The sequence below is a fragment of the Tursiops truncatus genome, chromosome 3 (assembly GCF_011762595.2).
Source record: "Tursiops truncatus isolate mTurTru1 chromosome 3, mTurTru1.mat.Y, whole genome shotgun sequence".
In the NCBI taxonomy this organism is placed as follows: domain Eukaryota; kingdom Metazoa; phylum Chordata; class Mammalia; order Artiodactyla; family Delphinidae; genus Tursiops; species Tursiops truncatus.
The window spans coordinates 171,135,094-171,270,389 of NC_047036.1; the positions used below are offsets into that span (position 1 = coordinate 171,135,094).

Consider the following 135,296-nt stretch of genomic DNA (forward strand, 5'->3'; position numbering starts at 1 on the left):
CAGCCTCCCCCGCTGAGATGGCAGAGAATTCAAGAGATTCTTCCCCTGCACAGTTGTGATGCACAGTGTCCTGAACACCTGGGGCGCTGCTGTCAACGGAAACCCTCCCTGGGCCTCGTGGGGGCTGAGCTTTAAGGTGTCCTGGCGTTTCAAGGTTTCCTCACCCTGTTGCCGATGTCTTTGTCCTGGTGGAACAAGGGGAGGGTTCTTTGTTTCTCAACAGTTTATTTTGAGAAGTCCTCAAACCTACAGAGGCACCCTGGGGACAGCAGCCCCCTGCACCTGGATTCTCGGCCAGGGGCCTTGGCCACGTTTGTGACCCAACCCCTTCCTCTGTCTCTGTCTCTCCTCTCTCTCTGTCTCTCCATCTCTATCTCTGCGTTTCCCTCTCACATTTTCCAGAACCATTTGCGTGTGAGGGCACCACTGCCTTCAAGCTAAGACGCCACACGAAGGCTGGGATCCGAAGACGCGTCTGAGGTCTCCCTGTAAATTAATGTTGGATCATCCCTGCGGTCCAGTCTCCCTGAAGGCCCCAGTCTCAGCCCTTATGGAAAGTTTTTCCCAGGCCCTGGGGACACTGAATTGAGCTGTCATGTTGCTCTCCTGGCCCTTATTCCAGGACACAACACAGTTGCTCTGAGCGGCCAGGTGTAGGGTTGGTTTTGGGAAACGCATTCCCTGCAGGGTCCCTCTCCCACCATCCCCCGACCCCCTGCTGGCCAGCTGAAACCGGCAGAGACCAGAGCCCCCGCCCAGCCCTGACACTCGGTCGTGCCCTTTGACCCCCTGTGGCGGTGCCCTGGTGCCCCGAGTCCCCCAGCATGTCCTGCTGTCAGTGCCTCACTCTGTCCCTTTAAGGCTCTCAGGGTCCTGCTCACCTGGGCTTGGGGTGGGGCTCAGCTGGGCGGAGGCGACAGCTGTGGACGCAGATAAGCTTCCCCCTCCAGGGCCTCAGGCCTCCAAACACCGCCAGGCCTCCACTGATCTCCAGTCCAGCTGGAGCCACCCCAGGTCCCCGCCGCCGCCGGCCCTCCCCCTCCCAATCAGGGACTTACTGGAGGATGGCACAGATAAAACTGCAGCCTCCGGTAGCGCTGCTGGAGGTGTGATGCCGAAATCCTTCCGCAGCTGAACCGCGGGAAGGCGGCGGCCAGAGGGCAGCTGTGCACCCTCAGCAGCCGAGGGCGCCGGGACAGCCCATGTGTCCCTCGACGCATAAATGGACAAATGCCATGTGGTCTCTCCACACATGGGAACGTCGCTCAGCCTGAAAAGGAGAGAAGCCCTGACACTCGCCACCACGTGGACGGACCTTGAGAACACGATGCTCAGTGAGAGAAGCCAGACACAGAAGGACACACAGGGTGTGACTCCACGGATGGGAAACGTCCAGGACAGGCAGGGAATGTGCAAAGCGCCAACCTGCCGGCTCTGGAGGTGGGGCATCCCGCCGCCCTCTGCAGGCTGGAAGATGCACAGCTTTTCTGCAGGCTGGGGTGCGCCCGGTGGGGTCAGGTGCTCAGCCCTCTCCCTCTGCTGGGAGTGCGGTGAGTGCGGCGCTGGCTTCGTGAGGCCCCAGGCCTTCAGAGACAAGCCTAGGTCCCTCCATCGGGGCTCCCCAACCCCGCCTGCTGCCATGGGGGGCTCACCGTCTGTGGGGCATCCTGGGCACCGTGGGGTGTGGAGCGGCCTCCCCGGCCCCATGTGCTCAACGCTGGAGCCCCCAAGTCCTAGGGACCACAGACATCCCCAGTTGTGGCCCCGTGTCCCTGGGACAGAATTGCCCCAGGTGAGACCCCCGGGTCTACAGGAGCGTGGAAATATGAGCGGGGTGCCCGATGGGACACCCCATGGGAATGGTGTGGGTGGCCAGGCGGGAGGACTGTCGCACTTGAGGGAAGGCCCCGGGCACAGAGCAGTATCCTCGGGGACGCACAGGCAGGCAGGACCCATCTCGGGGATGGGAACCCAGAGGCAGGAACCTTGCTGGGGAGGAGGCTTGTGGAGCTTCTGCTCTGTCTGTCGACCTAGGCGCTGGTTACACAGGGGTGTTTGCCTGGGGTGTTTGTCAAGCACCCAGCAGTCCTCCAATGCCCAGAGGATGCCATCCTGAAGATTTAACTCAGTTCTGACCCTCTCTGCCCAGAGTCGGTCAGACCCCCAGGTTACAGGCCAGCCCCACATGTCTGCCCCCACCCCACACATCCATCCCAAGTCCACCATGTCCCCTGAGCTTCTGACTGACCAGCTATCGGGGTTCCTGCCACCCATCTCCTCGGGTTTGATTAACTTGCTAGAGCAAACAAATGGGACCTGATTAAACTTAAGAGCTTTTGCACAGCAAAGGAAACCATCAGAAAAACAAAAAGACAGCCCACAGAATGGGAGAAAATATGTGCAAACGAAGCGACCCACAAGGGATTAATCTCCAAAATATACAAGCAGCTCATGTGGCTCAAAATAAAACAAACAAACAACCCAATCGAAAAATGGGCAGAAGATCTAAATAGACATGTCTCCAAAGAAGACATACAGATGGCCAAGAAGCACATGAAAAGATGCTCAACATTGCTAATTATTAGGGAGATGCAAATCAAAACTACAATGAGGTATCACCTCACACCGGTCAGAATGGCCATCATCAAAAAGTCTATAAATAGTAAATGCTGGAGAGGGTGTGGAGAGAAAGGAACCCTCTTGCACTGCTGGTGGGAATGTAAATTGGTGCAGCCACTATGGAGAGCAGTATGGAGGTTCCTTAAAAAACTAAAAATAGGGCTTCCCTGGTGGCGCAGTGGTTGAGTTCGCCTGCCGATGCAGGGGACGCGGGTTCGTGCCCCGGTCCGGGAGGATCCCACATGCCGCGGAGCGGCTGGGCCCGTGAGCCGTGGTCGCTGAGCCTGCGCGTCCGGAGCCTGTGCTCCGCAACGGGAGAGGCCACAACAGTGAGAGGCCCGCGTACTGCCAAAATAAAAAAAAAAACTGTTCTAAAAAAGTAAAGTCTATTAAAAAAAAAAAAGATAAAGAAGCTTTAGCAGTTTGGAAAAGAAAAAAGAGAGAGAGAGAGAAGGTGGGTGGTCTCCGTCCTCCGCCTCCTTTTCATCCTTCCTTCTCTCTGGCTCTGGAATAAAGATGGCAAGGGTTTCCTAAAGCATCTTAACACTTTGCAGGAGGCCTGGAACTCAGTCTGTGCTCAGCAGACAAGAAATTCTGCTGCCATCACCAAAGGGGAAAAGCCCTTGCCTTCTGATGGGCAAACTCCACTTCTGGGCCCATAGCCCAGACAAGCGGATACAGGCGGCAGGTGGGGGCCGGGAGCTGCTCCCTGGCCTGGGCTGAGGCAGTGCCGGGCTGGCTGCCTGAGCAGTGGCCTTTCCTGCTTAGAAAACCCTCAGATGAGGACGGAAGGCACCAGAGGCACTTACTTCCTGGGAAAAAGGTTATCGGTGGATGACGTGGGGCACTTCTTTCCCTTGGCGGGTTTTGTCCTTTTAACTTCTCGCCCATGTGCTGTAGTCACTATGCAGAAGCTCCATTCACGACAAGCCTGTGAGGGGCTGAGCGATCTTCTGGGGTCAGGGATGTGCATGTTGCAGGGCTTGTGTTGTTCACATCTGTCCTTGCTGTCGGAGCAGCAGATCCTTGAGTGACACCTGTGCGTGCCGCCGCGTAGGAGGGAGAGACAGGGCGCTAAATAAGTCCTGCAATCCCGGCCGTGTCCCCACAGGGCAGTGTCTGTCTGCTGTGAGATGCAACAAAGCCAGATGGACGGACAGACGGACAGTGGACCAAGAAGCAGGCACATCACCTGCTCCTGGCAGAACCTGCATGGTGGGCACCTAGGTGTTCAGTGTGCGGTTATTTCAACGTGGCTGTGTGTTTGAGGTTTTCAGAGGAAAAGTAAAAGACTCTGCTGGAAAACAGCAGTTCCACAAACTGTTCAACAGAAAGTCACCACGTGGCCCAGCAAGCCCTCCCTCGTCGGCGCAGGCCCGGGAGAACTGAAAACACACGTCCACACACGCGCCTGTGCGCCCATGGCCACAGCAGCCAGGGTGGAAACAGCCCAAGTGTCCACGGACAGGTGAGCAGATACACACACATGTCCCTCCACACCCAGGAACGTCACTCGGTAGCCCCGACACTCGCTACAACGTGGACAGACCTTGAGAACACGATGCTCCGTGAGAGAAGCCAGACGTGGACACACAGGGTGTGATTCCATTGACGGGAAGCATCCGGAACAGGCAAATCCACAGACACAGAGGGTGGATTCCTGGTCGTCAGGGGCTGGGGGAGGGGCTGGGGTTGTTTTTGGGGTGATGGAATGTTCTGGAACTGGACAGAGGGGCTGGTGGCACAACCCGGGTAATGTACCGAAAACCACTGCATTACACACTTTTCAAAAGGGTGAATTGTATGGCCTGTGAATTATATCTCAATAAAGGCGGCACCAAAATAAAAAAGAGAGGGGGAAGAAGATCCCTGGCTGCTTTCTCCGTGTCTCCCTCTGGCTCCCCAGTGCCCAGCCCACCCCCTGCCAGAGGGAATCTGGCTTCGGAACCCAGTGGCCAGCGCTGCCCCCTGCCAGGCACCCTCGGGGCCCTCGCCAGCTGCTGGGCCGCCTGGGAAGCCTCAAACCTGCAACCTCTGTTTTGTAAATGGGGAGCTCTCATTCCCCCTGCCCCCCCACCCCCGCATGGGGCAGAATCCAGGCCGGCTCATGCCATTTCCTTATTAGAGTTTATTGGTCCCCTGACACATGCAGGCCCCCGGCCGCCCCTCCCTGCAATCCTGCTGGCGCACAGAAGGGGAGTCGGGCCACCTCTGGAGGGTCGGGTTAGGGAAGCGGGCCGCTAGTGGCCGATGACCTTCTCGATCCAGGACTTATAGGGGGCCACGGCGGTGGCCACGGGGGGTTTGAAGATGTCGGTGCAGTTCTTAGAGCTGAAGGACAGGATTCCAGCCACTTGGCCTCTGCTGCATATCACGGGTCCTCCCGAGTCCCCCTGCCGAGGCAACAGAGCACCGGTCACCTTGCTGCCCACTGCGGGAGGTGGGGGGCAGGAGGCTGATTCCAGGGCAGAGACCCCTGCCCCCCTCTCCCTGCACCCTCCGTCCCCCGACCTCCTTCATTCCCTCCTCCCTTCCTTTCCTTTTAACTCTCTTTGCTCCTTCTTCCCACCGCAGGGCCTTTGCACATGCTCTATGTATGCCCTGATCTTCCTGGGTGCTGGAGTTCATGCCCCAGCTCTGCTGCTGGCTATGTGACCATGGGCAACCTCTCTGTGCCTCAGTTTCTGCACCTGAGAAATGGGCTCACGCTCGTGCCAGCCTTCAGGACCCCCAGGGAATGGAGGGAGCAGGGCCTGGGGAGAGTTGGGGCTTGCCTGGATGCCCAGCTGCTGGCCGATGAGGTGCCCCCCACCCCAGCGCCCTCACCTTGCAGGGGGCCTGGTTCTTGGAGTAGGCTGCCAGGCAGATCATGCGGGGGCTGATGTCACCCTGCCAAAACCGACTGTTGTTGCACATCCTGGCGTCCAGCACGTGCATATCCAGCTCCTGCAGTGCCCTGGCCAGTTGCCCACTCTGGTGGGTCACACCCCAGCCGGCCATGCTGCACCGCGCTCCTGCGGCCACTGCCTGGCGTCCTCGCGGCAAGGCCAGGGGCCGGATGGTCTTGCTGCGTTTCACCTTCCCATCCAGCTACAGGGAACAGAAAGGGGCAGGTGAGTGCAGGAGGGGACCTTGGGGGAGGGGAACACTGGGGGAGGGGCGATGAGGGAGGGGTTCCTGGGGGAGGGACAGTGGGGAGGGGACCCTGGGGGAGGGGAACACCACACTGAGGGAGGGGACCTGGAACTACCATTTCTCCCACTGGCAGCACCTTAAGCAGCGCGAGGTCATTCTTCAGATGGGGGGCTGGCTTGTATTCGGGGTGCAGGACCACCTCCCTGATGCGGCAGGTAAGGGCAGGGTCTCCGAGCACGTGGAGCCCCAGCACCAGCCTCAGCAGCTGTGTCCTGGGGGCACAAGATCAGGGTGTGGGCGGCAGCCCTGCAGCCTCAGGGGCACTCGGTGTCCCGCACCCCCTCACCCAGCCTCTCTCTGGGGTCCTTCCCCTGCTACTGCTCAGCCCGTTCTTCTCCCCACCTCCTCCAGTAAGCCTTCCCTGCTCCCACCCCTCCCCAGACTCGGCCCGGCCAGGGGCTTGTGCTGTGTGTGTCTTAAAAATGCTGACCCTCCCTGCCCCCACCACCAGCCTGGGGCTCCAGACAGCGCGTACGTTATGCCTCAACATCAGTGATTTGTTCAGAGGCTGGCAGTGACCTAGCTGGGCCCATCGGGACCTATCCTCATAAACTTGCCCAAACTAGAGAGGAAGAAGCTCTTTTTACAGGACTTAAGGGGGCCCAGCCTTGCCACCATGGGAGAGAGCCTGCCTGATAATGTGGCCAGGGGGCAAGACAGCAGAGTTGAGACACAGGCAAGCTTTTGAGCGCCTCATGGGAGCACCTGGATCAAGCCATGCCTGAAGGCTGCCTCCTCTTGGCGTTTTCAGTTACATGAACCAACAGGTCCCTTTTGGTTATTTCACCCAGTTTGATCTGTGGTCTTTGTTACTGGCCAGACCAGAGGTAGGGCAGCTCTGGGATGGGTTGATTTGGTGGCTTCACAATGGCATCAGGGACCCAGGTTCCTCTCTGTGTTGGCCCTGCCACCCTCATAGACCAGCTCTGTCCACATGGCCACAGGTGGGAGATATACTCCTGGGTGTCACAAGGGGCCTGACTCTGTCCACTTGGAAGGTGCTTTGTTGTAGCAGATAAACCATCCCCAGGAATCCTCACGGCCTAATGTCACATACGCACGCCTCAGCAATCACTGCAGGGGGCAAGGGGACCCCCCCCTTACAATGCTACAATTGGCTTAAATCTCTCAGGTGAGAGTGGGGATGACAGGATAGATTTGGGGACAGCTGGGGGGATGGGGGTGGGGCAGGGCAGGGTCACTCACGGATGGATCAGGCAGTGGGCAGCTGTCAACACCCACTGCCGGTTCACGAGGACCCCCCCACACAGGTGGGAGCCGGATTTCTGCAGCGAAACCATGTATGGGTGTGAGCTGCGGGCAGCCTCTCGACCCCCAATGATGTGGGTCTCAAACGTGTTGCCTCCTGGGGATGGGGAGAGAAAAAGCCAGGTTAGGGCTGGGTGCCCCACCCCTGCCATGACCCTGCAACTCCAGCTCTGCAGCCCTGGATGGAATGTTCTGGAATTAGACTATGGGGTTGGTTGCACAGCTCTGAATGCGCTGAAATTCTCTGAATTGTATCCTTTAAATGGGCAAATTGTACAGTATGTGAATGACATCTCAATAAAGCTGCTATAAAAACTGTTCTAAAACCAATCATGAATTAAAAGGATAAAAAAGTGCTCTAATGTGAATCAGCTCAAAATCTTCCTGGGATTCCCCATCGTGCTTTAAACATCTAAACTCCTCATGAGCCACGAGACACGCGTCAGCTGACCCTGCTTCCTTCACACTCGCCCTCACCCACTCCAGCACTTGGGTCTCCCTGCCGCTCCTCCAGGGCACTGCCCTTGTTCCCACCTCAGGGCCTTTGCATGTACTGTTCTGGAAGCCTGGAGTGCATTTCCCCCAGACCTTCCGATGTCTGGCTGTCTCACTGGTCTCGGCCCAAAAGTCTTCTCCTCAGAGACCTCTTCCTCTTCCTCTTCCTCTGTTCTCTTCCAAGCACTCACCCCACCCTGGTGTTGTATCCCACACACTTCCGCATTGCCTGTCTATTCCCACTAGCCTATGAGTGATGCAAGGACAGGCTCTGTGCCAGTCTTGTTTACAACAGGTCTAATACAATATATGGTCAGCAAATAAGGAAGGAAGCATGAGTGGATGGATAGATGGATGATGGATGGATGCTGGGTGATGGGTGATGGATGGATAGAACGAAGGAAGGAAAGAAGGGAGGGAGAAAGGATAGGGGTGGATGGTTGGGTTCCTACCCTGCTGGGTCACCAACTGATCACAGAACTATTGCCATCCAGCCAGGCCAGAAGAGTGGGATGCCCACCACGGCTGTCCTTCCATTTCACGCCTCCAGGTGCCGGTTCTAGCCGCGCATTCATGATTTGGGAAGTCCGGCAGCCGGGGCTCCAATTCCAGCTCCGTCACTCCCTTCTGGGCAACCCAAGCTAGGCTGCCTCACTCTCTGGGCTGTGGTCTCCTGCCCCCGCAAGCTGGAGTTGTGTATAAACATACTAGCACACCCTGCCTCCTGCGTGCTGCTGGGGGGCAAACAGCCTGCATCTGCCCCACATCCTGTGAATCCAGCTCGAGGGTGAGGTGTGAGGAGTACGCTCTACCCTCAGAGTCCCAAAGTCTCCCCTCAAGACAACTACAAGGGGAAATGCTTGATTTCACTTTGGAGAAGCCCGGCCAACCTCAGCTTCTCCAAGTGGTCGAACGGATCCACCAGGACAGGGAGAACACAGCCCCCCTCCGTGGGTCCTGTGGAAACTGCACCACCGGAGCCCAGTCTGGGAACGCAGCTGACAGGCCCACAGTGGCCAGAGGACCCGGGGGACATAGAGACGCTTCCAGAGCACAGGGACCGAGGTCAGCAGGACGACGCAGTGACCCACAGAGGACCCCGTGGCGACAGTTGGAATAAGGTCTGTAGGTGAGCGGATAGGAAGGATGCTGAGAATCTACCAGTCACATAAGGGGCTGTCTTGGTTCTCAGAAGACTCACTGGAGCGCTTAGGGGTGACGGGCAGCACGTCTGCAGCCCACTCTCAAAGGGCTCAGAAAAAGAATGATAAACATACCTATTTATATTTTACACGCACACCCAGGGTCGGGATGTGAGTGGAAGAGGGGATGACAAAGCAACTGGAGCCAGATGTTTACGACAGAGGAATTTAGGGAAGAGAAGATGGAAGTTACCTGCATGATTCCCTTGACTTGTCTGAAAAAGCAGAATTAAGTCAAAAGGAAAAGAATGTAAAATATCTGTCCTGATGGGGCCTCTCCTCTGCCCCAAGGCCTCGCCTCGCCCTCAGGCTTCACTTAGAAGAAGTCCTAACAGCTACTGTAGATAAAACTCACAGACCCTCAATCCACCTGCTAAACTCTCCGAGCCTCCACTGCACTGAGCTGTGAGATGATCTCCTCAGGAAGGGATCATGTGCCCTTAGCAGCCCTCTTCACACTTTTTTTTTTTTTTTTTTTGCGGTACGCGGGCCTCTCACTGCTGTGGCCTCTCCCGTTGCAGAGCACAGGCTCCGGACGTGCAGGCTCAGCGGCCATGGCTCACGGGCCCAGCCGCTCCGCGGCATGTGGGATCTTCCCGGACCGGGGCACGAACCCGCGTCCCCTGCATCGGCAGGCGGACTCTCAACCACTGCGCCACCAGGGAGGCCCCACACTTTTTTTTTTTTAAATGCTTTTTTTGGGTCTCACTTTTTAAAAAAATTGAACTATAGTTGAGTTACAATGTTGTGTTAGTTTCAGGTGTACAGCAAAGTCATTCAGTTATAGATATATATTCTTTTTCAGTTTCTTTTCCGATTTTAGGTTATTATAAGATATTGGATACAGTTCCCTGTGCTAAACAGTGGGACCTTGTTGTTCATCTCTTTTATGTATAGTACTATCTGTTAATCCCAAACTCCTGATTTATGCCCCCCCATTTTTTTTTTCCCCCCACGCCTTGAAGCTTGTGGGATCTTAGTTCCCCCACCAGGCATTGAACCCAGACCCCGGCAGTGACAGCGCCAAGTCCGAGCCATTGGACTGCCAGGGAAGTCCCACATCCCTCCCATTTAAAAAAATTTATATTATCTTCTCACTAGGTCATCCACGTGCCCCGCACCAAACTGTTGGGGGAAAGTGAAACTCTTTCCCTCCCTCCGTGCCTCCCAGCTCTGGAGCCTCCTTCCAGAAATATTCCAGCAAAAGGGAATGGATTCTCACATACTGTCAGAAAAGAAACCCCCAGGACGGCGGGCATCCTCGGCCTTTTGCCCTTTGCTTAACCCACCATATATTTTCAAGGCTGTTTCAAGGAAAGCCGCCTTGTGCTTTTGGGGCAGCCAACATGTCTTCAGCGGGGTCCCTTCTGAGGACGGGGGAGTTGTTTCCAGTCTCTGTTCTGATGCCCCGTGCCCTGTCTCCCACCCCCAGACCCCAGGTGCCACAGCTCTGGGCCTCAGTCTCCCCACCGCGCTCACCTGCCCACAGGGCTCCCAGGACCGCCAGCAGCAGCAGCATCGGGGATCGCGGGGCCTCCATGATGCTGGCCCCGGGCCCCCAGCGCCACCCACACCCACCCTTCCTGTGGGGGAGGTGACATTCACAGCTCTGGCTGTTCCACCTCACCCTGAAGTACCTCTAAAAGATACAGACTCTCTGAAGACAAAACCCCGTCACCATGATCACACCTGACAAGCTGACGAGAAACCTTCATTAGCATCTACTGTCCCATCACGTTCAAGCTCCCATCTCACACATGGTGTTTTGTGGTTTCAGTGGTATTATCTCCTTGCCCTGTTGTCTTATTTTTGCAAAATACACACACCATAATTCACCATTTTAACCATTTTTAAGCGCACAGCTCGGCGGCACTAAGCACCTTCACATTGTCGTGCAGCCAGCCCATCATCATCTCTAGAACTTTCTCAATTTCCCAAACTGAAACTCTGTCCCCATGAAACACTGACTCCCCAGCCCTCCCCCAGCCCCTGGCCCCCACCATCTACTTCCTGTCTCTGTGGATCTGACTCCCCCAGGAACCCTCTGTGAGTGGAATCAGACACCATGTGTCCTTCTGTGTCTGGCTTCTCTCACTGAGCATCATGTCCTCAAGGTTCATCCCTGTGGTAGTAGGTGTCAGAATCTCCTGCCTTTTTAAGGCTCAATAATATTCCACTGTCTGGGTGGACCACACTGTTTAGTTTCTTTGTTTTTTGTTTTTCTTTTGGCCATGCCATGGGGCTTGCGGGACCTTAGTTCCCCGACCAGGGATTGAACCCAGGTCCTCAGCAGTGAAAGCTCAGTGTCCTAACCACTGGACCACCAGGGAATTCCCCGGACCACATTGTGTTTATCCATCATCTGTCCATGGACATCTGGGGTCTTCAAGATTTTGGCAATTTTGAAGAAAGATGCTATGAACACTCGTGTGTTATGAGTACCTGGGGGGCTCCTGCAAATCCGAGGGTCCTAGCCAGGCTCAGCTAGGTCCTCCCTCCTTCGGTCCACCCCTCTCCTTGCTGCTCCCCGACACCACGTGACCCCGACCAGCCAATCAGAGCACACCCCGTACCCCCTGGCCACAGGGTTCGGTTCAGGGTAGAGGACCACCTTAAGCCCTAAAGCAGCTCAGTGAAGACTGTGGCCCGCATTTCTTCTGGAACTTTTCAGACGGCCCTTACTCTCTGCTGGACTTGGAAAGATGTCACCCTGGGTGTGGGTGGGCCCAAGGCGAGAGGCGTCCACCTGAGAATGAGGCCCACACAGAGGAAGCTGACCACACGCTCAGTGCCTGAAACCACAGTTCTGGAGGCTGCAAGCAGGAAATGGGCTTCATGGGGCAAAGGTCCAGGTGTGGGCCGGCCTGGTTCCTCTGGGGCTACAGGGGAGAATTATTTCCTGCCTTTTCCAGCATCTAGAGACAGAGATGCGGGGATTCGGGCATGGACATTTTCAGAGCTGTTATTCTGCCGACCACAGGTAGGGGGAGACAAGAGTCAGGGCACAGCCAGCACCTGGCTCCAGCTGTGCCTGAAACCCCCGCCCTGTCAGTCACGGAAGCCAGTGAAATTCTCCTGCACTTGAGTCAGTGTGATGAGTCAAGCGTTCTTCCCTCTGATGCTGAAAGGGTTGTGATAAATAAAGAAGACTCGGATGAAAAATGGGTCACAGAGGAGGATGAGATCGCCCCGATGCTGGGGCTCTGAGGCCAGATGCAAACCGTCCACCTCTCCTCTGACTGCGTCTGGCACACGAGGCTAAGGTTGTCTTCACCCAGGAGGGCTTGTGAGGCCAGGGTTCAGTTTAAGAAAAATGAGTATTTATAGGGTGTTCACGTGTCCTACCTTGTTTAATCTTTCTAATAATCCCAGGAAGTAGGTTTCATTGGTATTGGGGGGCAGGGGAGGGCGCCATATTTTGGCAACTAAGAAGAGACGAATTTCAGATACACGACAAGTAACTTTTTGGTATGATTACGTCCCAAACATTACATGGGATGATCTGAGAGTAAAAACAGTTTGTTTACCTGAAATCCACGTTGAACCAGGCAAACCCAACGCTGAGGCCCCCGGGGGGGAAGCACAGGATCCCGAGGCCCCGGGGCGAGGCAACTGCGTGCACAAGCTCCTTTGGATCTGGGGACAAGAGCTGGGCGTTTACACCCCGGCTTCCATCCTCAGACGCTCCCTAGAGGGTGGGTCCTCGACCCCTCCCCTTGGGTCTGGGGGCTCACGCCTGTTCCCATCTGTCCTGTGCAGGGCAAGAGGCACCGCGTGACCCTAGGCCTGGTGGGCACTGGCCTGGCCCCTGGGCCCTCATCCTCCCGGCCCTGAGGCTCCGGTCATCTAGGCGGTGGGGCAGTGACATGCACCCCTCCCTCCCCACACCCACGTGACCCCGACCCACACAAGCCGAGCGTGATGAAGGGTGAGCACCGAGTCTGGATCTGTTTGTTACAGAATCCCGGGGAAGGGGAGAAGGGGTCCCAGGGGAGCAGAGGGGCTGGACCCACAGGCCCAAGGGTGGTGGCAGGTGGGATAACCTTTCCCGTAAACGCCCAGACGGTATTTCTGGCTTTTGGCCCAGACGCTAGGTTGCAATCACTCCGTTCTAAAGCAGGGGAAGAAATGGGTGTGGCTTTGTTCCAATAAAACTTTATTTTTGCCCAGGAGCTGGGGCTTCGGACCCCCGGGGCCACCCCTCAGCCCCAAGAACACACCCCAGGCCCCCGCCTGGCCAGACCCTGGTCTCTGCGGCCCCTCCCCCCAAATCAGCAAACCTGACAGGAGACCCCTGGGGAGCTTCCAGGTTCGGAGGGGCGGCTGCCGCCTGCCTGTCTCGGGTCACATGCATGGCACCAGGGCCTGCGTCCCCGCCTGGGCCCCGTTGGCCTCACGGCCAAGGAGTGGTTGGTCCTCGGGCTTCTCATAAAGTCGCTTTATTTAGATTCCAAACAACCGCAAGCAGAGAGAAGAGGTGACCCCGAGTCAATCTGTCCGCTCTCAAGCCGGGACCCCGAGTCTCTGGCTCCAGCTGGTGGGTGGGGCGGGCGGGCCAGGGTCCCCGAGCGGCGTCCGGCCCAGGTGGGGCCGCGAGCGCAGCGGCCTCCCCGGAGGCGGAGGGGACAGGGCGGACGCAGTGTCCGGAGGTAGTGGCGGCGGCAGAGAGTGGGCGGCTGAGGTAAAATCTGTCAGTTTATTTGCGGAAACGCGGGGTCAGGACTCCTCGGTGCCCGAGTCGTCCTCGTCCCCGAAGCAGCTGTCGGCCTCGGCCTCGGCCTCGGCATCCTCGTAGTAGTCGTCGTAGAAGAGGTCCGAGCCCTCGTCAGGCGCTGGGGCCTTGGTCTTCACACAGTACTCGGCCAGCGTGGTGGGCACCTTCACGCCGTCCCGCTCCGCGTCCACCTTGGTCCCCAGGACCTGCTTCCTGCGGAGAGAAGCGGGGTCTGCCTCATTGCGGCCGGCAGCCCTGGGGCCCCCGCGCTCGCTCCCGTGAAACAACACAGGACAACCGGGGCGACGGCCGGGCCATGGGGGCCAGCGACAGGATGGCCGGGGCAGAGCAGACGGGCCCAACCACTCATGGCCCCCGCGTGTGCACGGGCCTCTGATCACACACGCGCGCACAGACACGAGCACACACGTGTGGGAGGCGGTGGAACGCGGGCTCTGAACCAGGATGAGGGCTGTGCAGACACAGGGAGGGTGTCGGCTCATCAGGAAGAGAAGCGCATTTCGGCCCTGGCCGCTGAGGTCAGGCGAGGTGGGAGCAGCCACGGCGCTGGGCTGGGTCAGTGGGCGAGGGGCAGGGTGGAGGGTGGCGGGTCGGGTGGGCGGGGTCGCTCAGCAGCCCCAGGGGAAGGGCCAGCCACTGGGAGGCACCCGTGGCGGGACTCGGCACACCCCCACCAGGCCGGGGTCCCGGGTCCTCTCCTCTCTGTACTTGAGCGTCTTCCTGTCACCAGCACCATGTCTCCTGCACGCGCTTTCCGTCCGGAGCTTTATCCGACTGACGGTAGCCGGCAGGAGCTCTGACCGCACCTGCTGCGCCTGGGGTCCCACCACCCGACAGGGCCGGTGGGCTTTCTGGAGCTCCCACCATGGGGTCGTGCGGCCGGCCCATGGGCACAGGTCCCCACAGCTGCGTGGACACGGTGGGTGAGCATGCGCCTGGATGCAGGTGAGGACGAGAACTGTTTCCCCGGGTGAATGCTGGGCCTGGGGGGGGGGCCTGGGTCGTCATGGAGACGTGTCTGACCTACTCCCTTTTCCAAGAAGCAAATGACAGACTAAAAACCTCTTTGGAGGAGACTTAGTGAAGCGTTTAGTTTGTCATGAAACAAGTCACAGACCCCAGGGGCTCCTAGAGCAGCTCACGGGACACAACAAACACAACAGGGCAGAGCGCGCAGGCCCCTGGGGAATGTTTCACACAGACTCCCCTGCGAGGCCGGGCACCTGCCTGTTCACGGGGAAAAAAAGAAAACAACAGAAATGAGGGGAGTTCATCCTGGCAAACTCCTAAGCGATGCGCTGCTTTTATAACCAGGAGAAACTGAGTTTTCGTAAAAGAAGTTATCTCCTAAACATGCTCGTACCACACGGCTTTGCTGCCTTTAGAGAGTAACTCCAAGTCTCAAAATTGCGACATTCACTCCCGTTAGGTGAAATGATAGAACACCCCACACAGCACGGTCCCGGAGGAGACCGCGTGGGGAAAAGCACGGGGCCACGCACACGCGTGCACGCCCCAGCACGCAGGGTCCGCGTACACGGGGGATGGGGGGTACCAGTGGGATCGCTGACCTTACAGTGTCAAAGCAGAAGGATGTGGCAAGACCCTGCTAGATCCTGGCGGACACCAGGCCGTTTATCTCTGTGTGAGGTGCATGTACCCACATGCCACGCACACGAGACACACACACACACGCCACGTCCACACACGATAGTACATATGTGGGCCACACGCTTCACGAGAGAAAGACCCCAGCTTTTCCGGCAAGAGGGGGAGGGCTCAGGAGGGCCACCCTGCCTCCCCAGGCCCCAGGCCCACTCACCGGATGATGTCCGTATACTCGCGGTCCTTGCCTTTGCTTTCTTTCCACTTCCTGTACATCACGGAAGCGTCCACGTTGGCCGGTGAGAAGGTGTTGGGCTCGTTGAGGAGGGAGATGACGCTCAGGAGGATGGTCCTAGGGGAGGCGGCAGGAGTCGGCGTGGGGGGTCCACGGCCCAGGGGCTGCCTGCCCGGGAGCCTCATGCCCCGAGCCGGCCCGCCACCCTCCACCTGCCCTCTGCGGCGTGCCAGGCTCCTGGGACGGGACATGGTGGACAGCCAAGGCCAGGACCATCTTCCCTCCGTTGGAGCAGGCCTGTCCCCTCCCTGGGGCATCCTGCCTGGAGAGTGGGTCCCCTGTGCCACTCATTCCCGCTCCAGCCTGGGGAGGAGGAGAGTGCCCGGGCCGCTCAGGGTGAGCACAGCACCAGGGGATGGAAGGGCTGTGCTCCCTGGGGCTCGAGGAAGGAGGGGGGACCCCAGGGGCACGCAGACACGGCCACAGGAGTCCCAGAGACCATTCCTGAAGGTGGGTGGGGCAGGGATGGCAGGAAATGGAGGAGAGGCCGGCAGGGACGGGGGCTCTGGCGGGAGGTGGCTCCCACAGACGCTGCCACCCCACAGGGAGCTGCATCCTCCCGTGTCCACGTCCCCAGGGCTGGCCTGCCCGACGCCGACTGCCTCACCTGACGTTCTGCGTGGGGTTCCACCGCTCCGAGGGCAGCTCCCCGCTCTGGGGGTCATCGACGGGGGGGTGGAGGATGGAGATGCACACGTCCCCAGTCTGTGTGGCACGGGGGGGTTCAGCACCCATGAGGCTCCCGTCCACACGCCCCCCGCCCCACCCCGCCCCCTGGAGGAGCAGGCTCACCTCGTAGATGTTGGGGTGCCACATCTTGGTCAGGAAGCGAAAGGCCGGCGGAGAGTAGGGGTAGTCAATGGGGAACTTGAGGCGCGCCTGGTGGGGGAGAGCAGAGGCTCAGCCAGGGCCGGGTCAGGCCGCCCAAGACCACACACAGCGGTCAGCCTGGGACTCGCCTGCCTCCGGCGCCCCTCACGGGCCAGGGGCTTTTCGGGGTCACCGAGCTGAGCTGACGACCCCGGTCCCTGCCCTGCTGTCAGTGGCTGGGGGTGGGGGGGGGAGTGTGTGGGCACTCGCCGGGGTGCAGCTCCAGGCCCGTCCCAGCCCAGGCCTCTGGGGGGACCAGAGCCCTGGCCCCAGGGAGCGTGGTGGGCCCAGTCCTGGGAGCCGGGTGCCCGAGCACCGCGCTGGGCTCCCAGCCTCAGTCTCCAACCTGTGGGGAGGATTAAAATAGATGGGTGTTCACTGGGCAGGCGCCGGGGGCGGAGATGAGTCAGCACCAGGCGGACAGGCTCTTTGCCCGCAGGTGTCAGTCCTGGGGGGTCAGGAAGGCAACCGGGAAGGTCACGGGCAGACGGGGGAGGGCTGCGAGGGAGAGTTATGCCCTGGCCTTGCCTGTTTACGCCCCAGTCCTGGGATCCTGATGGTGCTTCAGGCTCTAGGGGCCAACGTGGGACAAGAGGGGGCTGCAGGCCCCCCCATCTTTGGAGAATCGTCCTCCTGGGCAGGGGGCGCTGGGGGCACTCGGGGGAGGGCCCTCTGTTCTGGAGTGAACGTGTTGAGGCCTGAAGTCAGTCTGGAACTTGGGCCTCAGACCCTGCCCCTTGGTCCCGCCAAGCCCAGGGCTGCGTTTCTAAGTGAAGACAGAGACCAGCTGAGGCCTCCTTAGCGGAGGAGGGGGACAGGCCTCCCCTCACCAAACACCCATCAAGTCCCAGAGATGCCTTGACTGCTGTGCCAACTGAGGCTCAGAGAAGGAGAGCACCTTGCCTGAGGGCACACAGAATGCAGCTGTGGAGGGGCTCCCCAACCCAGGTCTCTGGGGCAGCCCTCAGCACACGCTGCCCGGAGCCCTTCTGGCTTGTAAGGGGGAGGGGGTGAGGCTGAGCGGGCTGAGAGGAAGGTGCTGGAAAGCGATGGTGCCCCCCCGGGCACTTCCAGCCCCTGTATTTCCACATATTTCCCCCCACTCCCCAGCCAACCACATCAGAACAGGAGGATGTGAGGGTGGCAGAACCACTGTGCAGAACCACTGCTGCCTTCCTCGAGGTCAGACTCTCGCGGCAAACGCGATCAGATTTGTGGCGCCCCTCCCTAGCCCAGGTTTCTAGAATAACAGGATCATCCCCCCAAAGCCAGCCTGGAAGGTCCTACCCACAATCCCTTGCAAACAGTGGGCAGTAGCCAGAAACCCACGTCCTTTCCTTTCCTTCCAGTCCAGCACCCTTGCTCAGAGTCCCGGCCTGGCCTCAGGGTGGGACTCATGCTATTCCAGCTCTGAGTGGGGCCCTTATCCTCCCAGCCAACAGCTCCCAGATGCAGACAAAAGAGGCTCAGGGACGAGGGTTGGTTAAACCATTTGGGGACCAGCCCCCAATCCATGTCCTGCACGGGGAAGACGGATTCCACATCAGAACTCAGCCCAGGGCTGTCCATGCTCATCCCCCCATCCCACCCCAGCAACAAGGGAATCTCAACTCAAGAATCACCCCAGCAGGCCAGCCTGCCCCCTCCCGGCCCCTGAGCAGGCGTGGCTAAAATGTTAGCCAAAACTGCAAACACAGACATCTGTCCGGGCAGTGCCAGCCCCACCCCGCCACCGCCCGGGCCTCCCAGCCTGGCCGCTGGGCTCTTGGCAGGCGGCATTGGGGGTGTTCCAGCTGAGGGCCCAGGCTCCGCTTCTCTTACAAGGAGACCCCCTGTCTTGTCCGTCTGGCTCGAGGAGCAAAGTTCTTTGATCTGGGAGGGGTCCTGCCAACACCACATCTGGACTCATATCCTGTCCAGGTACTGGCCTGAGTCCTCGTCACACTTGTCAGAAACACAGCCGGTCCCCGGGACAGCCCTGGCCTCCCCGCTCACAGAGCGCCCAGAAGCGACCCAGGGCAGGAGACGTGGGGCCCAAGAAGCCGCCTGCTCAGAGGAACCTGAGAAAGGCCAGCCGGGGCACAGAAGAGCCTAAGCTTCTGAGGCCGGGCCTGGGTGGGCTCTGTGCTGTGGCTCCCGGGGACAGGGCTGAGGGTGGGAGCGACGGCCGGACAGAACACGTTACGTAAGGCTCAGGATGAAGCCCAGAGGGCTTGGCCCACTGCTATCGGCCAGGGTGGCCGCTTTCCAAGCAGGTCCCGGCTGCCAGCCCCATCCGGGCCTTTGTTGGAACCCGAGCCAGTGGCCGAGCCAGCCCCCAGGCGGGGGGCCTCCCTCCCTCCCAACAGTGCTGGCTGGTTCTGGGGAGGCCTCTTTGTCCGCTCCGGGCAGCGGGCAGGGCCAGGAGGAGGGGGACGGGCACCAGAGGCTGGGGGAAGCAAAGGCCCCGCACCCAGAGAAACAGGGAGGGTCCCGGGCCTCCCCTCTGGGGACATGAAGCGGCCTTAGAGGGAAGAGGCGCTTCTCGGGGACTCCTAGGGCCAGAGGGGTTGACCGAGGGCCCCTAGCTCGCCAGAGGCGGTCAGGCAGCGGGGAAGAAGGAAGGGGCCCCGGGAGGAGGAGGGACAGAGGATGGGGGCCCCGCGAGGAGAAGAGGGAGAGGGAAGGAACCCCGTGAGGAGGAGAGACAGTGAGAACGGGTCCCACCAGGGGAGAGGACGGGGGCAGGGGGCAGAGGTGGGGGAGGGGCCCCGAGGAGCCGGAGGAGGGGGTCGCCGCCCCCTGACCCCGCCGCTCACCTTGAAGTAGCCGCCCTCGTAGTAGGTGTTGGGGGGCCCGAAGATGGCCACCTCCCAGTTGTACAGGTCGCCCTCGTCCACCAGGGTCACCCGGAAGCCCTCCACCGGCTCCTCCTGCAGCCCCTTGAGCTCCAGAAGCAGGGCCTTCTGTGAGCTGGGCACCAGCGGCCGGGCCATGGCGGCGGCGGACGGGGCCGGGGCCGGGGGCGCTTGGGGCCGCGGGGCCGTGGGGGCACGGGACGGGCAGGGGCCGGGGCCTCCTTCTTCGTCCACCGCCCGGAGCCGCCGGGCGCTCCAGTAGCTCTGCACCGCCGCCCGGCGCTCACCTCAGCCTCCGCGCCCCGCCCCCGCCGCCCGCGCTTGCGCTCCGCCCGCCCTGACCGCGCCTGCGCGCCCCTCCGCGGGGCACGCCGGGAAGCGATCCCTGCCACTGCCGCCGAGCGCGCCGCCGGGAGCCGGGGGCTGCGCCCGTAGGCCCTTTGCCGTTCCCGACACCCTGGGAGGCCGCCGCTGCCGCCCCAGCTCGGACGAGCGGCCGGGACCCCTGTGCGCGGGGCCGCGGGCAGGGCTGCGCTGCGCCGCCGGGCTCGGCCCGCCGCGCTTTTGTGGCCTTTTTGTGACGTCTCGTCGCGGGGCGGGGCCGGGTCGGAGCTGTCCGGAGCCTCAGTTTCCCCGGGGGCGCTGGAGCCAGGAGGGTCCCGCCGCTCGCAGCCCCTCCCCACTTGGCACGCCTCTGCAGCGTGGACTCGGCACCCGTCCTGGCCGAAACCCAGACCAGAGCCCCGACCCTCCCTGGCTGTGCCCGCGTCTCAGGCCGACCTTTGACCCCACCCTGGGCTTCACCCGGACCCTGCCAGAGTGCTGACCTGGCCGCGCCCCGGGCCCAGACACCCGTACAGCTCTGGGTCGGAGAGTTGGGATGGGGCCTGGCTTCCATCCCTGCACGTCCGCAGGTGACAGCTCCCCATGAGGGTGGGCGTGGCACTCGAGGCCTGTGGTGGCCTTGCTGGCAGGTGACCCGGGCAGCCAACAGTTGCACCAACACCTCGGGCTGAGCTGAGCTGATTTCCTCCCCCGGCTGCCCCGACACCTGGCCCTGGGCTGGTCCCCCGCTGAGGACAGACAGGTAAACCCGTCTGGGGAAGGAAAATAATATATCATCTGTGGGGATGGAAGAAGGAGTCTGAGAAAGACCTGGGCATAGCAGCAGCTTCATCAGTAAGGGGGCTCTGCCCTGCACCCCGAGGGACCTGGAGGGGCCCGTCATCTATAAAGTGGATTGCACACCCGTTTGTCCACTGTTCCAAGCGTTCTCTGTCCCTCATTTTCTGCCCCTCATTCTCTGTCCATAGCACCAGTGTCATAGCCTCGGCCTGTGGCCACTTGTTGACGAATAATAATTAGAATTAATTATGATTCTTCCAGAGAAGTTTCCCAAGATGTCGTGTGCCAGCTTGTTGATGAATAATAATTAGAATTAATTATGATTCTTCCAGAGAAGTTTCCCAAGATGTTGTGTGGCAGCTTGTTGATGAATAATAGTTAGAATTAATTATGATTCTTCCAGAGAAGTGTCCCAAGATGTCTCCCTGCGTACACCCCACAGGAGTTATCGCAGGAGTTATTGGGTGAGTGGGGGCAGCCCTGGAAATGTAAAGAGAGGTACCAGGTTTGTGGCCCCTCCAGCTGGTCCCACATGAGGCCTTGTCCCCCAGGAAAGCCTGCACCTCAGGCTCTGAAACATCCTGAGGTGGTGGACGTCTGGGGTTTCTACCTGCCCATTTTCTGGCCAAAGCACCTCCATTTTCCCATGGGGCTACCACTCTTAGTCTGCAAGGTTCCAGTTGGACTGATCGTCAAGCCCTGGCTGCAGGCATGGCTCCTCCAATCAGAGTACCCTAGGCCCCCTGGTTGGTTCAGGAATAGCACGTGACTTGGCCTTTTTCTGGGGACACGATGCTGCTGAGATGTCTGAGCTGGGAGAACCTGGACCTGGAGCTATAGGACCATCTCGTCACCACAAGGCCTGTGAACAAAGTTGGCGCTCAGGAAAGCTGAGCCAACTGATGAGAAAGTGCTGAAGACCCTGTTTGTGCTCCTGGATCCAGCCATGCCTGGCCTCCCCTTGCAATGGTGCAAGTCAATAAATTACTTCTTTTCTTATTAAGCCAGTTGGAGTTGAGCCTTCCATCACGTGCGACAGAAGAGCCCTCAATTCAAATCTAGGTCTGCCATGAACTTGGAAATGGTCCTCAAATGTAGACTTGTAAGATAATGAACTTGTGTTGTCGTGGGGTTTTCTGAGGTTTTTTTTGTTGTTGTTGTTTTGTGTTGTTTTGTTTTTGCAGTGGTTTGTTATGACAGCTACAGGAACTGAATACCCTCGCTTCTATGAGCGTCAGAGTCTTCCTCTGGAAAATTGATTAATTAATTCATGGCCTTCCACAGACAAATCTAGGTGCTGGGGGTACAGCAGTGAATAAAATATGTAAAAATCCCTCCCCTTGGGGAGACAGGGAGAAAGGACATAAGTAAGCAACTTCTGATAGCAATAATTGAAGAAAAGTAAAGGACAGTGAGGCATTAGCAACGGGAGTGGAGCCGGAGAGTTATCTCGGATAGGGGCTCAGGGGAGGCGCCTCTCAGGAGGTGGCATCTGAGTGGGGACCAGAATGGGGTGAGCCCCTTGGGTGTGGAGGAGCAGTGTTACAGGGAAAGGGAACAGCGTGTGCAAAGGCCTGAGGTAGGGACAAGCCGGACCAGCTAGAGACCAGTGTGCCTGGGGCAGAGTGAGGGGACAGAGTCAAGGAAAAAATCTGGGGAGAGTCTCTCTGCTCAGCTTTTCTGAGTGCTCACTGTGTTCACAGGCCTTGTGGTGACCAGATGGCTCCAGGATCCAGGCCCAGGTCCTCCCAGCTCAGCCACCCCAGAAAAAGTCCCAGGGCTGCATCTCATTGGCCAGCTGGGAGTCACGTGCTGTTCCAAGCACTGAGGCCAGGGTGCCTGGAGCACTCCTACTGGCTGGTGGGGTCGCCCAGGGCAGTGAGGATGAGGGCTGGACCAGTGTGGGGAGGCCCAGGCAGGATGAAGCTATGATGTGCAACCTACAGGATGCAGAGAAGGGCCAGCTGGGGGGACAGGGGAGGCATCCAGGCTGAGCCCTGGTCCTGGGTGGACTGGGGGCTTCCTCGGAGACCACAGACTCCAGAGGAGGCCCAGGGTCAGGGGGGCTGACCGGAGGCTCCATCCTGGATGTGGCAGGCCTGGGATGTCCTGGGGGTGTCCCTGAGGAGACGCCCAGCAAGTGGTTGGCTCCCCAGGGCTGGAGCAGAGTAGGGCTGGGCCTGAGATGTGAATTTGAGACTCCTTGGTGACCAGGCAGTAATGGAAGCCATGGCCTGGATGAGATGCCAAGTGAGGAGGAAGCATGAGGAAAGGAGAGGAGAGGTCCCTGACACAGAAGGAGGACGCCTTTCCCCAGGGAAGCTGGGGAACAGGAGCCTTCGGGGTGCTGTGGAGTGAACGCTATGGGGGCGCGGGGTTTGGAAGGCAGGGAGGCCGAGCGTCCACACTGCTGTGAGGTCAGATAAGCAGAACAGCTCAGCCCCTCCAGGCTGTGCCTGTAAAGGGCAAACCAGGAATTCAGGATCCAAGACCAGGCATGATGGTGACTCAGGGGTGGCAGTGAGGGAAGGTGGTGGGGCAGGGAAGGTGAGCCCAGATGGAGCTGGCCTCAGCCTGATCTGGGGGGGACCCTGGAATGTGAGTTAGCGTCCCATGAGGCAAGCGGACCAGCTCTTGGATCCCCTGGTGGTCATTGGCCACTCCTGCCCCAGATGGGGGGATGAGGCCTCCTGGGCCACATGGCTTGGTCTCTGGTGGGGCAGCTGTGAGCCTCGGCAGATGGGAAGGGGATCTGGTGGCACCAGTGACACCTGCTACACGCTGCCTAGTCCAGGGGACCACAGAGCTGACCGGAGGCTGCCGGAGCCCGTGAGTCCACCTGCACCGCGCATTTCATGCAGATGCCCTGCCCGGCCGCAAGCCCCATGCCGCAGGGGCCTCAGCACAGCTTGCTCCCCGAGGCCGTCCAGCCCCTAAGGGTCTCAGCCTGCTGACACGCCGGCCCATTTCCTGTGTGCGGTGTCAGTAACAGCTAATGCTGAGGGAGGGGGGCACCTTTGTGAAGCTACTGGTTGTGTAACAAATGACCCACAAACTTCGTGGCTTGAAATAGTAACATTCATTCATTGAGCTGCAAAGCAGGAGTCTCCAGTCAGGAACCTCTGTGTGGCCTGTGCTTCTTCAGGCTACTGCGTGGCCACCGCATCCCCTGGAAGCCAAGTACTGTCACAAAAGCCACCAAGTGCAGGGAGAGGGGATGCAGATTCCACCTCTTACCTGCCTCTTTAGGGGGCTGGGAGATTCAAGAAGAGCAAACGGGAACAGAAAGGAAGCCCTGGCGGCTTTTGGAAAACACAGCGCAACTCACTGGTTTATCGATTACCAGCCAAGGGCAGGTGCTGGGAAATGGGAGGCAAGGTGGTCCCTGCCATTGGTAGCTCGAAAAAGGCTTTAGTTTCTGTCCCCGTGTGATCTCCCTCAATCAAAATCGGGGTGCCCTGGGTCCCATTTAACAGAGGAGGAAACTGAGGCCGAGAGTGAAGTTACCCGCCTGCAACTGTCCTGGGCTGGGAATCTGCTTCCTGCGGAATCCTCCGTCCAGGATGTGCTCCTGCTGGCGGAAAGGGGGACACCCAGGGTGCTTGGTGACTCTAACGGGTGTGCCTGGATCCCGGACGGGCCCCGTGGCGGTGGTGAAGGGGCTGTGGCTCTGGGTTACAGAGCGCGGGCCCGGGTTCGGATCCCTGCTGGCCCCTTGCTGGTGCTGCGACCTTCACTCCTCTGGGCTTGGTTTCTGCATCTGCCAAATGCGGGCAGTGGATTACCTTCCGTATAGGGCGGCGGTGAGTCAAGACATTGTCAGGTCTCAGACGTGTTAGCTGTTTCAATCGTCACCATCATGACTACCTGCCCAGCTGACCTCTCCCTTTGGCGGTTGGGGAAGCCGAGGTCCAGGGAGGAACTGCTGGGGCGGGGCGCTCGTGGAGGGCAGGCTGGGGGCCAGCCATGCCTCCCAGGTCTCGGGGCTGTGCCTCCAGGGCACCTCGCTGGGTGCCCCAATGCCCTCTGCTCTCATAAAGCTGAGTCCAGGGGCTCCCTGGGGTTTCTGAGCAGTGGTGGGACCCGCTGGGGCTGGCCAGGGTGCGCCCGAGTGGAGAGCGTCTGGACACGGGTGCGCGCGCACACACGCGCGCGCACACACACACACACACACACACACACCAGGTCAGCCTGGGGAACAGATTTTTATTTCTGCTGAGGAGAGGGGCCTGGGCAGGCGGGCGGGAAGGGATCCTTGGCCTCCCCCCGAAGGGGGCTTGGGCATCATTCCAGGCGGGAAGCTGGGTGAGGGGGCTCCCTGCACCCCTGGCATGCAGGGACACCCCAGTCCTGGCCCCGGTGAGCCGGACCCCGAGGGCCCCAGGTATCCGGGTGGAGGAAGCGGCGGCCGAGGGAAGGGCTCAGCCCACGGGCTTGACCTTGGCGATGAAGAGGGCGGCCGCCTTCTCCAGGAACTCCTCCCGGGTCATGGGGGTGCTGGGCCGCCGGGCCACCAGCGCGCGGTCCATGGCCAGCGCCAGGCTGTCGGGCCCCAGGCGCGAGCCGGCCTCCAGGTAGCGCGCGGGCGTAGTGTCGTCGCTGGCCTGCAGCGCCCCCTCCAGCGTGTCCAGCACGGCCTGGCCCACGTGGCGGTCAGCCACGGCCAGGCCCGGGTCCTCCAACAGCCGGTAGAGGGCGCCGGCGCGCGCCACGAACTCCAGCAGCACGAAGCAGGTGAGCATCCCCGCGCGGAACACGGCCAGCGGCACGGCCTCGTGGTCCCGGCACTGGATCTTGCGCAACAGCGGCGCCACCACCTCCTCGGGGGCCTCCCCGTCCCGGCAGATGCGCTTCAGCAGCTCGCTGTACGTGCGCCCGTCCAGCCCCGGCTTCTTCTTGCGCCCGCTGGCGCTCAGGCACTCGTAGGCCACGCCGACGTTGTTGTTGAAGGCGGTCCTGCGGGCGGAGGGGCCGTCGGGCCGCGCCAGAGCCCCGCCCCTGCCCCCCGGCCCCTCCCCCAACGCGCCGGCTCGTCCAGCCTCAGGGCCTTTGCGCCAGCGGCGCCCTGGCCCGGAGCGCCCTCCCCCACATCTCCCCACGGCTTTGAGCCTTTGCTCAATGTTACCTTATGGGGGGGACCCTCCCTGACCCCCTAACCCCTTGCTGTACTTCTCTTTGTGGTGTCCTTACGAGTTCCCTCTCTCCCACCAGCTCAGCCCAGGGGCCTATGTCAGGGAGTTTATTTGTTGTTACAGCCCGAGCGCCCAGAACACTGCCCAGGAGCCCCAGAAACGTCTGCTGACCCCGACGATGGGCATCCGCCCATGGACTCTCCGTTCCATCGATGATGTGTGTGCCCACGGGGTGTCACCGTGGCAGGACACATCCCTACCTTTTAACCTGGGTTGTCTCTTTTCACCCCTGCAGGCCCAGAGGCAGTAACCCACACTGTGGCTCAAAGCCGCTGCCGCCTGTCTTCGTGGGTAAAGATTTATCCGCAGGCGGCCACGTCAACCCAGACACGCTGCCCTTCTGCTGCAACAGCAGACCCGACGGTCACGTCAGGGACCAGCCACGGCGCTGACATTACTTACCGCCTGCCCCATGAGGACCCTGATGTCCCGCCATGAGCCCTGGCCACGCTGGAGCCTCACAAGTGGTTAAGTGAGTGGGCTGGGGTGAGCCTGGGCATCTAGATAACCCGGGTCTCATTCCCATCCTTCTCTCAACAGCTGGCGGCCAGCCGAGGCCCAGTTCCATCTCCACTAAAGCAAAGGGGAAGTGAGGCTCAGGGCAGCGGCCAGGCCAAGGGCCCCACAGAGGAAGGGGCACCCCCAGGGCTCACATTCGCCTTTTCTGGGAGCCCAGCTCCACTCTTATCTGTGGGACCTGTACGGGTCAGCGTGTTTGCGAGCCCGGTCCACGCTGGGCCGGAGCACGGCAGGTGCCCGGGGATGGACATGCTCACCCAGTGAGCTCCGTGGGTCAAGGCCCTTTACAGAGGAGGAACTGAGGCCCAGAGGGGAGGGCGGAGGACCTGGGGTCTCGCCCATCTGGGATTCACTTCTCACTTCTTGGGTCCTTAGGATGTGCTGGTGCTTTAGGGCCAGTGAGATCACTCCGTGAAGCGCTGGGGGTGCCAGACGCGGCGTCATGCTCCCGTTCCCAGGACTGGCACCGTGTTAGCTGCTGCCGCCTCACAATAACCCCTTGCAGGAGGTTTTGTTATCAACTCCTTTCACCAGGACGAGTGGGTCCGGGGGACCTGGCAGTGATGATGCCCGTGTCAACTCTGTGGCCGCGTGGCAGTTACCCCCACACCTAGATCACGTCGCAGCCTGAGTCAGGAACTGGGAATGGCTTGGCTTGGTGGTCCCGGCTCAGTCTTCAACCAGGACCCTGGCAGGGCTGCTTCCCCTGAAGGCTCCCTGCAGAGGCCTCTCCCCACGGGGCAGTGTGAGTGTGCTAAGGTCACGGCACTGGCCCCTGGAGCGGGTGACCGGCAGGGTGGCAACGCAGGCAGCTGCCCGAGGGTGTGAATACGGGGGGGGGGGGTGGATCTCGGGAGTGTCTTGAAGGCAGGCCGCCCCACCCCCACGAGAGCATGGCCCACTTCCCGTGGAGGGTCCACTCCCCGCAAGGCTGAGTGAGCAGAGCCCCTGCCAACCCAACAGCAGCCACGTGAGGCCACTGAGGTCTCGGGTGTGTCCCTGTGGCCTGATGGCTCGTCCTGATGGGGCCTGAGCGTCCACCATCCGCCCAGCTCTGCCTGATGCCTCCCCAAGGAACCTGGTCGACCCACTAGTTGTCTTGAGCTGAATCAATCCCCCCGGAGGCGGTGGCGTGTGGGGACCCCTGAGCACCCTGTGTGCTCAGAGCTGTTCCTGGCTGGCCCAGACCTGCACCGGTTCTAGCCACTGCGCCCTGCTTCCCTCCTCTGGAGAATAAGGGTTCTCGTCCTTGCGTCTCAGGATTCTTGGGAGGACAGAGGGTAGATTTTGTGCTCGGCGTGTGGCAGGGGACCGCGTGCACCTGTCATTAGCTGTCACCAGCTGCCACTCAGCGCTGTCCAGGTTCTGTTTACCATGGACCTCGCAGGCAGGAAGACGCACAGGGGGGCAGTTACGGTCCAGTGAGATGAGAGCGTCAGGCAAGAAGCCAGAGGAAGGCCACACCCCATCTCGAGGCCGCCCTCCTGGGGGCTCCCAGTCATGAGGGAGCACCCACACCGCCTGCCGTCCTGGGCTCTGGTCCTCAGGCTCTGCCTGTGTCAGCTCCCACACAGAGCAGTTTGCAAAGCACGTGGGCATTTGTTAAAAAAGAACCTATTTACGGGTCTTGTCACAGAGATGTGGAGACTTCCAAGGTAGACCGGGGGCTCTCAACGGGGTGACTCTGCCCCCAAGGGACACTGGTGACTCTGGGGACAGTTATGGTTGCCACCACTGGGTGGGTGGAGACCCAGGAGGCTGCCCAACACTTGCAGGGCCCAGGACGGCCCCGCACAGAGTGACCGCGCTCCCCCTGTGTTAGCAGTGCTGAGGAGTGACTCTGGTTAATTGTTTGGAAAGAAATTGGGTCCTCTCCCTGCTCATACCAGAGGCCTGCATACATCCCACTGAGTCAGGCGGTGTGACCCAGGGTGGCCCCCAGTGTCTGTGGGTCAGCTCCCCTCCCTCCCACTCAGGTGTGTATTTAAATGTGTGCAGCATCCCAGGACCTCAGAGGTCAGACGGTCACGGGACGTAGTCTCCTGGGGGGTCCGTGGGATCCCATAATCTGGGGGGTCTTGTCTGGGAAGATTCTGCCCCCAGGGGACACTGGGTGATGTCTGAGGACGTCTGTGCTTGTCACAATGGGGAGGGCTCCCGGCATCGCGTGGGTGGGGGCAGGGAGGCCGCTCCACACCCCACAGAGCCCGGGACACCCCACAGAGGATGCTCGGAGCCGAGGAGACTGGCTCAGACCCTTTGGTGCCTTTGCATGTTTTCTGGGGCCACGGGGACCTGCAGCGGTTGGCACTCTTGCTGTTCCTATTAGCACGTGGTGGCTTAGAAGGCGGCCCTGGGCCACCATGCCGGGTCTGCTGTGTTTGTGCTCTGAGGGCTGTCACCAGTCCTAGCAGCCAGCACGTGTGATTTCGAGACAACAGCAGAGGGGATTTTGGTTGAGTTCTCCCCAAATCTTTCGTGCTGAGGTCGCTCTCAAGAGCAGCCCCGGAATTCCCCAGCCCACCCCTCAGCATAGGGACGAAGCTGCCCAGCCTCGGGGGGACCCGCCTGGCCTGGCTTCTGCTTCTGACCCAGCAGCCGAGGTGATGGGGCTCCTGACTGGGAACGTATCTCTTGAGTTCAGCACCAGCCCCGCCTCGGGGAGACCAGGTGTGCCACCAGCACCGGCCACTCACTCTGCTCCTCCTGAGAACCGCTCCAACACCCCTTCAGTATGGTGAACAGTGTCCCCCCAGGTGCACGTCCACCCGGAACCTGTGAGTGGGACCTTATTTGGAAATAGCGTCTTTGAAAGATGTAATTAGTTCAGGGTCTGGAGGTGGGGTGAGGTAGCCTTAAAACCAACGCCAAGTGTCCTTTTGAGAGAGTGACACAGAAGAGAAGCCACGGGAAGACAAGGCAGAGGCTGAGAGGATGCGGCCACAAGCCAAGGATGCTTGGAGCTTCCAGAAGCTGGAGGAGCCAGGAAGGACCTTCCCCTACAGCCTCCAGAGACGGCACAGCCCTGCTGCCCCCGGACTTTGGACTTTGGCCTCCAGAACTGTGGAGAATAAATTTCTGTTGTTTTAAGTCACCAAGTTTGTGGTAATTGGTTACAGCAGCCCCAGGACACTCAAATGGCCCCCTTGGTTCTAAATCCAACAGACACTTCTCAGCCCTCATCTCTAGGGCCATTGGACGCAGGGCCGCCGCCAGCCCACAAGGTGCCTTTGCATAAACTAGGCAAAGCTCTGCAAAAAGCCTTCACATAAAGGTCCTCGTCTGTGACGTCTAAGGAGTGAACGGCTTGTGCAGTGCTTGACCTGCACGACTGCACGTGGTGACCCTGCCGCTGACTCTTCTCCTCCTTGGAAGATGTCCTGGTTCCCTGTGTTCTGGTTCCCTCCTTCATGTCTGTTCTGCCTTCTCACGCTTTCCTGTGGGTTCGCTGAGGCTGTGGCTCCTCAGAATCGGGTCCTGGGCTCTTCTCAGCTCCCCTGAGGCCTTCACAACCACCCCGCCCCCCACCACCAGGTGACAATCACCCTGCACCGTCACGCATCTCAGCTGCCGACCCAACTGTCCACCTTCCTGCTTCGAGGTTTTCCCAGCTCCCAACTTAACGGTCCGCAAGTCACTCTGGAAACTTCCCCCAAACCAGTGACCTCCCATCTCATGGACCACCTGGGGCTGTTCCTGCACAACCCCCTGCAGACCCAGCAGAACCCATGGATGCCCACCAGCCCGCTCCCTGCCAGGTCCCCATCTCAGGGGTGGCCCCGGCCGTTCCCTTTTCTGGCTGTCACTTTGGACAACTCGCTTGCCCTTCCCCTGCGGTGGAGACTGGGTGCTCCGAATGGGATGCCCGTTCTCCACACCCCTTCCGGCTCCCTCCCAGCCTCTCTGTGCTCCCCTGCTTGGGGTCCGCACCTTGACTCTCTCGGGAGGGCTGCCCCCAGGCAGGAGGGTGCTGGGGTCAGGCTGAAACGCTCCCTTGCTTGGCTTCCTCCTCCTTCCTGGGCTCTCTGGGGACCACCCCCATCCAAGACCCAGCCCACCCACATCCAGCGCCCACCTTGTCTGGTTGATGCTGCGCGTCAAACAGCTCCTCCCCAGCCACCGGACACGGACCATTCCCTCACCCGCTTCTAAGGGGGTGGGGGGGCAGGCGCCATCCCCTCCACCCCTCCATGCTTCAGCCCTGCGAAGGCTCCCGGCCTCCCCCTCTCCCGTGGGTCGCACACTGCAGCCCCACAGCCTCCAGGCCAGTGCAGCCGGTGGCCTCGTGCCTGCAACACCTTTCCCTGTGTGTCAATGCAGGCCCCTTACTGGACGTCTCTCCTGCCCGCGCGGGACCTGGATTGCTCTCTATCTCCACGGCCCAGCCCTGTAAATATTCATTTTCTGGCTGAATGGACGGGGATGCTACCACGCTGGGAACGAGGCAGCTAGGAGGGACCTGGCTCGGAGGACTGGCTCTGAGATCTTGGCCAAGTCCTGTCTGGGCTCCATGATTTTCAAAAGTGAGATAGATGCAAGGGGGACCTCAGCACCTGCAAAGCGGCATCACCAAAGCCCAAGTCTGCCAGAGCTACCGGTGCCAGCACTCGGGTGGCCCCGCCGGGGCCCTGCAGCCCGGAGCCATCCGCGCCCCTCCCGCGCCAGGCAGAGCGGACTACAGTTCCCACCACGGCCCGCGCTCGAGAGCCGGCGCCGGGGGCGGGGAGCCGCGCGGAACCCGCTGGGAGTTGAAGTCCGACCGCGGCCCCTACCCACCCAGGCCCGGCCCAGCCCCGCACCTCTGGGAGTGGTGAGCCAGGCGAAGGTGCCACAGCGCGCGGCCCAGGCGCTGCTGCTGCAGCAGGAGCTGGCCCGGGGGCTCCCCGGCGCCGCCGTTTGCAGGAGACCGCAGGTCCATGTTCTCGAAGTAGTGCGCCAAGAAGGCGATGGGCTCCTCGGGTCGCGCCTCCAGCACCTTCAGCAGGGCCGCGCGCAGCATCTCCGTCACTCCGACCTGCCGCAGGAAGTCCTCCTCACTCTCGGCCGTCGCCGCTGCTCGGGACACCCCCGGCCGGCCGCTGCCTGTGAAATTGGCCGCCTGGGCCACAGGCAGCCGCCGCTTCTCCACTGCCGCCATCTTCGCTGAGGGCAGCGGGACCGGAAGGACGTCCATATTTCACAGTGCGCTGGCACCTCGGGGCGGCCATTTTTGTTGAGGGCAGAGGGCGCTTGGATCCCGCGGGGAGACTCTGGGAAATAACCAGCGCAGGCCACCCTTTTCCCTAGGTTTTCATTGGCACTTACTCTCTCTCCGTTTTCCTCTTTAGGTGTGCTGGTTGGCTTTCCTGGCTTAGGCTCGGAACTTAAATTTTGCCAGACTCCAAAATGGATCCCTAGGAAGGGCTTGGTTTCTGGTATGAAGCCGGATTGCTTGCCATCTTGGTAGTGGGCGAGTCCTTCATTAGCATGGTCCCCTAGCAACCGGTCTCATTGGTTACCAGGGAAGCCCTGCTGAGAGCGGGCGGGATGGTTCCACCCCAACTCCGGGACTAAGCGCCGCTCCCGCCCCCTTTTCTGATTTTCAACTCAGAGCCTTTGTGCTCAGCTTGGTCTTCAGCCTAACTCAATCTCCGTGCGAGTTTGTAGCTCACCTCGTGGGGAAAGGCCCCCTCTCCCCACCAGGCTGGGTTAGGGGTCTGGTCTGCGCTTCCGCGGCCCCTAGTCCGCTGTACGGGTTCACAGAGCGAGTGGACCACCCACGGTCCCCAGTTCCCCGTCCCAGGCTGTTACCTTTCCTTACCACTAGAGGGAACTTTCTCACCCCGCATCCTCTATAGCTCTAAACTCTCCCATAGCTCCTCGGTTCCACAAGGCTGACGACCCTGGCATCTACAGCCCTTCATCTGCCGGTATCATTTCCAGCCTCTCCCTCGCCTCTCCCCACGCTTTAGCCTCCAGCCACCCCAAAAGAGATGCAATTTCCCTTATCAAGCCACCTCTCTTCTGTGTCTTTGCCCGTGCTGTCCTCCAACAAATACTTTTCTCCGCTTCTTTTGAGGACTCCTAGTTACTCATTAAGCGCCAGTGTCCCCATATGCAGGGAAAGGCACCAGGAAGAGCACACGCCTCTTACCCCCACCCCTGGCCACGTGGGCCTGGGGTGTCCTGTCCTTTCTTGTCTGTCTGGGGAGTCACCTAGAGCAGAGGATGGTTGGAGCTGTGCCGGGGATTCCCCGTGTCCTCAGACCGCGACAGGAACCACCGAGGTCAGACCAGATGCTCTTTATTCTCCAGCTCTGCACCGTGGGGGTGGGTGGGGGTGGCGGCTCCCCAGGGTCCCCACTGAAGGGAAGCCCAGCCAGCTGGGGAGCCTGGATGTGCTGGCCATCAGGGTAAGGGGTGCACGGTCAGCCCCCCTGCTGTCCAGAACCCTGCAAACATCCTCTGGTCGCAACTGAGTGGAAGGAAAATCCCCCTCCGTGTGGTCCAGGCGGGGCAGGGGCCCAGGTCATCTGGTGGGCCGGCAGCGTTTCCACAGGCGGTAGGTCAGGAATACCAGGAGAAGCAGCCCCAGAACAAAGCTGCCCGTCCACAGGTATGCAGACGTTAGCGGGGAGCCTGGAGAGAGAGGCATACGGTGTCTTGCACCTCTCTGCAGGTTTGGGGAGCAGCCCAGCAGAGTCGGCTAAGGGCTCCCGGACTGACCGAGTTCCCTGAAATTTTACAAAGGACCTCAAGGTTTAAAACGCCTTCTGAGATGTATAAAAATCACTGGACTATCCAGCTATTTTTAGAGTGAGTCTTTTGAAAGGTACATAGGACCTTGTAGTTAGAAGTGAGCTGTCCAGTGAGGGACCACTCACCACAGCTGCATTTGAAATGTGATCAGTCTGAGTGGACAGCGCTGTCTTTGTAAAACACACATTGCATTCTGAAGGCTTAGTTTGGAAAAAAAAAATCTCATTCATGCTTCTTTATAGATTACATGTTGAAATGATAACGTTTGAGATATATTGGTTTCGATGAAATATATTGTCAAACTTATTTTTACCTTTTTATTCCTGAATGTGGCTACCAGAAAAACGGAAATTACCAAAGTGGCTGTATTCTACTTTTTTTTCTTTTTTGGCCACGCCACACAGATCTTAGTTTCCAGACCAGGGATCAAACCTGCGCCCCCTGCAGTGGAAGCACGGAGTCTTAACTGCTGGACCGCCAGGGAATTCCCTTCTATTTCTGTTTCTATTCCACCGCCTGTCTTAGTCTATAGAGTGCTGTGACACCTACACGGTCCCTGAAACTTAGTTATCGCCATGCAGGCAGTTGTGATGTTATAGGGTCACGGAAGTCCACTGGACAGCTGGGGACACAGGCTGGCAGGGCCCCCCTTGTCTAAGGCCAGACTCAAGGCTCCCCTCCCTCTCAGGCTCCCCCAGTGCCCGCCCCAGCCCCTGAACTCACAGATTTCTGAGGCCACGTACAGGTTGGCCGTCTGGCCCCCTGGGTCCAGGCCACACTGGAACCAGCCCTCACCGTGGCATCTGGCCCACAGCACGCTTCCGCCGCTCAGCCAAGCCCGGGCCCCCACCTCCTGCGTCTCGTAGGCCGCCAGCCCGCCAGGGGCCCGGGTCCAGCGCACCGCCACGCCTGGGCCGCAGACCACCTCACACAGCAGCTCCAAGCTCCCTGCTGCTGACAGCTGGTGGATCTCCGGGAGGCAGGGCCTGGTGGAGCTGTTCCGGGGCACGGGGCCAGGACTCCTGGGGCTGCGGGTGGAGGCCTGCTCTGGGGTGGCCTCGGGGGAGGTGGTGATGGGGGGCTTCAGGGATGTCGTGACGGGGGGCTCCGGGGACTCTGTGGTGCTGGGCTCTGGGGGGGTCATGACGGGGGGCTCCAGGGAGGTCAGGCCCTGCAGGACTGGAAAACATGGCAGCCATCTGTTCTTGCTGCTGCCCAGCCCCTTCTCCTCCCTCCCTCTCTCCACCCGGACTACATGGTTGGACCAGAACCACTCCAAGCCCCGTCCATTCACTTGGGTGAATCGCAGGGTATACCAGTGGGCAGGAGCCGTCTCGGGGTCTGTCATACCCCCCCCCCCCGCAGCGAGCATCCAAATCTCTGTGTCTCACTTTCCTCAACTGGAAAGCAGGGTGAGAGGCCCCCACCCCAGGGTCTGGCATGCAGAGTGACACGGGTGTTGGATCTTATTATTATGGGGCTGAGGGGTGGGGAGAGGGAAGGGGTGCCCCGCCCCCTTGCGGTGCAGATGAGCGACTGAGGTCCCTAGAGGGGATCTGTCCGTCCTGCTGTGTGACGGCTCTCAAATCCGGAGGACTCTGTGCACACCCTCCCAGCACACCCCTGCCTCCCCCCGACACCCCTGCTTCCACTTGAGCCAAACCTTTCCCGGCCCCCAGGCCCCAGCCATTAACATGAGTATCGGGGTGCCCGCTCAGAGAACGAATCTGTGCTTCCTTAGTGAGAGGCTGCCAGAAGCTTAGTGATGCGGTCGGGGCCTGTCCCAGATGAGACTAACTAATAACATCTGACATGAACTGAGCACCTACTGTGTGCTAGGCCCCACGTTAAATGTTGCCATTCGTTAGTTCATTCAGCAAGCATTTCTTGTGCACCTACTATGCGCCAGGCTCCGTGATAACAGTTATTGATTAATTCATTCAGGATGTATCTATTGGACACCTACTGTGCGCTGAGCACTGTTTTGGCCACTGGGGGGACAGCCATGAAAGAGAGTGACACATTCCTATCTGGATGAAACCAATGGCAGGAGAGACAGATAATGGGGAAAAAAATAAAGAGAGCACACAGGAGTCAGATGTTGATAAAAGGTGTCAACAAACATTCAACAGGAGAAGAGAAAAGGCCTGAGTGTGTGTGTGTGTGTGTGTGTGTGTGTGTGTGTGTGTGTGTGGTGGGGGTGGGAGTGGGGTTTGACCCCTTGGACAGAGAGGTCAGGGCAAGTCTCACTGGGAAGGAGACACGAGGGAGGTGAGGGAGATGTGGGGAAGAGCGTTCCGGTGGAGGGCACAGCAGTGCAAAGGCCCTGGGGCAGGACTGCACCTAGGGTGTCGGAGGGACAGCACACGGAGTGAGGGGGAGAGAGGAAGTGAGGCAGGGGGTGGGGGTGGGGGATGGGCAAGCAGGTCAGGCTCTGTAGGGCTCCGTGGGCACGAGGAGCTTGGGTTTTCACCCAAAGGGAGGTGGGAGCCCTGGAGAGCTCTGGGCAGAGGAAGGGCAGCACCTCATGGGACCTGGCTCAGGGTAGGTGCTCAGCGAATCTGCTGAATGAATGAACGAGTGAGAAGTAGCCCCTGGCTGCCACGAAGGGACAGACTAAAGATCGAATGCAGGGACTTCCCTGGCGGCGCAGAGGTTAAGAATCCGCCTGCCAACGCAGGGAACAGGGGTTCGAGCCCTGGCCGGGGAGGATGCCACATGCCACGGAGCAACTAAGCCCGTGCGCCACAACTACTGAGCCCGCGCTCCTCGAGCCCGTGCTCCTCAAGAAGAGAAGCCACTGCAATGAGAAACCTGCGCACCACAACGGGAGTAGCCCCCGCTCGCTGCAACCAAAGAAAGCCCGCGCACAGCAACAAAGACCCAACACAGCCAAAAATAATTAAATAATTAATTTTAAAATAAAATAAAATAAAATAAAGATCGAATGCAATTTTTCCTCGTCTGTGGTACTGTGACCTGCCCAGGTGGCGACACAGCAGGGGAGGGGCTTAACCAGGATTCCATAAGAGCCGCTGGGCACCGCTCATCAAGGCTCACAGGCGCTGGGTGGTGTGACCTCACCCACTTCCTGGGGGACACTGAGGCACAGGCTCACCTGGAATGGGCCGGCGGCGGCTCAGCTCCAAGCCGGGCAGCCTCATGGTCGCCTGGCAGTGGAGGGAGGGTGGGGCGGGTGTCCCCAAGGTGGGCAGCAGCCAGCGCTGTGTCACTTGGAACAGCGGGTCCTCGCCCTCCTGGGGCTCCTCCATCACATCCCGGAGGGCCTCCACCCCCTCCAGTTCCTGATCTCCCAGGAGCAGGGACATGGAGAGGGTGTCAGGGCCAGCAGGCGTGACGCTGTGGGCTGTGCAGGACACCTCCTGGTCCGGCCCAGCCACCAGGGCCTCTGGGGCCACAGTCAGTTGGTCCGGGAAGGCTGTGGAGGGAGTGGAGGAAGGGGGTGGGCAGAGCTCCGAGGGTCAGGGCTGGGCCCTGAGGAGGGGGCGTGGGGACTGCTGGTGCCCGGGGACAGGGAAGACCCAGTGCCCCACCCGCAGAAAGGGCAAGGGGGTCAGGTACAGGAGGTTTGGGGGTGGATTGGGGGAGAGGGGATGCGGGGAGGAGGGAGCGGACTGCAGATCGACCCAGGAGGACCTGCGAGGCCGGCTTTGAGCTGGGGCGGGCTGGGCAATCCGGGAAGCCTCCCAGGCAGAGGTGGCACAAGGATAGAGGGAAAGCAGGGCCGTTGGCTGGGCCCCCACGTGTGCCACGACGGCGGCAGGGGCGGGGGCTCACCGAACACCAGGAGCCGCACGATGTGCTGGAAGGCGACGTCCCCGCAGGAGCCCACGCACACGCGGGGCCCCGCAGCCGACAGCGAGGCGTTGAGCACGGAGAGGACGCTGCTACCCGCGCCCGACTGCACGGCGCCCAGGCTGGTGTCCAGGCCCCGCCACCGCACAGAGGCCGCCCTGCCGTCCTCGCAGGCCAGGCGGCAGGTGAACTGTAGCGACTCGCCCACGGCCACCGCCACCTCGGGCTCGGGGGGCTCCACCTCCAGCGGCCCACCTGCGGGCGACGGCGCTCTCAGCCCCACCCCGCGCCCCCAGCCCCAGCCCCCTCCTCCGAGCCCCTCCTCTCTCCCAACCCCTTCCCGGCTCGGAGATCCCTGCCCCGCTCACCGCGGCCCAGCTGCAGCAGCCCCAGAAAGAGGGGAAGCAGGAGGGCGAGTCCCTGCTCCATGCTCGGTCCCCGGCTCTGTCCCCTGCCCGCGGGGTAGGCGGCTTAAATACTGGCGCCCCGGGCTCCTTCTCCCCCCGCCCCCGGCCCCGCGACCCCGCTTCCCCTCCCCCTCCTCCAGCTGCTCCCCGGGGGTTTCCCGAGGGGGTTTCCCACCCTGACCCCCGACCCTGGAGGCGACAGAGAGGCAGGGACTGGGGGCCAGAGATGGGGGCGGGGGAGGCCGAGGTCAGAACCCGCGGGCGGAGGGTCTGGGCCGATTCCAGGTTTCACTTTTAGAGACTGAAGATCGGAAGATGGAGGCGGGAGAGGGCTGACTGTCGAGGTTAATTGAATGGAAATCGGAGCCAGGCCCAGGGCTGGCGCCGGGCTCGGCCAGTCGCGGGAGTCTCAGCCCTCGCTGCCCGGAGCGGCCGCGCGGGGGCGGTGGGGAGCAGTCTCCCCCGATAGCTTGGGCGGCCGTGCAGCAGGTCTCCTGCGGTGGACCGCCCCGAGCAATCCGCTTGGAAGATGGGTCCCGTCAGGGGTGAGGATGCTGTAGGGTGTGGAGCCGAGGCCCACCCACCTCTGAGCTTGTCTCCTGTCCGCCAAACGGGCAGGCGTGATGGGACCCTGGGACACCGGACATGGGGCCTCAGTGCTCTGTTCCACACAGCGACTTGGGTCTGGGCTCCCCACGAGAAGCCTGGGGGAGGGGACCCACAGCGGGCATCGGCGAGGCCTGAGAACCTCATCTTCCCAACGCTGGAATCCATCCACGCTTTCCTCTGGGCCCCTCAGCCTGGCCCCAGTTTCCTTCACAGCCGTTCACCACCCTGCACCCAGAGTGGACTTAGAAACACCCTCTCAGCACGTGGACACCCCACGGCTTCCGCTGGCAGAGGGAAAAATGCCAACTCCTGGCCGTGGCTGGAGCCTATGAGACCGAGCAGCCTCCGGACCAGGCAGCCTCAGGACCTTAGCATGAGCCTCCCCTGCTCCGTCTCTGCCCAGATGCCGCCTCCTGAGTGGGAAGCTCCCCAGCCAGCTTCCCCCCAACCTGACTTCCTCGCAGTCCTTAACGAGGTCAAGTGGCTGATGTCACATCCCCCTTGTACTGGGAATGGGGGGATCTCGTCCGCTGTGACCCCAGACCCCGTGTGCAGCGGGCATGCAGGAGGAAAAGGATGGAGAGTCCTGGTTGTCCCCCCACCCCCGCCTGACTCTGCCTCAGTTTCCCTGACTTCAGTGTAAGAGAGGAGTCGCCAGGCCATGCTGTTTCTAAGCACCACCAGCCCTGCCCGTCTGTCTTCTCAACATCTTAATTGTCAGAGGTAGAAACTGGGGCCTAAGAGCAGGGGCCGGTGGGCAGGGGAGGGGAGCTGAGTGGGGGGCTGGGGTGCCGCTGGGGGCAGGGGAGGGGAGCGGAGACTCAGGGGGCCCCAAGTGTGCGAACCCAGCGTCTAACTTCCTTGGTCCCATCCCCCTCCTACCTCGGTGCCGGGAAAGGCCGCACAGGAAGGCAGCTCCAAGGTGCCGCCCCTCCCCAGGCCGGAGGTGTGGGCCCTTCTCGGGAAGCTGGGCCCTTAACCCGGGTGGGGGGCAGCAGGCCTGGTGAATGGGTCTCTTCCCAGGCCCTGACCCGGCTTCCTGGCACCCTGGCAGCCGAGGACCTTGCAGGGTGTGGACTTGCCCCTCCCCTGCCATCGCTGGCCCCTCCAGCTCCAAGCCTCTGCTTGCGTGAACGAGGAGGGTTAATGACACCCGCGTCTTAAGAGGACAGTGCTAAGGGGAACACGATGACCGCAGCATCAGCAGAGGCCACCCCGAGGAAGGGACAGGTGGGCTCAACAGAGGAAGAAGGTTCCGGGCAGAGGTGGAAGAAGAAAAGGGGGGTGGGGAGACAGAGAGAGACAGAGGAAGGGGTGGGGGGAGAAGAGAGGGATGGGGCAGGTGACTGGAGGGGGTCTGGATGGACCCCAGGAGGGGCAGGGCCAGCACCAGCGGGGTAGGGGGGGCGGGGGGGACTGAACCGCACTTCCCACCTGCCCCAGGGACATCTGCTCTTGTTCCTACGTGACTGAGCCCACGGGAGCCGCCTGGGTGGGGGCTGAGGTCCTGGCTGTATCCCCCCAGCCTGGGCTTCCTGCTCTTGGTCCCCGCTTCCCAGCATCGGTCCCCCACCCCACCGGGAGGAAGTCCTCAGTGGCCTGTGTAGGAAGCCTCCTTCCCATGGAGGTCCCGGCCGCCACCCAAGCCCAACATCCTGGCTTCCTCCCCACCTTCCCAGGATGGCATTGGGGCTCTGCAGGGCACTCGGGGCCAAGGAGGGTGTCCAGAGAGGCCAGCGCCCCAGCCTTGGGAGATTCCCGTTCCCCCAGGACCCCTGCACCGCGGCTGGCCAGCTCCCCTCGCTAACATCACTGGTCACTTGGGGGCCTCACGGATTTCCTTTGGGGTGAGCTGGAGCCCTGAGGGCAGGGCTGGGTCATTTGGGGCCCCTGTCAGGTGCCCCACCCAGCTCTGGCGTTGAAGCACCCCAGACTTTAGCCTGAGCCCCCTCACTGGGTGGCTCCCTGCCTCGGTGGTCTCAGGGAGGCTGGGGGAGGGGAGAGAGGCTCCTCAGCGAGGGGTCGCCTGTTACACAGCCAGCTCTAGGGCCGGACAGGAGCTGTCCCAGCAGGCCTTCGACGTCCCTGCTGGCCCCTGAAGTCCCCTGGCCGAGCTGGGCTGAGGGGGTGAGGATGGCTGACTGGTGGACGACTTGGGAGCCTCGGGGCGCCCTGCCTGTAGAGGGGGAGGGGTTGGGCTGGGGTCACCGTCAGCGCCCAGAGCAGACCCCTCAGGACAGGCCCAGACTGACTTTAGCAGGTGTGGGCAGACCAGGGTGGAGCTCAGATCAGAGGTCTGCTCGCCCACCACCCACCCACCTGTCCCTCTGGCCACTTGTCGGCCAGCTGTCCACCCACCCATGTATCCATCCACCCCCAGCTGAACACCCTCCCCCCTCTACACCACCCCACGCATCCACTTTGGCAGTCCTGGTGTGGGGACCAGCTCTGTCTGAGGAGGAAGCCGACCCAGTGCTGTGATGGCGGTATGGGTGTTCCCTGAGGAGCGGAAGGGCCACCCGCAGGGCAGAAGTGCTGCAGTGAAGGCAAACAGTTGACGAGGAACTGCCGTGGGTCACTAGGGCCAGCGCTGGGCCAGCTGTGTGAAATTCCAACCTTGCCGTAGGCCAGCTGGCTGCAGCCCAGCTGATCCATTCCAGGGCCCGGCTGGGGAGGTGACAAGGTTGGGGCACAGGACAAACTCAGGCCTGGGCAGAGCTGCCAGCCAGGCACGGCTACTCACCCCCTGAAATGTAATTTTTAATTTAAATACCAACCTAAAAACAGACGTTTGATCCACTTATTGGAAAACTTTTAAGTACATTTGGGACAATTTGGGTTTATGAATCTCCTTTTTCATCTACGATTTTATTATTTTTTATTGTTTTGGGCTGTGCCGTGGGGCTCGCGGGATCTTAGTTCCCTGACCAGGGATCGAACCTGTGCTCCCTGCGGTGTAAGCGCAGAGTCCTAACTACTGGACCGCCAGGGAAGTCCCTCATCTACAGTTTTAGGAAATCTTATATACAGATGAAATACTTCCAATGAAAATTAAGCAGAAAATACAGGTAAGGGTAAAATACACGCTGGACTTAGAGAATTTAGTATGAGTGCAGAATGTAAAAATCTCAGCATTTATTGAGTATTTCATGTTGAAATGATAATATTTTGGATATACCTGGTTAAATAAAGCATTTTTAAAAATTATTTATTTACTTTTTGGCTGTGTTGGGTCTTCATTGCTGCGTGCGAGCTTTCTCTAGTTGCGGCAAGCGGGGGGGGGGGGGGGGGGGGCGGCGGCTACTGTTTGTTGCGGTGCGCGGGCTTCTCATTGCGGTGGCTTCTCTTCGTTGCGGAGCACGAGCTCTAGGCGCACAGGATTCAGGAGTTGTGGTATGTGGGCTCAGTAGCTGTGGCTCATGGGCTGTAGAGCGCAGGCTCAGTAGTTGTGGTGCACGGGCTTAGTTGCTCCATGGCATGTGGGATCTTCTTGGACCAGGGCTTGAACCTGTGTCCCCTGCATTGGCAGGCAGATTCTTAACCACCGTGCCACAGGGAAGTCCTTTTTTTTTTTTTTTTTTTAATTTATTGAATTTTGGCTGCGTTGGGTCTTCGTTGCTGCGCGCGGGCTTTCTCTAGTTGCCGTGAGCGGGGACTACTCTTCGTTGCGGTGCGCAGGCTTCTCACTGACGTGGCTTCTCTTGTTGTGGAGCACGGGATCTAGGCTCGTGGGCTTCAGTAGTTGTGGCACGTGGGCTCAGTAGTTGCGGCTCGCGGGCTCTAGAGCGCAGGCTCAGTAGCTGTGGCACACGGGCTTAGCTGCTCCGCGGCATGTGGGATCTTCCCCAACCAGGTGTTCGAACCTGTGTCCCCTGCATTGGCAGGTGGATTCTTAACCACTGCGCCACCAGGGAAGCCCTAAAGCACCTTTTAAAAACTGATTTTCTGTTTACTGATGGCACCAGTTTCTCTTTCCGTTTTTTCTGTGTGGCCATTGGCACTCTCTCCAGTGTTGGCGGGGGCAGGGGGGGCTTGCATTGGCTTTGTGTCTGTGAGCACAGAATGGAAATGTTGGGGTCCTCCACCGGACCCCAGGCTGAGCCCTGGGACCCCTACTGTGCTGAGGGGTTAGGACAGTGGTTGTCACACTGTGGAGGCTCCCCGCATTGAGAGGCTGGGGCCAGGGAGCCACTCCACCCTCCACAGCGCCCGGAGAACCATTGCACCCCAGTGCCAGCAGTGCTGGGAACCTCAGAGGTTGGGAAACCCTGGGTGGCAGGCTGCTGATGGACGACTTCGGAGCCTCGGGGCGCCCTGCCTGGAGAGGGGGAGTGGTTGGGCTGGGGTCACCGTCGGCGCCCAGTGCGCAGACCCCTCAGGAAAGTTCTCTGCCCAAGGGGCCTGTTTCAAGCGCAGGGTCTGTACCTGTGACATGAGTGGGACCAGGAGGATCCGAGCCTTGCACCGAGGTCTGGGTGATGGGGGGGGGGGGCGTAAGTTCAGAGCCCAGTCAAGGTGGGGTTGGGGGTGGTTCTGCAGGGAGGGTGGGAAACTGGGGTGGTAGGGCTGCGCCTGGGTGTCTGGGGCAGGGCTCTGTGGGTGCTGGGTAGGGAATGGGGCCAAGGTCCAACATCCAAGGCTGAGACTGATCCAGGTAAGCTGGGTGCCCAGCAGGGTGAGGGTCAGGGTGGGGGCTGAGATCAAGGTCCTGCTGGGGCCAGGGGTCAGGGTCCTGCCGGGGCTGAGGGTCAGGGGTCGGGGCTGAGGGTCAGGGATCGGGGCTGAGGGTCAGGGTCCTTCCGGGGCTGAGGATCAGAGTCCTGCCGGGGCCGAAGGTTACGGGTCGGGGCTGAAGGTCAGGGTCGGGCCGGGGTTGAGGGTCAGTGTCGGGCCGGACTGGTGCACCCACCGCGCCGCCGTCCCTGATGACGAGCTCCTCGGCCAGCAGGCCGCGGCGGTTCAGCTCGGCTCGGCCCCGGGAGGCGCCGCATCCTGCAGCCACTAAGGCAGGAGCGCCCGGGTCCCGGCTCCCGCCACCCGCGCGTACCGGCGTCTTCTGCGGCCGCCACGCGCTGCCGGACTACAAGTCCGGCCATGCCCCGGGCGCCAGGGTGGCGGTCCGGGGCGCGTTTCCCACAAGGCCGCGCGCAGCGCAGGGGCTCTCTAGCCCCGACTGGCCAACGAGGTGGCGCGGCCCTCGGGCCCGACTTGGAGGCTGGGGAGGGGGTGTCCGTCTGCGCGTAATTTAGGGCGAATGACAGCGGCGTTGTGCCTCTTAAAGGTCCCGCCCCCAGTGCCCCTGCTGCGCTGGCATCGCCCGGGACCTGGACGGGGAGGTACGGGACGGAAGCCCCTGAGGCGGTTTCGGGTGGGTTCGGGGAAGCGGCGAGGCCGGGGGTCCTGTCCTCCACCCCGAACCGGAAGGCGCCGGCCCCGAGGAACGTACAGAGGAGCGTGGCCGGGCCTGGAGCCGCCCCTGCACCGCCGCGGCTGGGCCGTGGCGTCGGGGCTGCGGGGGCGTCTCAGCGGCCGGGGTGGGGTCGTGACGAGGGTCGTGTGTTGTGATGGAGTCCGTGCCAGGCGGCCAGAGTCCTGTTGCCCGGCCCAGGGTCACGGTGCTGGGGCCCTGAGTGTGTTCTCTAGCGCTGGGAGGATGGCTGAGGGTGGTTTTGTCTCAGGGGCCCTGATGAGGGTCACTCATTAAGACACAAATAGTTATTGAGCGCCCACCAGTTGCCAAATACTGTTCTCGGTGCCCGGGTGACAGCAGAGAGCAAAGTGGGCCGACCCTGCCCCGAGGGGCTTCCATTCTTATGGATGCGGGGCGGGGGCGGGAGCCAGGAGGCGTAAACATTAAGTATGATAAACAGGCGCAGTGTGCCTATAAATGTTGGACAGCTGGCACTTTAGGGCAAAAAGTCCTGCTCCGTAGCTTTTTTCATGCTGATTCCTGGGTGTAAATACTCCCACCGTGGCTGATGGGAGCTGCCAGCATGACATCAACTTGCTAAGTCAGCTCTCATGAGCTCCAGCCCATCACTGTGCTCGGGACAAATGCTACGCTATGTTAGTGGGTGATAAATGCTGTGGGAAAAAGAAGAAGATGGAAGGGGGATTGGCAGTGTGGACATGGGGCAAGTTGTAGGATGAAGTTGGGTGGGCAGATGCGGAGGTTTGAGCGAAGACTTGGGGGAAGTGAAGAGAATTAGGAAGCCTCTGTGTGGGAAGGAGTGTACCAGGTAGAAGGTACAGTGAGTGCAAAGGCCCTGGAGCTGGGAGGCCAGAGGGGCGGCCCTGGAGGGATGGATAAAGCCAGAGAGGGGAGAAAGGACCTGGTCGTGGTCGGGTAGGACTTTGTGGGCTCCAGGAAAGCCTGCTGAGACGCTCTCCAGCCCCCCCCCGATTCGAGCCCTTCCTTCCTCTGGACCTCGTGTGCTCATCCTCATAATGGGGACTCGGGCGGGCATGCAGCGGGGTACCCAGCAGAACAGGAGAGCTGCTGCCTCCCTGCTTGGCCTGGTCCCACGTGGAGAGCCGCTGCCGGCTCTTTCCCGGATGGAGGCAGGAGGGAAGCTGGCAGGTTCTCTGAGTCCTGATCCCTGGAAGAACAAGTCTTCCTTGTTAGCACCCCCGCCCCCGGAACAAAGGGGCAGGCGGCCACCGAGGCACGTGAGTCTGAGTCAGGCCCGGATAAGGGACAATTGCGAGGGCCCTGGGAGGTGGGAAGGGACAGATCTCAGGCCAGGAGGGCAGGGGGAAAGCTGGCACTGCATGGGGTGGTGGCCCCGCAAACACCTGGCCTGTGGCCCCCCCCATGCCAGGGACAGAACAGCAGGCCATCCAGTAACCCAGCTTCCTGGGGTGCAAACTCACCTTTAGCTCCCGGATGGTTTTAGAGACGGGTGGGAGACCTCGGCTCAGCGCAGCTGTGTCAACAACCCCTCACCCCTTTCTTTTAAGGGTATTTGTGAGCCTGCTTTAGACTGGTGATGTGCTGGACCCCAGGACAGGACACGCACAGCCTACGCCTCTTCCTCTGCGCGTGTGTGTCAGGAGGGAGCAGGGCAGAATCGGACAGTAAACAACTAAGGAAAGCAACTGGAGCCCTCTTCTCAGTTGAGGTCAACTTCCTTCAGGAGACTCAGGTCGAAGCCATTCTTGACACCTCCCTTTCTCTTAATACTGACCACTGCTTCAAACCCTCCGGGGCTCCCACCTCCCTCGCGGTAAAAGGCAAGGTGCCTCTGAACCCACAGGGCCCATAGATAACCAACAACCCACCCTGTCAGCTGGCTGACCAGGTGTCTCTGTGCATGTCCCACGGAGTCCCAAGCCCACAATCCCAAGACTGAACTCATGGTCTTGTAAACCCTGCCCCCCCTGCCTCTGCGACCTCCCAGGTACCTGCAGCTCCATTCTTTGAGGTGAGCAGACCAAATCCTGGAGGCTCGTGGCTCCCTCCCTGCCTCCATCAAATCTGCCTGCAAACCCTGTTGGTTCTAGTTTTAAAGTAGACCCAGGGCTTCCCTGGTGGCGCAGCGGTTAAGAATCTGCCTGCCAATGCAGGGGACACGGATTCGAGCCCTGGTCTGGGAAGATCCCACATGCTGTGGAGCAGCTAAGCCCGTGCACCACAACTATTGAAGCCCGCGCGCCTAGAGCCCGTGCTCTGCAACAAGAGAAGCCACCGCAATGAGAAGCCCGACCACCGCAACAAAGAGTAGCTCCCACTCGCTGCAACGAGGACCCAAGGCGGCCACACACACACACACAAAAGTAGACCCAGAACTCACCTGCTTCTCGCTCCCTCCTGCTCCATCCCAGCTAAGCTGGCCCCACAGTTCCTCGGCCCGCAATTCCCCACTATCCTCCCTGACAACCCCCGTCCCTCCCCCGCATCTCCCCACCCCACCCTTCCCAGACCCCCGCAGTCCCCTCCGCCCCGGCTCGCGGTGCCGCCCACGGCCTGTTCTCCCCGAAGCCGCCAGAGGGCGCCTGTGAGCAGCGAGTCCGCGTCCCTGCTCTGCCCGCCGCCCTGGGGGGGGCGGTCCCGCGTCCCTCCGGGTGAGAGCCGAGCTCTCCGCGCCCCCGGGTCCTGCACCACCCGACCCACCCCGTTCCCTCCTGCCCTCACCTCCTTCCTCTCCCCCTCGCTCATTCCATTCCAACCGCCACGGGCCTCCCCGCGGTCCCTCCCACACGCCGGGCGCAATGCTGTCCCAGGGCCTTTGTTCCGGCGGTGCCCCTGCCAGGTGCGCCCTCTCCCCAGGTCTCCCCTGCTCTCTCCTCCAGTGACACCTGCTCAGTGAGGCTTCCCCAGCTGCACTCCCCACACCTCCGGCCCCTCCTTGCTATTTGCCGTTAACACCTGCAGACTTACTTGCCTGCCTCTCTCCATAAAAAGGGGAGGAAAGGAGTTTATGGTTTTTGTTCACCCCTGTTTCCCCAGTACCTGAAAGTGCCTGACGCACAGCTGAATCCTGGTTGAAGCAGTAACTGTGATAAGGGCTGAAACTGGTGGAGCGCCGGCTGTATCCAGGCATCGGCTCGGCTCTGCAGTCTTCCCCAGACACTGCCCGCACCTCGGCCTTGTGGCTGGGCCTGAGCCCTGCTCTCACGCCCAGCTAGGCTTCCTTCTACTAGTTCTGTGATTTGCCCTCTGCTGCCCCTGTGTCAGTTCGGATTAAAACACGGCTCTTTGCATCTGCTTTGAGCTAACTGGCATCTCAGCTCACCTGGTGGAGTGAAGATTTCTGGGCTGGAGTTGCAGAGACAAGTGAGCCAGTAGTGGGGGGGCCGGTGGGCTGGGGTTGCCGAGTTCAGGCGGGGAGGGGGCTGGGCCTGGAGGTCCCCAGAGCACCCTTCCCAGCTCAGGTTGCTGGTCCAGTCTATCCCTCCCACCCCGCACTCCGTGTTAGCCCCTGGTTCTTTCCTAGGGCACAGAGGGGAAATGGAATCTGAATGTAGGGTCTCATCTCTGGGACTGTAACACAGAGAGGAAACAGTGGGGGCCGAATCCTGACTGGAACCAGTGTCTCTAGCTGTCTTCACTCCAGGGCTGGCTCATGGAGCCTGGGCTGGGGGCCCCAGGCATGGGGAGGGCTGGGGTCCTTCCTCTGCCTGCCCTGGGCCCCAGAGGCTGACCTCAGTGGGGTGTCCCTGGGCTCCTGCAAGTCTGGCCAGTGTGGGTCAATGGGAGGCGCTAACAGGCAGAAGGAGAGGGAGGTGGGGTATTTATCCCCCATCTCCCTCCTCAGCGCCCGCTTCTGTCCATGGCTCTGGAGTTTGTGAGCTTCTGGAAAGAAGCGCGTAGCTTGTCCAGTGTTGGGGCCCACAGGTGACTGAGGATGGAGCTGACTGTGGGCTGATCTGCAGAACGTGCATCCCAGGGGGAGGGTGGGCAGGTAGAGTCCCAGAGGTTCCCACCCAAGGAGCAGGAAGCCGGCTGATGTGGCCACAGGGGTGTGGACCAGGGCTGAGTAGTAGGAGTCCGGGGCAGGTGGAAGTGGGGGTGAGACCGTGCGGGGCCTTGTGTGACAGGGAGGGCTTGGATTTTATCCTTAGGGCGACGGGAATCCAGAGGATTTCAGCACTTCCAGAAAGCTGAGCGGGAATTAGAACCCGGGAGAAGCCCTTGACCCTAAGCTTTGCTCTAAAACCCGAGTCAAGGGTCCGTGCCTGTCGCTCTCCCTGCCGAGCGTCATCTCCCCTCCTGTGACCACAGAGGGGTCAGCATCAGTACCTCTTACGAGATGCTGGGTTAATTAAACACGATGATGCCGGCGCAGAAAGCGCCTCAGGTGCCTCTCAGCAAAGGGCCTTTTTCTGGCTTCACACGGACTGCGTTACCCCTGCCCGTCCTCCGTTCCCAATGTTGGGATTGGTTCACCTCGTTGGTTTCTTGATCAGTCCAGCTGGAGCCTTATCAAATTTGTTGATCCTTTCAAAGAGCCAGCTTTTTTGGTAGGGGGCTTTGTGAATTCTTTCTACAGTTTTCTAGGTCATTGGTTTTAAGATCTTCTTTTCCAATATACGTTTTATGACCTTTGACACAGACTATGACTTTTTGATTAAAAAGTTAAAAAATTACAGAATGCATGAAAAATACGTTGTGGAATGAATGGTACAGTATGTGAATTGTAACTCAATACAGCTGGTAACACATGGCAGTGCTAAAGGGGCTGACAACACAACAACAAACCAGGATGCCAGGAAGAGACAGGAATGTGAATTCTCTTCAGACAGGTTTCCCCGAGCCCCGTCTTGGAGCCTGACACAGTGGTAGCCCTCGGTGCCGCCAAGGAAATAAACTCTGCATTAGGATGGAGTAAATCCCTGTTGGCTTCTGGAAGGCAGGGGCCTGTCCCGGAGGACCACTGCCGCCTCCTTGCCGTCCTAGCTCCTGCCCGGGGCCTCGGCACAGCCCTTCCCTATCCTGAAATGCTGTTCCCTCACCTTCTCACCGCAGTGACCTCTCATCCTGCCCCTGCCCTGCTGTATATTTGCAGGACATTTAGCCTTCGAACATACGGTGTGCTCATTTATACATTTATCGCTTATTTCCTCTCTCCCCTCGCGAAAACATCAACTCCTCGTCTGCCTGTTTCCATCGTGTCCCACCAACCCAAACAGAAACTAGTACACGGTAGGCGCCCAATAAGTCCTTCCTGGATGAAGGAAGGAGGGGAGGAAGCAGCTCCCAGAGTGGCGACCTTGGACCGTGCCTCAGTTTCCTTAGCTGTAGAAATGGGGCCAGGCCGCCCATGACCTCACCTGTCCCTCCTGCCACCAGGCTGTGGGTGTCCTGTTTGCAGCTCCGGCTCCCCAGGGCCTGCTCTGGCCTGGGCTGCCCAGCTCAGCTGGCTCCCGGGGGACTGGCTCTGCTGACACCGGATTCTTTCCTGGACCATCCAGCTACCTGGCCGACACTCGATCCTGGCCCCACTTCCAGGCCAGTGACCGCTGGCCAGCCTGCTCGGGCCAGGGCCCCAGACTCCCTGCCGACAGACAAGGGGCCGTCTGTGCCGTCTGGAGGGTGTGGTTGCCTGGGGCTCTGCGAACCCCGCAGAAGCCGCCAGGATCCGGGAAGGTGTCGGCACCTGTAGCCCAGAGCTGCGTGGCCAAGAAGCTGACACCAGGAGCCCCGGACCCGCCCCTGCCCACCATGGGGACCCTCCCCTGCGACCCTGCTGCACGGCTGACTCCGGTGGCCCTGGGCCGGCGGACCACCGACTGCCAAATCCCGGAGACTGGTCTGAGGAGGACCTGCGGGGTAGCCCCCTTGGAGAACGGTAGGTGGGCGAGGGGGCCGTGGTGGTGGGACCCTTCCCTGCTCCAGTGCCCCCCACTGGGGTGTCTGGAATGTGTGGGAGCCTGGCTGGAGCAGGCAGTCTCTAGGCCCCTGTGCTTCCCCGAACCTCAGTTTTCCTTCCCGCAGTATGGGTGTGAATGTGGCATTCCTGAGGGCCCGTGAGTTGAGTGTCTTAAAGGCCAGGCACCTTTCCCGGTGCTGAGGGTACAGTGGTCAAGAGAGCAGCAGAGGCCCCGTCGGGGGACGGACACAAGGAAAAACAAGCAAAAAGCCTTTGCAGTGTATTCACTGGTGATAATTGTCTCAGAGAGAGCAGCAGAACCTGGGAGCCTGTGCAGCGGTCCGTGGGGGAGCTGAGCCTCCCTAACTCTGACACTGACCCTGGGATCTCCGTTCTGCCTCAGCCCTGCCACAGTTTCTCCATCTGTAGCAAAGCCGCTGGAGTCAGATTCCGTGGCCTATGTAGCACGGACATTCTTGCAGAGGCCACCAAACGTTGCAACTGTGACAGTGTATCTCTGTGTCCAGGGGTCAGTTTCCCCACCTGTGACTGCGTATCTCTGCGTCTGGGGCTCAGTTTCCCACCTGTGACTGTGTATCTGTGTGTCTGGGCCTCAGCGGTCCCAGGGTGCCCCAGCCCTGCAGCCCCGCCCTCCTGTAACTCCTGTGACTCACAAAGCCCCTGCCACTCCCCCCACCACCCCGGCAACTGCTACTCCCACACCCCTGCTGTGGAGACTGGCTGGGAGGCCAGGTGGGGGCTCAGGGGCTGGTCCCCTGTCTCCTCCCATATCTTAGGGTGCATGGCCCCAGGCCGTGATCCTCAGGCTTTGGTCGCAGGCTCCGGGCCAGGCTTGTACGCCCTGCCGTCCACCGTCGGCTACATCAACCACGACTGCACCAGGGTGGCTGGTCCTGCCTACTCGCTCTTCCGGAGGCCCAGCGAGGGTAAGGCCGGTGTGGGAGAGGTGGGCCTCCAATCTCCCACCCAGAGTATTTCCTCACCCCCTTAGATCCAAGCTCTCATTCAGTCAGGCAGGAAGCCGGGACAGTGTGCAACGTAACCCCCGCTGTGTGTCCTCAGGAAACCTGCTGTGCTTCTCTGGTCCCTTGTTTCCTTATGGAAGGGGAGTAGTGTGTGGTTTTGCAGGGCATTTGCAAATTCCTTGCTGCTTGACTTGGGCAAGCTGTGTCTGTTTCCCCCTCTGTAAACAATGACGGTACAGTCCTTACCGAGTTGCGGTCAGGATTAAATACACCTTGGATGTCTGGAGACGTTCATTAAGTGAGGATTGGATGCCTTCAAAGTGGCTACAGCAGTGCCTGGTCTCCAGTCAGAGCTCCACAAAGAAGGGTTGTGGGTGTGAGTGCCGCCTCAGGTCCTCAGTCAGCGGGATGGGGGCTCCTGGGCCGTGATGTCCCACGGGGCGCGGGGAGGGTGGAAGGAGAATCCTTCGTGTTTGGACAGGAAAGGTTGGCGAGACAGCAGGCTGTGCGGCTGGCCTGGTCCGTGGGCCACCCCGCCTCTGTGATGTCCACTTTCCTCCTGGCCAGAAGGAGTGCGACAGGGTGTCAGTGAGCATTGGATGCAGTGATGGGGCGGACACAGGGCCCCAGCTATAGCCAGCGGCCCATTGTGTGGATGGCGTCACTGCCATGTACCCACAAGCCTGTGCCTTCATGGCGTTGCCCACCCGCTCCTTCACCCACTTGCTAGAGCGCTCGGGGTCCCGAGTGGGCTGGGCTGGGGGCTGGAAGGGTCCTTGCTCTGTGGGGACTTTGCTTCCTGTGGACAGAGGCTTGTTGGGAGGTGCGGCGCCAGCAGCCTCTTCTCAGCCTTCAGAATCAGCAACAATCCCAAACCAAAGTGAGAGAAAACTCAGGAAGCTGCGAGTGGCCCCAGAAGGCAAAGGAGGGAATCAGCGTCACATCTGTCACTAGGAAGGATCAAGAACCGAGCCTATGGCCCAGAGCAACCTGGGTTGCCAGGTTCTAATCCCAGTTACAGAACCCATCCTGGGACAGAGAGACAGATAGGCTGGGGAGTCGGGGGTAGTGGTGGTTACTGTAGACTTTGCCGAGTGCCCAGGGAAGACTTCTGGGAGGTGGAGGCATGGGATCTGGGCTTTGTAGGATGAGTAGGAGTTTGGTGGAGTCCCCTGCAGAAGAAGGGGACTCCAGGCAGAGCTTGCAGCATAGGCATCGAGGTGGGAAATGCCATGAGTTGGACTGTGCTCATTTGTCATGAACATGCTTCACGTGTGTGTACCGTGTCATGTGTGCACACATACGCATAGTACTTAAACCAGTTGATCCTTGTCAGACCTACTGCTCTTAGGTGCATGTGCATTTATCCTGGAGTGGGCTTGTAGACAGTAACAATGGCAATCATAGTAACTGGTCCCAATTTTTTTTTTTTTTTTGAACGCGTTGCGTGTTCATTGCTGTGCGCGGGCTTTCTCTAGTTGCAGCGAGCGGGGGCTACTCTTCATTGCGGTGCGTGGGCTTCTCATTGCAGTGGCTTCTCTTGTTGCAGAGCACGGGCTCTAGGCGCGCAGGCTTCAGTAGTTGTGGCACGAGGGCTCAGTAGTTGTGGCTCACGGGCTCTAGAGCACAGGCTGAGTAGTTGTGGCACACGGACTTAGTTGCTCCGCGGCATGTGGGATCTTCCCGGATGAGGGATCGAACCCATGTCCCCTGCATTGGCAGGTGGATTCTTAACCACTGCACCACCAGGGAAGTCCCATTTTTTTTTTTTTTAAGTCGGTGCATGTTTTCCACTTTCTTTTTTTAAAAAAAAATCTATTTATTTATTTATTTATTACTTATTTGGCTGTGCCGGGTCTTAGTTGCAGCACTTGGGATCTCTGTTGTGGCATGCAGGATCCTTTAGTTGTGGCGTGCGGGATCTACTTCCCTGAGCAGGGATGGAACCCGGGCCCCCTGCATTGGGAGTGTGGAGTCTTAGCCACCGGACCACCACGGAAGTCCCGTGCCAATTATTAAGCACCTGGCGCCGGACCACCCCCTTCCGTGGACCATCTCAGTGTCCATCTTCACATCCTGCTAGCGTGAAGAGGAGGCTGACCTGGGCGAAGAGCTTCCCCAGGACCTGGCTCTCAGAGCCCAACACAAGCCCCTCCCTCAGGTTGGCCACCCGCAGGCTAAGCCCAGGCCCTGCAAGGGCTCTCCTTGGACCCTTACTCGGGCCTGGTTCTCTCCCTCTACACAGAATTCTAATGGTCCAGGAGCTGGTCCCCTAGCCCCTGGCAGAGGACAGGTCAGGGGTGGGGCACAGCAAACGGGACAGCTTTGATTACAGGTACACAGACGGTCAGCAAGACCCAGGCCCCCAGGTCAGGGCAACCATACCTCAGCGGACTGAGTCCCTGCCCTCCAAGATGGGGCCAGGGGCCTCGGGGGGCGGGAGTGCCTCGGGGTTAAGCAGGGCACCGAGTAGGCGGTGGGGTCATTGGAGGCGCCCTTAGGACCCTGGGCTCCTCTCCCCAGCATCTCCACAGGAGACCAGCCCCGGGCCGGTCTACTTCCTGGACCCGAAAGTCACCCGTTTTGGCCGCAGCTGCACCCCTGCCTACTCCATGCAGGGCCGGGGCAAGTCTCGGGGTGAGTATCTGACCTGTGCTGCCCTACCAGGACCCTGCCCCTTCAGGCCCTCAGTGAATCTCGTGCCTCCGTACTCTTCTCCCCTCCCACCCCCGAGTTCTCAGACCTTCAGTGTCTTTGGAATGACAAAATCCAGTGGACTCAGAAGAGGGGCCAGGGGCCCTGAGAGAACCTGAATGGGTGAAGTGGCCCAGGGTGATGTGATCTTGGGCACATATGGCCAAGGGTGCCACAAGGGCAGCTGGAGCTCACCCTCGGCATCAGGAGACAATAGGGTACAGTGGGGACTGTGGCAAATGCAACCATCCCCTTCGCGGGCTCCAGACAGCTCCCTCTCACCTAGAGCGCATCTCCCATCCACCCACCCTTTCATCTTTGACCTACCACACAGCTACTTGTCCACCACTGATCCATCGATCCATCCATTCATACATTCGCCCATCTATCTACTCACCAACCTACCCACCCATCCACCTATTCATCATCTAATCCACCCACCCACCCACCCACCCATGATCCACCCATCCACGCACCCACCCATCCACCCATCCACGACCCACTCGTCCGTCCACCCACCCATCCACCCATCCACGATCCACTCATCCAACCACCCATCCACCCTCCCACCCACCCACCCACCCATCCACATCCACTAATTCATCCACCCACCCGCCCACCCATCCACCCACGATCCACTCGTCCATCCACCCATCCATCCACAAGCTATCGATCCAGCTACAACTCCCTGAATCCATCACCTACTCATTCACCCCTCATCCACCCACTCACTACCCACCCTTCTACTCACCCATCCACTCCAACATGTACTAAGCCCATTGCTGAGAGTTGAAGTAGATTTGACACGTCCTTGCTTTTTGTGAGACCCCAGCCTGGTGTGGTTAGATCCAGGTGGGGACCATCTCACCTCAGTGTGGCCATGTCTGGAGAGGCGGAGAGACCCACCCCAGGGGGATCTCAGGAAGGGCTGTGAGGGCTCTGCTTAGGAGGGTGCGGGGAAGGCAGCAGGGAGGAGGGGCCTTTCGCACTGTCTTGGAGGAGGGAAAGCAACTCCTGGGCGGTGGGAATGGGGAATGGGAGGCATTCCTGGCAGAGGGTTGAGCTTGGGCAAAGGCCAGAGGCTTGAAAGAGAACAGAGGGAGGTTGGGCTCTGTGAGCTCCATGACGCATGTGGCGACGGGGAGCCACGCCAGGTCCTTGAGGAGCTGAGGACCCTGTCCATTGCCAACCTTCCTGCCCCATTCTTACAGATCTGGAGGTGACGCCCGGCCCTGGGGCCTACAGCCCAGAGAAGGTGGCCCCCACGCGCCAGCGGACACCCCCAGCTTTCACCCTGGGCTCCCGCATCCGCCCGCGGCCCCTGGACACCTCAGTCCCTGCCCCCAACACCTACACCCTGCCTTCCCTCTGGGGCTCCCAGATCTTCACCAAGCCCAGCAGCCCAAGCTACACGGCAGCAGGCCGCACGCCCCCCGTCCGACCCCCGCAGGACCCCACTGAGATACCGGGTCCAGGCCAGTATGATAGCCCGGACCCCAACGCCTACCGTCAGCGCCGGCCGGCCTTCACCATGCTGGGGCGGCCCCGAGCCCCGCGCCCCCCGGATGAGACGCCTGGCCCCGGCACCCACAGCCCCGAGCAGGTCACCATGACCAAGGCCAGGGCCCCGGCATTCACCATGGGCATCCGCCACTCCAAACGGGCCACCACCATGGCCGTGGACACCGCACCCTGATGCCCTTGGGGGACAGGACGCCTGGCCTGGGCTGAGCCTCAGTTTCCCATGCTGTGAAGTGGGGTGTGGGCAGGTGGTGGGCATGCCTAGAAGCCAGGGTGGGGGGAAGGTGCCTCCTTTCTTCCTGTTCTCTGAACCGTCTGAGGTCCTTCTAGGCCACCTGCTTTCTCCAGTCCCGGGGGGGCTGTGACCCCGTGGTCCCGACAGGGAGAGCCTCCTTCCAGCGTCCCAGTTTCTTCTCTCCGGGTCACACCAGGCCAGGTCAGGCCAGGCCAGGTGGAAAAAGGGACACTCTGGTCCTCTCGAGCTGTTGGCTGGAGGCACGGCTTCCTGTGTCCTAGAACTCAGTGTCTGCCCGCTAGGGCCTGGGTCCCCAGCACAGCTTGGGTTTCTGCCAAACTTGGGCTCATTCCTGCTACTCATGGAAGCACTGAATTCAGCCCCGAATCAGGCTGGAAACAGCCCTGCTGCCCCTTCACACCCTCTAGCTGCTTGCCAATAAATCCCCGTGGCACCAGGAGCTGTCCGCATCACACACACGTTGTCTGTTCATGTCACGGGAAGGAAACCCAAACACTGCTCTCGAGATCCAGACCCCCAACTCTGCAGCCCCTGGGGATCTGGATGGGACCAGAGACAGGATCCAGGGGTACAGGAAGCGAGAGGTGGGGCCACGGCTTTGAGTGGGGGGAGCTAGCCAGGTAGGCTTCTTGGAAGAAGGGACACTGAAGCTGGGCTTTGAAGGATGCATAGGAATTTGATGGAGTCTAACATTTGCCATCAGTAGGTTCCTACCGTGTTCCGGATATCGATAAGATCATCTCACAGTGACTCAGGAGGCAGGTCATGTTTACCAAGGGGAAACAGGGCTTCAGGGAGTTTGGACACTTGTCTGAGGGCACTGAGAGTGTGTGTCCTTCTGATGCCAGGATGTAAATCCTGCCCTTTGGGCTCTGTTCCTGCCGCTCTTTCTCAGGGACGGGAAGGAAACACGTGGATGGAGTCCTATAACCGAACCCTCCATGGGATGACACGTTATAAACCCCAGCCCAGAAAGACCCTAACCCAGGAGCTTGGGAGGGACACAGACTGCATGCACCTCGACTCCCTGGAGGAGAAGACACGGAGCGGGGGGTGGGGTGGGGTGGGGGTGGGCGCAGTAGGCAGGACCTAGAGGGCTCCTGGAGTGGGGGTCAGCTCTCTCCCCCCAGCCTGGGGTGCCAAACTTGAACACACACCCTTCACCCAACTAGGTGGACACATACCAGGACCCCCTACACACACACCTGGGCGGGAACCCAGACTCCCTCCTCTCTCTCCCTCTCCCCGCCCCCCACACCTGGACACACACACGGTCACATCCGCACACAATATACATACAACCCAACCCTCACACAGCCCACAAGTTTGTGGTCCACAACAGACACAGAGCGCACAGAGTCCAGGTGGGGGCTCCAGACCCCGCCAAACGTCACCCCCCGACACCGACCCAAGGCCACACTGTCCCCGCCCGCTCCTCGCGGACCGCAGGCGCACAATGGCTCCCTAGGCGAGAGGCTCGGGCCTCGGGCATCGCAGCCCCCGGTCCAGCCCGCCGGCCAATGACGGCCGCGCGCGCCCCTCCCGCCAGCCCCCATCGCCGCCTCCTCCCCAGCCCGCGGGAGGCGGCCGCGCGGTGATCTCACCGCTCTGATTTATCGATCCGACCCCTAGCGGCCTCGCCCCTCCTTCCCTTCCATTGCCACCTGCCCCGGCCCCGGCCCCTCCCTTTGTTTCCCGGCAGCCGGCCCTGCCTGGGGCGGGGTTGGAGGGGGAGGGGAGGGGATCGGCCAGCCCCGGGCTGGGAGGCTGGGTCCTGGGGTGACCGAGACCGTCCGCTCCCCGGTGCAGAGGCGGCAACCCTTGAGGCCTTGGCGGACGGACAAGCCGGCAGGCCTGGGAGGCTCAGGCCCTGGAGTTCAGTTGAGTTGATGCCGGACGGGGCCCCCCAGAAATGGAGGAGGAGCCCGTGACCCTCCGGCCCGCGCCCCTGGCTTACAGCCGGGGAAAGTGAGGCCCAGGGCAAGGCAGCGTAGGGCCCGAGTCTGCGCTGCGTGTCCTCGGGCGCACACCCCTTCCCCTCTCGGAGCCTCAGTTCCCCTGTCAGGAAATAAAGCAGGGCCTGATTTTCAAGTACTTCCGGCAGGAACAGAGGGGCTAAGCTTAGGGGCTGGGGCGCTCTCCTTCCTTGACCGCGCCTCCGCCCCTCTCCAGACCTCAGTTTCCCGACGGCGAGAAGGGAAGACAGGAAGTGATTTATAAGTCTCTCCCGCCTCTGTGCTTCTAGAAACTCGGGCGACGGGTGGGGGGCGAAGTGAGGGGTCGCTGCCCCGGCCCTGGGTTCCAAACTTCGCTCCCTCCCTGGCTGCCGGACCCGAGTCAGCGCTCGTGCCCTCGGCGGGCCTCAGTTTCCCCAGCCTCCCCGCCGGGCACCGGGGCGCCAAGGGCCAGGGGTCCCAGGGGCGCAGCCCCCCGCGGCTGCGCGCTGGGCCGGACGGATGACATCACCGGGCCGGGGGCGGGGAGCGAGCGGGAGGGAGCGGGAGGGCCTCCTCCGCGCCAGGCTCAGCGCCCGGTCGGGCTCGGTCGGGCGGCCGCGGCCATGACGCAGGGTCCGGGCGGGCGCGCGGCCCCCCCGCCCCCCGCACCCCCGGAGCCTGAGGCGCCCACCACCTTCTGCGCGCTGCTGCCGCGCATGCCGCAGTGGAAGTTCGCGGCCCCAGCCGGCTTCCTGGGCCGCGGCCCGGCGGCGGCGCGGGCTGCGGGGGGCGCGGGGGCGGCGGGGGAAGCCGAGCCCGAGCCCGAGCCGGCCGGCTCGGCCGGCGTCCCGGCGCTGGCGGCGGCGGTCCTGGGCGCCTGCGAGCCGCGCTGCACCGCGCCCTGCCCCCTGCCTGCGCTCAGCCGCTGCCGGGCTGCCGGGGCGCGGGGGTCGCGGGGCGCGCGGGGGGCAGCCGGGCCCCCGGACTCCGCCGCCGACGAGTGGATGCGCAAAGGCAGCTTCATCCACAAGCCGGCGCACGGCTGGCTACACCCGGACGCCAGGGTCCTGGGGCCCGGGGTCTCCTACATCGTTCGGGTGAGTGGGCCGGCGCGACTCTGAGATCCCATCCTCCCCGGAGCCCCAGCCTGGGCACAGGGGCTCCCATCCCCCACTTCTTTCTCTGGGACACTCTGGACCCCGAGAGCCAGGTCTCTTTCCGTCCCTCCTTCTCTCCCCATCACCCTAGACCCCCATCGCCAGCCCGCGCTCAGCGGGCCGCCCCCACTCGGGAGGCGCTGGGGTCCAGGTTCCCACGGCGTCACGTGGGGAGGGGCGGGGAGAGGGCGGCTGGTGGGAGGGGGGCACGCATGCGCGGGTTAAGCGGAGCCCCCGTTCCGTTGGCCACCGTCTGCGGGGGGGGGGGGAGGATGCGGGTGGGGGCGTCCTGATACCCAGACCCCCACTGAAACCTCCTTCCCAGACTACAGAACCGGAGACCTTGGCCTGAGGTGGGGCGCAGAAAGGCCGGGCCCCGCTAGGCCCCAGGATTCGAGATGTGAGACTCCGGGAACTTGGAAGGTGCTGTCAGGGAACAGGTCTTCATTTGTCCTGGTTTTATTATGAACCTTTTGGACGTACGGAGACGTGGGCCGTTGGCCGGCCCGTACTAGCACCCACGCCTGTGAACGTTGCACGCTCCCCGCTCAGCCTGTCTGCCCCTGTGTGTAGTTTTTGATGAACCGTCAGGAGGCAAGCGGCCCGGGGGAAGACGCTCCGTAAAATGCTTCCGTGCGGCCCCCTGGCCCACCGGGGCCCTGCCCGTCCACAGTTCATTGTCACATCCAGGGTCCGGCAGTATTCACAGCGCCTCAGTCTGGTTTTTGGGGCCGGGATCCTGGAGGTCTGTGTCTTTGCAGTTGGTTGTTTTGTCTTTGGTTCTCTTACAACCTCTCCCCGCCTCGCCCCCCACCCCCGTACTGCGTTGAATAGTATCCCCCCAGATTCATGACCTTAGGAACCCGTGAATATGGTTTTCATTTGCAAATCGAGTCTTTGTCGACATAATCAAGTTAAGATGAGATCACACTGGATTAGGGCGGCGTATTGGATAAGAAGAGGGAGATTTGGACACAAACGCACCGGGAGGGCCCACGTGACAATAGGGGAGAAATGGAGCGATGCATCCACAAGCCAAGGGACGCTGAGGGTGGCCGCTCACCACCACCAGACGCTGGAAGAGGCGGGAAGGGCCCTCCCCTGAGCCCCTCACCGCCAGGGAGCAGGGCCCTGCCACACCTTGATTCCCAACTTCCAGCTTCCAGAACAGTAGGGTCAGGGTTAGATTTCTGTTGTGTTAAGCCCCCAGTTTGTGGTGCTTTGTTGTGGCGGCCCCCAGTGGCCTTGACTCTTGTCCATGTGTGGTCCAGGCAGGGTCCACTGCGTCCCGGAAGCCTGTTAAACGTGCCGGGCCTCAGGCTGCCCCAAACGCTGGGTCTTCCTGTTTTCTCCTGGCGTCTTCTAACTTGGCTGTGGCCCCTTCTTTTGCTGAATCTCAGCTTCACTGGATTCAAGACTGATTTTTTTTTTTTTTTTTTGCGATACGCGGGCCTCTCACTGTTGTGGCCTCTCCCGTCGCAGAGCACAGGCTCTGGACGCGCAGGCTCAGTGGCCATGGCTCACGGGCCTAGCCGCTCCGCGGCATGTGGTATCTTCCCGGACCGGGGCACGAACCTGTGTCCCCTGCATCGGCAGGCAGACTCTCAACGACTGCGCCACCAGGGAAGCCCCTCAAGACTGATTTTGTAGTGAGATGTTTTGTGGGTGATGCCTTGCGCTTCAAACCACATCCCCTCAGGGGCGAGCTGTGTCTGCCCACCGGCCACGGCCACGGGGATTAGGAGTGTTCAGAATTCAGATACTCGTGTTGTTGAAGTGCAGGCTGTTGGATTATTCCAATGATCTTGATGGTTTTTTTTTTTTTTTTTTTTTTTTTTTTTTGCGGTACGCGGGCCTCTCACTGTTGTGGCCTCTCCCGTTGCGGAGCACAGCCTCCGGACGCGCAGGCTCAGCGGCCATGGCTCATGGGCCCAGCCGCTCCGCGGCATGTGGGATCTTCCCGGACTGGGGCACGAACCCGTGTCCCCTGCATCAGCAGGCGGACTCTCAACCACTATGCCACCTGGGAAGCCCGATCTTGACGTTTTCATCGATGCAGCAAATATTTAATGCATGCCTCGCCCTGCCAGGTGCTGATGGTATCGTAGGAAATGGGAAAGATCTGATCCCTGCTCTTACGGGGCTCAGATTTCTAGAGGGAGAGGCTGACAGTAAATAAATAAGAGACAAACAGGGAAATGGCAGACACTGGTAGATGCTGTGCAGAAATTACAATCGAGTGATGTCAGAGCAAGAGACTGGTGGCTGCTTTTAGCCGGGCTGGTGGGCGAGGCGCCTCTCAGGAGATGCCATTTAAGCTGAGACCTGAAGCCACTGCGGCCCCAGACGTGAAACGATTGGGGAGAGAGAGTCCGAGGCAGGGGCTCAGCGGGCACATTCGGGGAGTCGCCGGAGACCCACGTGGTGGGGCTGATGGAGGGAGACAAGAGCAGGAATAAGATTTGGGGGCTGTGGGGAGAAGCTGGGCTTTGGATGGCTCTAGGCAGGGTCGCAGGGCAGCGTTGGAGCTGAAAGGATCTTTCCTGTGGAAATGGGCTGGAGGTGGGGCTGGAAGGGCAGCAGAGAGACCTCGGAGGTGGCTGGGGAGCAGTCGGGTTAGCGGATGCAATGGGCCAGGGCAGCGTGGGGCTGGGGAGAGAGGGACCACAGCATCCACGTTGGAGACAAGCCAGCGGGAGTCGCTGGCTGATGGGTGTGGTGCCCTGACTCAGGCTCCCTGGAGAGGCGCGGCCCCGCGGGGCCTGAACCAGCCTCCGTGGCCTGCTCCTCCCCTGGGAGCCGCTTGTCTCCCTGCACCTGCATCCACCAGGTGTCCTGGGAGCCACGGAGTCCCCTCCCGCTTCACAGAGGAGTGTGAAGTGAAGGCAGGAGCAGCCGTATCCCAGCTTACGCAGGGACAGGCAGGTCCAACCCTGGGTCCTCAAGAGGGGATGTGTGTCCCCACTTATGTAAGGTGGGGAAACGGAGGGACAGGGAGGCAGGGCAGTTACATGGTGAGAATCCAGGACCAGACCCAGAGCTGAGGCTCCTCTCAGAGCCTGAACTCGTTGCCACCTGGCAACTACCAGGGTGGTTGGCAGACTAACGGCCCCAAAGACGTCCCCATCCTGGTCCCGGGCCCCGAGGATGTGTCACCTCACAAGGCAGAGAGGACTTTGCAGGAGGGATTAAGTTAAGAACCCCGAGATGGGGAGGACCCTCGATTCCCTGGGGGGCCCAGCGTCATCCCAGGGTCCTTATAAGAGGGAGGCGGGAGGGTCAGAGGCAGAGGGAGATGGGAGATGCCGCGCTGCTGGCTGTGAGGATGCAGGAGGGGCCGCGAGCCAGGGGTGCGGTCCCTCTAGAAGCTGGAGAAGGCGGGAACCGATGCTGCCCTGGAGCCTCCGGAAGGACCAGCCCTGCCCACGCCTGGATTTAGCCCCGTGAGGCCCCAGTCGGACTTCTGACCTCTAGAACTGTAAGGGAATACATTTATGTTAAATTTGTGGTAATTCGTTACAGCAGCAAGAGGAAACTAATACAGCAGCTGACTCACCTACCTGATGTCACAGAACCCTCACAAAACCCTGGAATGGTCCCTGTTTTGAGACAAGAAAAGGGAGACTCAGCGAGCAGTGATGCAATCAGGGCACCTGGGCTTCTAGACGCTAGTGTGGAGCCTCCAACCCTGAGATTTCCTACCCAGTTTCTAGGGGAGGAAACGGAGGCGCAGCCGCGTCAAGGAGCCCGGCGAGGGTGGTAGCAGCTGTGGTGCCTTCAGCGGCATCGCGGCAGTCCTGACCCAGAGCAGTTTAGACCCACGACGACATCGATCATCTCACGGGAGAAGCAGCCCCGGGCGGGTGGCGGCTCTGGGGTTGGTTAATTTCACAGCTTGGGGACCCTGTCATGGATTCACGTTCTTTTCATCTGTGTTGGGGGTGAATAGTGTCCCCAACCTGATTTGGAAATAGGGTCTTTGCAGATGTCATTGGGTAAGAAGAGGTCCTCCTGCATTAGGGTGGCCCTGGACCGAGTGACTGGCGGCCTTGAGAGAGAGCCATGTGAGGACACGCGTGCAGACGCTGGCCACACAGCTCGAGGCCAGGGAGGCAGGAGGGCAGCTACAGCGGAGGCCGGAAGGGGCGGGCGGGAGGGAGCCTCCCCTGTAGCCTCCGGGAGGACCCGGCCCTGCGACACCTGGGTGAGGGGTGTCTGGCCTCCAGGACTGGGAGACAAGAAACGTCTGCTGTTTTGAGCCGTCCACCTTGTGGGGCTTTGGCACAGCCATCCCCAGAAACGTATGCAGCACCCTTGCCGTGCTTTTCCTTTCTCAGATCAGTTCCTCTGTCCCCTCAGCCTCCAGAAAAGAGCCCTCTCCTGCCAGGTCCTTCTGTGAATAAGGATGCCCTTTCCGGAAAGCCCCAGACAGTGTCCTGTGACGTTCCCTAAACTGCCCGTGGGACTAGCCTAGACCAGTGCCGCCCAGAGGCGGACGTGGAATGTTCCAGGTCCGTGCCGTCCCATTGGTAGCCACGTGTGGCCACGAGCACTCGAATGGGGCTGGGGCAGCTGAAGAACTCAACTTTCAGTTTGCTTCATTTTAAGCTAAGTTCAAGTGGTCACCTGGCACTCCTCCCCCCTGTTGGACGGCTCTGGTCTAGATGGATACTTGCCCCGTCTGTGGATCCATCCCGTTTCCTTCCATCGGGGCTGTTTCCACGCCGGGCACTTCTCCTTTTGTTACCGAGTCCAAGCTTGTACTGGTCTATGCAGGACAGGCCAGTAAATCGAGAGCCGAGTCGTTGGGGCAAGGAATAGCGACTTGATCTGGAGAAGACAGTGGACGTGCGTCCCAAAGAGCCATCTTCCCTGAGAGAGCGTGCAGGATTCTTTCATACTGAAAGGGGCGGGACTAAAGCCAAGCACTTCCTGGTTCCCGTCAGCCTCCGGAGGGCAGGTGTTAATTTCTTCCTCCTGCAGGAGGCAGGATTCCCGGAGATGGGCCGTTGTGTTTAATTTAAGCTTTTAGACAACATCCCCATAGCGATTAGTTTGTAATAGAATACAAGGTTTCTTCCCTATTACACTTTTACGAAAATTCTACTAACAAGCCCTTTCTGCTTTTCGAGGTGCCCTCACCGTGCGCTCTCTCGAGTTTCTCACGAGGAAGGCTTTGAATGGGGCACAGAGAGACTGAGAGCTGCCCCAGGGGCCCAGGCCTGGCTGTCTCCACCGCCCAGTCTTTCCTGAAGGCTGGTCTCGTAGGTGGTGGTGTGTGGGGAACCTTGGGAGGTTAGCTGTGCTCAGGTGTTTTTAGCTGCAAATGCAGCTGATTCCTTGAAGGCAAGGGGTAGGATGGCTCCAGGGTGGATTACGCACAGCGACTTGAGCATATCCCTGAAGCCCCAGGTCTTTCCATCTTTTCCACTGCCGTCTTCAGCATGCTGGCTTAGCCGTCCTCATGGTCACAAAAGAGCGGCCACAGCACCAGGTATCGCACGCAGATCCAACCATGTCCACTGGAAGAAAAGGCCATCCCTTTCGTTCTTCTCGCCACACCTCGCTGGCTGGAGGTGTCAAGCTCCATTCGTGGCAGGGGAGGTGGGCCACCAAATTCGCTTGAACCAATGGTGAGCAGAATGTGGTGCCCAGACCTCGAGGAACTTGTTATAAATGCACATTCTTGGGCTCCACCCCAGACCTGCTGCGTCAGAAACTCTGGGGTGGGCCTGGTGAACGATGTTTTACCAGCCTGCGGGCTGATTCCAACACCCACTCGTGTTTGAGAACCACCAGCCTAAGCCAGCTGCTTGCAATACTGTCGAATTAACCACTGCTCACTTATAACTAGTGTTTGGTAACCTCCACCCTGAAATGAACATCACGTATATAACACCTACCTGCACATTTATCCCCCCCAAAATCAATACGAGGTAACAAAACAGCAATAAAAGGGAGAAACACAGAGGCAGCAATTCACAGTAACATAGAATATGTTTCAGTGTGTAAACGCGTAAGCTTCTCTAGGCGCACAGCGACAGAGACAGGAGCCACCGTTCACACGACAGCTACAAACAGCTCCAGGGTTACTCTGGCAGCTCCAGTACCACCATTAGAGTTGCTGCAGGCCGTGTGATGCTCAAAACAGCGGACAACTCTTGGTAAAGCCTGAACGACACACAATGAAGCCTTCTGTCAACATACAAGATAGTTTCAAGTTTCATGACATTCGATGCATATTAAAACCATACCGGAAAGTTAAGCGTGGAATTACTATGTGATCCAGAAATTCTACTCCTTGGTATACACCCGAAAGAGCCGGAAGATGATAAGTATATGACTGGCTATGTGGGTGAGGTTGAGTGAGTGTGTGTGTGTGTGTGTGTGTGTGCATCTAGGGAGGAGATAAGTATTTTTCTCTTATGGGAATTGAGCAGGGACTCAGATATTTGCACACCCATGTTCATAGCAACACTATTGACAACAGCCAAAAGGCAGAAACACCCAGCTGTCCGTTGATGGATGAATGAATCAAACGTGATCCAGCCACACAGTGGAACATCACTCAGCCTTAAAAAGGAAGGCGGTTCTGACACCTGCTACACCATGGATGAAACTTGAGGACGTGACGCTCAGTGAGAGAAGCCAGCCACAGCACAGATACTGTGTGATTCCAGGCACAGGGCGTCTCTGCGGGAGTCACATCCACAGAGACAGGAAGTAGACGGTGGGGGCCAGGGGCTGGGGGAGGGGTGGGGAGTCGGCGTTTCACGGGGACAGAGCTTCAGTTTGGGGAGATGGGAAAGTTCTAGAGATGGATGGTGGGGATGGTTGCACGACAACGTGAAGGTGCTTAGTGCCACCGAGCTGTGCACTTACAGACGGTTAAAATGTTAAATTGAACGTTACGTGTATTTTGCCACGGTAGAAAAGAAAACAAACAAAAAATGCCCTTAGATGCTTCGAGTTCTGTGTAAAATGGTGTTAGGTTGGAGTCGTGGTGAATGGTGAGGGCTTTTCACAAACGCGAACGCCCAGGAGGATGCTCTGAAGTCCTTGGGGACCCAGGACCAGCGTCAGTGCAGGGCTCCCCAGATTTTGGAGGAGTGCGCCCCACGATTTTGCAGGCTGCCCCTGAGTTTGTGTCGGCCCTCAGCTGGGCTCGATGCTCGCGGCGGGCTCACCTTGTGCGTTTTTGGCAGGGAGCATGGAGGCCAGCTCTGCCAGCCTCTGTGTGTCTGGTCGGGAGGCAGGGGTGCCCGTGCATCCCGACGCGGCTGCTGGAAACTTTGATCGCTTGGTGTACGGGGGAGAGTGGCGTCCCCCCAGGTTCATGTCCGCCGGGCCTCAGAATGTGACTTCATTTGGAAATAGGGTCTTTGCTGATGCAATGAGGTTAAGGTGAGGTCCTCCTAGAGCAGGATGGACCCTAGATCTAGTGTGACTGATGTTCTTCTCAGAAGAGGGAAATCTGGACACAGACACACAGGGAGAGGCCACGTGACCACAGAGGAAGGGGCCGGAGGGATGTGTCTGCAAGCCCAGGCCTGCTGGCCACCGCCAGTAGCTGGAAGAGGCAGGAAGGGCCTCCCTCGGGCCTCCAGCTGGGGCGCGGCCCTGCTTCACCTGGATGCTGGGCGTCCGAGCCCCAGGACTGGGAGACACGGAGTCTCTGTTGTTCGAGGCCGCCCCCCAGGAGACTAACGCACTCAGTTAAGGCGATGTTTCTCCCTGGTCAAGGGCCCCATTTGTTTCCGTTATAATCACATATCTGTGGGGATGTACTTTTTTTTGGTCAGACCTTTCAAAGGGAAGGGTAACATAGGTGTGTCCAAGTGTGCAAAGGCAGTCCGCTGCTGCCCGGGGCCCCCTCGCCGGCCCCACCAAGTCCCCACCATCCGGGCCCCTCCGCCCAGAGCCTTGTGTGTCTGTTCCTCACCTGCATCTGTGGAGGGGGGACTCTGACACTCTGCAAGCAGCCTGGTGCCCAACAAACGTTCACTAACTCGTCTTAGCAAAAATGGACAGTTCTGCCTGGATGGACACTTTTCATTGATAATTACGTGTTTATTTTAATGGTTATTAGGAAACACTGCTAGGCATCAAACCCAAGTTTTATGGTAGCAATATGCAGTTTCCTCTTTTCTTCATGTACATTTTTTCTTTCTTTTTTTTTTTTTTTTGGTCGCACCATGCGGCTTGTGGGATTTTAGTTCCCCGACCTGGGGTTGAACCCGGGCCCTCGGCCATGAGGGCTCAGAGTCCTGAACATGGAATGCCAGGGAATTCCCACTCATGCACATTTTCTTTTCTTTTTCTGTTTTTGCTTTCTCCTTTTTGTTTTTGTTTCCCCATGCACATCTTTTAAAAAACTGAGATGTAATTCAGTGTCATAAAACTTACTCATTTAAGCTGTACGATTTAGTGGTTCTTAGTGCCCTTGCAGATTTGTGAAACACTCATTATGATCTAGTTCCAGAACATTCTCATGACCCCAGAGGAAGCCCCGTCCCCATGAAGTCACTCTGCACCCCCTCCCTGTCCCCTGACAACCAGGAACCCACTCCCTGTGTCTGTGGATTGGCCTGTCCTGGACATTTCCCATCAGTGGAATCACACGCCGTGTGTCCTTCTGTGTCTGGCTTCTCTCACTGAGCGTCGTGTCCTCGGGGTCCATCCATGTGGTAGCGAGTGGCGGGGCTTCTCTCCTTTTCATGGCCAAGTAATGTTCCAGTGTGTGGACGGATGACATTTTGTTTATCCATTCACCAGTTTATGGACTTTGGGGGGGTTTCCTACAGTTGCCTTCAGAAATAAACTCAGTTATGTTTATAAATGGAGTTTATTTAAAATGAAAACGCTAAGTAGTAATGGTACAGGACCTATTGCACCGTGAGGGGTGGCGCGGCCTGCGGGGAGTGTGGTGAGCTGGGTGCTCGTCCTGTGTCCGCCCTGGTGTGCTGTGTGAACTCGGCTGGGTCCCTTTCCTGCTCTGAGCCTCAGTTTTCCCTCTTGTAACTCGGTTTTCCCCTTACATCCTAGGGCCGGCTCTGGGTGGCCTCTCTTTCTGCATTGGCAAAGGGGAAGGTGGGCTGCAAATCCGCCGTTTGGGGTCCCCTCCCGGGCTTCTCTGTCGGTCTCCCGGGGACAGCTGTAACAAATGACCACAAACTGGGCGGTTAAAACTACAGAAATGTATCCTCTCCCGGTTCTGGAAGCCAGACGTCCAAAATCAAGGTGTCGGCAGGCTGGTTCCTTCTGAGGCTCTGAAGGCGAGTCTGTCTCCAAGCGTCTGGGGCCGCAGCCCTGCCTCCAGCTCCACATGCTTCTCCCTGCGTGTCTGTCCCTCAGCCCCCCTCTGCCTTTCTCCCGTGAGGACGTGTGGCATCGGATTTAGGGCCGATCCTAAATCCAGGACCGTCTGACCTTGACATCCTTAACCTGGTTGTATCTGCAGAGGTTCCCTTCCACTAAGGTCCCTCTCACAGGCTGTGAGGCTGGGCATGTGGACAGAGCCTCCTGGGGCTGTCACCCACACACCACGGCTGGCCTTCGGAGACGTTGGGGGTCCTAGGTCAGAGGTCGTACTCCCTGGCAGGCCCAAGGCTCAATTTGACCTCTGCCTTTTTTTTTTTCTTCTATCTAAAAATAAAAATTCCTTGTCATTGTTTACAAATTGGGGTGTTGCAGGCAAAGGCCCTGGATTTCAGGTGGTCTGGCAGCACTGGGCCCCTCTGGCCCCTGAGCGTGTAGTTTGCTGCAGTCTTCACCGCCTCCTGCAGGGCCGGGGCACGCTCCAGAGCCCAGGCTGTGGGTTCAGATCCTATTTCTGCCGCCTACGACCTGTGACTGCCAACAGGTTACAGAGCCCTCGGGGCTGTTTCCTGAGGGGTCACGTTGCCGCGCAGTGCGGGCTTTGGGTGGAGCGGGTTGACAGGTCATGTGCGCAGCACACTTGGAACAGGGCCCGGCATGCGACAAGCGGCTTATCAGTGTCATCGCTGCCCGGCAGGCGCTCCAGCCACCTGCTTACCTTCCCTGCCTTCGTAGTGTGTTCTCCACCCTCCGGGAAGGGGACCCGTGTTGCATCTCCTCTCCCGTGCAGTTGTGTCATGCACCCACTTCACCCGGGGGGGCTGGGGGTCTGGGGGTACTGGGAGGATTTCAGTCACACAACCAGAATGAGCTGTACACTGGTTAGGGTGAATTAGACCCCTCAGACCCTGGGGCCCTGCAGCACGGATGCCCCACGCAGACGCATGCTCTGTTAGAGGGAGGGTACCTGTTGAGCCGCCAGCACCCAGCAAAGCTGTCCACTCAGTGTGAGAGTCTGCTTTGGGGGCCGGGGCCACAGCTAATTCTCTTCGAGGTTCTACATGGCTAACGCACGCCTGGCACATAGTCCCTGCGGACCTGTCTATCCGTCCCTCCATCTACCTGTCCATCCATCACCCATCCATCATCCATCATCCTTGCATCATCTGTCATCCATCCATCCATCTATCCATCCATCCATCCATCCATCATCCATCATCCATCCATCATCCATCATTCACCCATCATTCACCCATCGTCCATCCATCCATCGTCCATCATCCATCCATCATCCATCATCCATCCATCATTCATCCATCGTCCACTCATCATCCATCATTCATCCATCGTCCATCCATCCATCGTCCATCATCCATCCTCCATCCATCTTCAATCCATCCATCCATCATCCATCATCCACTCATCAGCCATCCTCCATCATTCACCCATCCTCCATCCATCGTTCATCCATCCATCCTCCATCCATCCATCATCCATCATCCATCCATCCTCCATCCATCATTCATCCATCGTCCATCCATCCATCCTCCATCCATCATCCATCCTCCATCCTCCATCCATCCATCCTCCATCCATCCATCATCCATCCATCATCCATCATCCATCTTCAATCCATCCATCCATCATCCACTCATCAGCCATCATCCATCATCCATCCATCGTTCATCCGTCCATCCTCCATTCATCCTCCATTCATCCTCCATTCATCATCCATCCTCCATCATTCACCCATCCTCCATCCATCGTTCATCCGTCCATCCTCCATCCATCCATCATCCATCCATCGTCCATCATCCATCCATCATCCATCATCCACTCATCAGCCATCCTCCATCATTCACCCATCCTCCATCCATCATCCATCTTCAATCCATCCATTCATCATCCATCATCCACTCATCATCCAGCAATCACCCATCCTCCATTCATCATCCATCCTCCATCCTCCATCCAACCATCATCCATCCATCCATACATCGTCTATCATCTATGCAATGAAGGTGAGACACATCAGTTCACTTCCCTGCTTAAAGCTGTCCCACGGCCCCCCAAGTTGGTCACAGTGAAACCCAGCCCCTCATCACAGCTCCAGGGTCCCACATCCTCTCATCTCTCATTGCTCCAGCCACACTGGAGTGAGTCTGGTCTCTCCAAGCTGGTTCCCGCTTCTGGCCTGTACCTGCTGTTCCCTTTGGCCTGGATCTTCACCTGCCTTACTCCCTCTCTTCTCCTGGTCACTGTCTAGGGAGCTTCTGCTGTGTAACGAACCATCGCACAACCTAGTGCATGGAAACAACAAACACTTTTTATTTCCTGTGGTGCTGTGGGTCGGCTGGGGCTGAATGGTCTCCTTCACATGGCGATTGGCTCCATGTCAGCTGGGGAGATGGGGGTGGGCCACGTGTCTCGTCATCAGGCAGGGTACCCCAGCAGGGTCGCAGGGTCCCAAGAGCAGCAGGGGAGCAAACTCCGGTGACGGGTGACCGTGACTGTCCGTGTGCTGCTTGCATTACGGCCAACCCAGGGCCTGGATGGGGGAGGGGAGGAACTGGTGGCCACTTTTACAGTCAGCCAACGGCATCTGTAGAAGCAGCTGCTGTGTCCTGCTAGAGCTTGTCACCCACACATGTGCATGCGCACACACACAAACACACAGTGTCCGCACATGCTGTGTACACGTGTGTCCTCCTAGGCCCCCTTGTCCACACAAAAGGCACTGTGGCTTCTAGTCGGCACCTTGCTCTTTTTACAGCTGCAGACTCTTCCATTCCCAGCACCGCGATTTATTTCGGTTCAGCAAAGATACAGGCTGCCCAGTTAAATGTAAAGTTCCCGTGAACACGAACAATTGTCAGTATAAGTATGTTTTGTGCGTTATTTGGGACATACACTAAGAAGATATTAATCGCTTATGGGAAATTCCAACCTAACTGGCGTCCTGGGTTGGACCTCAAAACCCTAGATGTGTCAAGTTTTGGGGTGTCTGCAATTTCTTGTTTATTCCTCCAGTGCTGCAAGTCCCGCAGGAAGGGAGGGGCAGGCGGCCGGGGGCAGGGCACCCCCCGGGCCAGCATAGGAAGGCATACTCCGCACCGGGCTGTGGTGGCAGTAAATACCCGCGCACCTGCCCCAGCACCAGTCCTGCGGGGGTGGGGGTGGGGTGGGGGCGGAGCCCTGGGGGGAAGGTGGAGTATGGCTCCCAATAGCCACCTGTGCACACATAGGGAGCCTGCAGACTGGTGTGTCTGTGGGATAAAGTCCTCAAAATGGAGTTTCAGGGTCAAAGCATGTGTGCGTGTATCATTTTTTAAAAGCCGAGGGGACTTCCCCGTGGCACAGTGGCTACGACTCCATGCTCCCAGTGCGGGAGGCCAGTTCGATCCCTGGTCAGGGAACTAGATTCCACATGCATGCCGCAACTAAAGACCCCGCATTCCGCAACTAAAGATCCTGCATGCCGCAATGAAGATCCCGCATGCCGCAACTAAAAAATCCTGTGTGCTGCGACTAAGACCCGGCACAGCCAAATAAGTAAGTAAATAAATAAATATTTTTAAAAATATTTTATTTTGAGGTAAAATAATTTATTTATTATAATAAATAATTTATACTTTATTTATTATTTATTAATTTATTTATTTAATAATTAAATTATTTATTTATTATTAATAAATTATTTATTATTATAATAAATAATTTATTTATTAAAATATTTTATTTTGAGGTAAAATTCACATAACTAAGTTAACCATTCACCATTATTTATTTATTTTCTTTCCTTCTTTCTTTCTTTTTTTTTTTTTTTGGACTGTGTCAGGTCTTAGTTGCGGCACACGGGATCTTTTGTTGCGGCTCCCGGGCTTCTCTCTAGTTGTGGCCTGTGGGGGTTTTTTCTCTCTCTAGTTGTGGCTCGCGGGCTCCAGGGTGCATGGGCTCTGTAGTTTGTAGCACGCGGGCTCTCTCGTTGAGGTGCGCAGGCTCAGTAGTTGTGGTGCGTGGGCTTAGTTGCCCCGTGGCCTGTGGGATTTTAGTTCCCCGACCAGGGATCGAACCCGCGTCCCCTGCATTGGAAGGCAGATTCTTTACCACTGGACCACCAGGGAAGTCCCTACCATTAACCTTTTGTTTTTCTTTTTTTTAATTTTATTTTTAAAATTTATTTATTTTTGGCTGCATTTGGTCTTTGTTGCTGCACGCAGGCCTTACCCAGTTGCGGCGAGCTGGGGTCACTCCCCACTGCAGTGCGCGGGCTTCTCATTGCGGCGGCTTCTCTTGTTGCAGAGCACGGGCTCTAGGCGCGTGGGCTCAGTAGTTGTGGCTCGCAGGCTCTAGAGCGCAGGCTCAGTAGTCGTGGTGCACGGGCTTAGCTGCTCCGCGGCATGTGGGATCTTCCCGGACCAGGGCTCGAACCCATGTCCCCTGCATTGGTAGATGGATTCCCAACCACTGCGCCACCAGGGAAGTCCCCCATTGACCGTTTGAAATCACAGTACAGTGGTATTTAGTACATTCACAAGGTTGTGCAACCACCAAATCTATCTAGTTCCAGAACATTCCATCAACCCAAAAAAAACCCCGTCCCCGTTAGCTGTCACCCCCTACGCCCCTCCCCAGCCCCTGACAACCATGAACCCCCTCTCTGTCCCTGTGGATTTTCTTGTCCTGGACGTTTCCCATCAATGGGATCACATGACAGACTCTGCAAATGGCTGTGCCAGGTTCCCTCCCAGCTGTGCAGACAGCACGTTGGGGGGTGCTGCTGGTGGCCGTCGTCTGGCCACCCTGCCCCACCCCTCCCCCGGCTGTTCCTGCCTTCTCTGTCCCTCAGCATCGTCTCTCGGAGATTTTGAATTACCGAATTACCTTCCGTGGAAATGGTAATCTGGGCAGGGGTGGGCACACTCTCCCTGGAAAAGGTCAGACAGTCAAAGCTTTGTGCTTCGCGGGCCAGACGTCCTCTGTCCCGGACCCTGGGGACGCAGAAGTGAACAGGGTCGCCACCGTCCAGTCCTCCTGAGGTGACCTTCTAGTGGAGCAGAAAGAGAATGAACAGCAGATGGTTAAACGAACAGCCAGGACTGAGCCTGGAGGAATCCACCGCTTCCAGGGAACAGCTCCCTTACAGTCAGGGAGGGCAGCTCTGAGGAGGTGACCGGGAGCCTGGAGCTGGGGAAGGAAGCAGTCCGCAAATAGATGGGGGAAGGGACGGCTGGGGCCGGCTGGTGCAAAGGCCCTGTGGCAACCAGGCTGGGCCTCATAAGGACAGAGGCGGGGGCTGGAGCCCAGGGTGGCGGGAGGGGAGGGCAGAGGGCTCGCTGGAGGGAAGGCCTGGGTTCCACGGTCAGGCCCCAGCTGGGCTCTGCTGGGCTGGCGCTCACCCTGTGCTCTCTCCCCTCAGTACATGGGCTGCATCGAAGTCCTCCGTTCCATGCGCTCCCTGGACTTCAGCACTCGCACCCAGCTCACCAGGTGAGGCCCGGCTGCGGGGGTGGGGGGGTCTGGTGTGTAGCTCTGTGCTGGGAGGTGAGGGTGGTGGACTCGGCGACAATTCCCTCCCCCTTCCCGGCTTGGGGAGCAGCGCTCTGCAGGGTCAGAGCGATCTGGGGTGGGGCACAGTCCCAGCTCTGTCCCCGCCTGCCGGTCACCCACGCTCTCCGGACCCCAGATGATCTCCTGGAGACGACAGCGCATCCCTCAGAGAGTGTGTGGGTCCCACGAGGGGTGCTGAGGACGCCCCAGCATGTCCTGGCACCGGGGGGGGGGGGGCGATGCTGCTGGCTCCTGGTTGAGACTCAGGGCAGGGCTGCAAGGGGCTGGGAGCCCGTCCAAGGCGACCAGGGCATGTCCACCGTCCTGGCTTTTTTTTGGTGCAGAGAAGGCGTGGTGGTGTCGTGATGTTCCGAGCTGCCTGGACCTGAGTCACGTAGAGTCAAGGGTACAGCCAGGGCTGAGGCAGGAGGGGCCCCCATTGTTTTGCATGTTGGAAACTGACTGAGTGCATTCACCAGAGACATTAAAAAACTCTACTGAGATATAATGCACCCAATCAAAGTGTACACCCAAACTCTATTGAGATATAATTCACCCAATCAGAGTGTACAATTCGATGTATTTTGCTGTTTTCCAAGTTAGGCAACCATCACCACGATCTAATTCCAGAACATTCCATCACCCTGAAAGGAAGCCCCATCCCCATTAGCAGTCACCCCACCCCCTCCCCATCCCCTGACAACCACGCAGCCACTCTCTGTGTCTGCGGACTGGCCTGTTCTGGACGTTTCCCATCCATGGAATCACACCCTGTGTGTCCTTCTGTGTCTGGCTTCTCTCACTGAGCATCGTGTTCTCAGGGTCCGTCCACGCTGTAGCGAGTGTCAGGGACTCCCCCCTTTGCAGGGTTGAGTGATGGTCCCGTGTGTGGAGGGACCACATTGTGTTTATCCATCTTCCGCTGACGGCCGTTCGGGTGCTTTCTGCCTTTCGGGCTGTTGTGAGTTGAGCTGCGGTGGCCGCCCACGGGCAGGCTTCGTGTGGACGTGTGTTTTCAGTTCTCCAGGGTGCGCACCTGGGGGTGGATCGCTTCACACTTTGAGGAGCTACTGCTTCATTTTGCCTTCCCACCTGCGGGGTGAGGGCTTGGTTCCCCTCACGGCACTGACATTATTGAGAGCCTTCTGAGTGTCCATCTGACCCTCAGGACCTTGTAAAAGTTCCAGCCCCTCCGGAGGGATGAGCTGTTTCGTGGAGTCTCTCCCATTCTGTTGGGGAGGGTTGGTTCTGCCAGTGTGTCTGGGGGCCCAGAGCAGAGGTCATCCTCTTATGCCACAGATGGGAATCTTGGCCAGCCTGTGGCCACACAGAACTTGGGGTTTAGGCTGAAGGGCTGTGTCAGCACCCCCAAATCTGACCCCCAAATCTGTCAAGTGGGCTGTGGCTCAGAGGTCCGCTGGTCACTGAGAAAGAAAGAGCTGGAGGGGGAGAGCCGAGGGCAGGGGCACCTGCGGGGTGCACGGGGTGGGCGGCTGGGAGCCCGGAGCCCCTGGTCCAGGCTTCCAGGTACCCCAGCGTTCCTCCCTCCTCTGAGCCCCTCCCCACTCAGGATCCACTGCACCCCTTCCTCAGCCCATCGCCCTCTGACCTCCCCCCCCCTTCTCTGAGCCTCTGCTCCCTCCACTCCAAGCTCTCTAAGCCCCCTCCCTCCTCCGCCCACACAGGGAAGCCATCAACCGGCTCCATGAGGCCGTGCCTGGCATCCGGGGCTCCTGGAAGAAGAAGGTGGGTGAGGGGCCCGTGGCCTCCGGGTGGGAGCGAGTCATGGCCATCCCGGGGCCTGCCCCAGCTGGAGCCCCACCGCGGGCCCACCTTCCCGGTGCCCTGTGCCCCCCGCAGGCCCCCAACAAGGCACTGGCCTCCATCCTGGGCAAGAGCAACCTACGCTTCGCGGGCATGAGCATCGCCGTCAGCATCTCCATCGACGGCCTCAACCTCTCCGTTCCCGCCACGCACCAGGTGAGCGCCGCCCGCCCCTCCCCCCAGCCTCCGCCAGCCCCGCCCAGGGCGGGGTCTGTGGAGTCACCTAGGTGAAGCCTGGAGGCATGCTGGGCGCGGGGGGGGGGGGGGGGGGGGGGGGGGGGGGGGGGGGGGGGGCGGGCCTGGGTGAAGTGCAGGTGTTGGTGTGAACTGCGCACCGGGACGCGTGTGGATTTTAGCACGTGTGTCTGTGTGTCTGTGTTGGGGTTGTGGTGACGTGTCTGAGCCTGGCGCCCACGTGCACACGTGTGAGAATGCCCACCAGCGCGGGGCGGGTTTGTCCTCCCGTGCGGCCGCGTGGCCGTGGGTCTCTGCGTCCTGCCCTGGCTGCGGGGCTGCCCGTCCAGTGGGGCTCTCGGTCATCCTGGCGTACTGTCGAGGGGATGGCTCATCCCCTCACCCCTGTCCTTCCGGCCCCCCCGTGGCCTTGGTCTCGTGACCGGCCCGAGCCCCTGTCTCCTCCCCCGACCCTGAAGCGGCAGCCCCGTGACTGGTGGTCTCTCTTCGGCCAGATCATCGCCAGCCACCACATGCAGTCCATCTCCTTTGCGTCGGGGGGTGACACGGTAAGGCCGGGACTGGGGGTGGACTCCCGGCCCCTCTGTCCCCCCAGCCCCGAGACCCCCTGCCTGTGCCCATCGGTCCCACCCCCCGCGTTGCTGGGACTCCTCCGCCCGCTGCCCTCTCTCCCCAGGACATGGTGGATTATGTGGCCTACGTGGCCAAGGACCCCATCAACCAGAGAGGTGAGGCCCGGTGGGGGCGGGAGGGGCCCTTGGGCTGGAGCGCGTCAGCCAGCCGAGGCCCCGCTGACGCTGCGCCACGACCCCCAGCCTGCCACATCCTGGAGTGCTGCGAGGGCCTCGCCCAGAGCGTCATCAGCACCGTGGGCCAAGCCTTCGAGCTGCGCTTCAAACAGTACCTGCACAGCCCCCCCAGGGTTGTCGTCCCCCCGGGAAGGTACCGGCCTGCCCGCCCCGTCCCCCTGCACCTCTGCCGGCCCTGCCCCTCCTCCCCGGGCTTGGGTCCTTGTCCCCTCCCTGCTCTGCGCCCCTCGTGGCCCACGGCTCGACCACCAGGACCCCATTTCCGCATCTGTAAAGCTGGGATAACAACATCCCCACTCCCGGCTGAGGTGAGGGCTCAGGGAACTGGTTGGCGGGAGGTGGCCGTCATACTGTCGTCATTAGTCTGCACGGGGGTGGCTGGCGCTTCTGCAAAGGGCAGGACTGCACGTCCTGCTGTCTCAGCCACTGTGGCGGAGGGCAGCCAAGGAGGATGTGTGAGCAGTCGACGGTGGGCTGTGTGCCCGCAGAACTGTATTTATGGACACCCCAAACTCTGAATTCCGTCTGACTTTCACATGTCATCAGATGGTGTTCTTCGGATGTTTTCTTAGCCATTTAGCAGTTCTGCGGCGTAAAAGTGTAGAAACCGTCCTCGGCTCCTGGGCCGGCAGAGACAGGCAGTGGCCTGCGGTCGGCTATTTAAATATCTGGACAGACAGGAATTGGCTAGAATAAGTAGTGAAAAAATGAATTTGTTAGAAGTCCGATATGCACCGATGAGGGGCCGGCGTGTGCAGCTGGGCACGCCCCTGTGGCCCTTGCACGGGCTTGCACGCCCCTCGCACACGCACGCTGGGGCGGCCCCAGCCCCTCTCCTCCCCGGGCTGCAGGGCCCTCCTCTGGGGCCCCCACTGCGACCTGCTGTCCCTCCCTGACTGAGCGGCAGTCAGCGGCTTCCCGTCTTTTGCTCTTAGGAACCACGCTTGCCTGGATGAGTCTCCATGGCATAAACTTCAAAGGCGCCATCCGGGGCCAGAGGGCGAGGGCGTTTTCAACGCTGAGGGGTGTCGCCACCCTAAGCCGTGGCTTCCGGGCTCTGGTGCAAGCCTGGCGTGGGCAAAGGGGGTGGAGACCAGCTTTTCTGAGGCCCTGCTTGGCCCAGCCAAAGCGCTGAGGCTCGTGCAGAGTCCCCTTTGATGGACAGAAAGGGGCACCCAGACCCTCCATCAGCAGCGGTTCCTGGTGCCACCGCTCAGCTGATGGGGGGCGGTCAGGGTCCCTGGGCCTGGGGTCCTCGGCACCCTGTTGGGAGCCAGCCCCTTCCCCGTCCCGTGCTGGGGCCTGTGCTCCCGCTGGCTCTGTGTCCGCAGGCTGACCGGGCCGGAGGACTCGGCCTGGGGGGACGAGGACGAGACAGAACACAGCTACTACAACCGCACTCCCGGGAAGGAACCGCCCCTGGGCGGGCTGGTGGACTCCAGGCTCACCCCCGCGCAGCAGCCCTGCGCCCTCGGGGCCCTTGGCCAGGTCAGCCTCTGGGACCTCGTGGGGAGGGTGTCCCGGGGGGCCTGACCCCCAGCCCCTCCTTCTGCTCCTGTCCTCCGGGATCCTAGAGGAGGGTCTCTTGTGCCGCCCCCACCTCCTTCCTCCCTCCCCAAGCTGCCCAGATCTGCTCGGCCCTATTCTTGACACTTCAGACGGGATTCCCATCGCAGACATGGAGGAAATGGGTACAGCAGTGATTGAATCAGGGCTTCCAAGGAGGATAACGAGAACGTACCCCAGGGAGACTGACCAGCTCTGGTCAGGAGGATGTCCCTGAGGGCAGGGTTTGGGCTGGGCCCTGACGGGTCAATAGGCGTCGCCCAGGAGAGCAGTGCAGGGAAGGGCATCAAGGTGCAAGAGACAGCATGTGCCGGGGCAGGCGTTCCAAGTGGGGACGGCCCATGAGGCTGCAGCAGAGGTGTGTGGTGGGCGCACAGGCAGACGGAGGCCAGGGAGCGGGGGATGGGTTCAGAGCCGAGCTTCAAATCTGGCTTATAGGAGGGTTGGTGTGGGAGACCGGAGTGCTGTGCTGGGAAGAGGGGGTGCTATAGGCCAATCAGGAGGGTTGCCATGGGAGATTGGGATCTGGGCTTGCACACTGCCGGAGGACCCCTTGCTCTCTTTTTCAGGGAGCATCTCCTGCTCGAAGAGACGCCCGAGGCCCGCAGTGGGACGTGGGCCCCTCAGGTACGGTCGGCTGCTCTCTGGGCTGTGGGGGGGGCCCAGCCCTCCCCCTGGGTCCCCGCCGCCCCTCACACTGCTTCCACTCTTTGGGTCACTCCACTTTCACCGGCGAGATTGTATTCCCTCCCCACGCTCTTAGAGATTTGACAGCGTCTGCTTTTTTTTTTTTTCTGTGCAGACCAGTTTCCTTGTATTTTGGGCATAGGTACTGCATCTCGTGGTTCAAAGCACCAGAGTATAAAAAGGCATCCGGTGAAAAGTCAGTCTCCCTGCCCCATTTGTTTTATCCACCTCCCTAATCAGGTAACCGCTGTTAGTAGTTTCCATGTTTCTTCCAGAATTTTGCACGCACATTCAAGCCAACTGAGACGTACGTGGCTTTCCCCGGTTTTTAGACGGTGGCGTGCTATCTACTCCTCCACCTTGCTTTCCCCTCGTAACAACCCAGCTTGGAATCCTCCCCACGTCGGGGCACGGCAGTCGCCCCCCTTCTTTTTCACCTCGGCATACTCCCTGCCACGTGAAGGGCCGTCCTCGCTCAGACATTTGGGCACTTTTCGCAGGTATTCGCCACAACAGCGTCCACCACTCAGCTCTGTTCAAGGGCCTCCGTAGAATCCGTACCTGGGACAGTGGCCGCTGTTCCATGTGATACAGGTCACACAGCTGCCCTTTCAATTTACATTCCCACCAGGTATCATGAGCTTTTAACAAAATGGTAGAGTTTTCAGCCATTTAAATGTTAACGTTATACGACATTTACAGTGACAGAGAAGGCTAAAATCCCCTTTGCCCCAGCTCCGAGGTCGTGACCTCACCCCCCTGGCACTTTTGTGTCTCCTTTCAGCCTTTATTACCAACAGGCCCCCAAAGAAGTCAGGACCCCGAGGCAGGCTGCGGACACCTTCGGTCTCTCTGGGGCTCTGGCTGTGTCCGTGTGCTCTTCTGAACGGCTGCGTGCTAGTCCCCTGTCCTTGGAGTTGCTTATTGACGTGGCCCCCTCTTGATGGGTGGCAGACCCCTTGGGCCCCCCCGTGTGTCCCTCCCACGGATGCCGAGCTGTGGATGGAGTGCACACGTCAGCCACGGGAGGGAAGCTGCCGAGTGGCTCCCCATGTGGCCGGGAAGTGTGTTTTCCCACCAGCCCTGCTGCGGCTGCCTCTTCCCTCACAGCCGTGCTGACATGTGTTGGGCTTTTTTTTTTAGATCTTCGCAAACAATCTGGGCATTTCACTGCCGAGCATCAGAACCCTACTGGCTCCCGGAGCTTGTGGTTAAAGAACACGCGTGGCATTGGGTGCCCAGCAGGTGTCCAGCCGTCATCTGGCCCTGGTCAGCTATTTCTCTGGGACATGGGCTGCTCAGGCCTGACTCCCAGGGCTCACTAGCATTTCCTACCCCTGAGCCTTTGCACATGATGTTATCACTTCTTATCATGCCTTTCCCAAGTCTCTGGCCAAGAACTCCTACCAATATGTCAATGCCCCAGCTCCAATGCCCAGAAATTTTCTCTCTTTGGACTCCTGCAGCCCAGGTTTCTTCCTTCTCACTTCACCTTGATTATAAGAGGCCGGGAGAATCTGTGCCTCCTCTGTGAAGACTGGGAAGCCTGGGCTGAGGCCCCTCGGCCCCCATCAACCACCCAGGGCGGTTTCATCTTCACCCCTACTTGTGAGGAAGCTACTCCCATTCTCTCCATTTTGCAGAGGAGGAGACTGAGGCACTGAGAGGTGACCTTACTTGCTCATGCCCACAGAGGGTGGAGCCGATGTATGAGCCCAGGTGTCTGCGAGGGTTAAGGATATAATTGGCATAAAGCAGAGATCGTGGCTGCGGGCCCTTGGGCTGCATTTGGCCACAGTGTATTATTCAAAGGCCATTATTTCCCTGCCAATGATTAAAAATGGAGACGTTTAGAAATGGATTGACACTTCTGGGGAAAAAAAAATACACACGTGTCCTTTGAATGTAGGAAAAGATGCTGAACCTTGCTCAGAATAAGAGAAATGGAAATTAAGTTCCCCTAGGATGCCATTCTCACCTACCGCGTCAGCGAAAATCCAACAGTCTGATAATACACGGTGGTGAGGCCTTGGGAACAGGGCAGAGGCAAACTGATGAGGATCCAGCAGATCTGGACCGAGGTGCTGAGGGACCCGGGGAGAAACTCCACCGAGGATACCTTTTCATGGTGTTGTGGCTTTTGAACCACGTGAATGCTTTATACATTCAAAAACAAAACTGAGGAAAGAAAAGAAAGGAAAGCCTAAAATAGAACGGAAGCAAACAAATGACCTGACCATGTATCATGTTGACAACATAATTACAGGGAGAGCAGAATTTTATTGTTATTATTTTTTGCGGTACGCGGGCCTCTCACTGTTGTGGCCTCTCCCGTTGCGGAGCACAGGCTCCGGACGCGCAGGCTCAGCGGCCATGGCTCACGGGCCCAGCCGCTCCGCGGCATGTGGGATCTTCCCGGACCGGGGCACGAGCCCGTGTCCCCTGCATCGGGAGGCGGACTCTCAACCACTGCGCCACCAGGGAAGCCCTGTTATTATGTTTTAAACGTGGAGATTTAACATAAACATTGGGGTTCCTGCCTTCCCTTGAAACTGAGAAGCTCTGGCCCCCTGGCCGCTTTCCTGCCTGGCAGATGGGCGTAGGTGTGGGGGGGGGGGGCTGGGGGCGCGGCTCCCCGTGACCTCCGCGTCTGCACAGTCCCTGCGCCGGGCTGGGCTTTTATGCGGTTTTTCACTCCTAACCCTGCTGTGCAAAAGGGCAGGGCTTCCCTCCTGGAGGGAGACAAGTGTGGGCGGGGCTGCCCTCCAGGGCCCTTGTCCTTGGGGTCCCCCGGCTGACTCCACCCCACTCCGGCTCCCCAACCCCAGCCCCGCCCGGGGATGGCTACGTGCAGGCAGACCCGCGGGGCCCGCGAGACTACGAGGACCACTTGTATGTCAACACGCAAGGTCTGGACGGCCCGGAGACCCTGCAGCCTGAGGACAGCCCCAAGAAGGACCTGTTCGACATGAGTAAGTGGGGGCGAGCCAGCCTGCTGGAGGAGGCCGGGCCCGAGCAGCCCGTGGCCTGATGGGAGATGCCCTGCGTCCTCCCCTTGGGACTTCTCCCCAGGTTATAGGGTTGGGGTGGGGAAGTGTGCATCCTATGGTACTTCCTCCTCGGTGGGACCCTCCAGTCTCTTGAGGGTAACCCAGCTCCCTCTCTATGGGGGAAGAGTGTGATGGGGGGCGTTCAGGCGTCTCTTCTCTGTGGGACGCCTCAGTCTGCAGGAGGCCTAGCTCCCCATCTCTGGGTCTCCCCAGTCTGATGAGGGAGTTTAAGCTCCCTCTTCATGTGACTCCATGGTCTGAGGGAGGAGGCCCAAGCCCCTTAAATGGAAATCCCAGCCTAATGGGGAGCCCCCAGTCTGAGGAGGTAGGCCTAATCCACACCTTGATAAAGTGACTAGCTGATGGTGGAGGCCATTCCTTCTTCCCTCTGGGATGCCCCAGCCTGAGGGAGGGCTCAGCCTGATGGAGGAGGTTTGGGTCCAAAATACACTCCTTTCCCACAACATCAATATTATTTATTTATGTGTTTGTTTGTTTATTTATTTTTGTCTGAGTTGGGTCTTCGTTGCTGAGCGCGGGCTTTCTCTAGTTGCGGTGAGCGGGGGCTACTCTTCGTTGGGTGCGCAGGCTTCTCATTGTGGTGGCTTCTCTTGTTGCGCAGCACGGGCTCTAGGCGCGCGGGCTTCAGTAGTTGTGGCTTGCGGGCTCTAGAGCGCAGGCTCAGTAGTTGTGGCATGTGGGATCTTCCCGGACCAGGGCTCAAACCCGTATTCCCTGCATTGGCAGGCGGATTCTTAATCACCGCGCCACCAGAGAAGCCCTGGAAATGTCTTCCTTCACAGTTTGCAAAGCCTCCTTCCCTCCACCGACAACTCGATTTCTTGTCATTACAGTAGTGACATGACACCTGCACCTGCTGTGGCCCTGCTGGCCCCCACAGCAATTTCAGATGGGAAAGGAGATGCTCCGGGTGTGAACTCCTTCTGAGGCAGGCTGTCCCCTTGGGTGACCAGCCAGATGGTCCAGCAACCCCAGTGGAGAAAGTGATGCTTGTTGCCAGGCGCCCATTAGAAATCCTGGGGTTGCCTCTGATTTGCCCTCCTTGGGTCATGTGCTCATCCCCCAGCCAATCACTAGGCCAGGGGTGCGAGATGAATATGCTGATTGGCCAGGACTGGTCACATGTCCTGGGAGCGGGAGGCTGGGTCAGCTTCCCCTAGGTCGCTGGAGGAGTCAGGGAGGAGTGATCCGGAGGGACCAGAAGTGGAAGGAGGGTGGAGGCAGAGCACAGACACGCCAGGGCAGGGGTCAGGGCTGCGACTGCACTCCAGGGTGTTTGAGCTATGCGGCCACATCTCAGAGAGGGTGACTGGCTTGCACAGTGTCACAGTGGTGCCTGCTGGGAGCCTCAGGAAACTTAGGAAGACCATCCGGAGCTTTTCCATTAAGAGTTTGGAAAAGAAAGGGATGCCTGCTGCCTACCACCGAGGTGGAGCCTGTAGTGGAGGCCCTGGCCAGTGCGGTCAGACGAGCTGCTGAAACAAGAGGCATAAACGCTGGGAAGGAAGCCAGTGTAACAGGACAAGAAAAAGAAGTAGGTGTGCACCTTGGAAAGAAAGACATGCTCGTTCTTTGCGCATGCTTAGAAAATCCAAGAGAATATATTGCGTTACTAATAGAACCAATAAAAGGTGAAGGAGCAGGTCCCCCCGGCCCAGGCCCCCCCCCCCCCCCGCCTCCCGCACGGTCTTCGCCCACAGGACCCTTCGAGGATGCCCTGAGGCTGCACGAGTGCTCCGTGGCCGCGGGTCCGGCGGCAGCCCCCCTTCCCGTGGAGGACCAGTGGCCCAGCCCGCCGACCCGCCGGGCCCCCATCGCCCCCACGGAAGAGCAGCTGCGGCAGGAGCCCTGGTACCACGGCCAGATGAGCCGTCGGGCGGCGGAGAAACTGCTTCGAGTGGACGGGGACTTCCTTGTGCGGGACAGCGTCACCAACCCGGGGCAGTATGTCCTCACCGGCATGCACGCAGGGCAGCCCAAGCACCTGCTGCTCGTGGACCCCGAAGGCGTGGTAAGGTGGGCGTGGGGGCGGGGCAGGGGTGGGGAGGGGGCCGGAGGCTGCGTGGGGTGGGGTTGGGGTGGGGGGCCTGAGGCAGGTGTGGAACCGGGCTGGGCAGGGAAGGGACCTGGCCTCTCCCCTCAGCCCAAGGCCCAGGGCGCCCGCCTTTTAAGCGCCCTTTAGGTTTAATGAAGTATGTTTCAGATTACAGAGCCCTTTACTCTGTTTCCCTTTACCAGGTATTTTAGAATTACAAAGTATTTTGCAGTTTTAGAAGACTTTTAGGTTTTACGAAGGACTTCCCAGTCTATAAAGCATTTAGAGGGGTTACAAAACCTTTTCCAATCTCAAGGCCTTTTAGGACTTACAAAGTACCATATTCCATCATTTGCGAGATGCACTTTTTTCCCCCACATTCTATCATTGCTAACGCATCTTGCAAACAGTGATGTCTTTGAGCGATAAATTTGGTCGTTTCCATTTCTAACGTATCTGCGGGTTCACAAAGCACGTCTCCATTTACAAGGAGTTTCAGGGCCTGCAAGTTACGGACTTGCTTCAACCCTCTGGTACACACTTTCCTCTCATTTTGACATCTCTAAAGTCTTGATTTTTTTTTTAAACCATCAACTGCATCACTTTTTTTTTTTTGCGGTACGCGGGCCTCTCACTGCTGTGGCCTCTCCCGTTGCGGAGCAGAGGCTCCGGACGCGCAGGCCCAGCGGCCATGGCTCACGGGCCCAGCCGCTCCGCGGCATGTGGGATCTTCCCGGACCGGGGCACGAACCCGCGTCCCCTGCATCGGCAGGCGGACTCTCAACCGCTGCGCCACCAGGGAAGCCCAACTGCATCGCTTTTATCATGACTGAACTTGGAGGTTTTCTCCTCTCCTTGTGGCACGTAAATTGTGAGGCATCTTGCGGCTGCCTTGAGTCAGTGAGGTCTGGCATATTCTATAGCTCCTAAGGCATCTTAGGGTTTACAAGGCATTTTCCGATCTACAAGGCGTGCTAGGGTTTTGAAGGGTTTTCCGTTGTCCGAGGGCCTTGGGCTTTGTCCTGTGTTTCCCTGGTGAGGAGCGTGGGGTGTTAAGGGCCTTCTCGGAGTTTAGCAAGTGCTTTTACCACCCCCAGCTGAATCCTCGGCGCCGCCCCGGGGGGCTGCGTGCGCTCCGTGCCCTATACGGGGCACACGGGGTTGGCGACTGTGTGGCCTGGCCCAGGTGGGGCCACGGCTCCAGGCCCCTGTTCCGGCAGTTCCCTGAGCCACCTCCTCACTCGTGTCTGATCGCAGAGTTCACAGCTGTGACCTCAGCCTGGCGTACCGTCAGCCCTCCCCCAGGCCTAATTCCCTCTCGGGTAAACAGATCTCCAGGATGAGAGACGCTATAGAAGCTTCAGAACCTCCTTACATACTTGGTTAACATGCAGGTTCCCAGGTCCTGTCCCCAGTGCCTGGGAAATAGGTGGTTTGCCGTGGGCCCAGGCATGTGCATTGCCAGCCCGCTCTCCTGGTGATTTGTGCCCAGCGAGTCTGGCATCGCCCGTGAATGTCTGGCAGCTGGCGGCCAGCGGGTGTGCGTTGCGTCCAGGTCTATACGTAGGATGCTAAGATTTTCTCATTCTGAGATGCAGGTGGCTTTTAGATTTGGTGGTTCTGATTTTCAGATCCATGTCTACAAGATTCCTGGCGGGTATTCATTTCCTAGTACTGCCCTCCCAAATGATCACCAACCGGGCAGCTTGAAACCACAGAGATGTATTCTCTCCCAGCTCTGGAGGCCAGACGTCTGACACCAAGGCGTTGGCCGGGCTGGTTCCTTCTGAGGCTCTGAGGGAGGATTGGGTTCAGGCCTCCCCCTCAGCATCTCATGGTTGCCGGAAATTCTTGTTCTCTGGCTTGTGGACACATCACCCCAGTCACCGCCTCTGTCTTCTCGTGGCCCCTCCCTGTGTCTCTGTGTCCAAGCTTTTTCTCTTCTTATAAGGATGCCGGTCACTGGATTTGTGGCCTCCTGAGTAATCCAAGATGAACTCATCCTTTTTTACTCTTTTTTAAAGTTAATTTTTTAATTGAGGTATAGTTGATTTACAATGCTGTATTAATTTCTGCTATGCAGCAAAGTGACTCAGTTATACATACGTATATACATTCTTTCCTATATTCTTTTCCATTACGGTTTTCCCAGAATATTGAATATAGTTCCCTGTGCTCTACAGTAGGGTCTTGTTATCCATTCTATGTATAATAGCTTGCATCTGCTAATCCCAAACTCCCAATCCCTCCTTCCCCCGCCCCGCTCCCCCTTGGCAACCACAAACCTGTTCTCTATGTCTATGAGTCTGTTTTTGTTTTGTAAATAAGTTCATTTGCATCATATTTTAGATTCCGCACAGAAGTGCCATCATATGATATTTGTCTTTCTCTTTCTGAGTTACTCCACTTAGTGTGATAATCTCTAGGTCCATTCACGTTGCCGCAAATGGCGTTATTCCGTTCTATTTTATGGCCGAGTAGCATTCCATTGTGCCTGTGGACCACATCTTCCTTACCCATCAAGGTGAACTCCTGTTAATCACATCTGCAAAGAGGCCTTTTCCAAACAACAGCCCATTCACAGGTTTCAGGGGTTAAGATGTAGACATATACTTGGGGTGGGGGCACCATGCAACCCGCTACAGGAAGCGTGGCCCCAGCCTGCCGGTGCTTTTGGAGCCTGTGTCCACACGTAGTTCTGGAATTCTGAGGCTGATTCTGTGGTTGAAGTCTCTGACCCAGCGGTTCTCAGCCTTGAGCGCGAGCTATCGGAGGGCTCGTGAAGACGCAGCTCCCCGTCAGCAGGTCTGGGGCTGGCCCGAGAGTCTGCCTCTCCGACAAGCTCCTGGTGGTGGTGATGCTGAGGCCTCTGGCCCCACAGGTGCGGACGAAGGACGTGCTCTTCGAGAGCATCAGCCACCTGATCGACTACCACCTGCAGAACGGGCAGCCCATCGTGGCCGCCGAGAGCGAGCTGCACCTGCGTGGTGTCGTCAGGCGGGAACCCTGAGCCAGGTGCGTCCGGCCCCGTGGGCTCCCAGCCCCCATTTGCCAGATTTTTCTCATCTTAAACACTAAGATGCACACGCCACATAATTCACCCACAACTCAGTGGCTTTCTGAGTTGTGCCACCTTCCCCCATCTAATTCCAGAACATTCCATCACCCCCAAAGGAAACCTGTCCCCATCAGCAGTCACGCTCGGAGTTGTTTAGGGTAACTCTGTGTTTAACTGGGGGTAAAAAGCCCCCAGAGGAGGTGGGTCTGGCGGGGTTGGAGTGTGAGGCGAGGTGGGTGGGTGAGAAGGTCTACCTGCGCCTGTCACTTCTGGAACCTCGGGAAGTCTTGAGTGGGTGAGGGACAGGCAGGTCTTGGTGATTCCAGGGCCTCTCTGGTTGAGGGGGGGGGCTAATGTGAGGTGGGGGCCTGGCTAGGCAGGGGAGGATGCGGCCGAGCTGGGGCGCAGAGGGGTCTGGGTGGCAGCCACAGTCTTTGGGGAGCAGACAGAGGCAGGACCCGGGGATGCAGGGAAGCTGGGAGCCGGGGGCTCAGCTCGCAGAGGGAAGGGGTTGGTGGAATTTCCCCAAAGGCTGAGAGGCGCTTGTGGGCCAGGTTGGGCTGCTCTCCGGTCCCCATGACAACAGTCTCTTTCTGCCTCCTTCCCCACTCAGCGCTGGCCTGCTCCCTGCCCCCAGCCAGGCCTCGGCCACCACCGCAGGCAGAGACAGGATTCCCCATCTGGGGCAGGGCTCCAGGGATGGGGGTGGCCTGTGGAACACCTGAAACGATCTGCGGCACCGTGGGGCCGTGTGTGTGCACGTGCCGGGGTCTGACCTGCTTCCCTTCTACTCCCTGAGTTGTTTGTGACCCGAGAAGCAACACCGATGGCAGTAATCATAGGTGCTAACGCAGCAGCTGTTGCGTCCAGGCCCTGAGCTCATCCCTTCTCCACATCTTCACTGACTCCCAGGCACCGCTGACAAAGGCACTGTTAATAGCGTTCTCAGCAGCACAGAGAGGTTAAGGGACTGCCCTAGGTCACACAGCAAGACCACGGAGGAGCTGGGACTCGAACCCTGGCCCTCAGCCTGAGGCTTGACGCTGGCTCACTTTGCTGCCTTGTAACTGAGGTCTCTGGCACCTGAAGCCGGGTCTCCGGTTGCTGTCTCTGCTGAGCCTTGACCTCTCCTTCTTTCTCCCCCAGGTTGTGGCTCTCAGCCTGTGGCTCCTGTCCCCGCTCCCCCCGGATGGCCCTGTGGTGGCCTTAGGGGCCCTCAGCCTTTCTCTGGACCCTGGTCGGGCCGGAATCGCCGCTGTCTCTCCTTCCTCCGCGTGGGTCTCTGGAATCTTCCTTCTCCAGCTGGCCCTGGGCTGGGCTGGGTCAAGCCCGCCTGGAGACGGAGCCCACGACCCCTTTCTCCCACCGAGCCCTCTGCCTGCCGCCAGCCTTCACCTGGAGTGAGGGCACACATACCAAAGACAGAGCCTTTTCTCGCCTTTAAAGAAAGTATATCAGAAAGCAGCCCTCTATCTCGGAGCCCTGGCCCAGGTTCCTGATGGGGCAAGGAGGCACCGTTTCCTTTCCCGGCTGGACGTCAGCTCGCCTCCCTGGAACCAGCAGGCCCCCAGTTCCCTGGCATGGAGACGGGTTCCTGTCCTGGCCGGGCTCAGATTTTCCACCTGAAAAATTAGTGCACAGTTGTCTTTTGGGGGGAGAATCGAGGTGCTTTGGGCCCTCAGGCCAGGGCAAATGCTGATGTGGAAGTGGGGGGCAGCCTTGGGATGATGGGGGGTATCCAGGCAACCCCAAGACAACTGACCCGGGTGGGGCTGGTTGTGAGGCCCCCGCCCTCCCAGCTGTCAACCTGCACTGGACACTTGGACTCTGTTTGTAATTAAACCTGGGAATGACCACGGGGCGCGTGAGCCGTCCTGCGCCTTACAAGGCCCTCTCGGGTTGGGGGTCTGGGTTCAGTCTCCTGGGCGGGGGGAAGCCAAGGCAGCACCGGATTTGGCCTCCCCGGGGCTGGAGGAAGAGGGAGCCAGGCCCTGGCTGTGCCCCTGTCTGGGGGGGGGGGGGTGGCGAATCCCCTGACATTTCCCAGAACCTCAATCTTATCCTGAGACAAAGCACACTCCAGCTCCTCTGTCAAACATACCCCCAGCTTCTCTTTGGAAACACTCTATCTCCCAAATGCCAGAAACTTCTTCTGTCCTTCGAGATACCCCCAGATATCTGGCAAAAAGCTCTTTGTTTTCGTCTCCAAATAACTCCTAACTTGTCCTGAAAGATGGCCTGACTTCTTGGTCTCCCAACGTCTCTCGTCCTCATTTTCCTGAGAAGACCCCAGTTCTCTCTCAGGCCCCTTTATCGACCTCAAAGCCCCTACTTCTCCCACGTGCCCAGCTCCCTGCTCTGGCACCCGACTCTCTTCTCCTGACCTTCCCTCACGTGATTTCTACTTCCCAGGGAGACCCCCATCTCTCCCCAGGACCCTCCTTCAACTCCTCCCACAAACATGGAGGCATCCCTCCCAAGGAGGCACCCCAAGCCTCACCACATCCCTGCCAGGCTGGGCCACACCCCTACCCAGGGTCTGGCTCTGGGGAGGGGCTGTGCTTTCTCTGCTGTCAGCAGGCTGTCCCAGGCTGTGGGGGGACCTGGTAAGGGTGTGGGCAGTGAAAGCCACTCTGGTCTGCCTGTAACTAGGGGGGAAGCCATCAAAAGGCAGAGCCAGAAGGGGACTCTGATGCCATGTCTCTTACTTCAGAGATCTGGAGACAGAGCCACCAATCCATCCATCCATCCACCCACCCACCCATTCATCCATCCACCCATCCATCCATCCATCCACTCACCTACCCACCCACCCATCCACCCATCCATCCACCCATCCATCCATCCACCCATCCATCCATCCATCCACTCACCTACCCACCCACCCATCCATCCATCCACTCACCTACCCACCCACCCACCCACCCACCCATCCATCCACCCACTCATCCACCCACCCATCCATCCACCCATCCATCCACCCACCCATCCATCCACCCATCCATCCATCCATCCACTCACCTACCCACCCACCCATCCCTCTACCCATCCATCCATCCACTCACCCACCCATCCATCTGTCCATCCATCGTTCATCAGTCTACCCACCTATCCATCACACATCCATCCATCTAACTACCCATTCACCATTCATTTGTCCATCCATCCACACCCCCATCCTAATATCCTTTAATCTGCCTTCATGACCTCCTCTTGTCCACCTGCCAGGACCCCTGGTGGGTAATGGGGATGCAACGGGTGACCAAGACAGACCCGCTCTTGTGGAGTTTGTCAAATGACATTAATTAGCAGGTCACTGCTAAGTGTCTGATGACAACCGTGGGAAGGGAAGTGCCCTGGAGCTTAGGGGCCCCAGGAAATCCAGGAGGATGAGCAGGGAGGCCCCGAGAGAGGAGGAGAGAGATCTGGGCGGAAGGGATGGTGTGTGCAAAGGCCCTGGGTGTGTGGAACACAACTTCTTCAGGAGACAGAAGGATGGCCAGAGCAGCTGGAAGGGAGATCAGAGGGGCAGTGGAGTGAGGGGCACAGCTGGGCAAAGCTTGGTGCCAGAGAGAGCCGCTTGGGGCCTTTTGAGCACAGAGGTGATAAGATTCCCAAGTGGGAATTAAGCTGTGGGGGACAGGATGGGACTGGGAGGTGGCGGGCAGAAAGGACCGGGCGGGGGGGTGGGGGGGACTGTCAGATTCTGGAGGTTTGTAGGCCATTCATTCCTAGCTCTGGGTCCTCCGAGGCCCAGGTTCCCCTTCAAAGACTCCATCTAGCACCCCACCCCGGGCATGTGCTAAGAACTGCACAGACTTGGAATCCTGAACTTCTCCCCACTTTACAGATGAGGAAATAGAGGCTCTGAGGAATGAGGTCACTGCCAAGGCCACACCACTGGGAGGGGGCAGAGCCTGGATTCCAACCCCATCACCTCCCTATCCTGCTCCCTGAGTCGGGAAAGCCAGGCCTGGGGTGCCCCATGGTGACGGGGGCTGGGAACCTGGGCCCCGCACAGCTAGCTCCTGCCCCATTCTACCTTCAGTTATTCAGTCAACAAACGCTGCTTGCCCCAGCTTTGCCCTCAGGGAGACTTGGGGAGGGAGGCAGTAGAGACGGGGGTTCAAACTCCACCGTGCCGCCTTGGCCAGTAGCTCCCCTTCTCTGAACTGGGTGCCCTGTGGCTTGGGCCTCCCTTGCGCCTCAGCGTCCTGCTCTGTAAACTGGGGATGATGGCCCTCCCCCGACGCGGGCTACCCTGTGCCTTGTTGGGCCCAGGACCCTCCTGGGAGCTTGCAGACAGGCCTGCGCCCCCTTTTCCAGGGAAGGAGGCGGAGCTCAGAGGGGAGGCCACTGCTTGGAGTCAAATGGGCACCAGGTGGCCCCTCTGGACTGGAGCTCAGATCTCTTGCAAGCCACCTCCTGGTGCTTCCTCCCAGCCACCCTTAGGTCTGCCACATCCCCCTCCCCATTCAGTGGGTCCCTCCACCCAGCATGAGGTGGAGGGGGCCCTCTCTCCAGCTTGAGCCTGCAGCCTCTTCCAAGAAGGCTGCTGCTGAGGGGGGGAGTCCTGGGGGCGCTGCCATGCCCGTCAGCCGAGGGCTCTGTGGACCCGGAGAGGTTCCTGTTTACAGAAAGGGACATGGAGCCGGGCTCGGAGCTGAGCTGACCAGCTGGAAGGGCCCCTCCCAGGGTGGGGTCCCTGGCCCCACAGGGCAGGCCTTCGGGACCTTCCCCAGGTGCCTTCCCGCACCCCCCTGCCGTGCCTCAGTTTCCCCAAATGTGATGGGGTGGGGATAGGAGTGGGGCTTCCGGCTGAGCTGGACCGTGGTGGGGTCGGGTCCTGGGGCTCCTCCCCCACTGAGTCCCCTTCTTCACCGGTAGCAGCATCCGTGGAACCCACACTTAACTCACACGTTTCTGGTCCCCGTACTAAGCGTTTTGCAAATAGTACCTCACCCTGTGGAATCTTCACTCTGACGCTGCAATTCAGGGGCAGGTGTTATGCCCATGGACTGCTGAGAACACAGAGGCACAGAGAGATTTGGGCACTTGCCAGAAGTCACACAGCAGGAATAGTTGGCACCAGGATTTGAACCCAGATACAAGGCTCCGGACTAGCGTCCTGAGCTACTCAGCGCAGAGACCGGCACAGAATAAACTCACTGCCCTCCTCCCCCAACCCAGCTGGGAGGAAGACCCCGCTCCCAGCGAGGCGAGGTTGTGTGGGGAGCGAAGCCCCAGTACCCAGGCTGGCCTGTCATCAGGACGCCTGAGCCGGTCACCTCGCCATCCGGGGCGGTGGCTCGAGGCCCCTGCGAGGAAGAGCATTGTTCTAGGGTCACCCTTCCTACTGTGGCACTCCGGGCCCAGCAGGGGTGACTGACATCAACCGAGTAATTGCTCGAGGGTATTTTTCATGAGAGCTGAAGTTAAGGTTTCGTGGGCTCTGTTGGGCTGTGATGTGGGGCAGGCAGGGCAGGCTTCCTGGAGGTGGCAATGAAGTGATGCATTCATTGGTATCTGCCTCCTTTGTCAGACTGTGTGGCCACGCCAGTGTTGCCTCCAGAACAAAGGGGGGCTCAATGTTTCCTGGGTGAGCAAAGTTGAGACAGGCCTCTTGAGGGAGCCTCACTTTCCCCATCTGGACAATGGGACGCTAAGCCCCACCTCACTCCAAGGTCAAGTGGAAGTGTTGGAGGGGCCTCTGTCCAGCTCCAGCTCAGTCTGCCCCCACCCGTCCCCCCTTCTGCTGTTGAACCAACCGTCACTCCAGACCAGCCCCCATCCCAGCTCCAGCCACGACGATGCTCGGGGACATTTCTGGAAGAGAGGAGGCTCCTGGAATATGATAATTAAATAAGGTCTAGGCTTCCCCTGCTCTGCATCAGTCCTGGCAATACATTATCTTGCTGGACTTGGGACTGGTCACTCGGCCTTGGATTCCAGAAGAGGAAACTGAGGCTGGGAGGGAGGAAGGAGTGAGGACGAGGGGGGTTGGGGCCAGCAGATCACAAGGGTGGAGGGTGGAATCCCAAGACACGCTGTGGTCTCAGAGCTGCCAGGCCTGAGTCTCCTGGTCTCACCCTTGCTGGTTTAGCCATCTGTGAACTGAAGGGGGGGACTCTCTCCTTTCTCCCCGAATCACATTTGTCATGGGAGCCACCAAACCTACGGTTAGTATTTACCTGTGAATTTCTGTATTGGCGTCCTTCCGACCAGGACACATCACAAAGCCGGCAGCTGCATGCCAGCCACAGCCATGTTCCCAGCGTCCAGTAGGTGCTCGATAAACATCTCTCCCATGAAGGAGCAGCGCCCTGGCCGGCTTCTCGGGTGTCTGCACTGAGCCGCGTCTCAGCGGCTAGCTCCTTGTTTCTGGAAAGAAACCTTCACCTTCCTCATGTGCAAACTGGAGACAGCCATAGGACGTACCCGCCGGTTTTTGTGGAATGAGTTGGGGGGAGGGCGCTGAGAGCCTGGAACTGAGAAAGCGCTCAGTAATAAATTCAGCTGCCGTTATTATTATTGCTGTTCTTTTACTCGTCAGCGTAAGTCGGGAAGTGGCCCTCAGAGGAACTGAGGCAGGGGCCCGGGGTTTCGAGGGGCGTCAGCAAACCGCCACCACCTGCCTCCTTCCCCCCACCCCTTCAGTCCCCGAGTCCCCGCGAGGCTCCTCGGTTCTGCCCGCTGGGGGCTGCGCAGACCGCCCGCCCGGTCCCCGGGGCAAGCGAGGCGGGGGAGGAGGGCGGCCGTACTAGGAGGAATACGGCGGCGCGGCGGCCAGCTGGGCGGTTTCCCGCCGCCGCCGCCGCTGGTGAATGAGTCCGACTGCGCTGCCGCTGCCGCCCGACCGAGGCTGCGCCCGCGTCCCCGCGCCCCCAGCCTTTGCGCCGAGACCCCGGCGTGTCCGCGGACCAGCCAGCCTCGGCCACCGTCCCCGGGCAGGTGAGTTCGGGGCCCCGCCACGCTCCGCGGGGGCTGCTAGGACCCCACCCCCACCCCCAGCCGAGTCCCGCGGGGCGGGGTGGGGGAGAGGAGGGGAGGGGTCGGTTCGCCGCGCCGCCAGCCCGCAGACTCACCTCCTCTCCCTTCCCTCACCCCGGATGCCTGGACCCTCGGCCCGGGAGAAGCCACAGGTGGGTGGGAGCTTGGGGGAGGGGGCGGAGCTGGGACACCCCAGGGTCCACCGTACGCCCTGGGGTGTCCTCCCCCTGGACTGAGCGCGGACCCCTTTAGAAAGCGCTTTGAGATCCTCAGAACGGGGGTGGGGGCGAGAGTGGAGCCGCAGTCCCCTGGGAGCTTCCCGAGAGTCAGCGCCGCCCCCACCTCCCGGGCCGGGCTTCGGCACTTGGAAGTTAAGCGCGATTCCTCTGGGGAGGGGAGGGGAGGGGAGGGGAGGGGAGGGGAGGGGAGGGGCGAGCCCACCCCGCCGCTGTCCTGGGCCTCAGCGCCTTCTGACCCCGCTGGCCCCCTGCAGGGCTCCCCCCAACGGGTGCCAGGAGCCCCTCTTCCAGCCCCCGCGTGCAGGGGGGCCTGCAGCTCCCGACCCCCGCTTCTCTTCCCAGGCTCCGCAGATCCCTCCAGGCTCCTGCCTCCGCCCCGATGAAGAAAACCAACATGTGGTTCTTGGAGCGGCTTCGTGGGTCAGGGGAGAATGGAGCTACGGGGGGCGAGGGTGGGGACAGGGCCGCCAAGGGACCCCTGTACAGCAACGTGCTCACGCCCGACAAGATCCCGGACTTCTTCATCCCCCCGAAGCTGCCCACCGGCCCCACGGAGCCGGAGGCTCAGGCTGAGCTGGGGCCCTCGACCTCGGAGCAGAACCTGGCCTCTGCCGCGCCCCGCCGCGGCCCCCGGAGCCCCCGGCTGCCTGCCAAGCTGGCCGCCGAGAGCAAGAGCCTGCTGAAGGCGGCCACCAGGCATGTGATCCAGATCGAGAGCGCAGAGGACTGGACCGCCGAGGAGGCCGCCACCAACGCCGACCCCCAGGCCCAGGGGGCCATGTCGCTGCCCTCGGTGCCCAAGGCCCAGACGTCCTATGGCTTCGCCACGCTGGCCGAGAGCCCCCACACACGGCGCAAGGAGTCTCTGTTCCATAGCGAGCACGGGGCTCTGGCCCAGGTGGGCTCCCCGGGCACCCGGCGCCGTCGGGGGGGCGTCAAGGCCAACGGGGGCGATGGGGCGCCCAGGGAGGCCGGCGGTGCCCTCATGAGCCCCGGCCGCTGCGTCAGTGGCGGGGAGAGCGACACGGGGTCCTCGGCCGAGTCCTCGCCGTTCGGGTCCCCCCTGCTCTCGCGCTCCGTGTCGCTGCTCAAAGGGTTCGCCCAGGACAGCCAGGCCAAGGTGAGCCAGCTGAAGCACTCGGTGGGCCGCCACGGCTCCCCGTCGGCCGACGACAGCACGCCGGACACCAGCCCTGGGGCCCGGCGCCGCCTGGCCCGCAGGGCCACCCCGGAGCCCGGCCCCGAGCCCGGCGCGGCGCCCCGCGCGGAGCACGCTGTGCGCATAGGCCCGCGGGGCAGCGTGCGGCTGCTGGCGGAGTATGAGGCGGCCCAGGCCCGCCTGCGCGTGCGCCTGCTGGCGGCCGAGGGCCTCTACGACCGGCTCTGCGACGCCCGCAGCATCAACTGCTGTGTGGGCCTGTGCTTGGTGCCCGGCAAGCTGCAGAAGCAGCGCAGCACCATCGTCAAGAACAGCCGCCACCCCGTCTTCAACGAGGACTTCTTCTTCGACGGCCTGGGGCCGGCCAGCGTGCGGAAGCTGGCGCTCAGGATCAAGGTGGTGAACAAGGGCAGCAGCCTCAAGCGGGACACCCTGCTCGGGGAGAAGGAGCTGCCCCTGACCTCTCTGCTTCCCTTCTTGTAAAGGCCCCCACGCCCCCTCCCGCCGGCAGAGGAGACCCCGCCCCCACCCGGATCCGGCAGGGGAGGTGGTTTCCATTCAGGCTGCCCGGCCCTGATGCTGCAGCCCATGTTGGGGGTGTCCTGGGTCATGCTGTTTTCCAGAGGAGAAGGGAGGGGGCTGCCGGGGAAAAGAAGGGGTCAGCTTGCAGGGCTGAGGGTCCCCCTGTGCCCCAAGTTCCATGCCCCTGCCTCGCCCCTTCCCGAGTTCTGGAACCTGGGCCAGGAGGCAGCTAAGGCCGATCACAGACCCAGAGGCCGCCGGTCCTGAGGCCCAGTCGTATCTTCTCCTCTGCTGCATGAGTGTCCTCCTGCCACCGGCCCGCCAGACCCTGCCCCCCGCCCCCCCAGAGATCAGGGCCAGGCCCAAGTTCTGCCCACGGTGCCCCTCGGGGCTGTGGGAGAATCCCCTCCTGGGCTGGGCTGGCTCTGGGCAGTCCTCGGTCCTCCCAGGCTCTGGAGGCGAGAGCCACGTCTGAGAGCCACTGCCTGGTAGAGACAGGCAGCCGTGGAGGAAGTCCCAGCAGATGAAAACGGGGGCAATTGCTCCCCTCCAGCCCCTCGAGCGAGACAGCCCTCCTGTCAGCTGTTTTCCTCCATCGCCTTCTCTACTCGGGACCCTGTGGCCCTGCTGGACGTTGGGAACTTCCCTCCCCTGGAGGGGTTGCTCAGAACGTGCTCAGAGAGCAGCGCCAGCCCGGGGGCCCCGTTCCTCCCTGGCCCCTGCCCCCTCCGGTGCATGACCCAGGAAGTGATGCCCAGTGACTGATGGCCTTGACGTTTACTCCACTCGTGTACACAGGTTTTGGTTAGGGTGGGTGGGACAAAGGGGAGGCTGGGGAGACCCTGGTTGTGGTTTTTCGTGCTGCTAAAACAGCTGCATGGGTGTAATTGTGTCAGTTTGTGGGTCCTTGAATGATTTCTGTGGAGGTTTCCTGCTCACCGAAACAGAAACGATACAGTTTGAAGCAGGGGCCAGGCAAGGCCAGCTCTGCCCCTTCACCTCTCCTGGGCTGCCTGCTGGGCGAGGATGGACCCGGCCAGTCTGTGGGGATCCTGGGGTGCCCCTCCCAGTCCAAACATCGTCCCTCCTGGCTCTGGGTCTCCAGATCATCCTAGGGGAGGGATGAAGGAGCGTGTTTCCCTCCAGCGCCCCGGGGGCCGGGGGGAGGAGCACGTGTTCCCTTCTGCACATGTGGTGAGACATACCTGTGCACCCTTGAGGCCGAGAACGAAAGCCCTTGGCACTAGGGTCCCTTGCTGTGCCCCCTCCGGCCTCTGTCCTGGGCCTGCTCCCTTAGGCCCTCTGCTCCGGGGGACCACCGGGCCAGGCCTGTGGGTGGAGGGGGCAGACAGCCCTGCATGGAGTGAGATGCTCGGACTTTCAGCCCCCTTCTCTGACCCTGACCGCTCACATCCCCGGCTTTCCTTCTTGGGGCCCCCGTTTTATAGGCCCCTGCACTGTTTGACATCTGTGTTTGAAACTGACTGTGGGTATATCTTTAAGACAACCTGGCCCAAGTGTTTGTTTATAACTGCTGTTTTTAGTGCAATAAAGGTGTTCCAGGGATGCGGGGGCGGAGATCTGCTGGCTTTGCTGTTTAATAACAAGAGAAGAGTTTTGTCTTGAATTCCAGGGAGGGTGGCGGGAGCCTTCAGGATGAGTGAAGCCCTCCCCACCCAGCCTTTTCGAGCCTCTGGGCCTCTCCTGCTTGGGGTGGAGGCAAGGAAGCGAGACTGCAGCAGGGCAGGGACCCCCAGGCCCTGTTAGGAGGACATGAGACGTTCATCCCGCAGGTGTGCGTGAGAGCGCTGCTCTCGCCCCGCCAGGGCCGCGAGCATCCCACCTCATAGGTGTGGAGACCCCGCCTTTCAGTCACCCTCCCGGGGCAGCCTGGCCCAGAGCCGGGATGTGAATCCGCACCCTCACCGAAGCCACCGGGGAGAGCCATGCCAGGATCGGCCCCTTCCGCGCTCTGACCTTCTGGGGACAGAGACTGGACGTGCAGGGCCGTCGTCGACGGGGACCCCCTCAGATGCCCCTCGCTCCCGTCTGGTCTGCCCCAGCCCCTGCAGTCAGACAGGAGGGCAGCCCCCACCCTTGTCACACACCCTGGAGACCCCCTGCCAGGGGCGGTGGGTTGGGGGCGTGGGAGCTGGCTCTGGGCCATTCACATCTGTGCCTTCGCACAGCTGGTTCCCTCTGCTTGGAATGCCTCCTGCCCCTCAAGTTCCCTGCTCTCAGGCCCTAGCTGACATGGCACCTCATAGAGGAAGGCTTCCTGGCCCCCTCTGCTGTGTGTTCCCTGTCCCACCTCAGCTCACAGGCTGTCTGGGGTCGTATCTGTCTCCAGCCCCAGGGCCGGCAGGTTTATCTCCGTGAAAGGCCATCTCCAGCCCCAGCACTGCGCTGGGCCCCAGGGAGGCTCCTCAGTGTGTGAATCCATGGAAAGCCGTGGCCTGACCCTGTCTCTGGGTTCCTGCAAGGTTGCTGGGGAACCGGGGAGCTGGCAGTGGAGGGCGAGGGTCCCAGCCCTCCCCCTTTGCTCCCCCTTGAGGAACTGCCCGCTCTTTCTAGCTTGGGTCCGACCCTGCCTTCCCCTGTCCCCTGGGAAGTGGCTTCCTTTCACTCAGGGACCCGGGCTGGGGGGCAGGCCTCCCATCACGGAAGCCTGGGGGTCAGGCAGTGCGCAGGGACGGGAGGGCGTCTGTGCAGCCCGGAACTGCGCAGCCTTTGCGAGTGTGGGAGTTGCAGCTGGTGTGGGCTGTGTTTGCTCCATTTGACAGGTGGGGAAACTGAGCCCCAGGGTGTGGAATCAGACCAGCTGTTCCCTCACCAACCTTGTGCGGGTTGGGGTCCTGAGCAGCCCCCACCTGCTGACAGCCCGCCAGATGAGCTGCACTAACCAGGCCTGGTCGGGTTCCAGGATGTGTTGCCAGGGCAACCGGGCGCCTTCTTGCCTCTTCCCCACCAGCCACTCATGGATGGGCAACCGGTGTGTGCGCGTGTGTGTGTGTGATGTATGTCTGCATGCACACATCCACGCGCCTCTGTGCACATGTGTAACTGTGCTGTAGGCCGTATGCACGTGTGTGTGAATGTTAGGGTAGCCACGTGAGTGTGAGAGTGCAGCCGTGCTTGCACCTGTGTGACAGTGTGGGCATAAACACGTGCGTGCGCGTGTGTGCTCACACACCTGTGTGGCCTGTGCACGTTTCTGTGTTTGCACCCTGTACATGTATGTAACCCTGTGTGCACACATGTTGCTGTGTAATGTGTGGCTGTGCGCGTGTACGTGTGTTTGTGCCTGTGTGCTTGCGCTGTGGCTGCCCTGTGCAGCCCCCAGAAGGATGCCCCCAAAGACATAAATGGACTCAGGGAGACCCCCTCCCTCCCCTCTCCATGCTGGTTCCCCTCTGGGAACCCCCTCTCCCACGTTCTCTCCCTCTACCTTGAGGTCTCAAAGCACTGCCTCTTCCCCAGGGCAGCCCCCACCCCAGTGAGGTCAGACACCCCTTTTATATTCCTTGTTAGTGTCATACTCGGCCTTGTAATATTGATGCTATCAGAATAGTCTGTTGTTGCACCTGGAACACCCCAGTGCTCAGCCCAGGGTGCAAATGAAGGTGGTGTCAGCACTCTCTCCTTCCAGCCCGGCTGCCATCCAACATCTTCCTACCCTCAGTGGGGGCTGTGGTCAGCCAGGTCCACCACGAGCAGTAGGCACCTGATTTGGTGAAGATCGCAAAACCATGCCCCTTTCTCAGAGTGGGGCCAGCACAGGAGACAGCAGAGCAAAAGATGAGGAGTCAAATGCCTGGCAACATGGTGGGCACCTGGATCCAGCTATGCCTGCAGTCCATTTCACCATTTCAGTTCAGAGGGCCAATAAATTCCCTTCTTTGCTTAAGCCAGTTTGACTTTTTTTTTTTTTTCATTTGCAGCCAAAGATCACTGATACAGCATCTCCAGTCTGAGGAAGGAGGAACAGCACCGACCTGGGGTGCCCCAGTCTGACACGGGAAAGGGAAGCAGAGAAGGAAGGCAGCATGGGGAAGGCCTGGGATTTGTATATCCCACAGAGCTGGAGCAGGTGGCCCTGGAGTGAGGGGGTGAGCTTCCATCAGGGCATTCATCAAGAAAGGCTTTGCAGAAGGAGCAGAATCTGAAACAGGGAAGGAGCTCTGGGGCAGCAGAGACATTCCAGGGGCCTTGGGAATCCAGCCCGCAGTAGGCCTCCATCCCACCCCACCACAGCCCTGATGCACTGCCCACCCTAGTCTGCCCTCTGCCTTCACCTGCTGCTCTGAAACCTTCCATAGTTCCCAGGGCCCCACACCCTGGCATGGGAGGCCTGCTACGGGCGCCCTGCCCTGCAACCCATGCACTTCCCCCGGCCTGGAGCGACCCCCTCACTGACACCCCATGTCTGGAGTCTGGGAATCTGAACCCTGACAAGCGAGGGGAGTGTTCCACGGCGGAATTCAAGCCCCCGATTTTTCACTCGCCCTGCGTTCTTGGGCAACTCACATGGCTTGTCTCGGTCTCAGGCTCCCCACGCGGTCGCTGTGATGGGTCCATGCGCGGCCGCAGGCGCAGGGCAGCGATGGTATTAATCTAATCACATCAGGATTTTAATTACAGGCCCCGTCAGATCCACTGAGGCCCGGGCTCCCCTGGCCTCCGAGTGCCGAGGGCCTCTCCCCCCCCTCCCCCGCCCCCGTGTGGGATTCAATTAAGCCTTTGTTTTCTTCTCAGCTCCTCCGCGGGTGGGAGGGAGGGGCTGCCCGCAGCCGGCTCTGCTGACGCGAGGAGAAAAATGACTTCAATAAAAAGGAGCCGCGAGTGGGGAGCGGACCCGGGATGCGCACCCCTCCCCCGCGAAGCCGCCTGACCGAGGCCGGAGTCCCGGCTCCACTGCGAACAAGCTGGCCTGGCTCTGGGGCCTCAGTTTACCCGCGCCCCCCCCCCCCCCCCCCCCCCCGTGCAATGGGGACGTTGCGCACTCCCTCCAGGGCACATAAGCTGCGCACATACCGTGCAGGGCCCGTTCACGAAGCCTGTACCGGGTGAGAGGGACGACCCCCTGGATCCTCAGCGAGACGCTGCCACTCCCACTCACACATGGGGAAACCGAGGCCGGGTGAGGCAGAGGGGCCTGCCCAAAGCCACCCAGCTCACAGGGGACAGGACGCAATTCGAAGCAGCGCCGGGTGCAGACCCCGAGCCCTCAACCCCGCCCAGGCTGCCTTCCCGGTACTGGAAGGCTCCTTCTCCCCGTGAGAGGCCCCCGGCCCGCCCGGACCACGCCGCCTGGGTTTGAATCCTGACAAGTCACCGTCTTCTCTGTGACCGCGGTTTCCCCTCCAGAACCCTGTCTCCTGCCCCTCGTGGTGGGGGCGGAGACGAGCGCAGACGCAGAACAGACACGGCGCCCAAACCTGGCCCAGGGGCGCCGCGGGCCCGGCCCAGGGCTGGGCGGTGAGGCTCTGCCTCATGCCCTCGGGCTGTAGAGGGTTTAGCCGTGCCCAGAGGGGTCTTCGAGGTGATCTGTGTCCCGCCTGACAGGACTGGCCATGCCAGGAAGACCAACCCTGCGTTTTAGGGTGGCCTTGCGTGACGGCATCAGTGGGCCTGGAGGTTGAGGTCAGCTGGTGCGCGATGCAGGCGTCACACCGGCACTGGCCCCCCGTGTGGGGCCCGTGGTGCCGGGAGGGGCATAAGTGGACGGTGGTGATGGCGAGACCCCCTCCCCACGCTCCTCCCTTGGTAACCTGTGCAGCCTCTCAGATGCTTTCAGTGAGGTCTGCGAATCCCTTCCAGAGAATGATCAAACCCCAGGGTGGTTTGGAGGACCCCCAAACTTTCAGTTGGTGTCAGAAGTGGAGACTGTGCCCTCTGACCTTCCAGCCTGGCTAACTCCCCACCGCCGCCCCAAGCCCTTCCTAGGAGCTCAGGGCCTGCGTTGCTATGGTGACGCAGGAAGCCCCCCTCCTCCAGCCACCTGACTTATGCTCAACCACCCCTGCTTCTCAGCCAGAGGTGCCCAGCCCCCCACAGCCCACTCTGCCCCCCAACATTTCCTCAGCTCCCACAGCCAAGCCACAGAAACTCCTTCCTTGTTTCTTGAACTCGGGGAAGAGCTTCAGCACCCCCACATGCAAAAGCCGCCGCGAAGCTCAACTCTGGGGGCTGGGCTGACGGCACCTCCGAGTCTTCAGGTGCGTGCCTGGCCTGCCTTCCAGTCTCCAGCCAGCATCCCCGACCTCTTCCTCACCCTCGGAATCCACAAAATGGTTGTTTCACACGTGTGTTGGGGTCTGAGTCACCAGAACCCCTACCTGCTTCTTGGGGGAGGAGGTGCAGGACACAGAACCGATCCGAGGTCGGGAAGTTCTTAACCCCCCGGGCACATCGAGGAGGCTGGTAGTTGGAGAGGTGGACCCTGCAGGGAGGGTGGACTCTGTCTTGAGGACAGTGGGGAGCCTCGGGGAGCGAGGGGCTCTGGTTAATGTTTTAGACCCTGCAGCGTCTGTGAGGAAGGGGCACTGTTGGGTGGCACGGAAACGGGGCTGGGGCTGCTGCTGATTCCAGAGGAGGTGGGAGGGCGTTGGGACTGGGCTGAGCAGAGGTGGACAGGACACATTTGACAGAGACCAAGGATGCACGGCGTCCGGGATGTGCTGGCTTGGATGTGAGGGCTGTGTGGTGGGGGATCCGCGAGATCCTCTCTCTCTCGGCCCCATTCAGTCCTGCCTGCTAGCAAACCCAGCTCTGCCTTCTAAATGCCCAGAATCGACCCTGCAGAGAGGGGACCACCGCACGTGACAGCCGGGTGGACCTCAGCACTGAATGTCGCCCCGTGAAGGACACTCTGCGCAATTCCACAGGTAAGAAGTTCAAGGACAGTCAACGTGAGTCTTTGGAGACAGAAGTCAGGCCACCTGGGGGTAGTGGCCAGGAGAGGTGAGGATGGCCTCTGGGGAGCTCTCACTGTCGGCATTTTCATCTGGGTGAGTTTATTTATAAATGTTCGTTAGGCTCATAAGGGCCAAGTATCCAGAATGCATTTGCAAAATTCCTACAACTCAACAACAGAAAGACACATGACTCAATTAAAATATGGGCGGGCTTCCCTGGTGGCGCAGTGGTTGAGAGTCCGCCTGCCGATGCGGGGGACGCGGGTTCGTGCCCCGGTCCGGGAAGATCCCACATGCCGCGGAGCGGCTGGGCCCGTGAGCCATGGCCGCTGAGCCTGCGCGTCCGGAGCCTGTGCGCCACAACGGGAAAAAAAAAAAAAAAAAAGGCAAATGACCCAAACAGACACTTCTCCAGAGAGGATACACAAATGGCTAACACCCCATGAAAAGATGCTCAACATCATTAGTCATCAGGGAAATGAAAATCAAAACCACAGCGATACCACTTCACACCCAAAAGATGGCTGTGATGAGGAAAACGGAAGATAAGCAGGGTTGGAGAGGATGTAGAGAAATTAGAACCTTCCAGCTGCCTAGGGAATGTGAGGTTGTGCAGCTGCTACGGAAAACAGACTGGCATTTCCTCAAAAAGATACACAGAAAATTACCATACGACCCGCAATTCCATGCCTAGGTATACTCAGAAGAATTGAAAACTGCTCCTCAAACCAAAACTTGTGCCTTAATGTTCATAACAGCATGATTCACAGCAGCCAAAAGGTGGAAACAGCCCAAATGTCCATCAACAGATGAGGGATAGACACAATATGCCCCTCTACACACGGGAGCATCACTCAGCCAGGAAAAGGACAGAAGCCCTGACACTCGCTACAGCGTGGATGGACCCCGAGAACACGACGCTCAGTGAGAGAAGCCAGACACAGAAGGACACACAGGGTGTGATTCCATGGATGGGAAACGTCCAGAACGGGCCGATCCACAGACACAGAGAGTGGATTCGTGGTGGTCAGGGGCTGGGGAGGGGGAGGGGGAGTGATTGCTAATGAGGACGGGGCTTCTTTTCAGGGAGATGGAATGTTCTGGAGTTAGAGGTGATGGTTGCACGTTGTGTCTGTACTAAATGACACCGAATTGTTCACGTTTGAATGATTTTTTGTGACTTCAATTTTTAAAAAAGTTCACTGAACTTGATGTGCTTACATTTACTGCATATAAGCTATATTTCATTAGAAAGGACATGGAAAAAGCATTTCACAGAAACTGCCCATTTCTTGCCCCCTCTTCGGCCCCTGCACAGGTCAGGTCCCACTATCCACGCCCACCGTGGCACCGTCCTAACCCCCATACCTCCCCACCCTAACCCCAACCGTTGCTCCCACATCCACCCCATCAGCGCTTTCCATTATCCTCCCCCATCCCCCCCCCATTCTCCCACCGTCCCCTCCCATCCTCCTTCTCCACCATCCCTCCCCAGCCCCCCGCCAGCCCTCGCCACCCCTCCCGGACCTCCGCCGTCCCCTCCGCCCAGTCTCCCGGCGCCACCCACGGCCTGTTCTCCCCGAAGCCGCCAGAGGGCGCCTGTGAGCAGCGAGCCCGCGTCCCTGCTCTGCCCGCCGCCCTGGGGTGTCCCACGTCTCTCCGGGTGAGAGCCGAGCTCTCCGCGCCCCCGGGTCCTGCACCACCCGACCCACCCCGTCCTCTCCTGCCCTCACCTCCTCCCTCTCCCCGTCGCTCATTCCGTTCCAACCGCCACGGGCGTCCCCGCGGTCCCTCCCACCTGCCGGGCACAGGGCTGTCCCAGGGCCCCCTCCCAACCCCCCGCAATCCCCCGGCCGGGTGCGCCCTCGCCCCGGGTCTCCACAGGGCCCTCACCGCAGAAAGGCCTTCCATGGCCATCCATCGAAGATGTACGCCCCCATCTTCCGCCCCTCTTTATTTTCTCCCTACACCCCCAGGAGGGCCAGGCTGTCCCCCTGACATCTGTCCAGGCCTGTTGGGCACAGCTGCCCAACAATTATCTGCTGAATCACGACCCGGCGAGTGACCACCCAGATGCCACGGTGTTGCACTTTTTGGAGAAGTCAGCGAGCAGGGGGCGGGGCCAGGCCTCCTCCCACCTTCGGAGACCGCAGCAGACCCCGCCCCCCCACCTGTGTGGCTGACTGGGATGCGCTATTTTTTACTGCCTGATCTGCTGCCTCGAGTGCTTTAATTGCACAATAATAAGGGCGGGCCATGGGCGAGGAAACCTAAAATTACACCGGCACGCGCAGCCCATCTGTGGGGGCCGCCCGGCCCTCGTGGTCCTTCACGCGTCCGCCCTTGACGCCGCCGCCGCCGCCGCCGCCGCCGGGGAAGCCTTCCCAGACCCTTGATCCAGGAGCCTGTCGCTGGGCGGGCTCCCTGTGGGCGGGGGCAGGCGCTGTTCCAGGCGGGGACAAACCGCAGGGTGGCAGCCTGGCCCTCCGGGGGCGCTAGGGAGAAAATAAAGAAGTAGGGGGAGAAGAGGGACCTGTTAGATGGATGGCCAGGGAAAGCCTTTCTGCGGTGAGGGCCCTGTGGAGACACGGGGCGAAGGCGCACCTGGCGGGGGGGTTGGGGGGGGGGCTCTGGGACAGCCCTGTGCCCGGCACAGCGGGGAGGGACCGCGGAGAGGCCTGGGCTGCTTGGAGCGGAGGGAGCTAGGGGGAGGGGCCGGAGGTGAGGGCAGAAGGGTGGGTCAGGCCGTGCAGGGGGCCGGCGGCCCTGTGGAGCCACAGCCCCAGGGCAGGGGTTCTCCTCCGGCCTCCCACTGCCCCCTCACTCCACTCCGATGGCCTCCGCACGCCAGCATCCCAGCCCTCCGCTGGGCCTTTACCTGGCTGTGCCCCGGCCAGGCACCGCCCCTCCCCACCACAAAACCGCCCCCTCAGCTCCGTCAGACTTGTTCAAGCATCCCTTCCTGGTGGGGCTTCCTGATACCGCCTTACTGAACCAGCCCCCCATGCCACCTCACACCCCTGCTGGCTTTCTCCCCTCCTAGCACTTTGTACATACAGGTATGCACAGAGTAGGTGCCCAATGTATGCTGAAGGTGTATATGGATGAATATCTGACATCCAGGCCCGTGGCCAGCTCTTCCTGGAAGTGTCTGGATACAGATCCAGTGCCCCCAAGGGGGTGAGGGACCCCCGGCACCACCTTCCTGCCCGAGATGCCCTCTGGGCTCATCTCTTGGGCTGCCTTGCCAGATGACCACACACTGGGGGCTCAAATAACAGAAACTCACTCTCACATTCTGGAGGTCACATGTCCAAGATCAAGGTGTCAGCCGGGCTGGTTCCTTCCTGGCGCTCTGGGTTCTGTTCCAGGCTCTCTCCCAGATTCTGGTGGTGCTGGCATTCTTGGGGTTCCTTGGCTTGTGGACACATCATCCCAATCCCAGCTCTGTCCTCCACGACCTTCTCCTCTGGGTGTCTGTGTCCACATTTCCATCTTTTTTTTTTTTTTTCTGGCCACGTCTCTCAGCTTGTGGGAGCTCAGTTCCCTGACCAGGGATTGAACCCAGGCCCCCTGTATTGGGAGCGCGGAGTCTTAGCTACTGGACCACCAGAGAAGTCCCCATCAAACTCCCTATTTTTTAAATATTCTTTTTCATATTCTTTTCTATTATGGCTTATCACAGGATATTGAATATAATTCCCTGTGCTATACGGGAGGACCTTGTTTATCCACCCTGTATATAATAGTTTGCATCTGCTAATCCCAAACTCCCAATCCTTCTCTCTCCCACATTCCCTCCCCCTTGGTAACCACACCTCCGTTCTCTATGTCTCTGAGTCTATTTCTGTTTCGTAGATAAGTTCATTTGTGTCATATTTTAAATTCCACATATACGTGATATCATATGGTATTTGTCTTTCTCTTTCTGACTTACTTCACTTAGTATGATAATCTCTAGGTCCATCCATGTTGCTGCAAATGGCATTATTTCGTTCCTTTTCACGACTGAGTAATATTCCATTGTGTATATATACCACACCTTCTTTATCCATTCCTCTGTCGATGGACATTTAAGCTGTTTCCAGGGTTTGGCTGTTGTAAATAGTGCTGATATGAACACTGGGCTGCATGGATCTATTTGAAATTTGGTTTTCTCTGGATGTATGCCCAGGAGTGGGATTACAGGATCATATAGTAACTCTATTTTTAGTTTTTTAAGGAACCTCCACACTGTTCTCCACAGTGGCTGCACCAACTTACATTCCCACCAACAGTGTGGGAGGGTTCCCTTTTCTTCACACCCTCTCCAGCATTTGTTATTTGTAGACTTTTTTTTTTTTTGAAAGGCAGACTGCCACATGCAGTGCTTCATTTGCATGTGTCTGGAGTCTTGGAAACTTGACTACCCTACATTCTCCTACAAATGGACCTTGAGAGCTTGTTTGGAGGTTCTAGCAGGGGAGCGCAGCTACTTGTATACCCTTGACCGAAGAACTGTCCTCCTCTATCAGGGAAGGTCATCCTCTTCCACCGGGCTCACAGCTTCCGGAGGGACACACGTGGAGTGGAAGGGGATACCCGCCTAGCTGGCCACATTGGCCTCACATCCTTTGTAGACTTTTTAATGATGGCCATTCTGACCGGTGTGAGGTGGTACCTCATTGTGGTTTTGATTTGCAGTTCTCTAATAATTAGCGATGTTGAGCATCCTTTCATGTGCCTGTTGGCCACCTGTATGTCTTCTTTAGAGAAATGTCTCTTTAGGTCTTCTGCCCATTTTTCGATTGGGTTGTTAGGTTTTTTGTTATTGAGTTGTATGAGCTGTTTGTACATTTTCGAAATTAAGCCTTTGTCTGTCGCATCATTGGCAAATATTTACTCTCAGTCCATAGGTTGTCTTTTCGTCTTGTTTATGGTTAAACTCGCTGTTTTCAAATTAGATCCCATTCACAGGAGCTGGGAGTTGGGACTTGAACCTGTCAGTCTGGGTGACACAATTCAACCACAACCTTTCTGGTCCTTGGCTGCCGGTTAAATCGGATTCTGAGCCCACTTAGACCTGCAGAGTCAAGTCTCTGGGGGTCCAGATGCTGCATTTTGGATACTGTTTTCATAACATTTAATTTTGATATAATTTCAAACTTACAGAAAATTTCAAGATTAGTGCCAGAAACTCCTGTAGACTCTGCCCAGATTCACCAATTTGTTCCATTTTGCCCCATTTGATTTGTCACATTCTGTGTCTGTAACTATCTGTACCTGTGTCTACATCTATTATCTGTATACATATATAGATATTTATACACATTTTTCTGAACCACTTACGACTACGTTAGAAGTGTGATGCCCCTTCACCCATAAACACATCGCTGTATATTTTCTAAAACCCAGGATTCTCTTTTATAACCCGGTGCAGCTCTCAAGATGGGGAAATTTCACGTCGATACAATACTCATATCCAGCCCACTGTCCGTAGTCAAATGTCGCCAGCTGCTCCAATGATGCCCCACTGGGGAGGGGCTTGGTACCTGAGCAGGTTGCCATGGCAGCCAGGTCAGCAGGTGACAGCTCAGAGGAGCCTGGGCTGGACCTCCTAGGGAGCCAGCCTTGGGGGAGAGGGAAAGGGGAGAGCACCCCCTTCCCCAGGCTTGGAGATGGTACTGGCCCTGGGGTCAGAGTTTATAGAGCCTTGGGGACCACACAGAGCGAGGTTCCTCTTGGTCCTCTCAGATCACTGGGCGGTGTCAGGACTTGAATATGTCTTTTCGGGGAGACACAATTCAGTAGGACAAGGAGAGCCTACATTCCTGGGGGCACGGGCTTTAGAGGTTAGGCATTGCTGGGCAAGGTGGTGGGCATCTCCCTGGCCCTGCAGGTCCCCCGCTATTGCCCCGTGCACACGATGTCTCCCCCTCATGCCAGCCCCTCATGATCCCGGGGCAGACACTGCCTGCCAGACTCTTGCTTCCTTGTGGAGGAGCCTGGCTACTGTTTGCTGCCCACTCCCCACCCTGCCTGGGTGCTGGCATGAATCCTCATGGCGCCCCACCCCTTTGCTGGGGATTGGCTTGTGTGTGGACGTGTGACCCCCTTCTGGCCAATGAGATGTGAAGGAGGTGAGGCGGGCAGCTTGTGGAGTCACCACATTCCCCAGTTTGTGACCCCCCAGCGACATGGACTGATCCCTCCTGCTGCCCTCTCTCCGGTTCTCTCTCTTCTGCCTCTTTCTTCCACTTAGAAGGGCCCTTTTGATGACTCTGGGCCCACGAAGACAATCCAGGATAACCTCCCCGCTTCAAAGCCAGCTGATTAGAAGCTTAATTCCATCTGCAACCTTGATTCCCCCTTGTCGGGCAACATGACATAGTCACAGGCTCTGGGGACGTGGACGTGGACATTTGTGGGGGGTGTTATTCTGCTGACCACAGAAAGTTTCCTTGCTCCGAAGAGGGAGGCCCGGGAAAATGGTCCCTTTCTGCCTGTGGCCACTGCAGCTTCATGATGAGATGTCTGGAGGAGCTGCAGCCCTGGTGCCATCTGATGACGAATACAATGCAAAAGGAGGCAGAGCCGAGGGAACCACAGAGCAGCAGAGCCGGGAGGCTATGAGGAGGGAGTCCTGCTGGGAGGAGTCCAGGAGCCTCTTTTTGGAGGAGAGAACAGGTTGCCACATTGCTCAAGCCCATCTAGGTGTGTGTCTCAAAAAGACTACATTTCCCAGCGGCCCTTGCAGCCAGGTGTGGCCATGTGACTAAGTTCCACCAATGAGATATGAGTGGAGGGTGGGGAGGGGAGTAGGAACGAGGGAAGAGATGGGGGGCGGTTCTAGGGGGTCCTGGGGGCTGTCACTCGGGTGTGGCCTGTTGTGAAAGTTCGTCAAGCTGCACACTTAGGAGAGATGCTCTTCAACACTAAAAAGTAGAAAAAGTACCAAGAGGGAGGGGCACAGCCTCATCTCGAGCTGGGCATGGACTGCGCAAACCCACATGTCTGTGGGAAGAAACGATCTACTATTTTAATAAGCCCGCACCTTCTGGGTCGTGCCTGCACCCGTGAAACCAAACTCCAAACGTTGTCTGCTGAGGCCTGGCTTTCTCCCTGCCGATGCCAGCACCCTTTCCAGGTGCTCAGGAAGCATGCCTCTCACCCTGTCACCAGCTGCTGTGCGAGGGATCTGTGGGCCCTGGCTTGAGCTCTCTGCCTAGACCCTCAGCCAGACCTCCTTTCTGGGGTCTTCCACTGTGGGAGAAAAATAGACTGTCCTCATCAGGGCCAGAGAAGCCAAGGCCAAGAGCAGTATCCTTTTCAGGAAGGACGAAGCTTCTTAAATATGAGTGGAGGACGTTTGCTATTTGAGGCAAGAGCAGATGGCAAGCATGCCAACCTCCTGTCCTGCCACATGGACGTACCACACCGGGCCTCACCTACACATCAGCCATTCTCTCCCGGGGGTGGTCCTGCCCCCAGGGGAGGCTGGGCCGTGTCTGGGGACATCTGTGGTCGTCACGACTCGGGCGGTGGGTGCTCCTGGCATCGAGGCGGTGGGGGCCAGGGAGGCTGTTCAACACCCACAGAGCCCAGGATGGTCCCACGGAGGATGATCCAATGTCCACAGCGCTGAGGGGAGACGCTATTATGTGTGAATAGAACACGCAGCGGATGGGGAGGCCCCACGCCACATTCTTGGGCTCTTCTCAGATGCCAGTCACCGTCTGGGCCACCCTCAGACCCCCCAGCCTCGCCGGGTCCCCCCGTCCTCTTCACTGCCTGAGTGCCGGTAGGTGGGCCGGGCTGCCTTTCCCAGGACCCCCAGGATGGACTGTTGCCTAGCTTATGGACCTTCCAACTCAGGAGGAACTAATTTAGTCTTAGTGGAGGGGGGCGTGCAGGGAGCTTTGCTGGTCTTATGACTTTCCCTCCCTGCGTCTCCATAGGAACTGGAGCGCGCTTTGAAATCCAGAGACAGAGGGTTTGGGACCCTGAAGCCTCGTTTCTGCTTCCTCTGGCTCATCCTTTGCCCGAGGTGATGGACATTGCATGGGCGAACCACCCAGAGGTGGGAAGGGCAGCGGGTCCCTTGGCTTCTGTCACAAAACTGCACGAGGCAAACAGCCCCCCTCCCTGGGGTGTTGCCTTCAGAACCGGCACCCATGACTCAGCTTCACCTGGGCTGGGCCGGGCTGGGCTGCGCCCGGGCCACATGCCTGGGCCTGGCCGATTGCCTGTCTCGCCGTGGTCCTTGTCTCATCCTCCAGCAGCCTCACCAGACACGTTTCCACGGCGATGGCAAAGGAAACACACCAGGCAGGGCTGTCCCTTCCACCTCATTCTGTTTGTCAGAGCTCGTCCTGGGCTGGAGAATTGTATTCTGCTTTAGAGAAAGACCCCAAAGTCATGTGACAGAGGGCATGGGGACAGGGAAGGGTGAAGAACTGGGGCCTTTGTGCCGTCCATCTCCCGCGGTCATAAAGTTTTGTAAAAGATGCCACGGTGGTAGATGAATTTAAGTATTACAGCAAAATGCAATCTTGCCACATGCAAAAGTGTTGAGGGTTTTAATGCAGCTCAGATTTTCCTTCAGCTTCTCCCTCTCCCTTCCTCCTTGCTTTAGACGGCATCACCGTGCGGCTCCAGCTCCCACCAGGTGGCCCCTGCTCCAGCCCTTTCAGCACCACTCCCGGTGGTCGTGCTTCTGGATGAGGCTAATCTCTGAGCTGTCTGCTCACCCCATTTCACTTCTCAGATCTATGGGAACGGCTTCTCCCTTGCATCCTCCTGAGGGAAGCAACACTGCCCACACCCCGGCTTTAGCCCAGTGAGACCCGAGTCAGACCTGTAAGAGAATGAATGTGTCTGGTTTGAAACCACTACATTCGGGGCGATGTTTTTTACAGCAGCCGCAGGAGGCTTATACAATGCCACCAAGTGCCAGGCTCTGTGGGGACGCCGGGCCCCAGTGGGGACCCATCACTCCCCTCACGCTGCTCAAATCTCCAAACCCAGCAAGGGAACTGCTGCCGGGAGGCCCACGTCTGGGGAGAGATGTCGCCACTGATCAGGAGGAATGTCTGGAGAGGGGAACACACAGCCTTTGACTTATGAATCCCTGTCACCATTTTGGCCATATTCACCTGTACTCTTATGGCCTGACATATTTCTTCAAATCAAAACATCGACCCGGGCTTCCCTGGTGGCGCAGTGATTGGGAGTCTACCTGCCGATGCAGGGGACACGGGTTCGTGCCCCGGTCTGGGAAGATCCCACGTGCCGCGGAGCGGCTGGGCCCGTGAGCCGTGGCCGCTGAGCCTGCGCGTCCGGAGCCTGTGCTCCGCAATGGGAGAGACCACGACAGTGAGAGGCCCGCGTACCGCAAAAAAACAACAAAAAAACAACAACAAAAAAATCGACCCATTTCTTTTAACTGAACACATGTGAGCAAAAAGAGGTGTATTGTCTCTGTAAATGGAAAACCAATACAGCTTGCCATAAAGAAAGGAAAACATTAAAAAAAGAAAAGAAAGAAGGTGTAAAAACTAGTGGATGAAATTTGATGAGGGAAAACAGAGGGTTTGCCTGGTATCACAGTAGCTCCCTCAAGATGACTTATTAATTTCAAGGGGAACACCTTTACTTGACTGTGGAGAAGCCCGCAGTGATGCCCTGAGTCAGAGGATGGAGGTCACGTCACCAGCAACGGGACACCTGTGCTCTGGACACCACCCTCCCAGGAGGGCACAGCACCACAGCTGCAGGATTCCTGCCAACACATACAGCCTCTCACTGATCACGAGACAATAGGAAAGAAGCCCAGGATGAAGGATGTCCTATAAAATAACTGACCAGAACTCCTCAAAATCATTCAGGTCATGAAAGACAGAGTGAAGCGTTGTTAGATTAGAGGAGACAAAGGAGACAAACACCCTGCTGCACTGGGACTGGCTCCCGGGCCAGGAAAAAAGAAGCTGTAAAGGACATTACTGGGAAAACCTGTGAAACCTGAACAAGAATTCTTGATTAGATAAGGTATTGTATCAGTGCTACTTTTTCCTGATTTTGACAATCATGCTGAGGTGACAGAAGGGAATATCCTGTTCTTAGAAACACACTGGGGTATTTAGGGGTAAAGGGGTGTGCTGCCTCCAGCTTGCCCTCAAACGTGCAGGAGAGAGTGCAGACAGAAGATGAAGCTACCTGCAAAATGTCACAGCTGGCAGGTCTGGGTGAAGGTCCCCGGGAATTCTCAGGAAACTCTTGCAAATTTCTAGGAAGTTTGCAATTATTTCAAGACAACTACAGAACAACCAGAAACGAGGTGTGCAAACAAACACCAATGAGAACAAAATGAGGTTATTAAATTCTAGCTTTCACGACCTGTCCCGGGCTTGGGCCTGCTCTCCCTTGGTTAAAAGGGATGAACAAAACTGGGGGAGGTTAAACTTTTGCTGAGACTTTCTTCTTGAGGTTCCCAGAAGGACTGTAGAAGGGAGAGGGGAGTAACGTCTCATCCCCTTATTTGATGTTATTTATCGTGGGACTGTGTCCAACTTAATGGCACTGTGAAGACACCAATCTATGTGTCCTTGCTTTGGGAAACACTCTTGTAGAAGGTGGGAGCCACGGAAGGCTGCTGAGTGAGGGAAGAGTTGTGGCTGATCTCCAGGGAGAACAATTTAGGCTCAGGAAGGCCGCGTGCATCCTTGATCTTTGGTCAAGGGCATTTCCCATCACCACTGAAGTTTGCAAATGCAGCCCCACCTGGAGGCACCACCGCAGGCAGCTTAGCACTGTATGCTGTGGGTACGAGTCCTGTGCAATCTTGGGCAACGACTGCCTCTTTGAGCCTGTTTCCTCCTGGGTGAAAGCGAAACGGGGATGATGATGAAAAAGTCCACCTCGCAGAAGGGACTGTGTGTGTTTTCGGGGGGCGCGGAGGCGGGGGTGCTGGCGGGGCTTTAAGGAGATGCTGCGCGAAGACCTTGGTCCAATATTAACGCCCCAGCGGAGGGACCAACATGCCCTTGAGAGCAGCGGCATCTTGTGTCCGCCACTGGTACTGCAGCCTCTTCCCTGTGCCCGCGGAGCTCTGTTCCAGGTGCCGGGAGTCCAAGCACCTTCCCGCTGCAGCAGAGCCCGTATTCTAATGGGCTAACAAGACAACAGATATGTTAAAAATGCAATACGTGAGGTCGTGATAAAAGCTATGCAACAGGGCTTCCCTGGTGGTGCAGTGGTTGAGAGTCCGCCTGCCGATGCGGGGGACACGGGTTCGTGCCCCGGTCCGGGAGGATCCCACGTGCCGCGGAGCGGCTGGGCCCGTGAGTCATGGCCGCTGAGCCTGCGCGTCGGGAGCCTGTGCTCCGCAACGGGAGAGGCCACAAGTGTGAGATGCCCGTGTACCGCAAAAACAAAATAAAACAAAAAACTATGCAACAGCAACAAAATTCCCGTAGATTTAGGTAGGAAAACAAGGAAGCTCTATTTCCGATGGGTGGGTGGTCAGGGAAGGCTTCTTGGAGGAGGTGAAATTTAAGGTGCCTCTTGGAGAGCTCATTCAAATGAAAGTCAAGGGAAGGGTAAGTGCACAGGTTGGCGTAATAGGGAAGAAACCTTGTATTCTATTACAAGCTAGTCCCTACGGGGATGTTGCCTATCAGCTTAAATTAAACACAATGGCCCATCTCTGGGAACCCTGCCTCCCAGGTAATAAGCATGAAACTAAAACACCTCTGTTCAGCTCCCAGGAAACCTCCCAACCCGGCCCACCTGAGAACGCTGCAGGAGGAAGACATTAACACCTGCCCTCCGGAGGCTGACGGGAACCAGGACGCGCTTGGCTTTAGTCCCGCCCCTTTCAGTATGGAAGAAGCGTGCGCGCTCTCTCAGGGAAGATGGTTCTTTGGGACGCAAGTCCACTGTCTTCTCCAGATCAAGTCGCTATTCCTTGTCCCAACGACTCGATTTATTAGCTTGTCGTGCGGGGAGCAGTAGAAGCTTGGACTCGGCAACGGGGCAGCAAGGAGGCAGCTCACCTGAAGGGTGATGGAGTAGGGCCAGGGCAGTGGACGGTGGGGACCCTGCAGACCCACCTGGGCCACTTGGACAAACTCACTCAGGACTCAGGAAGGGATGGAGAGGGTTTCAGTGACGCGTTGTCGCGTAGCAGACAGCCCCAAGTTAGCGACCTAAAACCGCCGTTTGTTACTTGCCGGGAGTCTGCTTCCTGGGCTGGTCCCAGTGGGACAGCTGTCTGGTCCACACAGTGTCTGTTGGGGCTGGAGTCCCCTCACTGTCGGGGTCTAGCCGGGCACCGACCCAGACTTTGGTGTGGCTGCTTGGGCTTCCTTCCAGCGTGGGGGACGCAGAGTGGTCAGCCTACCTCCCTGGTGACCCCTGCAGTGGGCAGAAGCAGAAGCCGCAGGCCCGGGACCTCACGCCTGCCCCATTCTGCTGGCCAGAGTGTCCCCACCCAGATTCAAGGGGGGTTTGACTCCACTGCTCCACGGGGGAGCTGCCAGATGGCATTGCTGGCTCTGGAGACAAGCCGCCCGCCGCACTGAGGAGAGAGCCTGAGTGTCGGGCAGCATCCCTGGGTTCCGGCCCATATTCTGCCTCTGGACGCCCAGTTTCCTTAGTTTGAAATGAATGGATGTATTTCGTGCTTTGCAAAATCAGGGGTGACTTTCTCTGTGGGCCCTGCTGAATTTGGAGTTGTTTAAAAAGAAATTGGGTGGAGGTAAATTGTGAGACAGGTGAGTGGTGACCCAGCTGTTCATGTCTCTCCTCCTTCCCCTTTTCTCATGTGACCCTCTCTTTCTCTTTATTGAGGGAGATTTCAAGCAAATGCTGCTTTTCAAAATTTTATTTTATTGAAGTATAGTTGATTTACAATGTTGTGTTAGTTTCTGCTGTGCAGCAAAGTGACTCAGTTATACACAGATATTCTTTTTCATAGTCTTCTCCATTATGGTTTATCAAAAGATATTGAACATGGTTCCCTGTGCTATACTGTAGGACCTTGTTGTTTATCCAGCCTATATATAATAGTTTACATCTGCTAATCCCAAACTACCAAATCATCCCTCCCCCACCCCCTCCCCCTTGGCAACCGCAAGTCTGTTCTCTATGCCTGTGAGTCTGTTTCTGTTTCGTAGACAAGTTCCTTTGTGTATATGTGACCGTCTCTTATTCCATCCACTCATTCATACTGTAAAGAACACCCACGAATAAGAACGTCATCAGTAACTTCCCCATCTACAATCCCCACGGGAAACACTGTCCTGACTCCTTTACACAGTCGCTGTTCTCTCCCTCTTAAGAGCCCATCACGTGCACATGCGCGTACGTGGACGTGCTCTTTCCCCTCAGCCTTGCTCCTGAGCTGTGTTTGTGCTGCTCTGTGGCCATGGCTCATTCATGGTCCCTGCTGTACAGGATCCCGCTTCTCAGGCCACCAGTCTCCCATCCACTCGCCTGTGAGCGGGGTCCTGGGCTGTTTTCCACTCTTTCCCACTACGAACGGGGGCTGGTCTGAGCAGCCTTGCTCAGGTCTCCTGATGGATGTGCTGGGATCAATCCAGGAGTGAAATTGCTGGGCGTTAGGGCAGACCAGTGTTCAACCTGATGAGATGATGCCAAATTGGTTTCCAAAGCTGGACCAAATCACTCATTGATCGACATCCTCTCCAACATTTGAATGGTTGGCCTTTAACATTTCTGCCAGTTGAATGGATGTGAAATGTGACCTTACTAGTCTCTGTCTTCACTTCCCTGACACCAGGCACCTGCTCCTTTTTAAAAAATAATTAATTAATTAATTTATTTATTTTTGGCTGTGTTGGGTCTTCGTTGCTGCGCACGGGCTTTCTCTAGCTGTGGCGAGTAGGGGCTACTCTTCGTTGCGGTGCGCGGGCTTCTCATTGCGGTGGCTTCTCTTGTTGTGGAGCACGGGCTCTAGGCGCGCGGGCTTCAGTGGTTGTGGCTCGTGGGCTCTAGAGCGCAGGCTCAGTAGTTGTGGCTCACGGGCTTAGCTGCTCCGCTGCATGTGGGATCTTCCCGGGCCAGGGCTCGAACCCGTGTCCCCTGCATTGGCAGGTGGACCCCCAACCATTGCGCCACCAGGGAAGTCCCTGTTGTATTTTTTTGATTCCACCTACAAGTGTTATCATTGGTATTTGTCTTTCTTTGTCTGACTTACTTCACTTAGCATAATACCCTCCACGTCCATCCACGTTGTTGAAAATGGCAAGATTTCATTCTTTTTAAATGACTGGGTAGTATTTCGTAGTACATATGTACCACATCTTCTTTATCCATTCGTATGTGGATGGACGCTTAGGTTGCTTCCATGTCTTGGCTATCGTAAATGGTGCTGCTGTGAACATTGGGGTGCATGTATCTTGTTTTTTTCTCTTTTTCAACATTATATTGTGCACAATTTCAAACACATACAAAAGTAAAAGGAAACCATATTGCGTTGTAAACATCAATCTCGTTTCCTCTGTACTTGTAGCCTTCTCTTACCCATGTATCCTCCACTGCTTTTGAAGCACATTCTAGGCTTTCTCTTGACGAGATCTTTCATTGGATCCAGTGATAACTTAAAAAAACCGTTATTCATTGAGCACGTACTGTGTGCCAGGTGCTTTGCACCTGTGGCCTCATGCACACCTGAAGACTCTGGGGGAGGGGCTGGGGCTCAGAGCAGCAGTGGGAGAAAGGGGGTTGGTTGTGATCCAAAAGGCCGGGCCCTGGGAGGGCCAACCCTCCCCGCTTCATGAGGGGCTGGGCTTCTCGCCTGTTCTTCCTGGGCTGAGCTCTGAGAAGCCTGTGTTCATCCCCCTGTCCCATGCCAAGCGGTCAGTGGGGCTGAGGCCAGCAAGCTGGGGCGGGGGTGCTGATGGGTCGGCAGGGTCGGGGTCGCGGCTCACTTGTGTTGCCCCCTCGTCACGGCAGGCGGAAGCCCCAGCTGCAGGAGCCGCTGAAGCTGCCCGCCTTCACGCGGGTAACCTCCACGGGCACCGTGCTGAGCCACGTGGGCTGCACCATCCTGGGCATGAACACGGCGCAGCTGTACATGAAGGTCCCAGGCAGCCAAACCTATCTTTGTGAATTAGTGATTTTTTCTGGATATATACCCAGGAGTGGGATTGCTGGATCATATGGTAACTCTATATTTAGTTTTTTAAGGAACCTCCATACTGTTCTCCACAGTGGCTGCACCAATTTAAATTCTCACCAACAGTGTAGGAGGCTTCCCTTTTCTCCACACCCTCTCCAGAATTTGTTATTTGTAGACTTTTTGATGATGGGAATTTTGACAGGTGTGAGGTGATACCTCATTGTAGTTTTCATTTGCATTTCCCTGATGATTAATGATGTTGAGTGTCTTTTCATGTGTCTGTTGGCCATCGGTATGTCTTCTTTGGAAAAAATGTCTATTCAGGTCTTCTGCCCATTTTTTAATCAAAAAAAATTTTTTTTTTTTTTTGCGGTACGCAGGCCTCTCACCGTTGTGGCCTCTCCCGTTGCGGAGCACAGGCTCCGGACGCACAGGCTCAGCGGCCGTGGCTCACGGGCCCAGCCGCTCCGCGGCATGCGGGATCTTCCCGGACCGGGGCACGAATCTGCGTCCCCTGCATCGGCAGGCGGACTCTCAACCAGTGCGCCACCAGGGAAGCCCCCCACCCAATTTTTTTTTCTTGACATTGAGGTTTTTGTTAGTTTGCTTTTTCTTAGTTCCTTGATTTCCTTTTTTTTAATTGAATTATACTTGATTTACAATGTTGTGTTAGTTTCAGGTGTGTAGTAAAGTGATTCAGTTCTATATATATATATATATATATATATATATACACCCTTTTTCAGATTCTTTTTCATTGTAGGTTATTACAAGATAATGAATATAGTTCCCTGTGCTATACACTAGGCACTTGTTGTTCATCTGTTTTATATATAGTAGTTTGTAACTGCTAATCCCAAATTCCTAATTTATCCCTCCTCCACCCCATTTCTCCTTTGGCCATAAGTTTGTTTTCCATGTCTGGGAGTCTATTTCGGTTTTGTAAATAAGTTCATTTGTGTCACATTTAGATTCCACATATCAGTGATATCATATGGTATTTGTCTTTCTCTGTCTGACTTACTTAGTATGATAATCTCTAGGTCCATCCATGTTGCTGCAAATGGCATTATTTCATTCTTTTTTATGGCTGAGTAATACTCCATTGTATATCTGTGCCACATCTTCTTTATCCATTCATCTGTTGATGGACACTAAGGTTGCTTCCACGTATTGGCTACTGTAAATAGCGCTGCTAGATGTTGACTTGTATGAGCTGTTTATATATGTTGGATATTAACCCCTTATCGGTCATATCATTTGCAAATATTTTCTCTCATTCGGTAGTCTGCGTTTTCATTTTGTGGATGGTTTCCTTTGCTATGCAAAAGATTTTAAGTTGAATTAGGTTCCATTTGTTTGTTTTTGCTTTTGTTTCCTTTGCTTTAGGAGACAAATCCAAAAAAATATTGTTGAGATTTATGTCAAAGAGTGTCCTGCCTGTGTTTTCTGGTTTCTCCTCTTACATTTAGGTCTTAAAGGTCTTAAACTCCCTTTTGAGTTTGTTTTAGTGTATGGTGTTAGAGAATCTTCCAATTTCATTCTTTGACATGTACCACTCCGTGAAGAGACTGTCTTTTCTCCTTTGTATGTTCTTGCCTCCTTTGTTGTAGATTAATTGACCAATTAATTAATTGCGTGGGTTTATTTCTGGGCTTTCTGTGCTGTTCCATTGATCTATGTGTCTGTTTTTGTGCCACGTGTCTAGATTTTTCATTTTATTGTCTTTTGATGATCAGAAGAAGTAAAATTTAGCACGGTCATTTATGATCAGCATTTTTTTTTTTTTTTTTTTTTGTGGTGCGCGGGCCTCTCACTGTTGTGGCCTCTCCCGTTGCGGAGCACAGGCTCCGGACGCGCAGGCTCTGCGGCCATGGCTCACGGGCCCAGCCACTCCACGGCATGTGGGATCCTCCCGGACCGGGGCACGAACCCGTGTCCCCTGCATCGGCAGGCGGACTCTCAACCACTGCGCCACCAGGGAAGCCCTGATTACCATTTTTGTGTCTTGTTCAATAAAAACCCTTTCCTACCCCAAGGGCAGAAAGATGGCTACCTTAATTTCTTTCCATAAGTTTTAAAGTTTCGTTTTGGCCTTTAAATCCTGAATTGATTTAGAGTTGCTTTGGAGTGTGGTGTGAGGTAAGTGTGGTGGAAAGAATAGCGGTCCCCAAAGAAGCACCCATCTTAATATCTAGCCCCTGGGAACCTGTCACCTTCTATGGCCAAAGGGATGCAGACGGTGAGGCGGGCAGACTAGCCTGGTGACCCAGGTGGGCAGAACTTAATCCTGTGGGTCCTTAAAAGCTGAGACCCTCTCCCGGCTGTGGTCAGAGAAGTGAGAAGAGAGTCTAAACATGAAGAGACAGGCCTTGTCTTGAATATGGAGGAAGGGGTCTGGGCTGAGACATGAGGGGGAGTCTAGATGCCGTGAGCAGCCCTCCGTTGACAGCCAGGAGGAAACAGGGACCCAGTCCCGGTACTGCGAGGAACCGAACTCTGCCGACCCCCAAGGGGGCAGGGGACTGGTCCTCTGGAGCCTCAGGAGTGAGCCAGCCCCACCCAGTGAGACCCATCTTGGACATCTGACCTCCAGAACTGTCAGATGTTACATCCCTCCCGTTTGAGCCTCTAAGTTTGTGGTGATTCGTAGGCAGCAGTAGAAGAGGAATTCAGAGGGATCCCGTCTTATTTTCTGCTGTCTGCGTGCCCCGGGCCCAGCACCTGCAGTGAGATGTCTCCCAGCTGCTGCCCCTGTTCTCTTTCCATCCAAGTTCCAAATGGCCCGTCAGCCTGTGCTAGTGCCCCTTCATTTTCTGCCCAGTGACTCTCAGCTCCTGGACTGTGATCTTCCTTGCTTCTTTACTTAACTGAGCAGCAGAAATGGACCCTGGCTCTCCTTCAAGGGCTGGCAGAGCTCTGGCCCCTGGAACGCCCTCTCCTGACCCCATATGAGCGCCTGGCTGGAAAGAGGGATGTGGGGCTACGGTGAAGCCACACCCTGCCCCTCCTATGTGACTGTGGGTGGGGGAGGCCACGTCTCAGCCTCCCTGGAGCCCGGTGCCCAGTCTGCACCCCGGGCTGTGACCAGTCCCCTCTCCTGGGGTTGTCATGGGGACAAATGCACTGCCCGATGGGCTCCCTCGTGCAGGATGGCAGACGTGGTCGCAGCTCGCCGGAAGTGGGTCTAGTGAGCCATCTCGTAGCTAAGTGGCCTTGATTGTTTTAGTGTCTTCTTAAAAAGATTTTTATCGGAGTCTAGTTGATTTACAGTGTTGTGTTAGTTTCTGCTGTACAGCAAAGTGACTCAGTTATACATATACACATATCCACTCTTTTTGAGATTCTTTTCCCGTATAGCTTATTACAGAGTGTTGAGTGCAGTTCCCCCTGTGCTATATATTAGGTCCTTCCTAGTTATCTATTTTATATACAGGACCTTGTTTTTTATAAGCGGTTTCACTTTTGAACAAAGATTTTGTATGGGACTTTGCAGTGATGACGGATCTCTCTGGTGGCAACAACGTGGAACTTATCTTTTTGTGAGTCACTGCGTGCCAGGTGAGGGTTTAGGACACTTCACAACGATGGGATTTCTCGAGGATCTCCCAGATTGGACCAGACGCTCTCTAAGGCCTTCCTGTCTGGGACCCGCACAGAGGGGATGGCAAGGCCACACCCAGGGGCAAAGCATCAGGGGCACGGGGGTCTTAAATGATGCACAGGGCACAACCACACAGAGGGTTTGGGGGATGTGGTCCTGTGATGCCCTGAGGGGGTTTCCCAAAGGCTAGATCCCGGGATGGGGGGGGGGGAGTTGGGGCGGTGAGGACCAAGCAACTATCCTAACAATCACTTTCTCACTTTTTTTTTCTTCTTTTTTTTGGCCGCATGGCTTGCAGGACCTTAGCTCCCTGACTAAGGATCGAACCCAGGCCCTGACAGTGAAAGCGCTGAGTCCTAACCACTGGACCACCAGGGAATTCCCATGATCACCTTCTTCTGACCATGCGAGACAGCCTATTTTGGACACCAGCTATCGCTGAAGTTACCTCTCACGAGATGCTGGGGCTGGAAGGGTATGTATCAGGGCGCTTGTGGCTGCGGGGAACAGAAAGCCCACCTACAACTACTCAGCCTTCGGAGAACTATTCGTGTCAAGGAACAGGAAGCCCAGACACAGAAGGCTCCGGGGTCGCCAAGTCGATGATCTTTCAGCTCACGTCCTTAGACTAGCAGGTCTCATGGTCCCGATGGAACAGGGAAGAACAAATCTGACTCCACGTTAGAGCTGTTTTGCTTTAACCTTTGTGCCCTGTTGCCTGTGCTTAGTCATGCTGGCTCTGCACGTTTTGTGCAAGAATGTTGCCTGTAGCCTGAAATATACAGGACAGCCCTTGTCTCAGGGCTCTGACCTTTAAGAGCCCATTCATAGGGAGATAAAAAGTGCAGGACGGAGAATAACATTTGTCTTGCTGGAGGTTTACAGGAACATCATGACCATCTTCAAGAACAAAGGATTCCAGCACCACAAAGCCTGCAACAACCTACCACGCCCCTCCCACACCTTGCCTTCAAAAAGGCTTTGCTGAAACCCTTCGGGAAGTTCAGCTCCTTGCTCGACCCTCTGATAAACCTTTCTCTGCTCCGAACTCTGATGTGACGGTTTGCTTGGCCTCCCTGTGCGTCGGCCACGTGGACTTGTGTCTGGTAGCAAGATGACTGCCTGTGCTCTAGACATCACACACAGTCCCAGCAATAACCAAGAAGAAGACACAGGGTCTCTTCTTCCCGTCTCGAGAGACGACACCATCCCTCAAAGCCCCTGCAGACCTCCTCTCAGGTCCCATTCCTGAGCCAGTCCCGGGGCAGAGGTGGGACCCCTGGTGAACTGTCACACCCAGCACTGACTCCCCCATGTGAACACAAACAAGTCCTTTACTAAGAAGAAACGTAGGGTGGAGCTGGGTGTGTGCCCCAGCACCGAGCCCTGTTCCCAGGGTAACTGCTCACTCAGCAGCCCTTCCCCGAGAGCCCTCCCAGGCCCCGGGACACCAGTGAATGGGGCACTCACGGCCCCTGGCCTGGGAGGGCGACTTGCTACAAGGCTGTGCCAAACACCATGGAGAAGTCAAATCAGTGCCGAGATGCAGGGAGACCCAGGAATGGGGCTGCCTTCCCGAGGAGGAGCCCCCAGGATGTGTGCGGGCAGAGGCACAGACAAGTGCAAAGGCCCTGAGGTAGGTTCATGTTTAGGGAGCAGGAAAGCAGAGCGGCAGGAGGGGAGCGGGCAGGCTGAGGTTGGAGGGGTGGGCGGCCCCACGAGGGGTGCCCACCGCCTCAGATGCGTGGGCATGGAATGTAGGCTGAGAATGTGGGCGGGCCGTGCTCCTGTTGCCAGGTGACCACAGACAACAAGAGCAAAGCTGCAGGGCTGGGAAGGGCCCAGCACATGGGGGACCACCAGTAAAGCTCGCTGTACAGCCACCGCATGTCAGAGGCCAAGGACCAGCCAGAAAGGGGGCAGGATGACGGCACCCTGGGCCTCCAGGGCCCCACGTATGAGAACCGAGGGCCCAGGGTCCAGGGACCCCAAACTCCCCCTGAGGAGGTGACTGGGGAAGAATTCGTGGACGCCCAGAACCCGGAGGAGGCCTTCGCGGAGCTGGAGAGGGTTCTGGAGAAAGACGCGGAGGAGGGCGTGCCTGAGATGAGGTGGGCAGGAGAAGCGGGCGCCCAGGCTGGGGTGGGCGGGGGTGGCCCTGGGCGTGGCTGCACTGGCCTGGGTGCTCACTCTAGGGGTGAAGTTGTCAGCACCTCGCTGCTCTGAGGAGGAAGGCGGCAAACGGCCCCTGTCCAGGTGGCAGGGGGGTCGTCGTGGAAAACCCTACGCAAACGCCAGCTTTGGAGGTGGCAGAGTTGAGAGGTCGTGAGCCCTCCATCCGACAGAAAGAAAAAGAAATGGGGGAGAGTCTCCCAACCCCCAAAGCTGAAACCAATGCAAGTACCATACATTGCCAGAAACGCTTTCGGTGGCCAGGAGGACACCCGGAAAACCGCGGGTGCTCACTCTAGGGAGGGACCCCGTGCCCTAGTGTGTGCATGGGTTCCTCGGCTGGAACCCCTCGCCTCCTGGTCCTGGGTAAGCACGCGTCCCCTCAGGCACTGCAGAGGGGCCTTTGCCCTCCTGGCACAGTGACGGAGCTCGTGTGATGAGCGCACAGGGTGCTGTGTGATGTGGCCGGTGGGGCAGGGGACGTGTGCCGCGTAGAGGGCGGCGCTGCGCATAGGCGGGGCTCGGGGAGGGGTCCAAGCTGGGACAGGAGACTGGATGTCTTGGTGCTCTGGGGGCTTCCTGGGGGCACTGTCCATGGCTCAGCATCCCCTCTGTGGCCCTGCAGGCGGGAGCAGGTTTCTGTTCCATTTCACAAAGGAGGGAACCGAGGGCACTGGCTGGTGGCAAAGCTAGGATTTCAGATCAGGTCTTCATGGTGCCAGGGCTCTCCTCCAGAGGGCGGGGCGAGAGCACAAGGATGGTTCTACCCCGCCGGGGGAGCAAGGGCTCTGGCCTCAGCGTCCACCTTCCCTCAGCCGGCTGTCCACCTCCCAGAGGACCCCTGGCACCTCCGTGGGCTGGGAGAGGAGGAAGAAGAGGCGGCTGTTGGAGTTGGTGAAACCCAAGACCAACTGGCAAGTCTTGAAAGACAGGTGAGGTGTTGGGCGGCCTGGATGGGGGGGTCTGAGAGGGGCACGGTGCCCTCGGCAGCCTCTGGGTACCGGCCGAACAAGCGGGTCCCTGCGCAGAGGCGGGCGGGGCCCTGTCTCTCGCAGGATGGGGTGCTGCTGCAGGGGCTACGCCTAGATCTCCCCCCACATGAGGAACCTGCAGTTCTGTGTCTACTGGTGAGTCCCGCCCGCTCCGCTGCCCACATCGTTGGGAAGGGGGGCCTTCACCGGAACCACCCTTCCTCTCCTGGGATAGGGCTGGGGGAAGGACTCTGCACTGGGGGCCCCGCCCCAGGATTCCCAGCTCTACCTGGAGCTCTGGACCCAGCCCCCGGCTTGAGATGGGTCTGCTCCTAGACGCCGGGCCGCTTCTCAGTTGCGCCTGTTTTTTTCCAGCTCCCTCCTTCTCTGAGCACCAGCGTTGCTCAGAATAACCTACACTCTCTGTGCTTCTAAGACTTTTCTCCCGCGTCCGTGTGTCCCTCTCTGACCTGCCTCTGCTGCCCATCTACTTACTCTCTCCTTTCTTCCCCCTGGAAGCTCTCCCTCCCTCGCCCTCCAGCTGCCCCTCTCCCCGCTGTCTGTGTTATGGGGTGCCCTGAGTTCTGCTGCTGAATGGGGCGCAGACCGCTGGGACCCTGGCTTCCCTCACGCTGAGCCCCACTGGGTGTGTTCCAGGCCATCTGTGTACTGGACAGAGAGGTTTCTTGAGGATACCACCCTCACCATCACGGTGCCCAGTAGGTTGACCTGCCTAACCCTAACTCTAACCCTAACTCCTTCTCCGCGGGGGGTGGGGGGGGGCATCAGGGAGAGGGGGGCTGGCCAGGCGCCTGCGGCCGGGTCACCCCCATCTCACCGTGACCTGCACCTGGCTCTGTTTGGGGAGACCGAGGGGCCTCCCAGCCCAACCCTCCCAGGGGTCCCTGCGGGACTGCCCCTCCCCCATCTCCCAGGAGCGCCTCCACCCCCAGTCTTCCAGGGGTCTCCTCTCTGGAGTCTGTCCCCAAGCTGGGGGCTGGTCCTGGTGGGGGAGGGGTGGGGGGCAAGCTCTCCAGGGGAAATCACAGTTTGCATCTCAGTCAAAGTGGGGTCAGTACTAGAAAACTCATTTCTGGAGAGCCGCTCAGGGTGAGTTCTCTCTTGGGTTTAGAATCCCCTGCAGTGAGCACGGAGGCCCCTGGAGCCCAGGCCCGTCCTGCAGAGGAGCCTGAGCCCCCTTTCCCCCCTACCCCTGTGTGCCCCGCGGTCCCCTGGTGAGGGTGTCTGCTGTGAGCTGTCCCTGTGTGAAGCTGGATTCAGGAGGAGGGAAGCCCTCGGGGAGGGGCAGGTTTCCAGGGAGCTGTTTCCCCTTTTGTGCAGAGGTGTCCCGCCGGTTGGCGGAGCTGGCCCGACCTAAGAGGTTCTACTCAGAGTATTACAACAACAACAGGTAGGGGGCGGCCGGGCAGGGACCCCTTTTCCTCGGGGCTTGCAGGGGAGGGTCCAGGTCCTGGGACCAGGAGACCCATTCACGCCGGCCAGGCAGTGAGCCTTTGAAGCCCAGACAGGACGCAGGAGGCTCTCAGGGCTGCAGGGCAGGTGCTGGTTTCGCTCTGGGCAGCTGGCGGTTGTGAGACTGATGGTTTTAGGCGCCTGCCTCCTGGCAGGATTCTGTCTCAGTTCTTGCGCCTTCCGCCCTTGCTGATGTGGGATCTGGTGTTATTAGACACAGACTGGTTTCCTATCTCACGCATGTGTGGAAAGGAAAACATGCCCGAGAGCCCCACTCACCCATGTTGACAGGCTCCAGCCACCGTTTCTGTGGCCGTCATTGTGACCACAACTTCTCACCTTAATGCTGGTTGGAGCGTAATCTGGAGGCATTTCTGTGTGACCTGTAATCTGGGGTGGCCTCTGCGATCTGTAATCTGCAGGGTGACCTCTGTGTGATCTGTAATCTGGGGTGGCCTCTGTGATCTGTAATCTGCAGGGTGACCTCTGTGTGATCTGTAATTTGGGAGGGTGACCTCTGTGTGACCTGTAATCTGGGGTGGCCTCTGTCATCTGTAATCTGGGGTGACCTCTGTGTGATCTGTAATCTGAATGACCTCTGTGTGATCTGTAATCTGGGGTGACCTCTGTGTGATCTGTAATCTGGGGGGGTGACCTCTGTGTGTCTTGTAATCTGGGGTGACCTCTGTGTGACCTGTAATCTGGGGGGTGACCTCTGTGTGATCTGTGATCTGGAATGACCTCTGTGTGACCTGTAATCTGGGGTGACCTCTGTGTGACCTGTAATCTGGGGCATGACCTCTGTGTGGCCTGTAATCTGGGGGGTGACCTCTGTGCGGCCTGTAATCTGGGGGGTGACTTCTGTGATCTGTAATCTGGGGTGACCTCTGTGCGGCCTGTAATCTGGGGGGTGACCTCTGTGTGATCTGTAATCTGGGGGGTGACCTCTGTGTGATCTGTAATCTGGAATGACTCTGTGCGACCTGTAATCTGGGGTGACCTCTGTGTAAACCGCCTCATGGAGCACAGCCAGTCATGGATGGCCCCGGGCCTTCTGGTCGGGCTGACAGCATTTATCCACTGCATTCCAGCCTCAGAGATGTGAAAATAAGAGTCTGCCTCAGCTCAGTGAAATACGGCTGTTTCTGGGGCGGAGGCGGAGCCGAGACCCGATTTTAGGAGGTGGGGTGGTGGCAGGGCTGACTTTCATCCCTTCGATCCACCTCCTGGCCCCAGCCTGATGGTGGGAGTAGGGGAGACGGCTGGGAGGGGACTACCAGGGAGAGGGTCGCTCCATCCTTGAGAATAGGGGGCTCTGTTAGGGATTCTTTTAGGAACTCCTCTTGGAGGTATTTTGAAAACCCTGCACTGCACCAGGCTCTCCCTGAGCCCCAGAGTCAGAGAGGAATCGTATATACACAAGCACACAGACATGGCCCCGGGCGGTGGGTTAGGGTCTCAGGCCTGACTCTCCCTTAGGACCACCCCCATCTGGCCCATTCCCCGGTCCACCTTGGAGTACCAAGCGTCTGACCGCCTGCGGGAACTTGCCACCCCGAAGGTCCGGAGTAACATCTGGAGTATACACATGTCTGAGGTGGGTGCCCTTCTCCCCCTGGAGCTCCCCAGCTCCCCGCCGGGGGGCTCAGCGGCTCCGGAAGGACAAGAGGCAACAGACGTGTGACTGCTTCCCTGAACCATCGGGAGTCACCGGGCTTTGTTCAAGAAAAGGCGTTACTTTCCTGCCCCGGGCCTTGAAGGCAGTGCAGGGACCGCCCTCAGCTCGGAGGGGAGCCGGAGCAGGGTGGCCGGACAACGGCGGTTCAGAGGTGACAGCGGAGTTCTCCTCCAGTTGAGGCCCCCCCCCGCCCCGGCTCAGGCCCGACTCCCGCAGCTACCCTCCGGCAACCTGCGCGCCGCCCCGCCCTGGGCTAGCAGCACGGAGTCCCGCTCCCCTGGGAGGGGCCGCCGTGGGGGCGTCTCGCACCCACCGAAGGACACGTGCTTGTTTCTGGGTTTTGGTTCCCGCACACACGGCTGCCGTGAGAATCTGGGTCTCTGTGGGATACGTTGCCGTATCTCCAGGGTCAACACCCAGAAGCGGGGTCCTGGCCAGGAGGCCTGTCCGACTTTATCAGAGACTGACCACCTGCTCCCACAGTGGCCGCCCCGTCTGGCACCATGTGTCCATTTGCTGGTTTGTCCGTTTATTCCTTTACGGCCGGCCGCCCCGTCAGGTGTGCGGTGGGACGGCCTTGTGGTTTAATGTGCGTTGGATCCGTGTCTTTTCATGCGGTTGTTTGACAGAACCCCAACTTGGACACTTTTACAACTAAATGCAGACAACACACTGCTTCTCCCAGAAACTCTTCATGTGGATTTCTAACAGGCGAGGGTAGTTTAAAACCCCTAACAACAAGATCCCACTGAAAGAATTTAACAATAATACCTTAGTGTCCAAATACCCAGTCCATGTTCCGTTTCCCCAGTTGTCTCAAAAAAAGGCTTCAGGGCTTCCCTGGTGGCGCAGTGGTTGGGAGTCCGCCTGCCGTTGCAGGGGACACGGGTTCGTGCCCCGGTCTGGGAAGATCCCACATGCCGCAGAGCGGCTGGGCCCGTGAGCCATGGCCGCTGATCCTGTGCGTCCGGAGCCTGTGCTCCACAATGGGAGAGGCCACAACAGTGAGAGGCCCGCGTACCGCAAAAAAAAAAAAAAAAGCTTCAGCAGTCAGTTTGGTTGGATCGGCATCCGGGGGAGGGTCTGGCCCCACCTCTTACCTGGAGACGTACCTGCTGTTTTCCCGGACCGTGCCTTGCCTTTGCCAGTTTAGCCTTCGAGTCCTTCTGTGCTCCAACACCCTCTGTGGCTCCCCAGTGCCCCGTGAAAACCAGCAGGATGGGGCCTTCTCCATCCCTACTACCCCATGTGCCCCCTGTTGGACTAAATGCAGGTCCCTCAACAAGCCCCTGGGCTTTGGCATGTGCAGCTGGGCATGTTCCTGCCCAGGCTGGTGGGGCCCCCATCCGACACCCCTTCTTGCTCCTTCCCAGCCCCTTTCACATGTGCTCTGGATGGGCTGTCATCCTTCCCTTAAACGTGAGCTCCCTGAGGACATGTGTCCGTGTCTGCTGTGGCCTTACTGCAGAGCTGGCCTTGCCCCGAGCAGGGCACGAAGCGGTCGTCGATATTCTTCGAATGCATGGATAAGTGACTGTTTCCCTGCCTGTCACCCCTGCAGACGGGGGGCCCCTTGAGGGCAGGACCGCAGGCTGACTCAACCGCCTCATCTGGTGACCTGAGCTGTGGGGGCCGTCCGGGTGGGCAGAGAAGGAGGGGAAGAAAGGAGAGGGGACAGAGGGGGTGGTTGAGAGGGGCGTGAAATTGTAAGCGCCAGGACGTCTTTGACAAGAGTAGTGTCTGTGATTTCTCAGCAGGACACTTTCAGGAGGAAAGGGACTCATCTCTCAGTCTCCCTAGAGAACATTACAGCCAATCCTCTGCCTCTGGGCAGTCTCCTACCCAAAGTGCACCCAGCAGAGAGCTTTTGTAAAACATTGAATGTTACACACACACCAAGTGCTTGTACAATTCACCCTCCTACCAACCACGTATCGGGATCTCTCTCCTCCCACCTTCCTGCCAGGGCTTGATAACGCCAGACTTTTTCACTTTTGCCAAATTTGTTGGCATGGAGTGATAGTTGGCTGTTTTAATTTACATTTCCCTGGCACACAGAGAGGATTATTGATCCTTTGGGTTTACTTTCCTGCATGATTAATTCAGTTTCCTATTGATTTTTCATGTTATTGATTTAGAGAAGCTCTTTATTTATGATGGCTACTACTAATCCTTTGCTGAACACACTGCAAACTAACTTCTTCCCAGTCAGTCTTTTGTCTTTCAGTGTTGCCTTCAGGGTCTTTCTGAACCAGGGGCCATGAGGAATCATGGGCTGCTTTACTCCTTCCCCTCTAATTCTGTTTCTAGGTGTCCCAAGTGTCCAGGGCAGCCCGGATGGCCACCCCCAGTCTGAGGATCATCCAGCTGGCAAAGCCCAGGGCTCCAGCCGCCCTGCGGGAAGAGTGGGACCCCATGCCAAAACCCAAGCCACACGTGTCAGACTATAACCGTCTCCTTCACCTGGCCAGTAAGCAGGTCCCCAGGGATTCGGCATCTTATGAAGCAGCCTTCCCCACTGGATGCGGGCGGGGGCAGCCAGTCAACTTGGACCTGCTTCTGCCAGTTTTGTGCTTCCCTAGCTCCACCTGCACTGCAGACCAGCTGTCCAGATCCCTGTGGGCAGTTCATCTGTGGCCTGCATGGCCTCCCTGGGGGCTGGCAGAGGGAATCGCTCCCTCTGGGTGGGGGGGGGGCGGTTTGTGGGTCTCCCAGCACAGCAAGTGGGTGCAGAAGGGAAACTTGGGGTGCAGGGCCAGGGCCAAAAGAACCAAGCTGGGGCACAAGGGCTCTTTACATGGTGTTGGCCTGACTCTCCTCCTGTCCTTTATTTTATTTATTTTTTTATACAGCAGGTTCTTATTAGTCATCCATTTTATACACATCAGTGTATACATGTCAATCCCGATCGTCCAATTCAGCACACACACATCCCCCACGGCTTTCCCCTTTGGTGTCCGTACGTTTGTTCTCTACATCTGTGTCTCAACTCCTGCCCTGCAAAACGGTTCATCTGTACCATTTTTCTAGGTTCCACATACCTGCATTAATATACGATATTTGTTTTTCTCTTTCTGACCTACTTCACTCTGTATGACAGTCTCTAGATCCATCCACGTCTCAACAAATGACCCAATTTCATTCCTTTTTATGGCTGAGTAATAGTCCATTGTAAATATGTACCACAACTTCTTTATCCATTAGTCTGTCAATGGGCATTTAGGTTGCTTACATGACCTGGCTATTGTAAATAGTGCTGCAGTGAACATTGGGTTGCGTGCGTCTTTTTTTTTTTTTTTTTTTGCGGTACGCGGGCCTCTCACTGTTGTGGCCTCTCCCGTTGTGGAGCACAGGCTCCGGACACGCAAGCTTAGCGGCCCCATGGCTCACGGGCCCAGCCGCTCCGCGGCATGTGGTATCTTCCCGGACCGGGGCACGAACCCGCGTCCCCTGCATCGGCAGGTGGACTCTCAACCACTGCGACACCAGGGAAGCCCGCGTGCGTCTTTTTTTTGTGTGTGTGTGGTACGCGGGCCTCTCACTGTTGTGGCCTCTCCCGTTGTGGAGCACAGGCTCCAGACACACAGGCTCAGCGGCCATGGCTCACGGGCCCAGCCGCTCCGTGGCATGTGGGATCTTCCCAGACCAGGGCTCGAACCCGTGTCCCCTGCATTGGCAGGCAGATTCTCAACCACTGTGCCACCAGGGAAGTGCCCTGTTGGTATCATCTTTACTTTCTTTCATCAGTGTCTTATAGTTTTCTGCATACAGGTCTTTTGTCTCCCTACGTAGGTTTATTCCTAGGTATTTTATTCTTTTTGTTGCAATGGTAAATGGGAGTGTTTCCTTAATTTCTCTTTCAGAGTTTTCATCATTAGTGTATAGGAATGCAAGAGATTTCTGTGCATTAATTTTGTATCCTGTAACTTTACCAAATTCATTGATTAGCTCTAGTAGTTTTCTGGTAGCATCTTTAGGATTCTCTAGGTATAGTGTCATGTCATCTGCAAACAGGGAGTTTTACTTCTTTTCCAATTTGTATTCCTTTTATTTCTTTTTCTTCTCTGACTGCCTTGGCTAGGACTTCCAAAACTATGTTGAATAATAGTGGTGAGAGTGGACATCCTTGTCTTGTTCCTGATCTTAGAGGAAATGCTTTTCACCATTGAGAACGATGTTGGCTGTGGGTTTGTCATATATGGCCTTTATTATGTTGAGGTAGGTTCCCTCTATGCCCACTTTCTGGAGAGTTTTTATCATAAATGGGTGTTGAATTTTGTCAACAGCTTTTTCTCTATCTATTGAGATGATCATATGATTTTTCTTCTTCAATTTGTTAATGTGGTGTATCACAGTGATTGATTTGCATATATTGAAGAATCCTTGCACCCCTGGGATAAATCCCACTTGATCATGGTGTATCGTCCTTTTAAAGTGTTGTCGGATTCTGTTTGTTAGTATTTTGTTGAGGATTTTTGCATCTATATTCATCAGTGATATTGGTCTGTAATTTTCTTTTTTTGTAGTATCTTTGGTTTTGATATCAGGGTGATGGTGGCCTCATAGAATGAGTTTGGGAGTGTTCCTTCCTCTGCAATTTTTTGGAAGAGTTTGAGAAGGATGGGTGTTAGCTCTTCTCTAAATGTTTGATAGAATTCGCCTGTGAAGCCATCTGGTCCTGGGCTTTTGTTTGTTGGCAGATTTTTAATCACAGTTTCAATTTCATTCCTTGTGATTGGTCAGTTCATATTTTCTATTTTTTCCTGGTTCAGACTTGGAAGGTTATACCTTTCTAAGAATTTGTCTATTTCTTCCAGGTTGTCCATTTTATAGGCATAACGTTGCTTGTAGTAGTCTCTTAGGATGCTTTGTATTTCTGCGGTGTCCGTTGTAACTTCTTTTTCATTTCTAATTCTATTGATTTGAGTCCTCTCCCTCTTTTTCTTGATGAGTCTGGGTAAAGATTTATCAATTTTGTTTATCTTCTCAAAGAACCAGCTTTTAGTTTTATTGATCTTTGCTATTGTTTTCTTTGTTTCTATTTCATTTATTTCTGCTCTGATCTTTATGACTTCTTTCCTTCTGCTAACTTTGGGTTTTGTTTGTTCTTCTTTCTCTAGTTCCTTTAGGTTTAAGGTTAGATTGTTTATTTGAGATTTTTCTTGTTTCTTGAGGTAGGCTTCTATAACTATAAACTTCCCTCTTAGAACTGCTTTTGCTGCATTCCATAGGTTTTGGATCATCGTGTTTTCATTGTCATTTGTCTCTAGGTATGTTTTGATTTCCTCTTTGATTTCTTCAGTGATCTCTTGGTTATTTAGTAACGTATTGTTTAGCTTCCATGTGTTTGTGTTTTTAATGTTTTTTTCCCCTGTAATTGATTTCTAATGTCATACTGTTGTGGTCAGAAAAGATGCTTGATATGATTTCAATTTTCTTAAATTTACTGAGGCTTGATTTGTGATCCAAGATGTGATCTATCCATGCGCACTTGAGAAGAAAGTGTAATCTGCTGTTTTTGGATGGAATGTCCTATAAATATCAATTAAATCTATCTGGTCTATTGTGTCATTTAAAGCTTCTGTTTCCTTATTTATTTTCATTTTGGATGATCTGTCCATTGGTGTAAGTGAGGTGTTAAAGTCCCCCACTATTAGTGTGTTACTGTCGATTTCCTCTTTTAGAGCTGTTAGCAGTTGCCTTATGTATTGAGATGCTCCTATGTTGGGTGCATATATATTTATAACTGTTATATCTTCTTGGATTGATCCCTTGATCATTATGTAGTGTCCTTCCTTGTCTCTTGTAACATTCTTATTTTAAAGTCTATTTTATCTGATATGAGTATTGCTACTCCAGCTTTCTTTTGATTTCCATTTGCATGGAGTATCTTTTTCCATCCCCTTGCTTTCAGTCTGTATGTGTCCCTAGGTCTGAAGTGGGTCTCTTGTAGACAGCATATGTATGGGTTATGTTTTTGTATCTATTCAGCAAGCCTGTGTCTTTTGGTTGGAGCATTTAATCCATTCACGTTTAAGGTAATTATCGATATGTATGTTCCTATGACCATTTTCTTAATTGTTTTGGGTTTGTTTTTGGAGGTCCTTTGCTTCTCTTGTGTTTCCCACTTAGAGAAGTTCCTTTAGCATTTGTTGTAGAGCTGGTTTGGTGGTGCTGAATTCTCTTAGCTTTTGCTTGTCTGTAAAGCTTTTGATTTCTCCATCGAATCTGAATGAGATCCTTGCTGGGTAGAGTAATCTTGGTTGTAGGTTCTTCCCTTTCATCACTTTAAGTATATTATGCCACTCCCTCTGTCTTGTAGAGTTTCTGCTGAGAAATCAGCTGTTAACCTTATGGGGATTCCCTTGTATGTTGTCATTTTTCCCTTGCTGCTTTCAATAATTTTTCTTTGTCTTTAATTTTTGCCAGCTTGATTCCTGTGTGTCTCGGCATGTTTCTCCTTGGATTTTTCCTGTATGGGACTCGCTGTGCTTCCTGGACTTGGGTGGCTATTTCCTTTCGCATGTTAGGGAAGTTTTCGACTATAATCTCTTCAAATATTTTCTCTGGTCCTTTCTCTCTCTCTTCTCCTTCTGGGACCCCTATAATGCGAATGTTGTTGCGTTTAATGTTGCCCCAGAGGTCTCTTAGGCTGTCTTCATTTCTTTTCATTCTTTTTTCTTTATTCTGTTCCGCAGCAGTGAATTCCACCATTCTGTCTTCCAGGTCACTTATCCGTTCTTCTGCCTCAGTTATTCTGCTATTGATTCCTTCTAGTGTAGTTTTCATTTCAGTTATTGTATTGTTCATCTCTGTTTGTTTGTTCTTTAATTCTTCCAGGTCTTTGTTAAACATTTCTTGCGTCTTCTCAATCTTTGCCTCCATTCTTTTTCTGAGGTCCTGGATCATCTTCACTATCATTATTCTGAATTCTTTTTCTGGAAGGTTGTCTATCTCTACTCCATTTAGTTGTTTTTCTGGGGTTTTATCTTGTTCCTTCATCTGGTACATAGCCCTCTGCCTTTTCATCTTGTCTATCTTTCTGTGAATGTGGTTTTTGTTCCACAGGCTGCAGGATTGTAGTTCTTCTTGCTTCTGCTGTCTGCCCTCTGGTCCGGCCCGCAGTCCCCAGAACTGTCGCGGCTTCGGCTGCTGGGGGCCCTCCAGAGCCGGCAACCTCAGTGAGGCCGCCCTCCCCTCGGGCTCCGGGGCAGTTCAGTGACGGTGGAGGGAAGAGACCCCGAGCCAGGAGTTCCAGCTCTGTGGAAATGCGGGCTGCATTCTGGGCCTCTTCCTGTCCTTTAAAACAAAGGACATACCTGGTTCCCCCACAACAAAAGTAAAATGCACTAATTGTAGAGAGTTTGAAAAATGCAGAAGAGCATGAAGAAAGGAATCTTGCCACCCAAAGGTAGTCAGAGGCTTAGGAAAATTCGCTGTGTATCCCCGGCTCCTGGCACGTGGTCACCAGAGAGCTTGATTGGCTGTTTTGGTATAATCTGCTGTGTCCTATTTTCTCCGTTTCCTGTTTCCTTTTTTTTTTGTGGGGGAGGTGGTTATTGATTTGCAGCAGCTCTTTATATAAGATGATCACTCACCCTATGTCGAGCACGTTGCAAAATAACTTCTTCCCAGTCTTTTTTCTTTTGAGCTTGCTTGTGGGATCTTTTGTTTGTTTGTTTATTCATTCATTCGTCTGTTCCCTTAATATTTGTTAAAGTATTTGTTGAATTTGTTATGACTGGTTAAATGAACAGAAACACAAATACACACGCACTTCTCTCTCAAACCATCTTGTCTCACACACATATGCATGAACACACATGTCTGGAATATAATAAGCACATGTACATTTGTACCTACACACGTGTGTATATTCATCCAGGCTTCAGGAGCACATATCAATGCACATCCGTGTGTGTATGGATAAAACTGGTGTAGGGCTGTGTTTTTCAAACCACAGACTTCCACCCACTGATGGTTGTGACCAGCATTTAAGAAGTGAAGTGAGGATACATGCAGTGCAGGGGCCACGTGGGGTGGGCACTGGTCCATGCCGTTTTGCATTTGTGGGTACTGTGTGGCCGTGGACCAGTCACACTCTCAGGCTGTGACCAGAAGATTTTCGGAGCCCAGATGTTACAACAAAGGGAATGCCCCTGAGTCTCCCTGAGGACTCCCAGAAAGGTGGGCTCTGGGCAGGTCCTCCCGAGGTCCCCCAGCCCCTCCCTTTTGGGGGCCCCAGCACATGTCACCTGCCCAGGAGTTGTAGTCCAGCCTGAGGCTGGTGGAAGGGCCCCCCTTCTTTTCACCGAGGGCCTCTCCCCCGAGCTGTGGGTTGTCTGCTGACTAGGGGGAGGGCCCTTTTGCGATTGCAGGGTGTTGGAGCAAAGAGGAGTTTGGAAAGGCAGCCCTCAAAACCGAGGGGCCCAAAGTTAAGGCAGTGGTCACCGGTGGCCACCAGCGGTCACCTCTCTCCTGGTCCCCATGCAGGCCATGCCCCGTGGCTCCCACCGTGGAGGAAGGGGTGGCGGAGAGGTGGCGAAGGGGGCTGAGCAGGAGAAGGGCCGGGGGTCCCGGCAGGTGAACGGAGGGGGCTGGCTGAGCCACAGGTCTGCTCTGAGAGCTGTCTGTCCACGACTAAAGTGGAATGAAAGCCAATCCGTCCATTGATTTAAGTCAATGAACAGATTTTATTAAAATTAAACAACGATAAAAGTCCAGCCCATATCGGGTACTGATCCCATGTGGCTGGTGGGGCCCTGTGGAGAGGGCCCAGCTGGGGCTGCCTGAGCCCCTTCCTCACCCCCAGCCCCCAGGGTACCTTTTTCTGCTCCCTCTGCGTCCCCCATCTGGGACCCATGGCCATTTGAAATATTTTTTCTTTACAGTTCACCCTTTCACAGTGCACAATTCAATAGTTTCCAGTATGTTCACAGAGCTGTG

The 135,296-nt window shown here is 58.1% G+C and overlaps 8 protein-coding genes and 1 long non-coding RNA gene across 19 annotated transcripts in view; 5 read left to right on the forward strand and 4 right to left on the reverse strand.

The window, feature by feature from the left end:
• Positions 1 to 4,712: 4,712 nt before the first annotated feature.
• On the reverse strand, positions 4,713 to 13,052 carry GZMM (granzyme M). 2 transcript variants are annotated; one of them, XM_033855028.2, is made up of 5 exons: positions 12,308 to 13,052; positions 7,021 to 7,180; positions 5,891 to 6,026; positions 5,446 to 5,709; positions 4,713 to 5,012 (listed from the first exon to the last, which is right to left on the reverse strand). In XM_033855028.2, exons 2-5 carry the CDS (start codon positions 7,113 to 7,115, stop codon positions 4,860 to 4,862), a joined length of 648 nt encoding a protein of 215 aa, XP_033710919.1. In that variant the 5' UTR covers positions 7,116 to 7,180; positions 12,308 to 13,052; the 3' UTR covers positions 4,713 to 4,859. The 2 variants fall into 2 exon arrangements, with proteins under 2 accessions (XP_033710919.1, XP_033710918.1); XM_033855027.2 differs by lacking the exon at positions 12,308 to 13,052 and adding an exon at positions 10,260 to 10,696.
• Positions 13,053 to 13,457: 405 nt separating this feature from the next.
• On the reverse strand, positions 13,458 to 20,897 carry CDC34 (cell division cycle 34, ubiquitin conjugating enzyme). Its single transcript, XM_019925552.3, has 5 exons — positions 19,084 to 20,897; positions 16,208 to 16,294; positions 16,023 to 16,120; positions 15,338 to 15,472; positions 13,458 to 13,707 (listed from the first exon to the last, which is right to left on the reverse strand). The coding sequence occupies exons 1-5, from the start codon at positions 19,258 to 19,260 to the stop codon at positions 13,497 to 13,499; spliced, it is 708 nt and encodes a 235-aa protein (XP_019781111.1). The 5' UTR covers positions 19,261 to 20,897; the 3' UTR covers positions 13,458 to 13,496.
• A 3,536-nt stretch (positions 20,898 to 24,433) lies between these two features.
• On the reverse strand, positions 24,434 to 31,121 carry TPGS1 (tubulin polyglutamylase complex subunit 1). Its single transcript, XM_004314204.4, has 2 exons — positions 30,758 to 31,121; positions 24,434 to 25,203 (listed from the first exon to the last, which is right to left on the reverse strand). The coding sequence occupies exons 1-2, from the start codon at positions 31,093 to 31,095 to the stop codon at positions 24,669 to 24,671; spliced, it is 873 nt and encodes a 290-aa protein (XP_004314252.3). The 5' UTR covers positions 31,096 to 31,121; the 3' UTR covers positions 24,434 to 24,668.
• Positions 31,122 to 32,231: 1,110 nt separating this feature from the next.
• On the reverse strand, positions 32,232 to 37,012 carry MADCAM1 (mucosal vascular addressin cell adhesion molecule 1). The gene is made up of 5 exons (XM_033855029.2): positions 36,881 to 37,012; positions 36,495 to 36,767; positions 35,815 to 36,135; positions 33,420 to 33,875; positions 32,232 to 32,576 (listed from the first exon to the last, which is right to left on the reverse strand). Exons 1-5 carry the CDS (start codon positions 36,939 to 36,941, stop codon positions 32,467 to 32,469), a joined length of 1,221 nt encoding a protein of 406 aa, XP_033710920.1. The 5' UTR covers positions 36,942 to 37,012; the 3' UTR covers positions 32,232 to 32,466.
• Positions 37,013 to 42,707: 5,695 nt separating this feature from the next.
• Positions 42,708 to 47,600, forward strand: LOC117311951 (uncharacterized). Of its 4 annotated transcripts, none has more exons than XR_012331185.1 (4): positions 42,708 to 44,197; positions 44,489 to 45,304; positions 45,978 to 46,304; positions 47,093 to 47,600. It is a non-coding gene; the product is annotated as an uncharacterized lncRNA (long non-coding RNA). The 4 variants fall into 4 exon arrangements; XR_012331184.1 differs by having other exon boundaries at positions 44,489 to 44,673; positions 45,095 to 46,304; XR_012331182.1 differs by having other exon boundaries at positions 44,489 to 46,304.
• Positions 47,601 to 48,140: 540 nt separating this feature from the next.
• CIMAP1D (CIMAP1 family member D) lies at positions 48,141 to 54,738 on the forward strand. The gene is made up of 4 exons (XM_004314208.3): positions 48,141 to 48,819; positions 49,680 to 49,787; positions 52,350 to 52,463; positions 53,732 to 54,738. Exons 1-4 carry the CDS (start codon positions 48,693 to 48,695, stop codon positions 54,214 to 54,216), a joined length of 834 nt encoding a protein of 277 aa, XP_004314256.2. The 5' UTR covers positions 48,141 to 48,692; the 3' UTR covers positions 54,217 to 54,738.
• A 2,062-nt stretch (positions 54,739 to 56,800) lies between these two features.
• Positions 56,801 to 88,186, forward strand: SHC2 (SHC adaptor protein 2). 6 transcript variants are annotated; one of them, XR_012331186.1, is made up of 13 exons: positions 56,804 to 57,331; positions 72,129 to 72,199; positions 73,945 to 74,005; positions 74,120 to 74,239; positions 74,737 to 74,826; positions 74,955 to 75,006; positions 75,094 to 75,220; positions 76,419 to 76,575; positions 77,223 to 77,280; positions 80,169 to 80,312; positions 82,112 to 82,427; positions 85,328 to 85,461; positions 86,651 to 86,786. XR_012331186.1 is itself a non-coding variant. In XM_073803619.1 (13 exons), exons 1-12 carry the CDS (start codon positions 56,858 to 56,860, stop codon positions 85,454 to 85,456), a joined length of 1,794 nt encoding a protein of 597 aa, XP_073659720.1. In that variant the 5' UTR covers positions 56,806 to 56,857; the 3' UTR covers positions 85,457 to 85,461; positions 86,651 to 86,786. The 6 variants fall into 6 exon arrangements, 5 of the variants coding, with proteins under 5 accessions (XP_073659721.1, XP_073659719.1, XP_033710921.1 ...); XM_073803619.1 differs by having other exon boundaries at positions 56,806 to 57,331; positions 82,112 to 82,422; XM_033855031.2 differs by having other exon boundaries at positions 56,807 to 57,331; positions 74,773 to 74,826; positions 82,112 to 82,422.
• Positions 88,187 to 92,339: 4,153 nt separating this feature from the next.
• C2CD4C (C2 calcium dependent domain containing 4C) lies at positions 92,340 to 95,973 on the forward strand. Its single transcript, XM_033855190.2, has 2 exons — positions 92,340 to 92,455; positions 93,076 to 95,973. Exon 2 carries the CDS (start codon positions 93,113 to 93,115, stop codon positions 94,373 to 94,375), a length of 1,263 nt encoding a protein of 420 aa, XP_033711081.1. The 5' UTR covers positions 92,340 to 92,455; positions 93,076 to 93,112; the 3' UTR covers positions 94,376 to 95,973.
• A 25,896-nt stretch (positions 95,974 to 121,869) lies between these two features.
• The window catches only part of SPMAP2 (sperm microtubule associated protein 2), a 14,499-nt gene continuing 1,072 nt past the window's right edge, over positions 121,870 to 135,296 (forward strand). Inside the window, exons 1-6 of one of the 2 annotated variants that reach the window (XM_073803621.1) lie at positions 121,870 to 122,167; positions 123,044 to 123,160; positions 123,857 to 123,918; positions 124,541 to 124,610; positions 126,152 to 126,269; positions 128,661 to 128,820. In XM_073803621.1, the coding sequence (XP_073659722.1) occupies positions 121,944 to 122,167; positions 123,044 to 123,160; positions 123,857 to 123,918; positions 124,541 to 124,610; positions 126,152 to 126,269; positions 128,661 to 128,820 (751 nt within the window). In that variant the 5' untranslated portion in view covers positions 121,870 to 121,943. The remainder of the gene's footprint in view (positions 122,168 to 123,043; positions 123,161 to 123,856; positions 123,919 to 124,540; positions 124,611 to 126,151; positions 126,270 to 128,660; positions 128,821 to 135,296) is intronic. The other variant, XM_073803622.1, reaches the window with a different exon arrangement.

What these genes read in the sequence shown, in the direction of transcription:
- GZMM (XM_033855027.2), bottom strand. Translation starts at nt 10,320, where the DNA reads ATGGAGGCCCCGCGATCCCCGATGCTGCTGCTGCTGGCGGTCCTGGGA. An exon ending in CCTGGGAGCCCTGTGGGCAG is followed by an intron (nt 7,181 to 10,259) that starts GTGAGCGCGGTG and finishes CCCCATCCCCAG; the next exon opens with GAGGCAACACGTTTGAGACC. An exon ending in ATGACCTCGCGCTGCTTAAG is followed by an intron (nt 5,710 to 5,890) that starts GTGCTGCCAGTG and finishes TGTTCCCTGTAG; the next exon opens with CTGGATGGGAAGGTGAAACG.
- CDC34 (XM_019925552.3), bottom strand. Translation starts at nt 19,260, where the DNA reads ATGGCCCGGCCGCTGGTGCCCAGCTCACAGAAGGCCCTGCTTCTGGAG. An exon ending in GGCACCCCAACATCTACGAG is followed by an intron (nt 16,121 to 16,207) that starts GTGAGCCTGCTC and finishes CGTGCCACACAG; the next exon opens with ACTGGGGACGTGTGCATCTC. An exon ending in AACCCCACGCAGAACGTCAG is followed by an intron (nt 15,473 to 16,022) that starts GTGAGGCAGTCG and finishes CGCCTCCCCTAG; the next exon opens with GACCATCCTCCTGAGCGTCA.
- TPGS1 (XM_004314204.4), bottom strand. Translation starts at nt 31,095, where the DNA reads ATGGCGGCAGTGGAGAAGCGGCGGCTGCCTGTGGCCCAGGCGGCCAAT. An exon ending in CTGGCTCACCACTCCCAGAG is followed by an intron (nt 25,204 to 30,757) that starts GTGCGGGGCTGG and finishes CTCCGCCCGCAG; the next exon opens with GACCGCCTTCAACAACAACG.
- MADCAM1 (XM_033855029.2), bottom strand. Translation starts at nt 36,941, where the DNA reads ATGGAGCAGGGACTCGCCCTCCTGCTTCCCCTCTTTCTGGGGCTGCTG. An exon ending in CGTGCGGCTCCTGGTGTTCG is followed by an intron (nt 36,136 to 36,494) that starts GTGAGCCCCCGC and finishes CTCCCTCCACAG; the next exon opens with CCTTCCCGGACCAACTGACT. An exon ending in CCGCCGCCGGCCCATTCCAG is followed by an intron (nt 33,876 to 35,814) that starts GTGAGCCTGTGC and finishes CATGTTTTCCAG; the next exon opens with TCCTGCAGGGCCTGACCTCC.
- CIMAP1D (XM_004314208.3), top strand. Translation starts at nt 48,693, where the DNA reads ATGGGGACCCTCCCCTGCGACCCTGCTGCACGGCTGACTCCGGTGGCC. An exon ending in GGTAGCCCCCTTGGAGAACG is followed by an intron (nt 48,820 to 49,679) that starts GTAGGTGGGCGA and finishes CTTTGGTCGCAG; the next exon opens with GCTCCGGGCCAGGCTTGTAC. An exon ending in CTTCCGGAGGCCCAGCGAGG is followed by an intron (nt 49,788 to 52,349) that starts GTAAGGCCGGTG and finishes TCCTCTCCCCAG; the next exon opens with CATCTCCACAGGAGACCAGC.
- SHC2 (XM_073803618.1), top strand. Translation starts at nt 56,858, where the DNA reads ATGACGCAGGGTCCGGGCGGGCGCGCGGCCCCCCCGCCCCCCGCACCC. An exon ending in ACTCGCACCCAGCTCACCAG is followed by an intron (nt 72,200 to 73,944) that starts GTGAGGCCCGGC and finishes CCGCCCACACAG; the next exon opens with GGAAGCCATCAACCGGCTCC. An exon ending in GAAGGACCTGTTCGACATGA is followed by an intron (nt 80,313 to 82,111) that starts GTAAGTGGGGGC and finishes CTTCGCCCACAG; the next exon opens with GACCCTTCGAGGATGCCCTG.
- C2CD4C (XM_033855190.2), top strand. Translation starts at nt 93,113, where the DNA reads ATGAAGAAAACCAACATGTGGTTCTTGGAGCGGCTTCGTGGGTCAGGG.